Below are 138,437 nucleotides of genomic sequence, written 5' to 3'. Positions count from 1 at the left end.
AAGAAATGAGGGACACCATGAGTGACTGGCTAGTATTGGTACTGGTACCGAGCAGTCTGGTACCAGTACCATACCATATAGCTGGTACTGTTAGTACCAGTACTGGTACCGGTACCTGCCCACCCCTATTGTTGAGTAGCGTGGCAGCGTGGGTACTGTATTGTTGTTCAAGTGGCGCGCGGGAAGAACTGAGCTCAGCTGTGTGGCAATGGCGCCATGTGAGTCCAGTTGCATGAGACACTTGGTGGCCACTCCATCAAATATCGCGTATTAGTGAAAAAAACGTGTAAATTAAACATTTATTTGGATTTGGGACCCTGCATTATTTAAAAAACGCGTAAACCAAACTCGTGTAAATCGAGAATTACCTGTATTGATATGCTGTCAGCCACTGCCTTCTCCTGGGGGCTCAGATTCTCCTCTAACAAGTGTGTCCACCTCCATTTTGCAAGACAACAGCATGTGATGATAGACAATCTTCATCCTCTATACACACTTGATGGTATACCAATCAACCGCTGTTCAACACACAAAGACCTTGGTGTGATTGTAGACAACAAATTGAAATTCCACCAACATAGCCTAATTGAAGTATTATTACAAAGGCTGGAGGTGTTGCTACCAACCTGCTGATGTCCACTGTCTGTCGCTCAGCTAGGTTCCTGTCTTCCTTGTACAGGGGGGTCGTCTAATATGCGAGAATATGGGCGGTTCAAAGCCTTGCATATAGCAAATTCGCATATTAGGAACCTTAAAAAGCATGTAAATAATGGTATATGGGCGGTCAGCCACATTTTTTTAACTTAGTTTCCAATGTAATAAACTGCTTTTTCGAGTTCTTTGGAGGCGCCATAATAACAACAACAGCAACAACAATAGCCCACAGGCTAGCTTGCACACAGCACAGACACAGCTTGTGAGAGCAATGGCTGCTTTAGACGTACTGATGAAGAGAACACGTGGAGCCGTCTCACAGAGTAGAGTTGCCAGATTGCGCCATTGTTTATTTCCCTTCCTTCGGGAAGTGAGTAACAGCAAGTTCATTATTTGGTAGGAAATGGATGTTAGCGAAGTCGGGAACATGAAATGAATGAAAAAAAAACTTTTCTCTTACTACCGAGTCAAGTCACCGCTCCCACGTGCTCCACCCCCCAAGGGGGGGAGGGAGGGAGGAAGGAGGTCGCATCTGAGGTGGTTCGCATATCAGGCGACCCCCCTGTATATTTCTGAGGTTAGACCTATTCTGGATTTTGCTTCCCCTGTGTGGAACTTGGGTTACCAGGGAGATCTGAACTTGTAGGAATCTGTGCAACGTAGGTGGACTAAGCAGGTTGATGGGCTAAATGGTCTCTCGTATGCTGAGGCTTGACCTTTTTTCAGTCAGAGGTAGAATGTTGAGACAAGATATGATCTACTTGTACAAAATATTCCATGGTCTATGCTCTGTTCAACCTTCTGATGTTTTCACATTGTCCCCACCAGTGAGCACTAGAGGCCACCAATTCAAGATCCTGATGCAACACACTGAAATGGAAGCTCGTAGGCGATTCTTCTCATCTCGGGTGATTAAGCATTGGAACTCCTTGCCCTCTGATGTGGTTAATGCTCCCAGCCTTCCAACTTTTTAAGTCTAGGCTACAGTTATTTCTGAGTGCTGAACTCTCTCCTTCTAATACCTCTTCTAACTATTTCTTTTATAACTTTTAATTATATTGTTCAATTCTAATATTATGATAAGCAAAAGCTGTCACTTTAATTGGAAGACACACTTAACCAGTCACTATATGTCAATTGTGTTAGTAGTGCTGCCTGCTCGCCTGACTAGAGTGTCTGACTGTTACTTTTGGACCTTGCTGGTTACCGGTTGGTATGGCCCTACCAGGTGAGAACTCCCACTGCCGCCCTGCCCCATCCCACGCTGCGTATTTCCGCCGCCCCACGCCACATACTGGTGTCGTGTTTCTCCGCGTCCTCCTATTTCTGGCCGTCCGTTTTGTTTACAAACCAAAAGGCGGATTGCTATGAACATGGATACATGTACGCAGCTGGTCGGGTAAGACAATTTTGTTTTTAGAAAATAGCAAGATGCTATTTCCCATAAGTTTACTGTTGAATCACTGCATGAAGGCTATTTATTGGTCCTTCACTTCACCTAGTACAAAAGAGTGCTGTACTGGATTAATTAAAGTTTTTCTATGATACAATAAAACAATGCACCATCCCATGCTGGAAAACACTAGGGGGACAGTCATGTACACCCGACCAGCTGTGTACACGGATCCGTAAGTGTTCATAGCAAGTTTGTAAACAAAACGGACGACCAAAAATAGGAGGACGCGGAGAAACACAACACCGGATAAACCCAAACTAACCTAAACTAACAACCTACCTAATGGGGGGGGGGGGGGCTTTGCCAGCCTCGACCCAGCCTTTTATTTTGCAGAAGTCATTTGGGTAAAGATTCGTTTTAGTACCGTGCCAGTATTTCATTACTTACCTTATGAAACATCACTAGCTCTTCATATATCTTTTCTACAAACATTAAACAATCATGGAAATGCTTTCAAAATCCAATTCAAGGACTATTTATTGTTGAAAATAGGGGATAATATTCACAAAAGCGTAGCCTCCTTTGGCAGCGGCCGAGGCGACGGTACTGCCGCCGCAGCCGCAAAATAGCTCACAGAGGGTTTAGGGTGGGGGAGCATATTTGAACAACTCCAACCAAACTATATGACCTGCTAATGGGGGGCTTTGCCCCCCTCGACCCCCCCTTCTAACCAGTGGGGGCTACCCCCCCCCCCCCCCAGGACCCCCCCAACATGTACATGCAACTTTTTTTCTGCGAGTAGGTAATTCTCGCAACACCGGCAGCACCACTGCCGCGGCCTCCGCCAGAGGAGGCTGCGCTTTCGTGAATATTATCCCCTATTTTCAACAGTAAATAGCCCTTGAATTGGAGTTTGAAAGCGTTTCCATGATTGTTGAACGTTTGTAGAAAAGATATATGAAGCGCAGTACTCCAGCCAACATGAACACATACTGTAACACGCCCCGCTGGCCACGGTGGCCCTTTGACCACAGCACACACACTTGACCTTTTTCTCACCAACAACATTCTTAACATAACAAACACTCAGGTTGTTCCAGGACTTAGTGACCATGACATACTCATCATTGATGCTGATCTCTGACCGATTAGACATAAACAGAGACCCAGACAGATTTCCCTTTTTTCAAGGGCTGACTTAGACATGATCAAACAAGACCTAACTGCTTTCAGCACTGACTTTTTTGCGACAGACCCACACACAAGAGTTCCTTCCACCAACTGGAATAACCTGAAACACACAGTACATGCTTCAATGAACAGACACATACCACAAAAAACACTTTCTAGTAGGTACACACTTCCCTGGTTTTCCAGGGATCTACGCAGACAACATCGCAAGAAACAAAGACTCTACAGCTGCGCGCAGACATACAACACAACAGATAATTGGACCGCCAACAAAAAACACCAAAAGACATTTGCCAAAAACATAAAAGCAGCGGAACGAAAACACACAGATAGCAACTTACCTTGCAGACAACGTAAGAAATAACAAAAGGAACTTTTTCAAATTCTTTAAGACGCGCAAACATGACACTAACACGATTACATCACTTAAAGACAACACTAACACATTAGTAACCAGCCCACAACACAATGCACAAATACTCAACACACAGTTCCGATCGGTACACACACAAGAACACAACCTGACACCAAACATGCCACACAGTCCCTTCCCCCCGATAGCCCCCCTTCACATTACGACTAACGGAGTACAGAAATTACTGGAAGGACTCGACACAACCAGATCCACTGGCCCCGACAATTTTCCCGCCTTCATCCTTAAATCCTTTGCCCCCATCCTTCAGGCCATATTCACCCAGTCCCTATCATCCACCTCATTACCCTCTGACTGGCTTTTGGCAAACATTAATCCTTTACTTAAGACAGGTGACCGGATTGACCCAGCCAATTATCGCCCCATCTCACTAACATCGATTCCACGTAAAAAAATTTAACACACAATACACAAACACATAATGAATCACCTTGACGCAAACATCCTTACCGACTCACAACACGGCTTTCGACCTAAACACTCATGTGAATCGCAATTCATTACTACATTTCAAGACATTACGAGGCTACTTGACCAACGTGACATTAAACAAGTTGACACTATTTTATTGTTTTAGATTTCGCCAAAGCCTTTGACAAAGTCCCGCACAAAAGACTGACATTAAAATTGAAATACTACAGTATTTCAGGACCTATTCTTCACTGGATCACTGCATTTCTTACTACTTTACTACTTTACTGTTTAGAGCAGTAAAGACTACTGACGACTGCAGACTACTACAAAACAACTTGGACGCCCTCAAGGGCGAAAATGCGAGATAAAAACTGCCTTCATGAAATCAGGAGATCTGCAAAGGGTACCCTTTAGAATACTGTAACCAATGCCTCCAGCCTTGCCAGTGATTTCTCTCACATCCAAATGAAACTTTAGGGAGGAGTCCACCCTGACCCCAAGATCATTATAGTTACCTACATCTTGTATGGGTTGGTTTTCAATAAAATATGATAAAGGAGCAGGAGCATAAAGGAAATTCCTACAAAAGTTCTTTCTGGCACATTTACCAACTGAGAAAGATAAACCCCAAGAGCCGTTTGTGATGTAAAGAGTGTTGATGTCTCTCTGCAAAATACTGTGAGAAATTAATTGGTTAGACTTAGAAATTTCAGTAGCTAGGTATAATTTAAGATCATCAGCAAATAAACAAAACTTACAATTTAGTTCTGAAACAACATGATTAATGTAAATGAGAAAAAGCAAGGGACCAATTACTGACCCTTGGGGAACACCACTGCTTACATCCGCTCTATAACTCTTACTACCATGGACAACTACTTGCATCTTTCTCCCACCCAAATAGTCTTTCAGCCATCCTAGCACACCCCCCAATCCCAATACTAGACAGCATTGTGAGTAATAATCTATGATTAACAACATCAAAAGCTTTCTAGAAATAAAAAAATATCATATCCACTGACATACCACTACCATAGAAATGAGTCACATAGTCATAAGTATAAAACAGTTGCTCGAAAACTGATCTACCCAATCTAAAACAATACTGATGCTGTGAAAGTAAGTTATTATCTTCCAAATAAGGGTAAAGTTCTACTTTCTTCCCAGTCTCACAGCGGTACTTCTCACACTTCTTATCGGTTATATCTCATTATTCTACACATTTTGAACCCCATTTATGTGCGTTGCAAACTGCTAGTAACACCGCCAGCGATTTTTGAAAAGTTAACGAGTTTTTCGCGGCTGCCTCAGGGCGCAATGGAGGGGGCTGGGAGGGAAAGCGTGACATCCTCACGTGTTGACATTTCACGGATAAATAAAAACACTGAGCCACTGACGTTGAGAGTCGGTGCCGCCGCCGCCACCGCAAAATAGATCGCAGCACGGCAGCCGTTGGTCTGCATGTTCTAAAAAAAAAAATAATAACCAAGCGCGGTAGACCTGGGCCCGTATCCTCACGAGCTATTAACTTTTACCCTTAAAGTTACTATCAAAGTTAATAGTTTCAATTGATTAAGAGTAATAGCTATCCTCGTCAACTTTGAGTGTAAGTATTAGCAAATCCTGGCTACTGTTATCTTCTTCTTTATGGCGGGCTCTTTGCTAAGGACGCCTCCGTGCAAAACGTAAACATCCGACATGAATTAAGTAAATATTTCAAAAGAAAAATAAAGAAAAGATGTATAAATGTACACCAAAAACACAATAAATGGCAAACAAGAAAATATTGAGTTTTGTGGCAGATAGAAGCAGCCTCAAAGGCTGCTTTTACTTCGTCATTCGTCAATACCCTTATCTCCCCTCCTGCGTCACAACTTGCTCTGCTGAAATTACCGCACCATAACCACGTCATCTGCCCCAATGAGCACATCTACGGGCCGGAGAACCAGCGCAGAAAAGGAGTAAGTTTAATTGGTCGCCCGATGAAACGGTCTTCTTACATCAAATTCATGAAAAAAGACGTATAATCAGAGGGTATTATGGGAAGAATATCACCCCTGAGGATAAGAGAGAGCGTGGACTGAAGTGGCAGAAGCTGTAACAAGGTTGGTAATCACATATTCATGGTTCAATTAGCTTACAAACTAACCTAACCTAATCAATTGGGTATTTTTTGCATAATAACATAACCACTGACCTTCCAGACAGAACATACCTTTTCATTCTGTATCTGAATAGTTTCATTATGACCATTTCTGCCACAGCCCCCTCTCCCTCAACAACCTAACATAACTAAACCTAACCATGCCAAACCTGCCCTGTCCTACCGAACACATCCTAACTTAACATGCCAAGTTTGTTGGGGGGGAAGAGGGGGTTGGTATAGATAGTTAAGGCATATTTGCCCTTTTTTTATTCTTTATTTATTTTTATCTATTATTTTCTTAGGGGGGGGGGGGGGTGCTAGGCATGCCAGACTATGGACACTTTTACAAGTACTTTATGTCAAGACTATATGGGAATAGGTAGGTTTCGTGAGAATGGTAAAGAAGGATTAAAATAGTATATTTATAGCATTGGTCAAACAGATTATGGTGATATAATGTTAGATTGGAATGTACTCAAGATAATGAAATTAAGGTTAACGCTTTTATTTTTTTTGTTACATATTCACATATTCATGATTCAAGTAACTTGCAAACTAACCTAACCTCGTCAAATGGGTATTTTTGTCTACAAACAACCACAGAGTTTCCAAACAGGACATACTTTTTCCTACTGCTCCACGTGAATAGCATCATCATGATCATTTCTGCTGCAACCCCCACTCCCTCAACAATCTAACACAACTAAACCAACTCCTGCTAAACCTGTCCTACCTAACACGTCGTAACCTAACATGGTAGGTCCCCAAGTTTGCTAGGGTGGAAAGGGGGTTAGTATAAGAGTCAAGTCATATTTACCTGTTATTTTATTTATTCCTTATTTAGATTTTTTTTTTTTTGGGGGGGGGGGGTTGGGCATGCCAGACTCTCAACACTTTTACAAGTATTTTATGTTAAGACTATATCGGAATAGGTAGATTTGATGAGAATGGTAAAGTAAGATTAAAATATTATTTTGATATCATTGGTCAAACAGTTTCTGGTGATATAATGTTAGCTTAGAAGTACTCAAAAGAATGGAATTAAGATTAATGCTTTGAATTTTTTTGTATAGCTGTATTGTGTAATATCCTCCTACTTAGAGAAAAGCATTTTAGAAAAGTAGGTAATGAAAAGTAGTATTTATGGCCATGTTCATAACAACTAAAAAGTTAATGTTTTATGATGCATGCAAATAAAATACCGGTACTGATTTAGCTTTCCATCACAGCATGTATTAAATGTTATTGGAGAAGGTATGGGAAATAAATAGCATGCCATAGTGAAACTATTAAGAAACTCGCTTCATATTTATACCCTGACAATGCCTTCCCTGGGAGTGGACCCCGCATGCAGGATGACTGTGAGAGGCGTTGGTACAACATACAACAAAAATCAAAGCCTCGCATTGCCAAGTGCAGGAATGAGCAGCGGCAGACTGGTAATTTTTCTTAGTTGTTATGTCTTTAAATGTAAAACTTATATTAGTTATTTTTTTATGTGCTCACAGAATGCAGCTATACTGGCCACAATGCCTTTATTTCAGCTTAAAGTTAATAAGTTCATAGCAGTGAACTGCATATTTGATATAGAATTTTTTTTAATGTTCATCTGTCAATGACTATCAATCTATCTAAATACCTTGGCTATCTTCCCCCAATAAAGGGTGGTAGCCAAGACAGGCACACACTCACACTCATGTACGTACATCACTCTCTCATCTGCACAGCCCCTGAGGGAGTAAAACAGGCCCTCACTGCATGGGGGATTAGCTGCACAGTTCAGACAGGGAACTTCCACACCAAGGCCTCACAGCATACACTGGTTTACACTTGCCCTTTCATAACAATGACATTTCCCCCAGCACTTGAGTGCCCCACACTTGTGGCACCACAGATACACAGGCGCCTACCTAACTATAACATTTAACTGTGGTAGATAAACTGGTGTATGACATCATAGGCTGCTAGTCTCATGTATTTGAAGGGGTACCAGAGCCATTCAGCATTGACACAGCTGATGATGTGCTAGGGATAGGACAGAAGCAACAGCAGCAGCAGTGAAATATTGATTGGCCTGTATGTTTTTGGCAAAAAACTTTTATATTCTCATTAAAACAATTTATTAATCACTCTTAAATTCATATTCTTTGTAGATACACACTTTATCAGTCAATTATTTTACAACCAATAACAAATAGTGGAATATTTGTTAATAAGTAATATTTCACCTTTAAGACCCTTTTTCTTCAACTACGTACCTATTTAACCCATCCACTACGACTGGCATGGATTTGGCTTTCACTGGTAGCCTGGTAACATAATAGTCCCAGGTCTTTCTCTGCCTCTGCGGTGGATAGTGGAGTGTTTCCCATGTGGTATTGGTATGCTGGATATCCCCTCCCAAGGTGTAGGACTACATTTTCTTCACTGAATTGAAGCAGCCACTTTTTGTTCCATTTCTGTAGTTTGGTGATGTTTTCTTGTAGGAAATCCACAGTTAAGGGGTTAAGTTACATGCATTAATCATAACTAATATATGACGCTTTTTTCAGCCCCGCTGCTGTATTGCTAGAGACCATCCCAGCACACTGTTCGTTACTTGTGGAAAAGATACCATCAGCTGCTTCAGCAACAGCTACTGCTTCAACATCTGCTGGCCCAATGACACCAGCCACTGTTTCATCATCTGCTGGCCCAATGACACCTGCCACTGCAAGGGATGACAATGAAGCTGCTCCACCAGTCACCACCTACTTCATCGGAGTTAAGAGATGCCTTTCATAGGGCAGCAGTATAATTTTTTGATGCTGGGGCTGAATATTACTGCCTCAAGGCAATGATTTTGTCACTTTTTGTTTATTACTGAGGAGGTTAAGGTGGAAGGGGTGAAAAATAATCTCTGCTGTTTTTCGACAGAAATGGTTAGCAAATTCATTCACAGCACAAAATTTACCAGGAAAAAAATTGTGTGTCATTGTGAGTGGGTTCACTTGAGATTGGGCTCCAATACGCCTCCATGGTCCAGTGGTCAGCATACCTGGCTTCTACGCAGGCCCGGGTTCGAATCCCGGCCCGGGCAGTCGGCGTGCAGCTCACCCAGCTGATCATCCTCCCTCTCGGGCTGGTCAATAAATGACTACCTGGGGAAACTGTGGTAACCCGGATGTCACACTGGCCCTGTGTCCCTGGGTAATGGGCTCCCTCCCACCACAGGCTCAAGGGCCAATGTTACGGAGATGAGCACCGAGGCCACGCGCTATATATATATATATATATATATATATATATATATATATATATATATATATATATATATATATATATATATATTTACCATCATTAGCTTATAACACCTTTAGGCACCGATCATATTTGCATTTTATGTAGTCTGTGATGCAGGCAGGATATTCATTAGCACCTAATTAGACTCATGCTGCTCTCCAGTGCTCTCTGATGCACTCACAATCAAAGATGTAGTATACCTATATGGTAGCATTGAGTAATCTTAGGTCACTTGGTAAAGTTTTCACCTCAGTCCGACCCAAGCTGACAACATTAAACCTAAGCGTGTTTGCAAGCTGAGTGCTTAGAATATTGGCATAATAATAAAAGATGCTGAAAACTGGATTCCACTACTTTATTGAATATATGAATAATTATATACTGAATTTGTAATGGAGCCAAGATAAAAAAGCTATGCTTTTCAGTGGTCATACCATGATCTCATGAAAATAAATAGGTTGACATATATAATTAATTACTACGTATTTTGGTATGATGACCATTGCACGTTAATACCATAGCTTTGCTAGCATTGAGTAATCTTAGGTCACTTGGTAAAGTGTTCACCTAAGTCCATCCCAAGTTGACAACATAAACCTAAGCATGTTTGCAAGCTGAGTGCTTAGAATATTGGCATAATAATAAAAGATGCTGAATACTAGATTCCACTACTTTATTTAATATATGAGTAATTATATACTGAATTTGTAATGGAGCCAAGATAAAAAAGCTATGTTTTTCAGTGGTCATACCATGATCTCATGAAAATAAATAGGTTGACATATATAATTAATTACTACGTATTTTGTTATGACGACAATTGCACATTAATACCAAAGCTTTGAATCCAATGATGAATATCTTCAAGTAAGACACAAATAGCAACAGATTGGTCACCAATTCACTCAATAAACACAATACTTCAGAAAAGTATACACTGAATTCACAATAAAGTTGTTTTTCCACTTGGAACTTTGTAAACAGAAACCAAGTAACCTTGTTTTACTTCACTCAGAAGTCATGATGTACGCGATGTGGTCACCTCGACCTTTCATTCTTCCTCCCTCACACTAGCAGACGTCACTAACAAGCTTTCTTACCACCATTATCTCAATACGAATAACCGGCAGAAGTAATTTGTTTTCTAACTTGATTTTAAAGCAACAATAATTATAAATCATATTTTAAATTACATTTTAATGCAATTTTAATGTCATCTTTTCCATTTGCATGTGTGTACCTTTCTGCTACAAATAAGTTTTTTTCCCATGTTTCATTTACCTTTACTCAAATATTTCACATTTTCATCAATAACAAAGGCATCAAACACTAATTGTATGTTCAAGCTATGTAAGTTTTTTTTCTGTTCACATAAACTACTTTGTTTTCCTTTGGTGCCATTATTTTCACATGGGTGCAGTCTATCACTCCCACAACACCAGCAAGTTGGTACAATTCTGCTTGCTTTTCACGGATCTCCACCCTATCAAGGGGAGACTGGATAAACCTCCTGACTACCTACGGGTCACTGAGGGTGGCCAGAGTTTCCGCAATCACCCTGCTTACACTACTCTGGCTAACCCCAAACTCATCACTTGAACACTGCAGCATTTTTCCTGTAGCCAAGTATCTTAAAGTCAAAATCACTTTCAACCCCGGGGTGAGGGAATGCTCCCTTTGAACTGGATCTTGTAGCTCTCTTCTCACCAAATCAGTCACATGCTCCATTCCTGTACGGTCTAATATGTATCTCTTGACAAGTTCACCATCGTTATACAGTTCCAAAGAGTCCTATCGAGCTCTAAATTGCGGAGGCAGGCTGGGCGAGGAAGTCCGGCGGCCATGTTGAAATGGGTCTTGGTCTGGGATTCACTATTAAGTTTACTATTGTGTTTAGAAGTCCTCGCCAGCACTCCCAAGTTAATACCGAAGTTAATAGTAGGGATTAGGCTAATAGTTGGTAAGGATACACTTTGAGAGTGAAGTTAATACCAAAGTCAAAAGTTAATACCGTTTAGCATTAATAGTTGACGAGGATACGGGCCCTGGTCTCACATGCGTGGGCTAATCGCTAACCTAGCGTACCATCACTAACCAAGAGTTTGTAGGAAAGATATATGAAGACCTAGTGATGTTTCATAAGGTAGGTAATGAATGCGAACTATTTTGCGGCGGTGGCGGCGGCACCGACGCGTCGACGCCCCAAGGCAGCCGCCAAAAACTCACTAACTTTTCAAGAATCGTTAGCGGCGTTTCTAACAGTTTGCGGCGCACATAAATGGGGTTCAAAATGCATAGAATAATGAGATCTAACCGATGACAAGTGTGAGAAGAGATGGGGAACAAAGTATCCCAGTCCTCCCCATGACACCCTGAGGCGGCCGCAAAAAACTCACTAACTTTTCAAAAATCGCTAACGACATTTCTAGCAGTTTGCAACGCACATAAATGGGGTTCAAAATGCGTAGAATAATGAGATCTAACTGATGGGAAGTGTGAGAAGTACCGCTGTGAGACTGGGAAGAAAGTAGAATAATACTCAAATAAGAAGTAAGTTGACACAATTATTCTTTCAAAAGCCTTACAGCACACTGATGTCAAACTGATTGGTCTACAGTTGAGGGGATCAGAATGGATTCCACCTTTGAACAGTGGCATAACATTAGCATCTTTCCAGTCTGATGGGACTTGCATTGATAAAAGATTTTCTGAACAACAAGAGCAAATGATAACTAATGGAGGGGGCACACAAATATGGGTGTTATTCACCTGTACGGGTGCCCTGCGCATTAAGATCCAGATCTAGTGATGTTTCATTAGATAGATAATGAAATACTGGCACGGTACTAATACGATTCTTAACCGTCATTTGTTACTGCACTGCATTTTAGGACCTAAAAAGAATCCATATTGTAAGTAATTCCCACGTCAAATATGTGTGCTGGGGCGCCGAAGGGTTTAAAAGTATGGCCCTTAATGTTATTGCTATTGATGGCCTCCTCCTGGGGGCGCGGGGCGGGGCGCACTTACCGGGTTGAGGTGTGCAGGACTAGGCCAGGCTTATCTTGTGTCTTCATGTACTCTTCCTTTATCAAGCTGCGTGTGTGTGTGTGTGTGTGTGTGTTGCCTTATTATCCACACCAGAGAATCTCCCGCCGCGGACCGTTCCGGAGGCCTCTTCTTCTTCTTCTCCCGGAGGTAAACAAACAGCCGTAGCCCTCGTGCCGGTGAGGCGAGAAATAGCTCCTCGCAGAAATAAGTCGCTCTGATGTCCACCGCGCATGCGAACTGCGGAATACACAGCAGGAAAACCTATTAATTTGCCTGGTTTTGCTCTAGTTTGTCCATTTGTGATCTTTGAGATATTTAATATTGCCCGAAGGAAACGACACTCCAGACCAATCGACCAAACAAGCAATAGATCAGAGTGAACATCATTAACGTGGGGTAATTCTTTCTACATTCTGCCCTGTTCGTTTGTTATAAAGCCTTCTCTTGATTGAAGTGATTCTCTGATATTTGTTCCATGTATTGGAGCCGAAACAAGCAGAGTAAACGATAGCGGTGAGTGAAATAAAGAAAAAGTAGGTTGGTTAATATTGAACCTCTCTTTGCGAGCTATTTTGCAGCTGCGAGCTAATGGACATGTTTCCGGTCAACATATTTATTTCAAATTCTGTCTGTATGGATAAAATAGGCCCTAAATTCAGCTATGGTACTATTTTTTCTTCATGTAAAATAGTAAATGTGGTATAAAATATGGATTAAAGTTGAGGAAAAATCACGTGACCTGGAAAAGGGTGCTGATTGGTCGTAACGTCACGAAGCAGTCAGCAGGCCGCCAACTTTGTGTTACTCCGAGATTTCGTGTTGTGGTGTATGTTTCTAGTGGCTAGCAATGCCTGAAGACGTAACCCGCAATCGTTGGTGATCGTACCAATGTGCAAGAGTATATATATATATATATATATATATATATATATATATATATATATATATATATATATATATATATATATATATATATATATATATATTGTAACCTACCTGTAACCTCACCCAGGCGCCCGAAAACCCCGTCAGCGTCCCCAGGAGACTCACCGCTCCTTGTGGCTGGCGTCCAACGTCTGGATGGGCTACTCACGTTACTTCCGGGTTCTTGGTCCCCTGAAGTGCGACTCCCAGGCGTGTGTGCTACTCTGTGTTCTCTCCGAGAGCGACAGCGTGCGTGAAATCCAGCCTCTGGCCACCAGTGCACTTTACTGTGGAGAAAGCAAACCCCTTCCACTTCGGCGGGCTCAGAGTAAAACAATCCGCCGGTTTAACGTGGTTTATTTCCTTTGTCACAGTTCCCACACTGTTCCACCGGGGTCCGGCCACTTAATTGTTGACCGTCGAAACCCTCCACTAAAGTCCACAAACCCAAACACCGCCAATTCCAGGCACTTTCTCCAAGGGGGTCCATGCACCGCCACGCTACGAGCCTCAGGTCCCGACCGAGGTTCGAATCCAACTGCCTGCCGGCGTCCCCCAAGGCCCTCGTGCGCGCCCCAATCACAGGCCTTCCCGCTCGGTGACGTCACTTCCTGGCGGGAACCTCAGGCAGCCGTAACATCACCCCCTCCTGTGAAAGATGGAGCGTCCTCGCTCCCCAAAAAAAGTAAACTCAACTAAACATGTGCTCAGTCACAAACAAAGTAATCCATCCAACCGGGGAGACGCCGCTCCCACCTGGGCCTCCTTACCTCCGGCCCAAGATTACCTCCTGCCAATGCCCCGTCCAGGGGACACACCTCCTCGCCCGCGTCCTCCTCCAACACCATGGGCTCCGGTTCCCTCGGGTCCAGGTCCTCCTCATCCTCCGTCACCAGGGGCTCCTCGACCCCCAGCCCCAGGTCCGCTTCCTCCTCCTCCTCGCTGCCCGCCAGCGAAGCTTCCTTCTCCCAGGAGAAGTCTCCGGGACCGTGGTACAGCCAGAGCCGGTCCGCGTGCACCACCATGGCACGCCTGTAAGGCCCCTGGCGTATGCGGAATGTGACGTCAGAAAGGACCCGTTCCACGTCGTAGGGCCCCTCCCAGGGGCTCTGGAGCTTGGGGGACAACCCTTTCTTCCTCCGAGGGTTGTGCAACCACACTTTGTCCCCCTCCTTGAAAGGTGGTGACTTGGCCCGCCGATCGTACCGGTCTTTCATCGTCTCGCCCGACACCTTCAGGTTAGCCCTCACCTGATGGTGTACTTGCTGGAGACGGTCCTGGAGGGCGATAGCGTAGGGGGTGACTGTAGTGGGCATCTCCTCGTCCGGCGGCCTGCCAGTCACCAGATCCACTGGCAGCCGGAACTCCCGTCCACACATCAGCCGCGCGGGCGTGTACCCAGTCACCTCGTGTTCGGCCGAGCGGTAAGCCATCAGTACCAGGGGGATTTTCAAGTCCCAATCCTCCTGTCCCTCCTGGCAATTCTTTGCCAACTCCTGACCTAGGGTGCGGTTGTAGCGTTCCACCATGCCATCTGACTGAGGCCGTAGGGGTGTGGTACGAGTCTTTTTAATGCCCAGCAAGCTACAGCACTCCCGGAACACGGCCGACTCAAACTCCCTCCCTTGGTCGGAGTGCAACTCGTGCGGCACACCAAACCGGGCAAAGAACTCGTCCACCAACACCCCCGCCACTGTGCCCGCCTCATGGTTCGGGAGAGGGAACGCTTCCGGCCACTTAGTAAAATAGTCCATGGCCACGCACACAAAGCGATTCCCCCGAACTGTCTTAGGGAATGGGCCCACAATGTCCACTGCTACCCTCTCCATGGGTGCCCCTACCTGGTACACCTGTAAGGGAGCCACAGTCCTTCTCCCGGGGCCCATCTTGGCACAACACACGTCACAACTCCTGCACCACTCAGTCGCGTCCTTTCGCATGCCTACCCAGTACACACGCTGCTTTAACCTTCCGAGGGTCTTACGCACACCGAAGTGGCCGCTCGCACTACCACCGTGAGCCTCGCGCACCAGTTCCTTTCTCATTTTCACAGGAACCATTGTCTGCCAGAAGGCCACACCGCCGCCACTTGTCTCCCACCGCCTCTGCAGCACCCCATCACTCAGGCGTGGCACTGCCCACTGTTGCCACAACGCCTTAGCTGCAGGGCTCAACGGTGCAACACTTTCCCAAGGCGGTTTTTCCTCGCCTTCTTCCCGCAGTGTCACTATGGGCCCAATGTCCGCGTCCTCCCGCTGGGCCTGTCCGAGGTCCTCTCCCCAAGACCCCAACTAGTGTCACTGGCAACCGCGGCAGCTTTCACGCTCACAGGCTCCCCCTCCCGGCGGCTGCAATGCGCACAGTCACTTTCGCAGGGACGGCGACTTAAACTGTCCGCATTACCGTGCAGTTTCCCCGGCCGGTACTCAATGTGGTAGTCGTGCTGTTCAAGCTTGCCAATCCACCTGGCCAGCTGACCCTACGGGTTCCTGAGGTTCTTTAACCACCTCAGCGCAGCATGGTCCGTCCTGACCTTAAATTTGGCCCCGTACAAGTACGGATGGAAGTGATCTAGAGCCTGAATCACTGCCAACAACTCCTTACGTGTGACGCAATAGTTCCTCTCTGGCGCAGAGAACTTCCGGCTGAAGTAGGAGACAACCCATTCCTGCCCATCCTTTTCCTGGGACAAAACTGCTCCCACGCCCTCAGCACTAGCGTCGCAGTCCAGAATGTACACCTTTGTTGGGTCAGGGTACGGTAACACAGGGGCATTAGCAAGGGCCTCCTTCAACTCCTCAAAAGCCCGTTGACAGTCCTCGCTCCAGTGAAAGCAGGCCCCTTTCCGAGTCGAGTGGTGGAGTGGCGCTGCGGTCTGAGCAAACCCCTTCACGAACCGCCGGTAGTACGTGCACAGTCCGATAAACCCACGAACTTCAGTCACACTACGCGGCACCGCGGCCACTCCTTTACTGACTCAACTTTACCCGGGTCTGTTTTCACCCCCTCACTAGTCACTATGTGCCCCAGGAACGGCACTTCCTTCCGGAAAAGACAGCACTTCTTAGGACTTAGTTTCACATTAGCCGCCCTGAGCCTGTCCAGCACTGTTTTTAACCTTTCCAGAGCCAGCTTGAACGAGTCCCCGTACACTAGTACATCGTCCAAGTACACCAGGGCGCTTTTCCAGGGCAACCCTTCCAGCACACGCTCCATCAAACGCTCAAACGTTGCCGGGGCATTCACTAGTCCGAAACTCATTACCTTGAACTGGTACAGTCCTAGCCCAGACGAGAAGGCCGTCTTCTCTCTGTCCTCCTCCGCTACCTCAACCTGGTGGTAGCCGGACTTCAGATCCAAGGTCGAAAACCACTGTGGCCCCGTGAGCGCATCCAGCGTGTCATCCACCCTCGGGAGAGGGTAAGAGTCCTTTGTCGTCACCGCGTTAAGGCCCCGATAGTCCACGCAACACCTGGTGGACCCATCCTTCTTCTTAACGAGGACGACAGCGGCACTCCATGGGCTGCACGACTTTTCAATAACCCCTTGTGCGAGCAGCTCCTCCACGGCTTTTTCCACCTCCAGCCGTCGTGCAGGCGCAATCCTCCGGGGCGGCAACTTGACAGGGCGATTGTCTCCTGTGTGGATGTGGTGTTTTACCAGACTGGTCCGGCCCAGGTCATGGTCTCCCTTCGAGAACACATCCGCATACTGAGTCAACACTTTTCCCACCTCGTCCACCTGTTCTCCGGACAGGCATACCGAGCTCCTCTGCAATAGATCCTGCAGATGAGGTGGAACCCCAGTGCTACTCTCCTGCGTGCCCTCGACCAGACCTACCGGGTCCATAGTCGTCTGTACACCTTCACACCCGTCCGGAACTAGACTCTCCTTCTCCTTCCCTAGTCGGCAGCGGTGGCTGGCTTCGGGGGGTGACGCAGCATGGGCTCAGTGAGTCTCGACAGAGACAGCACACTCCACTGCGCCTCCGCCGCCTTCCCTTAACGGCACCACGTTGCCTCCGACCGCCATGGTCATATCCCCGAAATCCAGCACCGCCCTGCTCCGCTGGAGAAAGTCTAGTCCCAGCAAGTTCTCCCCGACGTCAACCACGAAGACAGGAAGACACTCCTCCGTGCCGCCCACAGTTACCCTGGCATCCACTGGCCCCCTGAGCTGTGTGCCGTGTCCCGTAATCCCACACAGCTGCTGCCTGGCCACCGGGGGCTGTCCGGTTGCCAGCATGCCGTCCTGCACGAACGTGCGCTCGGCGCCCGAGTCCACCGTCAGGTAGCAAGAATTCCCATCCACTTGCCCACCCACCTGACCGGTCCGGGCGCCCTCAGCGCGGCAACTTAGGCGGATTGGGGCTTCTTCTCCTCCGACTGGCGCTTGCCCCCCTCCGCCAGCCCGTCCCGGTTTCCCGCGGCCTCTTTACAGTCTGTGGCGGGGACCAGGGTACACTCTGAAGTCCGGTGACCCTTGCCACAGTTGTAACAGCAGGGCTTGTACTGAGTCAGCCCCGCTCCCGTGCCGCCAACCTTACTGCTGCTCTTGCTCCCCGGGCAGTACTTCCTGGAATGTCCCTGCTGCCCGCACGAGAAACAGTTCCCCTTGAACTCACCTGGGGGTGGTGAAGGACTGGAGGACGACTTCCCCACGCTCCCCTTCTTCGCCTTCACCTTGTAAGGGCTATGGTTCCCGCTGGGTTTCTCCCTTGTTGTCCTGAGAAACGACTCCAGCTCCAAGCCCCTGGCCAAAGCCTCCTGAAGGTCCTTGGGGTGCCTGCACATAAATCCTCAGTTGTTGATTATCGATAGCGTCAACAAACTGATCCCGCAGGAGGATGGTGATCAGCTCCTCACCTGCCCCTGGGTACGCACGGCGCACCAGCACCTCCAAGTCTTGCGCCAAGCGTGTCAGGGTTTCCCCCGGGCCCCTTGTCCGAGCCCGAAACCTGGTCCTGAACACCTCAGACTGGTGCTGATGCCCGTACCTCCGCTCCAGAGCAGCTGTCACCTCGCTGTAGGAGCTCCGTTGGGCGGCCGGCAGCTGGTTCAGAACCTCGAGCGCCGCTCCCTTGAGCGCGCACACCAGCTGCAGGGCCATTTCCTCCCGACTCCACTGACGGGCGCTCGCCAGGAGTTCGAATTGTGTCTTATATGCCTCCCAAGAGACACTCCCATCGAACTGGAGGCCTGTGGCCGGCGCCTCGTCCCGTCCCGGAGCCGTCGTGTCGTGGAGCTGGTGCACGAGTGGCATGACTTTACCGAGCCTGGCGGGGAAGGAGGAGGCGATAACACGTTAGCCGGAGTGCCCAGAGGTTGAAACACGGGTGCCGCGGGCGAGAGGCTTGCCGGAACCAGGGGACGAAACCTGCTCCTGTCATCACTAATGTCACTTCCCCCCTCATCCCCACTGCGCTGCTCGTGTACCCTGAGCGGCATGTTTCCCTGAGGGGCGACAAAGCCTTGGCTAGCACCCATAGCCTCGTCAACATACTTCCTTAACTCTCTGGCAACCCCTTCCACTTCAGCCTTAACCTCGGCCTTAGTAAACACCTCCTCAAGCACCTCTTCCTTCACCTCCTTTTTAATTAACACGGTTACACTCCTCCGCTAGGTGTGCCCTGAGCTCTTTAAATACCCGCTCGGCACTCCCCGCCACCTCCTCCCGTACACTTGCCAGGCTTTCAGTCACTTCACGGCGCTGAGCGTCAAAACCTTCAGTCATGTCTTCCCTCATGCCCGTCACAGCCTCCACCTGGGCACTGAGGGCGGCCAGCAGATCCTCCAGGGTAACTTCCTTCCCTGCCATGACTTAGAACACACCACACACAGTCCGTAACAGTCATAAGCCCGCCCGCTGGGAGGTAAACAACAGCTGAGCCTCTTCCCGCCTTTCCGGTCAGCTGACTCCCCCACGCGGCGTCCACGCAGCAAGACCGGACAAGAAAATGGCGACGCGTGCACACAGGGCGTAACCCTCCCACACGCTGCCCGTCGCTCTCACACTGTCCCAACACTCCCCGTAGCACCACACGCAACTCCAGCGGCACCCTCAGACAGACCAACAATAATCCCACTCCTGACACCACTGTAACCTACCTGTAACCTCACCCAGGCGCCCGAAAACCCCGTCAGCGTCCCCAGGAGACTCACCGCTCCTTGTGGCTGGCGTCCGTCTGGATGGGCTACTCACGTTACTTCCGGGTTCTTGGTCCCCTGAAGTGCGACTCCCAGGCGTGTGTGCTACCCTGTGTTCTCTCCGAGAGCGACAGCGTGCGTGAAATCCAGCCTCTGGCCACCAGTGCACTTTACTGTGGAGAAAGCAAACCCCTTCCACTTCGGCGGGCTCAGAGAAAAACAATCCGCCGGTTTAACGTGGTTTATTTCCTTTGTCACAGTTCCCACACTGTTCCACCGGGGTCCGGCCACTTGTTGACCGTCGAAACCCTCTACCAAAGTCCACAAACCCAAACACCGCCAATTCCAGGCACTTTCTCCAAGGGGGTCCGTGCACCGCCACGCTACGAGCCTCAGGTCCCGACCGAGGTTCGAATCTAACTGCCTGCCGGCAGTGCCAAGCAGTGTTGCCAACTCAAAATTTATAAATCCGCTAGGATGGCCTAAAAAATCCGCCAGATGATAGGTGAAGCAATAGAAATTTGCCGCTAGATTGGACTTGAAAATCCGCCAGTTACTCTTGTCAATTTTAAGATTTTTCCCGCTAGATAACATGCAATTCCGCCAGATCTAGCGGAAAATCCGCTAAAATGGCATCTCTGCCCCCAAGGCCCTCGTGCGCGCCCCAATCACAGGCCTTCCCGCTCGGTGACGTCACTTCCTGGCGGGAACCTCAGGCAGCCGTAACAAAATATATATATATATATATATATATATATATATATATATATATATATATATATATATATATATATATATATGCGAACAAATTTAAAGTACTCCACGTAAGATATTTCTGTCTGTGCTAGTGAATCCTGCAGTAATATTCTTTAGTTTCCCCTCGGACTAACTTTTCATCGTGAGCTCAACTATTCTCTACTGTCACGTCCTTTAATTGATTATAAAATATTGGTCTGCATTCGTTTTCTTCTTATTCATCTTCAGGCGTTGATTATATCTCTCTGACGTTCCAGAGCCATTGTTTTCTCTAGGTTAGGCTAGGTAAGTTTCCATAATACTATATAATACTAATATAAATTCAACCTTGATTATTTTCTATAGTTCCCCCTCGGACTAACTTTTAATCGTGAACTCAACTATTTTCTGCAGACCAGAGGCGAATCGGTTGATTTCACTCTCATTTTAATAATATAACATATTTCCAACACTCTTAAGGTGTTCTGGAAGCACCTATAACATACCTGTTGGGCGCAGTTTGGAGCTGGAGTGGCCATAGCTGATAAAAAAACAAAAACAATGGACACAACACTGGTACTGTCGTGTACGATCCGCTTCAGCACAACCTGTAAAAATAAAAACAAAATAAGCAGTATCCATTACAAATCATCCTATTCCCTATTTCTTACACACCACATCTTTTCCAGAAAACTCTTCATGGCTTCTATAATTCTCTCATTTGCTTCAGCACTCAGTCCCAGCAGCAGCAGCATCCATTCCCTCTCCGTTCTTGCAATCCTACCATTCACATTCCAGCCCATCTCACTCTTGAGTGCCACCCTCATCATCTCCGTCCTTTCTCTCCGGTACCTCCCACACACCAGCTGTATTGTACGTAGTACCAGATTTTTATAAAGCATACCTGTCAAGCTACTGTGGTGTCTTCCCTGCTAGCAAAAAAATGTGGGCCCCATGTGGGCAACATATGGGAAAATGTGGGCAAAAATATGGGTTCCCAGTTGGGCAATCTTGGTGGGCCCCGGATAGGCAAATATGGGCCCCACATTCGCCCACACGGACCCCAGATGGGGGATGCAACAGGGTATCTGTGTGGGGCCCAGGTGGGCAGAGTGGGCCCCATGTGGTAACCATATGGGCATGCATGGGCAACATTCCCCTAGATGCACAGGATGATAGTTCCTGCTGCCCACAGATCCATTGTTGGAGCTCAAATTATATCCCTATGTACATCAGTTTATTGCCTTTTGTTGAAAGTAATTTCTTGGTTTCAAATCCTTGAAATTAAGTCACCTTTCAAGGATTTGAAACCAAGAAATTACTTTCAACAAAAGGCAATAAACTGATGTACATAGGGATGTCATTTGAGCTCCAACAATGGATCTGTGGGCAGCAGGAACTATATCATCCTGTTGGCCTAAGTACAGTATCCATGCTTATCAACCCGAGGCAAATTAATCAGGCAGATGTGCCAACAACATAGAATGCACTCCATGAGAGCACAGTAAGAAAGCCCAGTCTTGGCAATGACCTTTCTCAGGGGCCAGGCAGCCTAGGAATCACCAACAACAACCTGAGGCAAAAAATATGTACTTAAAACTAAATCCTGGTTTATTGCTTTTTGAAAACTACAAAAACACAAGTTATTTTTCACCCTACTGAAAATAATGCACTGGTTCCACAGGCCATGAATAGCCAGCCAACCAATGATATTGTTACGAATGTGCTGCATGTGAATGATTGTATGTGTAATGTGATGAAATTATAGCATGATGCAATGTTAGCTCAGCATGGTGCAACTCTACCTGTTGGGACAAGAGAGACAGAGGGGAGCCCGGGGCCGCCGGCCGCCGGGCAGGAAGTGCTGAGTCGGCAGTTGTGAGCAAGGGTGGCTGACGGGCAGTTGAGGAGACGCGTGTCTGGGCTAAGAGAGTGTTGAGCTGCTCCGCTCGCGAGCTGTGTGCTTCCGGTGTGCGTGTCTGCCGTGCCCCTGTAGTACTGTGCCGGATTAACTAACTGTTCTGTGCCCTTGAAAGTTGCTGTACTGTGTGAGGAACCTGTCATTAAACTAGAACTTAGTGTTGAACGTGTATCCTTTGTGCCCTGCCTCGTTCCTACCTCCCCTCGGTGTTCGGTGTGGGCTGCTGTGAGTGACTGGTGCCCGTGTGGTTGTTCTGAGGATCACGCCGCCTGGCTGCCCGTGGATGGTGTGTGGTAGGGGGGGTGGCGTAACACTTGGTGTCAAAGGAGTGGGGATAAGTGAACAGTGAAGCGCGCCGAGTGTCATGGCGTCCCCCAGTGGTCGCCGTGAGGGTGAGGAGACGGGCAAGGCCGAGGCTGACGTGGGTGAGGTGAAGCCGGGCCAGATGGAATTGGTCGCTGCCATGCTGGCCAGTCTGAGGCAGGAATTGGATCAGAGAACAGAGAGAGCAGAACAGAGGGCAGACGAGAGGGCACGCGAGCAGGCTTAGAGGGCAGACGAGAGGGCACGCCATCTTGCCGAGGTCCTCCAGAGCAGTCTCTCGTCCCTGAAGGTGGAAACCCAGCAGTACACCGACAAGGCCTGCGACAGCGTCGATGAAGGCGGAGAGGCAGCGGCGAGAGTTGGCAACGTCACGCGGGGAGGAACAAGAAGCGTCACGCGTGCTGGCGGCAAGCACCAGGGTGACGGACTTGCTGGGGTCCTCGTGGGGCCCCTGGCAAGAACCCCTGGGGCCTCGCAGCGTTGTGTCAGAGTCAGCAGCTGCCGCAGGAAGTTGGGGAGCCATCGGAGCTGCTCCCTTGGGTCCAACTGGCGCCAGAGTCGGACCCACTCACCCCGCCTCTCTGCCGCCTTCACCGCCGCCCTCTCCATGCCGGCCGGCTCACAGCCCACGTGCTCCGCTTTCTCCCCCATCCAGCCCCTCGGCTTCCCGCCGTTCGGGGAGGCGCAAGCCGGCGGAGTATGACGGGAAGGTGGCCTGGGAGGCCTATGTTGCCCAGTTTGAGATGCTAGCTGCTGCCCAGGGCTGGGACGAGGCTGAGAAGGCGCTGCAGTTGGCAACAGCGCTTCGGGGCCCGGCTGTGGAAGTGCTGGGGCACCTGCCGCCGGCCCAACGTGCCTCTTACGGGAGCATGGCGGAGGCCCTGCGGTGACGTTTCGGGCACCACCTTCAGGCCGAGGTGTACCGAGCTCGCCTGAAGAAACGGACTCGGGAGCGCGGCGAGACACTGTCGCAGCTGGCGCAGGACGTGGAAGCGCTGGTCAGAAGGTCGTATCCTGCTGCCCCGGAAGAGATGATCGTGGTGCTGGCCCGCGATTTCTTTGTTGACGCTCTGCACGACCAGCAGCTGCAGATTTACGTTAAGCAGGCGCACCCTGGGGACCTGCAGGTGGCGCTGGCGAGGGCTTTGGAATTCGAGGCCTTCCTGAAGACGACCAGCGGCCTAGGGGCGGCCGCCCAGCCCCGCCGTGACCTCCGGGGCCGGAAGGCGAAGGTGAAGAAGAAGGCGGCGTCGAAGAAGGCAAACCCGGACGGTTTTCTCGGCTCGTGTTGGGGCTGTGGCAAGAAGGGGCACTGCAGTCGTTGTCCGAGGGAGCGAAGGACGCGTTCCCTTAACCGACTGAGTTCTGACGCCTTTCAGCCTTGCTGCAAGGACTGTGGCAAGTCTGGCCACCGTTCGAGCGCCTGCCCCAAGCCAAAGGAGGTAGTGCAGGCGGAAAACCGGGACAGGCTGGAGAAGGGGGCCGAATCCCAGCCGTCAGTCCCCGGGCCCCGACTTGCGTAAGCTGCCGCCGGATAACCAGTGCGATGCAGGTAGAGGGCTCAGTGGACGGGAAGCCATGCCGCCTGACAGTGGACACCGGGGCTGAGAAGACCTTGGTGCGGCCTGATATGCTGGCCGCCACGCGACTTCCAGACGCGCCTCAGAGGCTGTGCGGCGTTACGGGGCACTGTGTGCAGCTCAAGGGCCCAATGGAGGTTCGTATCGGCGTAGACAGCGCTGTGGAGCGGCTGCCGGTGTACGTCGCCGATCTGGACGAGCCGTGTTTGCTGGGCCTCGACTACCTGACGCAGAGCGAGGCTTGTGTCGACCTCGGACGGAAGCTGGTGAGGGTACGCGGTCAAGACGTGCCTTTGCTTCCGGACGTTGGCTGCGCAGAGATAATCGCGGCTGAGCGTCTGCACCTTGCCCCTAGGACGGAGGCCAGGGTCCGGTGTCGCCTGTCCAGAGCGATGCGTAGTAGTAGAGTCATTTTGGGGGGTTCCGTGACCAACCTCTCCGTACCTTTTTTTCTCAGTGGATTTGGCATACTAGACCAATTTGAAGGAAATTTAGCTCCTATGTACCTCCCAAAAATGACGGCTAACTTTTTTATAGCCCAAAATCCAAAAAGGGGCGCCAAAATTACTGCCACCCCCTATATCTCAGTAACTAATTCAGCTAGGAGGATAATTTTGGTGTCTAGACATAGGTTTTGGGGGTCAAGGATTCCAATTCTGCCATCAGTTCACTTGTAAAACAATTCCATAGCAGAGAAATCCAATATGGCCACCAATATGGCCACTGCTATACAATTTTCTTTGTTTCTCAACTACTATGTCACCTAGAAAGCTGATGTTGGTTTTAAAGCAAAGGTTTTGGGGGTCATGCTATCTGTTTATATTTAATAGAAAACTGTTGCACACCAACTTGCACAAAACTGTTACCACACCACAACTTTGATCTAAAGTCCAGCTTCAATAGTCTACATCACTATCTGGTCACAGTCACTACTACATGAGTCACTCTCACTGTATGAACTTCTGCTATCTGAATCACTGTCCACATTACTGCTGCTCTCTTCACTGACACTGTTGACCTCTGTGTTTGGTTCTGGCGGTTGTGGCATGGACAAGGGAAGTGGGGGCTCAGTCGACCTCACAGGTAGACACAGTCCGTTTACCAAATGCCATCCATGTCCTATCGGTGATGGGTGCCTTTGCAGCTGGTAATGCTTGAGCAAATATGCAAGATAATTTGCACGAAGCAGATGCTGATACAAACTGTCCGAGTCGGGCATGAGTCGCATTGTACTCTTCTTCTTCTGGGCCCTCCACTTTGCAGCTCTAGCTTCTGCTGGTGTCTTGCTTTTGGTGTTGCCATAGACGTAGCGAATGACGAACTGTTCCAAATCGCTGATCACATTCTGCGGTGCTGGAAGCTCTGCACCACATGAAGCAAGTAGCTTACGTGCCTCTTCAGATTTTACCAAGCGTCCTACAATCAGCAGTTTACTTGCCCCGAAGAACCCGGAGTTGTGGTCACACCCACTAATGACATGTATTGGAATAATTGATTGCGACATGTCTTCGCTACACAAACGTTTGGCATCAATCAATTGATGTTTTCGTTTCAAGCACAAGACCCCTGGCATCATATGAGCAACATATGCTGCTTGGACATAGTTGTCAGAGTCCTCTGTATCAAGTATGACTGCTGCTTTGTAGCCCTCTGACCGAAGCACACTATACATCGTGAACATGGCGGTGTCAGCTTCTGCTTGAAAACATAGGAGTTCAGGCAAATCCTTACCCGTAGTGAGATTCCGTGCATGGCTGCCAACCACACAGTAGACTATCTCTGTCCCTGTTCTTTCTGCCACTCTCTGGAATGCCCTTTGAAGAAATGCCTGTAGACGGATCTTGTTCGAAGGTTTACCTAGCAGAGTATGGAAATCCTTACTGGAGGGAAACTTATCGTCTACCTTTATAAAGACATTCTTGATTGGCATCTGTTTCTGTCGACGCATCCGCTCACAGTCCTTAATGTTGTAGTCCTGGTCGTAGGAATCGTTTACGCAAATGATCCTCTCTGCATTTGGGTGTCTACTCAGGACGAAATCTACCATTTTCTGTCCATAGTCGCCCCAGGTAAATTGGGTCCCATCCCTCTTCTCCCTGTCCTCAGCGCTTGGCACCGCAAGTCGCCAAATGAGCCCCATGTCAATTATGCTTGTATACACCTCAGGTTCTGGGGTCACCTCCATTGCCAATTTCCGCAAAAGTTTACTTTTCTGAGACTTCCGGAACGTTCCATTCGCATTAAAGATAGAAAGACTCTCAGGCGTGACACGATGTTGCATGACATCTTCAAGTTTGAGTGTCCCACTACCATCAACTAATCCAACAACAGACGCCAGTGCATCCCGCTCCATTTCTTCTGCCTTTCCCCTTAGGTTCTCACTAGCTACTCCTCCTTCCAGTTCCTGACTGGAAAAGTTCTTTCGCTTGCTCCGTGGAACTCTGTCATTCAACGACTTGCTTTTGGAGTACACCCTTTCATCCATGAACTCCTTAACTTTACTTCTACCATCCTCCTTGGCTGATGTCAGATCAACGGTAAGCGATTCGGAAGCTGGTATTCCTGCCTGAAGGGACCGCAGTGTCTGATTAGTATGGTCAAACGGATCACATTCAAATTCTCTGAGACATGAACTGATATCCTGCACAACCAGTTCATCCTTCCTTACTTTACTTGGTGCGCAATCAGCATGATCTCCTTTCCTATGGCTCTTGCGATTAGCATGATGATGGACAGCTCTTCTCACTCGATTGATGTTGTTCACGTTCCGAGTATTTGACAGCAGTTGCTTCTCGTTGTTGAGAATGGCTAACCAACCGGATTTCAGTTTTGAACCCTTATTCATCGTTGACTCAATCCATATGTCCAAAGCAACGCAAGAATATGGATTTCCAGTCATTGACTGCGCGAACATCCCATCTTCCATGAATACTGCCTGTTCTGCAGAAAGGGTTTCAAGGACTGCGATGAAATCTGGAAGGTGACGACCATATTTGTCGTTATCATAGATCTGCATCCAAGGTAGCATCAGTTTGAGTGAGGTTTTAAACTCGTGCCAGTTGCTTGTCCTCAGCGCGTGTACGTTTTGCGTCAGAATCTCAACCATTTCCATAAAGGAAATCCAATACTCTGCGAGAGGGGCACCCTCATAGTCCTTGAAGAGCTTCTCCACCACATCTTTCATCTCTTCATTCTTCTCTAACTCTGCGTGTGCATCTGCAAGTTCCTGCGCATCAATCTCATGTCTGAGCTTGGCAAGAGATGACTTTATCTCTTCAGATAGAGGGGAACCTTCCAAATGCTTGTCTAGTGCATGATGGACCAGAGTTTCATAGAACAGGCGAAGACAGCGAACCCCGCGCTTGAAATGTTTTCCCCGAAGGTACGAAAATTGTATAGCAGTGGCCATATTGGTGGCCATATTGGATTTCTCTGCTATGGAATTGTTTTACAAGTGAACCGATGGCAGAATTGGAATCCTTGACCCCCAAAACCTATGTCTAGACACCAAAATTATCCTCCTAGCTGAATTAGTTACTGAGATATAGGGGGTGGCAGTAATTTTGGCGCCCCTTTTTGGATTTTGGGCTATAAAAAAGTTAGCCGTCATTTTTGGGAGGTAAATAGGAGCTAAATTTCCTTCAAATTGGTCTAGTATGCCAAATCCACTGAGAAAAAAAGGTACGGAGAGGTTGGTCACGGAACCCCCCAAAATGACTCTACTATAGAGCGGAAGGCATGGTGGAGCCCACGGAAAACCTGCGGCTGGCTGACGGCGTGGCAGTCGGACGGAGCCTCGTTGGGGCGCGGGAGGAGTTAGTTACGGTGCTGGTAGCTAACTTCTCCGACGAGGCCCGGAAGGTACCCGCTGGTGCCAAGCTGGGCACCTGTAAGGAAGTGGAGCGCCCAGAGGAGACGTCGGGCAGCGAGGAGTCGGCCGCTGTGGGGCCGCTGCCCGACTTCCTGGAGGATTTGGCGCACCGGAGCGCCGCTAACCTGACGGAGGCACAGACGGAGAAGATGCGCCACACCCTGGCCCAGTACGCGGACGTGTTCAGCAGGGGTGACTTGGATCTGGGCCGCACGGGGTTGGTGAAGCATAGCATCAACACGGGAAATAGTGTGCCCATCAAGAGCCCGCCCCGACGTATTGCACCAGGCGGAAGGAAATGCAGCGCACTGTCAACGAGCTGGCGGCACAGGGGGTAATTGAGCGGTCAGACAGTCCTTGGTCCTCAGCGGTAGTCCTGGTTAAGAAGAAGGACGGCGCTTCTGTGTGGACTACCGGGCGCTGAATGATGTGACTGTCAAGGACTCTTACCCCCTGCCTAGGATCGACGACACGCTCGACGCACTGGTGGGGGCCAGGTGGTTCTCCACACTCGACTTGAAGTCGGGTTACCACAAGGTGGAGATGGCAGAGGAGGATAAGCCGAAGACCGCTTTCTCTTTCGGGCAGGGTTTGTGGCAGTTCAACGTCATGCCCTTTGGCCTCTGCAACGCCCCTGGCTGTTTCGAGCGCCTGATGGAGAGGGTGTTGGAGGGCCTGCAGTGGAAGACAGCGCTCGTCTACATCGATGACGTCATCGTCTTCGGGAGCACCTTCGAGGAGGAGCTGGAGCGGCTGGAGGAGGTACTACAGCGGCTGAGGAAGGCCAACCTCAAGCTCAGCCCCAAGAAGTGTTCGCTCTTCCAGCACGAGGTGCCGTTCCTGGGGCATGTCGTCAGTCGGGACGGCGTGTGCACCAACCCGCAGAAGGTGGCAGTGGTGAAGTGGCCCGTTCCCACCAATGTGGCGGAAGTTAGGAGCTACCTGGGCCTGTGCACGTACTACCGCCGCTTCGTGCAGGACTTCGCCAGCGTGGCAGCCCCTCTCCACCGGCTCACCAGGAAAGGGGCGTGCTTCCTGTGGGACGAGGCGTGCCAGGCCGCGTTCGACGGCCTGAAGAAGGCACTGGTGGAGGCACCGGTCCTGCCTTACCCGGACCCGAAGCTTCCCTACCTGTTGGACACCGACGCCAGTGCCAAGGGCGTCGGGGCGGTCCTGTCACAGGTGAAGGACGGAAGGGAGCACGTCGTGGCCTACTACAGCGCCAAGTTTAGTAGACCTGAGCGCAACTACTGCGTGACGAGGAAGGAGCTGCTGGCGGTGGTGAAGAGTCTCGAGCACTTCCACCCGTACCTATACGGCGCTGAGTTCATCGTCCGGACCGACCACGCTGCCCTACAGTGGTTGAAGACGCTGAAGGCGCCGGAGGGTCAGCTGGCGAGATGGTTGGGGCGTCTCGAGCAGTATAACTATCGCATCGTCCACCGCCCGGGTCGTGTCCACTGCAACGCTGACAGTCTGAGTCGACGCCCGTGTGAGGCTGGCTGCTCACATTGTGCCCAGAAGGACTCTGACCCTCTGTGCCTCCGCTTGCAGGTGCTAGCGGGCGTCGCTGAGGGGGATGACAAGTGGCGTAAGGCGCAGCGTGAGGACGCTGATCTCGCTCCCATCATCCAGTGGCTCGAGGCTGGCGGGGAGCGCCCCGGCTGGGAGGCAGTGGCGGTGGAGAGCCCCGCCACCAAGTGCCTAGTAGATCAGTGGGAAACTTTGCGAGTAGACGAGAGAGGTGTGTTAGTAAAGCGCTGGGTGGCGTTGAGCGGCGTGGGTGGTGACGCGTGGGTTGTGTTAGTGCCCCGAGCCTTGCACGCTGAGGTGCTGAGGGAGTTACATGCCGGACTTACCAGTGGCCACTTGGGCGAGGAAAAGACCCTGTGCCGTCTCCGTCAACGTTTCTACTGGGTGGGAATGCGAAGTGACGTGTCCGAGTGGTGTAGAGCGTGTGACGTGTGCAGTGCAAAGAAGGGCCCCGCCAAGAGAAACCGAGCTCCGTTACAGGTGTACTGCGTGGGGGCGCCCATGGAGCGGGTGGCCGTGGACATTGCCGGCCCGCTGCCTCTCACGCCACGGGGTAACCGGTACATCTGTGTGGTGATGGACTATTTCACCAAGTGGCCCGAGGCGTATGCACTCCCTAACCACGAGGCCGAGACCGTGGTGGGCGTGCTGGTGAAAGAATTCTTTACCCGGTTTGGTGTACCCGCGGAACTGCACTCTGACCAAGGCCGTGAGTTTGAGTCCCGAGTGTTCCGTGAGTGTTGCGAGCTTTTGGGGGTGCGCAAGACCCGGACGACGCCCCTCCATCCGCAGTCTGACGGCATGGTGGAGCGCTTCAATCGGACCCTTGTGCAACAGCTGCCCAAGTATTGCGGGAAAGGCCAAGAAGACTGGGACGTCAAGCTGCCCGCTATGCTAATGGCGTACCGGTCCGCTGTGCATGAGGCAACGGACTACACGCCCGCCCGCCTCATGTTCGGCCGGGAGCTTAGGCTACCAGTGGATTTGGCCACGGGGCGGCCCCCCGACGTGAGCTTGCCCACCGTCACCTCTGGCTTCGCAGCGGCACTGCAGGAAAGCCTGGCTGAGGTGCACCGACGCGTACGGGGCAAGCTCAAGGTGGCAGGCCAGGCCATGAAGGAGACATACGACCGGCGCATGAGGGACGTGAGGTACTCCGTGGGTGACAGAGTGTGGCTGCATAACCCCCGCCGTAAACGAGGGCTCTCGCCGAAGCTACAGAGCCCCTGGGAGGGGCCGTACACGGTGGTGGCAGTCCTCTCTGACGTCACCTACCGGATTCGACGGGGACGAAAGCGCCCGTCTGTCCACGTGGACCGGCTGTGGCGTTACCACGGTCCAGGGCGCTACTCCTGGGGCCACGGCGAGGAAGGAGAGGACGTAGGCCCCAGCAGCAGCGACGAGGACGTGTCAGAGGTCGACCACAAACCGAACGAGAACATGGGCGGTGTGAGCGAAGCGGCAGACGTCAGTGACGACCCTGAGCAAGGACTTGGGGCCGACGACGCCGCTCTGGGTGCCACCGCCTGCCTGCCGCCGCCCGCATCTCCCCAGCGGCGCCCTCGGCGAGAGAGGCGACGGCCGGGATGGTTAAGAGACTTTAGTGATGTCCCAGGGGACTGATTAGTTTGATTTATTTCATGTGTTTTGTTTGTTGAATGTTGGGGCAGCCGGGTCGACTGCCTTTTGAAGGAGGGGATAGTGTTACGAATGTGCTGTATGTGAATGATTGTATGTGTAATGTGATGAAATTGTAGCATGATGCAATGTTAGCTCAGCATGGTGCAACTCTACTTGTTGGGACAAGAGAGGGGAGCCCGGGGCCGCCGGCCGCCGGGCAGGAAGTGCTGAGTCGGCAGTTGTGACTTGTGAGCAAGGGTGGCTGAGGGGCAGTTGAGGAGACGCGTGTCTGGGCTGAGAGAGTGTTGAGCTGCTCCGCTCGCGAGCTGTGTGCTTCCGGTGTGCGTGTCTGCCGTGCCCCTGTACTGTGCCTGATTAACTAACTGTTCTGTGCCCTTGAAAGTTGCTGTACTGTGTGAGGAACCTGTCATTAAACTAGAACTTAGTGTTGAACGTGTATCCTTTGTGCCCTGCCTCGTTCCCTCCTCCCCTCGGTGTTCGGTGTGGGCCGCTGTGAGTGACTGGTGCCCGTGTGGTTGTTCTGAGGATCACGCCGCCTGCCTGCCCGTGGATGGATTGTGGTAGGGGGGGTGGCGTAACAATATGTACGTAGATTAAGTATAGTATTAAGTATTTATAAGTTATGCATTAATGTTAAGTTTTCTTTGAAGCGCCCAGACAAAACTATGTAGTAACAAGGAATCCAAATCCCTTTATAAAAGTTTTGATACCTTTATACTTTAGTATGTTTATATACTAGGATTGTATACCATATGTAAGTTTCAGCTACATATAGCTCCTAGAGGATTCTACACACACACACACACACACACACACGAGGACACAAGGCGCTGAGATTAAGGTAATGTAGAGCTTAATAAATACTGTGTGCCTCCACGCCTATCCATCCCCCTCAAGACCGACACCACGGACACGTCGACGAGGATGGGATATAACCAGTTGCCACATATTACAGGTACGTTGTAGTGCTGTCAAGAGTAATGAAGTGCTGGTAGACTACAAACACAGTAACCAACTAATTCTGAACATGGGTTTGCTGGAAAATAGTAAATGAAATTACTCAATGCAATAAAATCAACACATATGAATAACAGCAGAATATGATTTGTACCTGTCAACTACTTTTGTGCAAATACATAAATTGCTTCTCCTAAGAGCATGAAAGCCCAGCTGTCTCGGGGTCATGCCACTTAAATGTGGTTAGTACAAAAACATAACAAGGGTAGGTGGGTGTGCAAGAGCTATATAAAACAGCCCATACTGCACAACTAAAACAACTTCAAATAATGTCCTCATGAAGAAATACTCTGATTATTGCAATTTGGATTAACAGCAGTCATTATATACACTCGACGGAGCACAGAAATCAGTCCAAATCTTCTACATTTGATTCAGTTATGGCTTTTATTTAATTTTTTACAACAAAGGAGGCAGCTCAAGGGCACACACACACAAAAAAAAAAAGCCCGCTACTTGCTGCTCCCAAAAAAGAATCAAAAGAGGTGGCCGAAAGAAAGATCAAATTCGGGAGGAGAGGTGTCCTGATACCCTCCTCTTGAAAGAGTTCAAGCAGGCCCGTCCATAAGGGGGGGCACGGGGTGGCACTGCCCCCCCTACCAGATTCGCTGCCCCCCCAACTACCAAGTTTCCTGCTCCTCCCCTCCTACTCCCCACCCCAACTATCAGGTTCTCAGTTAATATCGAGGAGATCTGGGAATGTCTCTACGAGCGTTGGTACTCACGTTTACTGCAAGATTTCGGTTTCCGTATATTGGTAGATGTTATCCTCTTCCGGAAATCAAGAAAAAAAAAGTTACACAATAAAAAAAATTCCTGTATCCCCTGCAGCGTAAACCCTCCCCGCCCCACGTAACGCCATGAAAACAATAAAAAAATTGAACGATCTATATATGTATCAACCAATGGCGCGTTACATCTTATTTTTTCAGTCAATCGACCAATCAGCGAGCTTTTTGTTCCCAACCCGCAGGCATTTCAAATCAGTCTCAGTCTAGCGAGGGAGGAGGTTGGGTGTCGTCACTGTCGTGTCGCAGTTCATGGAAAGTGTTTAACAAGTAAGTTGTCTTAGCATGCAGATATCCTCATTCTTAGTATATATATATATATATATATATATATATATATATATATATATATATATATATATATATATATATATATATATATATATATAGTATGTAGATATACTAAAATTAAAATCAGGTAAAATCTGTAAATCTGAGGTAATTTTCCTCATCATTTAAGGTAATACCAAAATGTATATTCTGAGAGAGAGAGAGAGAGAGAGAGAGAGAGAGAGAGAGAGAACTGTTTTTATTATATCCCAACTTTAGCCATGACAACTATGGACCCATGCATCGATATAGGTGGGACTAACTCTTTGCTCTATGCTACTGACAGCCTTCTCATGATCTGCCCCCCTTAATATTTCAATTGCCCCCCTATGGTTAGACTTCTGGGGACGGGCCTGAGTTCAAGTCGTAGGCAGGAGGAAATACTGATGAAGGAAGATTGTTCCAGAGTTTACCAGTATGAGGGATGAAAGAGTGAAGATGCTGGTTAACTCTTGCATAAGGGGTTTGGACAGTATAGGGATGAGCATGAGTAGAGTCATGTGTAGCGGGGCCGCGGGAGGGGGGGAGGCATGCAGTTAGCAAGTTCAGAAGAGCAGTCAGCGTGAAAATAGCGATAGAAGATATAAAGAGAGGCAACATCGCGGCGGAATTTAAGAGGTAAAAGGCAATCAGTAGGAGGAGGAGAGCTGATGAGACGAAGAACCTTAGCCTCCACTCTGTCCAGAAGAGCTATGTGAATGGAGCCCCCCACACGTGAGATGCATACTCCATACGAGGGCGGACAAGGTCCCTGTATATGGATAGCAACTGCGCGGGGAAGAAGAACTGGCGGAGACGATACAGAACGCCCAACCTCGAGGAAGCTGATTTAGCGAGAGAGGAGATATGAAGTTTCCAGTTCAGATTTTGAGTTAAGGATAAACCGAGGATGTTTAGTGTTGAAGAAGGTGACAGCTGAGTGTTGTCGAAGAATAGGGGATAGGTGTTTGGAAGATTGTGTCGAGTTGATAGGTGGAGAAATTTAGTTTTTGAGGCATTGAAGGACACAAGGTTCCTTCTGCCCCAATCGGAAATGATAGCAAGGTCTGAGGTTAAGCGTTCTGCAGCCTCCAGTCTGGAGTCGTGTACTTCCTGTTGTGATGGTCTTCTATTGAAAGAAGTTGAATAATGCAGAGTGGAGTCGTCGGTGTACGAGTGGACAGGACAGTTTGTTATGGAAAGATCATTGATGAATAACAGGAAGAGAGTGGGTGGTAGGACAGAGCCCTGTGGAACGCCACTGTTGATAGGTTTAGGGGAAGAGCAGTGACCGTCTACCACCGCAGAGATAGAACGGCTGGAAAGCAAACTGGAGATAAAGGAACAGAGAGAGGGATAAAATCCGAAAGAGGGCAGTTTAGAAAGCAAAGACTGGTGCCAGACTCTATCGAAGGCTTTCAATATGTCTAGCGCAACAGAGAAAGTTTTACCGAAACGGCTAAGAGAGGATGACCAAGAGTCAGTTAAGAGAGCAAGAAGATCGCCAGTAGAACGCCCCTTGCGGAATCCATACTGGCGATCAGATAGAAAGTTAGAAGTGGAAAGGTGCTTTTGAATCTTCCAGTTAAGGATTGATTCAAAAGCTTTAGATAGACAGGAAAGTAAAGCTATAGGGCGGTAGTTTGAGGGATTGGAACGGTCACCCTTCTTAGGCACAGGCTGTACAAAGGCATACTTCCAGCAGGAAGGAAAGATATATGTTGATAGGCAGAGACGAAAGAGTTTGACCAGGCAGGGTGTCAGCACAGAAGCACAGATTTTAAGGACAATAGGAGGCCCTCCATCAGGTCCATAAGCCTTCTGAGAGTTGAGGCCTGAGAGGGCATAGAAAACATCATTAGGAAGAATCTTAATAACAGGCATAAAGGAGTCAGAGGGGGGATGAGTAGGAGGAATATGCCCAGAATCGTCCAAGGTGGAGTTCTTACAGAAAGTTTGAGCGAAGAGTTCAGCCTTAGAGACAGATGAGACAGTGGTGCTGCCATCAGGGTTAAGGAGAGGATGGAAAGAGGAAGAGGTGAAATTGAAGGAGATATTTTTGGCTAGATGCCAGAAGTCAGGCTTACCCTCTAATGATACCCAAAATAATAGTCAACAAAGCAAGCCTCCTCCTACCATGCCTAACAGTATATAGCTAGGAAGTATTATAGCATGAGGCAGAATTTTCGGTAAAAATTATCTCACCAGTCTCAGTCCAATTGCAGACAACAACAAATAAATAGGGCAAAGTCAGGCCTATAACTATCAACACACGGCCTACATATATACAGCAGTACCCGGTAAGTCAAAGAACAGATACAGAGTAGATAAACATGTACAGTATGCCTACTACATGTACTACATAATAGTACATACAACATACCCACCAAAGCAAGGGAAAATTCGGTACAATTAATGAACAACTGGCACCTAAATTAAAATTATTGTTGCACACTCACCTTTTTCTCCTCACCCGTATGTCAGCTGGCCACCACCGGGGGTGTCAACAGTAATAATCCACTACACATGCAATAACACTAGCTGGCAAGTGCACACTCACACCAACATACAATTTACAGGCACTCACTGCACAGAGTGCACCCTCGTGCTTACAGCATTCCAACCAGTTAAATTAGGTTAGATTACATTAGGCTAGGTTGGTTTTAGTTACGTTGGTTTTAGTTAGGTTAGTTTTAGTTAGGTTAGGTTTAGTTACATTAGCAGGAATGGGTGTGAGCGTGAGGGTGCACTCTGCGTAATGAGTGCCCAATTTACGTAGGTATACCATCCAAAGCTGCACTCACACACAAGGAATAACCACTCACACGTACTCACACACCTATATAGATGTGTATTGATCTAGAAAAAAATGTACACACTGAGACACATGTTTCGCCCCAAACAGGTTTTCTCCTGACGGTGCTAAGAAAAAAGACAACTGCACACCATTACACAAGTAATACGAGCAATATACGTACCGTACTGTACTACACCACACAAAACACATCCACACACATCATACTGTAAGTATTAGATGCAAACGGCAGGTCAGAGCAACAAGGAAATCACCAAAGACGGGGGAGGGCAAGAGCAATCTTACTGTACACATGTTCTTGTTGTGTATTTGCTGGGGCCCGTGAAGGCTGTGGTACCACAGCCTCTAGGTAGTGCTCCAAAGGTGCAAGTAGCAGGTGGATGACTGTTTGACTTGAGTTGCTCCGTTTTCTTGAGAAAGGTTCTGGCGAGTTTTAGGATCTTGAAGGCCAGGCCAGGGTCTTGGTTACCACTCAGGAGGTCAGATACTGTGGGTCTGTGGATGTGAAGTGAGGCCAGTGAGTGGAGGAGTTTCCCTGGTTCTGGTTCGGGGTTTTTTCCCTCCAAAAACCGCTTGATCTTGATTTTACAGGAGACTCAACAGCTTCCCCTTGAGTCAGGCCTTTGGAACAGCAACTCCTGAAAAGAAAAGTAGGTAAATTTATCGCAGAGGTCAGAATAGGATTTGGGGGTTGAAACTATTTTTTCCTGATAGATTTCGATGTGCTCTTTATGAATTTGATAATTTTTTCCATCACAATTTTTTCCCCCCCACCCCCTCCTAACCAAACCAAAACTAACCTAAATTCCAGGGGGAAGGAAAAAATAATTTTTATTTTTTCAATTAAAAAAAAAAAACTGCCCCCTAACGTAACCAAAACTAACCTAACCTGACCTAACCAAACATAACCTAACTTAACCCACCTAACCTAAAGTATAGGGGGGGCAAAAAATTTGCAATGAAAAAAATTGTCAGATTTCTAATCAGCACATCGAAATCTATCAGAAAAAAAGTACTTTCAACCCCAAAATCCTATTCTGACCACTGTAATAATAATACCGAAAAATACATAGGAACAATACACAGCATGCACAATATATTCTCTAAACCTGGCACACCACATTCTCTCCAAGTACTCCTTGGCAAAACTTAAGAACAACCACTCCAAACCAATATTCGTAGTATCTTAGCACGTGAAAGAATTATTATTATAATGCATTTTCGTATACGTTTTACCTTGGGGAGGGGCCAGGGGGGCAAGCCTCTTTAATTATAGAGTTAGGTGGCTTGGATTTTCTAAGTCCATTGTTATTTTTTCACAACCGCCTCTATACACAGACTGAGCCTCATACCTGCCTTGCAGTACACCCTACAAACTAGTTCCTAAGTCAGTGCGCGCATGGATCATTACGATTTCGGACATAAAACGGTTCCCTACGTTATTTTCTTCGCTATATTAAAGTCAATAATGCCGCAAGTATATGTATTTTATAATTTGCAAGGACGACATTCATGAAATATTAATCCGCGGGATCTATCGGTGTCAGCCTGCCACGTAGCAGCTGCCAGTCTTGTGCGGCCCGCCATCATGGAAGGAAGGATCAACTCTTCTTTACTCTCCTCAAATTATCAATCTACTTCACCTTTCGGTAAGTCTTAATTGACTATTAAGCCCCTTTATTGTTATCCCTCAGGAACGTCAAATAACCAAAAATCGAGTCCCTTTAATACTACCATTTTCGAAGTGACACGGCCGTGTCACATGTGACGCTCTTAATTGGTGCCTCGTGGGCGTATCAAGCTGCAACAAGCACGCGCCTCCAATATTATCCCCACGAGAATAACCTTTCTAAGGCGCCCACTACACTGGGGACTGTAGGGATTTTTCCCGATTGTAGGGACATTTTGGAGGCCAATATTTCACTCAATTTACCTTATAATACTCAAAACCAAGAGTCACCGTAGGTTCCCAGGCTTGTTTGGGGAGGTACGGGAGGAAAATGCGTTTTCTTTTGGGGGTGAGGAGGAGACATATAAGGGAAATGTGGTCCCCCACAAAATCCCTGAAGGATGGAAACAGGGACAAGGTGTATTCATCCGCGATGAATTGCTCGCTGACACGTCAGCAGAGAGAACACTCATTGAGGGATCGCTGTGGAGAAAGCCAGAACACTCTAAAATGGACCGCTGTGACGAGTGCGACTTAGGTCTGCTGCAGTTTTTTCATCGGTACTCCGGCAAGCCGAGAGACTTGTTTGATTTGTGTGTCAGGCACAAATTAATATTAGAAAAAAAAGACTGAACTGTGTGGAAAACCTGCTTCATTGGATTTTGAGAGAAAATTATGGAGGTGTCAAAAGCGGGCAGCAAGAGGAAAAAAGAAAAGAGCAAAGTGTAACTGGATGGAAAGTGTTTTTAAGAATACTTTTTTTGAAAATGCTCATCTCGATTTTGAAACTGTTTTAGTCTTCATTAATGTCTATCTACGGGAATGTTTCTCGTTTTTGTTTGTGAGAACTGAACTTCAACTCAGTGACCCAACCATTGTGGACTGGGCAAGTTTCTGCCTGGAGGTGCTTGTCGAATGGTGTGTGAAACAAACTGGAAAAATTGGTGGAGAAGGGAAAATAGTTGAAATAGATGAAAGTAAATTCGGAAAAAGAAAATATAATGTTGGCAGGGTCATTGAAGGTCAGTGGGTATTTGGTGGTCTGTGTCGGGAAACACGTACATGCTTCATGGTTCCGGTTGAAAAAAGGGATAGTGAAACACTTGAACATCATCACAGAGCGGATTCAGCCAGGAACCACTATTATTTCTGACTGCTGGAAAGCTTATAATTGCCTCAGTGAACACGGCTATAAACATCTTACAGTTAATCACAGCCTCAATTTTGTTGACCCTTCTACACTGGCACACACAAATAACAGAGCGACTGTGGAGGGAAACCAAAACCAAGGTCCCACTGTATGGGAGGACTAAGAAACACTTTGCGGGATATCTGGCTCGATCTGTGTTCATCATGACCCACAAGGACCCCAATAAAAGATTCCACCATTTTCTGAAGGAAATTGCAGCCCTCTACAACCCTTATACAGAAGGAGTGTAGAAAAAGGTAAGATTTTAAAGTCGTATAACAGTCAAACTGAGTTCTTGACACCATGGATTTACAATCATAATCCGAAAAGGACAAAACTTAAGAATAACCCCTCCAAACCAATATTCGTAGTAATTTAGCACGTGAAAGAATTATTATAATGCATTTTCGTATACGTTTTACCTTGGTTAGCGACGGTACGTTTGGTTAGCAACGGTACGCTTGGTTAGCGATGATACGCTTGGTTAGCGATGGTACGCTTGGTTAGCGTTGGTATGCTTGGTTAGCGATGGTACGCTTGGTTAGCGATGGTACGCTTGGTTAGCGATGGTACGCTTGGTTAGCGATGGTATGCTTGGTTAGCGACTAGCCCACGCATGTGAGACCAGGTCCACCACGCGTGGTTATTTTTTTTTAGAACACGCAGCCCAACGGCTGCCGTGCTGAGGGCCGGGTATAGCCCGGGCCTGTTCAGACCGAGTCTCGGATGACCTTGAGTCATAGCTCAGGGCAGTTTTGGGGTGGTTAGCGATGGTATGCTTGGTTAGCGATTAGCCCACGCATGTAAGTATACGGTAGGGATTTTTCTTACTTTCGAGACTAGGGAATTTTTCCTGATTTAGGGATTTTTCTAGGGAAATTTTGGAAGGCCATTTTTCAGTGATATGGGTTCCCCCCCCCAATACCCCGGTTCCCCACAGTTCCCCAGGCTTGTCTTGGGGGATGGGGGGGGCTGGGGTGGTGGAGGGGGTGGAGTGGTGATTCTTAAGATTTACCCATCCCCGTTCTAACAACTGCTCTCAACTCTCTATCATACTTCTCACATTCCAGTACCAGGTGCTCAACAGTTTCATCCTTTCGTCACATCCTAAGGTATCACCCTAAGGTACACAAGGTTCCTGTTTTCCAAGTTTCGAGTTGGTCTTGATACCAACACAGGAAACCAAAGCTCACGCCTCTCACACGCCACTCCACTCCACCTGGTCACACCACTCTCACACACGCCACAGGTGCTCACAGGCATCTTCAAGAGTAAGTAGGCTTACTCACAGCAAAAACTAGGGTCAGAAGGGTCGCGAAATCGTCGTTAAATCAGGTGAATCTGGTCCGTCCTCTCTCCGCTCCATTTTGAATATTCTTGATCTTGATCTTGATGTTACAGGAATCTCAAGATTCCTCTTGAGTCAGGCCTTTGAAACGGCAGCTCCCATAGAGACAAAACAAACGAGCAATACACAAACTACACAATACTCTCTACACCTGGAACACCACAATCATCGTTTCTGTCATCTCCTCACTCTTTATTGTTTGCGCCTTTTCCTCGGCCGAACTAAACAGCTTTGCAACAAAATAATGTGCTATCCAGAGATTAATAATTAAGTTTTATTTTAACTTTTCAGGCTTCGAAATTATAATGGCCTTTAAAATTAGAGAAAATTCAGAAAATACGTTTTAGAACACTCCTGACAGCTGATCCAAGGTGGCCCACATTGCCCATATGGGTCCCACATCAGACCCATATGCTTATAAACATTTGCCCACATATCACCCACAAAGGGCCCACATGGGCCAAATGGGCCAAACTTCGCCCACTCACAAACCCATATGGGGCCCACATTTTTTGCTAGCTGGGTTGCCATAAGATTTTGCGTTAGAGACCATAAGTTTGTGTATAAAACGGTAATTAAACCATAAGAAAACCATAGTTTTTGTCATTCAGCATTTGTTTCAAAACAAATGCAGAATGGAAACACAATGTAAACACATGACAGTATATGAACTCTACATAATGAAAAGCAATATTATTTTACAAAGGAAACAGTACTGTTTTTCATTATATGTGGTGCTCATACTGTGTCATGTGTTTACATTGTGTACAACAGTACAACAAAGAGCATCAGTGAGCTGCAGTGAACCTACTGCAGCTCACTGATCGATGCTCTTTGTTGTACTCGGCAGTACAAGACCTAGCTTTCTCTAGCATATTATATATATATATATATATATATATATATATATATATATATATATATATATATATATATATATATATATATATATATATATATATATATATATAAAACATCGCAAGCGGAGAAAAAACATAAGCTTTTCAATTTAATTACTCCGTAAGACTTGAAAATCACCGAAATTACGTAACTTACGCAGAAAACGTAAGATTTGACAGGTATGATAAAGTGTTAATTATAAGTGTTAAGTGAGGCCCGCAGTGGCCGTTAACTTTCTCACGCCAAAGGCCCATCCTCCCCACCCCGGGGTTACCCCTACTCTCCGCCAGACATCACGTGGCCCGAAGCAGCCAGCCCGCTTCCCCGCCAAATTCTTGGCTTGACGTCCGCCACCTCACCCTCGTTCTTCCCTCTCCCCTCCAGTCACGTAGTCCACTCCACGTTGCTTCTAGAAGTTTCCTTGTGCCGCCTCTTGTGCCCGCGCGCGCAGTGCTTAGATGTCATAAAGTCCCTTATAAATTTACCTCCCCCGTAAGTATTGTTACGCCAGGGGGGTATATTTTCATGTGTGTTTGTGTTATTTGTGTGTGTGTGGGGGGTGTGATGGCCGGCGGCGTGGGGTGCATCGCGGCGGCCGGGCCGCATTTTTCCCAACTGAATACTGGCTCGTCAAGGGAGGCACAACCAGCCAATCACCGTGCGTCTTACTCATGACGTCATGAGTCACCACAGCCAATCAGCATTATTAGAAGTGAATTGACAAAATTAGGCAAATGCTTGCATGCAACTGCAAGAAGTGAGATTGTTTGACATTCAATAACTCAATTTTATTGTAACACATCATTCTGACCAAGTAAAGCAATGATGCGTGTTTTTGTTGCCATGATATCAATTCATTACTTTCGTCTCCCCCCACTCAAATCTTATTTTCTATGAGAAGTAGTACTAGTGTGAATACTGAATGGGCAACTACAGCATAATATTATGGAATGCCTCTTGAAACTAATCTGCGCATATTTGATAAAGATCTTGGCTGGAATCACCCAATACTAATATGTAATTACTGGCACCCTACTTACCTAGCCAATTACATGCTGCTCTTCACTGTAGAAATGGCGTAAAAAAAAAAAAAAAAAAAAAGACTCAAGGCACTAAAAATGTCACGAAACCATAAAAGCATTTATTTAGATAAGTTCAACATCAGTAATAATATTCTGCATGTTGAAATGTTGTTAATTTTTTATCAAACTTCTTTGAAAGAAAGATAGCGATCGCAGTTGCACTCTTGCTACATAACTGAAGACGTACAGTACCAAGGGAAGAGAACAGGTAGCAAATTACATAATAAGCAAATAACATGGGCAATACAAAGTGTGGGAGTTTTGGCCCAGCTGGCAACTCTCATTGGGTGGGAGTCGGCGGGCAGTTCCCGCCACCACGCTGTACTGAGAGGACGCTCATTAAAGCTATCAAGAGTAAGCACGCCTTTGCCATCAAACCCTACATGGCGCAGTGATCTCAAGGACCTACACGCAGCGATGGCCACCCCGCGACGCCCAAGGTTCTCGCCCGCGTCAGGTGCTCGGCGGGTCGGAAATTATCGCCCGGCCGGCGCACAAGCAGCGGTGCAGGCCCAGCAGATCGTCATGGAGGCGCTACAGCGGAACATGGCGGCCATGGGGACGGGACGCAGGGCCCTGAACTTGTCTGGTCTGGACAAGTGCGACCTGGACATGGCCACTGCAGACTACCGTTCCTGGCGGCGTTCCGTAGAGGACTGGATTCAGCTCAACATGGTGAGGGATGCAGACGCCGTGCGCTACATCCGGCTCCTCTGCGTCCCAGCGCTTCAGAAGGCTCTGGACGCACGATTCTCGGGTGGCCAGTGGAGCGTGTTGACGGCCAGTGAGGCTTTGGACAACCTCAGTAAGTTGGTGTTACGTGCTTCTAACCAGGCGGTGCGTTGGTCGGAGTTCTTTGGCGACGCCCAGGTCACAGGTGAATCAGTGTGCGAGTACTTTACGAGATGTGGCCAGAAAGTGTTAGATTGTGGTTTCGAGTGCCCAGGCTGTGATCGAGACCTGAGCGAGTACATGTTGCTCCGTAAGCTCGTCGCCGGCTTACGCGAGCCGGCTCTTAAGCGCGAGGTGTTCCAGGGCTGCGATAAGTTCAAGAGCGTCGACAGCCTTAGAGCATACTGTGTGGCGTTTGAGGCAGCTTAAAAGGACGCTCTTGGTCCCACGCAGGAACGTCGGGTCGCTGGGGCCGCCGCCGCCGACGCCACGGATGACGACACCGACAAGGATGACGTCATCGCGGCGGCCCGGGCCGCAAGGAACCCCGGTAGGTGGTGTGGCAACTGTAGATACCGCCATCAGCCTGGGAAAGCGGCGTGTCCTGCGGGTAACGCTACGTGCCGTGCCTGCGGCAAGCTGGGTCACTTCGAAAGAGCTTGCAAAACGAAAAAGAGAGAGGGCAAAGACGCTATGGCGGGTGTTGTGGAATGTGGTGGCCTCAGCTCAAGTGGAGGGCCAGCCACAGCTGCAGATACTAGTTTCTCAAGCAACTAGTGACACACAGCACCGTGCCACGGCTGTAGCGGACACGGGCGCTCAGGTCTGTGTGGCAGGGCCTACCCTAATGAACACCCTCGGTCTCACACCCAGCCAACTACACAGTCGGAGGGGGCTGCGCGACCTTGCCAACGTACACCTACCCGCCCTCGGGGCGTCATCTTGCCGCATCAGCGTTCCTGGCCGCTCCACCATCCAAGACATCTACTTCGTCAGGTCAGTGAAACAGATCTACCTGTCCCTTACCGCCTGCAAAGATCTCGGCCTGGTGCGCGCCGATTTTCCCTGCCCTCCGCCCTCAGTAGGTGCCGTAGATCAGGGGGAGCACGCCAACAAGAACGACCGCGGCCCACCAAGCAGGCCGCGTGCTATGCCATATCCGCCTTTGGAGGAAAATGTTCCCAGGTTGCAGGAGTGGCTCCTCGCTCACTTCTCAGCGTCGACGTTCGACACAGAACGGTACCCACTACCGGTAATGGCTGGGCCTCCGCATCACATCCACCTGTCTTCCGACGCGGTGCCCTACGCTTGCCACACCCCTGCCTCGGTCCCCAAGCACTGGGAGGAGGAGGTTAAGAGGCAGTTGGACGAGGACATCAGAAGAGGGGTGATTCGTCTAGTACCTGCCGGGCAGGCCACGGAATGGTGCGCCAGGATGGTCGTGGTGGCGAAGAAGTCCGGTAAGCCCCGCCGCACGGTGGACTTTCAGAAGCTCAACGCCTGCTGCCTGCGGGAGACGCACCACACCCCCACACCATTCGACATAGCCTCTGGAGTCCCATTGCACGCTTACAAGACCGTAGCTGACGCTTACTGGGGCTACCACCAGGTAGAGCTTGATGAAGAGAGTCGCCACCTTACCACCTTCATCACGCCCTGGGGCCGGTACCAGTATTGCCGGACGCCCATGGGGCACTGTGCAGCTGGGGACGCTTACACAAAGAGATTCGACGACGCCATTGCCGATCTGCCCCGGAAGTACAAATGCGTCGACGACACCCTCCTGTACGACACGAGCGTAGAAGAGGCCTTCTGGCACACCTATAACTTCCTAGAGGTGTGTGCAAAGGCGGGGGTAACGCTGAAGCCGGAAAAGTTCCAGTTCTGCAGGAGAGAGGCCGCCTTTGCGGGCTACCACTTGGGCTGGGACACTTACGAACCCACTGCTGAACGCCTGACTGCTATCAAGAACTTCTCGATGCCTGCACAGCCCTCCATCACTGACGTGCGTTCGTGGTTCGGGCTTGTGAACCAGTTGGCGCCCTTCCTTGCCACCGCACCCCTGATGGCGCCGTTCAGGGACCTGCTGAAGAAGCCCACCGGCAAGACAGTCTTCTGCGATGAATGCCTCCAACAGAAGTTCGTGCAGGCTAAAGAAGTTATTTGCCAACTGGCCAAGCAGGGGCTGGCGTACTACGACAAGACTCGCCCCACTGTCGCTGTCACAGACTGGTCCAAGGACGGCATCGGGTTTGTAGTTATGCAGCAATATTGTTCGTGCCCCACAGGTAATGCGCCCCTCTGCTGCAAAGGGGGCTGGCGCCTGGCGCTGTGTGGCAGTCGGCACCTCACCCCCGCTGAGTCGGGGTACGCACCGGTGGAAGGAGAGGCCCTGGCAGTGGCCTGGTGCCTGCGCAAGGCCCGTCTCTTTCTACTAGGGTGCCCCAACCTCGTGATCGCCACAGATCATCGGCCCCTAGTGAAGCTCTTCGGTGACAAGGCCCTCAAGGACATCGCCAATCCCCGACTGTTTCGGCTGAAGGAGCGGACCTTGCAGTTCAAGTTCACCATGCGGTACCTGCCGGGGAAGCACAACGCGGCAGCAGACTTCCTGTCAAGATACCCTGGAGTCAAGGCCGATCCAGACGAGGTGGACGAGGAACAGGATGACGTCGCGGCCGCAGTCATGACAGCGGCTGCTGTGGCAGCTCTGGACCTGAGCGGGTGCGCAACCTTAGACGAGGGACTCGTATTGAGAGCGGCACTCGAGGATCCTGATTACCAGCTGTTGGTGATGAGAGTAAACAGCGGCGACTGGAGTCCACAGAGAGCGCAGGAGCTCGTCTGCCTCAGGCCATTCTACAATGTGAGGGACCGGCTGGCTGTGTCTGGAGGCTTAGTCACATACACCTTCGGTCAGGGAAGTGTGCGGCTTGTCATCCCTGACGCCCTTCGTGAGCAAGTAGCCACAAATCTCCACGCCAGCCACCAAGGACTTGACTCCATGTTGAGAAGAGCGAGGCAGACAGTATACTGGCCTGGGATTGAAGGCGACCTGCGACACCACAGAGCTGTATGCGACTCTTGCAACGTGCACGCCCCATCACAGCCGCCCGAGCCCCTCCTTCTGACGCCCCCACCTGAATACCCCTTCCAACAGGCCGTGGCGGACCTATTCCAGCTGGGGGGTCAAACATACCTCGTGTATGCCGACCGGCTCACAGGGTGGTTGGAAATTGCACACCTCCCCTCCGGCGCCTCCTCCGGCAAGATCATGAAACACCTCATTCAGTATTTTACCAGATGGGGAGCCCCAGAGGAACTCGCGACCGACGGAGGGACGAACCTGGTGAGTGGGGAAATGGCTGCCTTTCTTGAGAGGTGGGGTGTCACTACTCGAATCTCTTCTACTCAGTATCCTCAGTCCAACGGGCGGGCCGAGGCAGCGGTTAAGACGGCCAAGAGGATACTGCGGGACTACACGGAATCGAGGGGCAGCTTGGACAGCGACAAAACGTCCCTCGCCCTTCTCCAATACTTAAATACCCCCCTGCGCGGAGTGAACAAGTCCCCCGCCCAGATGACAACAGGCAGACAGCTGCGGGATGGCGTCCCCACGGCCAGGCAGAACTACAGAGTTGACCCACAGTGGACGCAGACCCTGAACGAGAGGGAACTTCAGATGGCAAGACAGCACGAAGGAGTGCAGCAACAGTTCGTCGGCCAACCCCGCTGGCGGCACCGCCTACAGCCAGGAGCCTGTGTCTGGGTGCAAGACCAGGTCACAAAGGAGTGGAGCAAGTTTGGCACGGTGGTGGAGGCTCACCCACATCGCCAGTACGCCGTAAGGGTCGACGGTAGCGGCCGCATCACATTACGCAATCGTGGCCACTTGAAGGAGGCATCGGCACCTCGGGAGTCCCCTGACCCTGATGGCCCCCCGGACCAGCAAGTGTCACCAGCGGGGCGGCCTCCCAGGCATAGGTCACGTCCGCGATGGCTGGACGATTTTGTACAGTGATTGCCCCCCACCTAGTATGTTATGTTAGAGTAAGTTAGGTAACATGTCTTGGATTGGTCAGTTTTGCTTGTTTTGTTTGTTTATTCAGATTGCCCTCACAATCTTAGGGGGAAGTTGTGGGAGTTTTGGCCTAGCTGGCAACTCTCATTGGGTGGGAGTCGGCGGGCAGTTCCCGCCACCACGCTGTACTGAGAGGACGCTCATTAAAGCTATCAAGAGTAAGCACGCCTTTGCCATCAAACCCTACACAAAGTCATTTATGTGGTACAAGAAACACAGTCACATAGATCCACCATTTATATCTGACCACACGTACTGTGCTAGGCTACGTTGCAACTTAACTTTTTTTTAAATATTTGATCCTTCAATAGAACATTAATGAAGTGTTTTTATATATAAGCGTTCACAGTAATTTTGCTGTGTACTGTGGCTGATATAAAACATTTGAAGTCACAATAATGATCATTATCACACCGCTTTACTCGTTTGTTCATTTTCTATGATCCCTTTGGAGTTTGAAGTTTAACTTAATTGACATTCCTTGCACTTACCATTGTCGGAAACCTCCCCTATGAGAACAGAAAATTTAAGTAAAAAAAAATAAAGTGTTTATTAATTTTAATAGGAATCCTTAATTTAAGTTTTAACAATGATTTTCTCGTAGGCTTGAAGTGGCGGGAAAAGAGAGAACCCCAATAGGGTTACACAAATACATCTATGCATTATATTCACAATACATTCTTTTTCCAAATGCAAATATAAATTTAACTTAATATTATGCTATAGTTGCCCATTCAGTATTCACGCTAGTATTACTTCTCATAGAAAATAAGATTTGAGTGGGGGGAGACGAAAGTAATGAATTGATATCATGGCAACAAAAACATGCATCATCGCTTTACTTGGTCAGAATGATATGTGTTACGAGCGACACAGTAGTTTTGTCTAGGGTGATAATTTAAGAAACTGGTTACCCGAACATTAAATGAGGTGATGAAAATACGAAGATAGTCCTTAACATAAATTTAATGTAGGCTATAAGTAAGAAACAACAATATTAACAACACCTGTAGCAAGTGAGAGTAATTACGTTACTTGCTCTTAAGACCTTATGGTCGTTTAAATCAAGTAAATGGTGTGAAGGTCATTAAGCACAAAATAGTTCAATACGAGTATGGAAAATAACAAGATAATATACCAAAACGAAGATTAAACCAAAGACAAAATGACACACAGATAACAATGAGAAAAAGAAAACACAAGAAACCCACACAATGACACACAATAATAGATAATAATAACCACCACCAATGAATAAATGGATGATAATCACTGATGAATGGATGAATGAAAAGATAAGATGGACACAGAAATGATGAGATATGAGAAAAATAGTATTGTTCACCTCCTATAGTTCACTGGTCACTTTGTAAGTGGTTACAGACTCACTGACTCGGCTGATGACGTGAGAGTTGTTGTTGCTGCTAGCCGAACCCTCAGGAGATGAGTACACTTTGGCCTTTGAGATGAGACTAACTCTCACACTCTGTGGAGGTTTCGACAATGCCTCTGAAATAGCCCAAGGCTATTTGATAAGCCTAAAGCCTTAGCCGAAGCTAGCTCAGGGAGCAACAGGTACAATAATTGATAATTCAGTAGTTAGCAACAGAGATAGTCTGGTTGCAGTAATACCTCCCCCCTGAAGACGACACCACTGGGTTGATTTGTAGTTGTAGGTAGCCGTTGTTGCCCAGTGGAGTCGTAGTGGTTGACTTCTGGTCAAGTCGAGTTTTTAGAGATGCGAGATAGGGCGTCGGCGATGATGTTCTCCCTCCCTTTTAAGTGGTTGACATTCAGGTTGTAGGGCTGGAGAAACAGGGACCATCTGAGAAGTCGCTGATTGGTAAACTTGCTGCGATTGAGGAAGGCCAATGGATTGTGGTCTGTGTAGACTTGGAGTGGTTCTTGAGCAGGCTGTATGTAGCATTCGAATTTCTGGATTGCTGAGACGATGGCCAGGAGCTCTTTCTCAATGGTGCTGTATCTTCTCTGGTGGATATTAAGTTTGCTGGAGTGGTACGCCACTGGATGAAGGATACCCTCCACCTCCTGCAGTAATACAGCACCAAGAGCGGCATCACTGGCATCAGTCTGCAGGGCAAAGGGCTGAGTGAAGTCTGGGGCGATGAGTACAGGACCCTGGGCCAGGAAGTTCTTGAGTTGGTCGAAGGCGGCTTGGCAATCCTCTGTCCACAAGTAGTGTACGGCTCCACTCGTGAGCCGTGTGAGGGACAGTGGCGGCCGCGAAGTTAGGGCAGAACCTCCTGTAATACCCTGCCATGCCCAGAAAGCGCCGCAGGGCCTTCCGAGTAGTGGGGGCAGGGTATTCAAGGATGGCAGAGATGTTGGCTTCCTTGGGTCGTACTCTGCCATTGCCCACCACGTGGCCCAGGTACGTCACCGTTGCTCGGCCGAAGGTAGTCTTAGCCAGCTTCACGGTGAAGTGGGCTGCCTGCAGCCTTGTCAGCACATCCCTGAGTCTCGTAAGGTGCTGCTCCCAATGCTCTCATCGATCAAGTCGTCTATCCGTGGCAGGGGGTAGGCGTCTGGGACTGTCACAGCGTTGACCCTGCGGTAGTCGGTGCAGAGACGCAGCTGTCCATCTTCCTTGGGGGACGAGTAGACAAGGTGACGCCCAAGGAGACTGGCTGGGTTTCGCCAGCCCCTGCTCGAGTAGATAGTCCACCTCTTGCCTCATCTGGTCACGTTTCCTGGGGCTTATGCGATATGGAGGGTGACGAAGAGGAGAGGTGCCGGGGAGGAGCTTGACGTCATGAGAGGTGAGGTTACACAGGTTTGGATGATAATTGAACACATTAAACTGGTGAAGGATGGATAGGATGTCTTTTGATTGAGAGGATGAGAGATGGGACAGGTAATTAGACGAGTTACATAATATGGATGAATTATTTGTCCCTTCTGCATGAGTGGTGGTGGTTTCTAACGAAATAGAACATACAGGTCTCTCTGGTGAGCCAGGTGCAAGGCCAGCTCTAGTTTTATATAATTTAAGTAAGTTAATGTGTATTTTCTGGGTACTTTTCCGGCGGTTAGGAGTGTCTATAATGTAATTTTGTTCACTGATCTTCTCATTGACTGTATAGGGACCATGGTATTTAGTTTGCAGGGGTGATCCTGGGACTGGAATAAAGACAAGGACTTTATCACCTGGTTTGAACTCTAACTTTAGCTCTAGTGTCAAAGTGTTTCTTCATGTCTCCTTGAGTTTGTTTGAGGTTGTCACGGGCAAAGGAGCGAACTTTGGTTAGTGTGTCTTTAAGTTTAACTAAATACTGGTGACCTTATGGTCATACAGTAACTCAAAGGGGGAGACTCCAAGGGACTCGTTAGGGGTCTCTCTTATGGCAAACAGGACGTAAGGTAGAGCCTCGTCCCAGTCCTGGTCCTGATCGTGACAAAATTTACGAAGAACAGCCTTCAGTGTTTGGTGACATCTTTCTAAAGCTCCCTGTGACTGTGGATGGTACGCCGTAGATAAAGTTTGTGTGATGCCAAGCTCGGTGAGAACTGCCGTGAAGAGATCGCTCGTGAAATTAGTGCCACGGTCACTCTGAATCTCCCTGGGGATGCCAAAAGTGGTAAACAAGTGTGCAAGTTTGGATACAACAGTTTTGGCAGAGATGTTTTTGATAGGGAAACCTTCTGGGTAACGGGTGGTAGGGCACATGACAGTGAGGATGTATTGGTTACCTTTCTTTGTTTTGGGTAATGGGCCCACGATGTCAATGATGATTTTTGAGAATGGTTCTTCAGGCACCTGGATGGGCTGAAGAGGATAAGGAGGGATATTCTGGTTGGGTTTCCCCATTACCTGGCAAGTGTGACAAGAATTAACAAATGAGGCAACATCCTTCCTAAGACCGGGCCAATAAAACTCATTAAGTAGCTTCTCGCAAGTTTTCCTGATCCCATGATGGCCGGCTAGGTTCCCATGAGCGATCTCCATCACTGGCTCTCTTAAGGTGACGGGTAGGACTACTTGATGGAGCTCAGCCCAAGTGGCATCATCTAAAAGTTGAGGTGGTTTATACAATCTCATTAGAATTTTATCCTGGTAATAGAAAGAAGGTGAGGAAGTGATCTGGTCCTTAGGTATAGCTTGGGTATGAAATCGAGACAGGGTGGTTGAGCCTCAGCAAGTAAGTGGTCAGTGAATACCTTACCGACCCCAGCGTGAGGCGTAGGATGGAGGGTGGTTGGTAAGGGCTGAGGTGGCTCTGGAGCAGCGGCAACAGACTGTGCTCGAGTGACTGCACATTCAGGAAAAATGTTAGGCTGCTCCTTTTCCATGTCAGCTGTAGGGTTGTAATGCAATGGGGAGACATTAGTTATGATAGGTGGAACGACTAGTCCCCCAGCCAGATCATTAGCCAACAGGAAATTAGCATTAGGGATAGGAAGAGAATTATCCTCACTGACAGCAATGGTAACTGCTCCCACAACCAACGGACAGTTTAAGTGCACCCTAGCCAGAGGTATGGGAAAGGTTTGATGAAAATCTTTAAGGAGTACCTTCTCCCCCGTGTACTGCTGCTCAATCCCTGGAAGAGCGGATTTTAAAATGATAGATTGGGCAGAGGCAGTATCCCGCATAATCTGGAGAGGGTGCCCTTCAGAGTCCGTGTTAAGAGCCACAGTACCTTGAGACCTGAAGGGTTGAAAAGGGTCAGTGGGAGGAAGTACTGAAGGAGTGTTGAGAGAGGCGACTGGTTTAGAGAATGTAGAGGTCTTTGCTACTTTACACCTAGGATCAGGACAATTCTTTATGAGATGGCCCACCTTTATACAAAAACTGCAAGAGAGAAAAGACTTGGCACTACCACTACTCTCTGCGGGTTTTACATCCTTGCTATAGCTTGCACCTGACTTACCCACAGGCTGAAGTTTCTTGTCTCCTGAGGGCATAGAGCGATGTATTAGTGAAAGACATCCGCCAATTTGGCGGCTTTAAGAGTTCAGTCTCATCCTTATCAGTGATGTGCAACATGATTGAGTATGGTATCTTCCTTTGAATTCCTCTAGAGCTACAAGGTTTACCAGATCGTCATATGTGGTTACAGCTGCCGACTTAAGCCAGTGTCTCAAAGCTCGGAGTTTCTCTGATGCAAACTCCAAGTATGTTTGACCAGATGTCTTGTTCATGTTGCGGAAGGTTTGTCGATATCTCTCTGTGGTGACTGCATAAGCTGCTAAAATAGCGCTTTTTACTAACTCGTAATCTGAGTTGTCTTCGATATTGTCTAGGACTGCCAAGGCCTTACCGTTGAGTTTGGGCTTGACTAGCCATGTCCAGTCCTCCTTAGGTAGATCGAAGTGAATGGCAGAGGATTCGAATTCCCGAAAGAATGCTTCTGGATCGTAATCCGAGAATTGAGGCATAAGAGGAAGAAATTTGGTTATCTGCAACCTATTAGGGGTTCGAGTCCCCCCGTCTGAGGACTGCAGCTGAAGCACGCTGAGTTGATGTTCACGTTCACGTGCTTTCTCTTCCCTTTCACGTGTTTTACTTTCTTCATTTCGTTCGTGTTCAAGTGCTCTTGCTTCTTTTTCATATTCTAGCTTCATCTGGAGTGCCTGCATTTTCACCCTCTCTATCTCTAGGGCGATTGCGGGGTTTGGAGAACCCAAAGAGGTAGGGCTTTCCATGAGGTGGCCAGCCTCCTCCTCAGGGTCACCCAGATGAGCTAGAATTAGGGACATCAACTCAGGTTTTCTTGTTTGACTAGTGAAGGGAATATTATAGTTTGTAGCAATATATTTAAGTTGTTCCACAGTTACAGTTGCTGTTTTAAGTTCCTCCACAGATGGATTACCGACAAACTCTTCTACGTTGAACACCATTTTGATTGATGTACAAGTCGATTTAACGGTTGTACGAAAGTTGTTAGTAACCACTAATGGTTAAAAGTGATGCTTGGAATGTGACACAGTAATCTCCTGAACTATTAACTAGTACACAATCCTGGCATGAGATTAATTGATAGGGGAGCGACCCCTGAAGAGATAACACTTCGACGAAGATAACGAGCCAGTGGAGAACGACCAGAGAATGCAATACCCACATCTGCAAACAGGATCTGGCATCAAGTACTCGTTTGAGTTTGAGCTGGTCAAGTTATGAGTCGAGTGAAGTATTGAATTGATTCGGAACGTCAGTGGTTCCTAAAGAAAACGAGTCTCGTAGGCTATGGGGAGAAAGTGTCTCACAGGAAAGATTCGAACAGAGCAAAACGTAATTGAGAGTATGAGGAACTGATAAAGTCTCCACGCTAGGCCTTTGCGTGGTTAGTTATTAAAGGCACAGTCAATCCCTACACTCAATCACGTTGCACATGAAACAGCACCAACAAACAGTGACACAGTGATTACAAAAGTAATAGGAGTGATACTAGGGGTGAACGAACATACATGAAACAATAAATGATTAGCGAAGATGAAGTGGTGGAAAATAACAATGAATTAGTTATAATAATCCACTACATATGATCCCGGACAGGCCCCCAATAATGTTACGAGCGACACAGTAGTTTTGTCTAGGGTGATAACATTAAATGAGGTGATGAAAATACGAAGATAATCCTTAACATAAATTTAATGTATAAGCAAGAAACAATATTAACAACACCTGTAGCAAGTGAGTAATTACGTTACTTGCTCTTAAGACCTTATGGTCGTTTAAATCAAGTAAATGGTGTGAAGGTCATTAAGCACAAAATAGTTCAATACGAGTATGGAAAATAACAAGATAATATACCAAAACGAAGATTAAACCAAAGACAAAATGACACACAGATAACAATGAGAAAAAGAAAACAAGAAACCCACACATTGACACACAATAATAATAGATAATAATAACCACCACCAATGAATAAATGGATGATAATCACTGATGAATGGATGAATGAAAAGATAAGATGGACACAGAAATGATGAGATATGAGAAAAATAGTATTGTTCACCTCCTATAGTTCACTGGTCACTTTGTAAGTGGTTACTGACTCACTGACTCGGCTGATGACGTGAGAGTTGTTGTTGCTGCTAGCCGAACCCTCAGGAGATGAGTACACTTTGGCCTTTGAGATGAGACTAACTCTCACACTTTGTGGAGGTTTCGACAATGCCTCTGAAATAGCCCAAGGCTATTTGATAAGCCTAAAGCCTTAGCCGAAGCTAGCTCAGGGAGCAACAGGTACAATAATTGATAATTCAGTAGTTAGCAACAGAGATAGTCTGGTTGCAGTAATATATGTTACAATAAAATTGAGTTATTGAATGTCAAACAGTCTCACTTCTTGCAGTTACATGCAAGCATTTGCCTAATTTTGCCAATTCACTTCTCCTAATAATGCTGATTGGCTGTGGTGACTCATGACGCCATGAGTAAGACGCACGGTGATTGGCTGGTTGTGCCTCCCTTGGCCCGGATTCATCAACCTTACCAACCACGCCTCCGGTATCTCTCACATTTACCGGAGCGCTACCAGAGCTGCGGCATCTTTCAAATATGGCATTCATCAACGTTATGGTAACGCTCCGGTAACTCGCACCCTAGCAACGATTGTTTGGGCTGGATAGCCAATCACGTGCGACCTTTGATGCTGTATTTCAGCTTTCACGTGTCGTTTGTTTACTAATACACAGACTTCAAAATCAAGACATGTGTATTGTACAGGCGTAAATACTGCCTTAAAACAAATAATTAGCGTGGTGATCCCTCAGTTAGATGCGTTTTTTACGAATGAATGCACGTTACTTGTATATTTATTATTGAAATAAAAATATACTCGCTTATGTAGTTTAGTTATATTCTGAACATTTTTGTATATTACCTACATAGTTTTCCGTCGCCAACGCCAGCTGCGTGCCTCGCTGTCACAAGATTGATATTATTCTAATGTTTGCCCATACTCACCCCTCGCAACCAAAATTGTCTAGGGGGCCATTGTCATCATGCCTCACTGGTGCAGCCAAGCAATGGGTGTGGGCGTTGGAAGTTGTGGCTGCTGAGGTGAATGGCGTTATCGAGTGGCTTCGTGAGTAGTGTGGAGGAAGTCAGAGCAAAATTTTACGACATTAAACTCCACAGCAAGAATATTGGAGACTTGAGAAGGGAGGTGACTGTCACAGACAGAACATTATTCCCTCTGCAGTGTTTTAACAAGTAGGGAAAAGTCATGTGGGTGGACAGTTCCACAGACTTAATACTATAGAGTGCGGCCTGCAAGTGAAGCCGGCCTGAGGCCGTGCACGGGTCTGCCCAGTTCATCCCAAATCGACGACTTCACACACTTCACTCCCACCCCGTTTCCTGACCCCAACATTCATTTTTGAGAAAAATGGAGACCACCATCATCTTCCTCAGAAAATTCTGCATCACACTAGCATAAAATTGTAACATTAATGTGTAAATACACATACGAAAATCAAAGTTAAATGAATAGGGAGTAAACATTTTCTTGCATTTATTTATCTTCAACTCCTTCGTACTCAGCTGGTTTTCGTCACATCGCTTCTATAAGCCCAGATCCTAAATCTGCATGCTTTTCTGCTTCTGATGGTGTAGGGCACGTTACGAGGTAAAAAATACATTGGCTCAAAATCGCCTCCGAACATGAGCCGCGGCAGTGTCTACCCACTTACCACGCCTGCTGTAACTCAGTTACGGGTGCTCGGAGCCGCGGTAACTTTTGGCCTTACCACGGCTCCGGTAAGTGGTTGATGAATGCCGATTTACCGGGTGGGCGGAGATACCGCGATACTTACCAGACAGAGGTCCGGTAAATGGTTTGATGAATCCCGCCCAAGCTTGACGAGCCAGTATACAGTTGGGAAACATGCCGCCAGGAGCGGCCCGCCGCGCCGCGGGGCAGGTTTTGGACCCTTCTTTTCTTGTATTAAATCAACTCTTTCATCACTCATTAATTACTCAATAAATGATCTTACGTCTCGTATCCCTGGCAGCGTGATCCGGCTTAAGTTGTTATTGAGACTGGTGTTCGGGGATAAACAAGGGAAAAAGAAAATATACATTTATTTAAAATTAAATGAAAGTAATTGCCTTACGCAATATTCTATGCTCACACGATCATGACACTGGCATATTCAACAATAGATGCAACATATGACAAACGACATGTCTTAAACATAATACTACAATATGTGCTCAATTGTTGCCAATAATAATAACACTCGTCGTTCCACAAGCAGTGGTTTGTATCTCTCTGCTTACATCACAATCATTATGTACTCTCCTCACAATCCTACTACACATCCTTATAGTATAATCTACTACAAGTCACGGAAGCACCAAATTATACCACACCCAGTGGTTTTACTTTTGCTTTACATCGCAATAAAATAATCACTATCCTGTCCCACTCACAATCCTACTTCACATCTCCTCACAATATAATCTCCAGGACAATACAGTCGGTTTCCCTTAGATTCTCGAATTTCTACTCACGATTAAGATAACAACAGCCATTCTCAGCTGAGTGAGTAGCAGGTCTGGTTGAGGCGAGAACCAAGATCGGTCTGCTCATACCACTGATTTCTAGGTTACATTTTTCTTTGCTTTAGGCGGACTTACATCCTTGACACGCCTTAATTTTCTACATAACCAGCGGCCAATACTTTCTGTCACAGCCATTGGCTCGCTCATTATGTTGTATTGTTTTACTTCTCCTGCTTATTCGTAATTCAGTCTTAAGACACTCCCACAGTGATTTTTCTGTTGAATTATTGGCTCATAACATGTCGCCACGACTGACGTCACGGGTCAGAGTCTTTTTCAATGGTTGTTCACACTTTCTGACCACGCCTACTGGGTATCTGTTTTCTGTATCTGAGTCTGGGTATCTGTTTTCCTTTACCCTCGTTTTTGTTATCGTTTGTACTTTGAAATGTTTACACTGTTATATATATATATATATATATATATATATATATATATATATATATATATATATATATATATATATATATATATTTTTTTTTTTTTTTACGTTGTTGCCTATTGCGCCGGTAGGCATCTTCCCGGTGGGGCCTGATGGTCGGCCCAAGGCTTCTTCCAGGTGGGGCCTGATGGTCGGCCCAGCCCGTTCTGGCGCAGGCGAGTGTTTATAGTGGCGCCATCTTGCATTGGCTCATGCTGCCCCCCGGGACTCGTTCTTGATTCGCTTGGACGGCTTCCTCTAGAGTCCGGGTTGATGGGTGGTCTTCAGGACAGCATGTGGGTAGTTTTAAGCCACTCGGCGGTGACTGAAAAATCCGAGTGGTAGCGTGAGGATTCGAACCCGCGTCGTCCATCACGCGGCGAATGTGGGTCCAGTACGCTATCACTTCGGCCACCGCCTACCCTTCTTGTTAGTGTTTGTCCAGTCAGATGTTTACACAGTTGTATATCTGTCATTCCTCTCTGGGTATCTATTTTCCGGGTCCCGACATACTTCCCCTTCCGGAAGATCTCGCCCCTGAGATCTCACAGGTGTTGGTGGAGAAGATACGCCTTGCAATGTCTGCAATTGGCTCGAGTCTGGAAGTAGGCGGCATTGTGCGTAGCGCAGGACATAGGAATACCCCACGGCAGACGTCACCAGCAGAAGAACCAGGATCACGACAATGGCGAAGACAATCCACCAGTGGATTACTGGTTGAAAGGGCTGATCCGGCTCGACCACAGAATTTAGGGGCTGCAAGCCAGCTGTTAGCTCCTGTAGGGGGATGGACTCAGCACTGCGAAGAGAACCTTGCCGAAGCATCAATATCCCATTACCCGCCAGGCTGACAGTATGTCTGTTTACAGGATGGGTAGGGCATGTGAGTGTCAGAGTGATGGGGGAGGCAAGTGAACAGGTCCAGTAGCCAGGACGTTTTATAAACATAGGGGGAAATGTTTTCAAGACTATTGTGTGGCAGAGGTTGATCACTGACTCATGTTTCAAGAAAGCAGCCGATTCACAAGAAGCTGCGTGACTAGCCTCATAGACGGGGCCTGTGGGAGGACAAACTAACATATGGTTATTCTTGTTACAGTGTTTTATACTAGAAAGCAGAAAATATATTTTCCTATTTTCACTGAAGGCAATACATCTTGAATCAACACTATACATAAGAAAGTAAGTGCTAATCTGCACAGAAAATGGAAGGGAGTCGATTCGAAAGACATCAAAGGTGTCAATCGGATCTCCTCGTAAAGGTTTGGTGAGACAGAAATTACGAGAATCGTGCAAAGCCGTTGTCCTGGAGGACACTTATTACATCCCTATATAAAGCTAAAAAATCAAGAACTGCAAGGCACAAAAGACCTGGAGGCCGAACCTAGGCTTCCTTTAATGTACTGAACAACTGTTTGTCTCACATAATGGTTGAAGTTATGTATGTTTGCAGGGGAGCCTGCAGACTCAACTTTAAATCTTGTATACCTGGTCTTATGTGTCTCAATGCTAAGTCAAAATACAACAATGCTTGTAGGAGCTTTTTTCTCTTCCTAATGCCAAAGTCTATAGAAAATTGGCGCACAACTTGGTTCAATACATCTACAGCTGAATATAGCCTATTAAAGGCAGATTGCATGGCATGCATATTACTTAACGATGTTGAGTTTTCCATAATAAACATTTAACTATATTAAATCTTACTCAGTTAATGACTCTAGTACTCTATTTTTCCATGAATAGCATCAACTTGAGCCTGGGTCGCGGTACCAAATAAGATATTAGACAAGGATCCTTAAAAAAAATATTATTTCTCGTTTTTTTTTATAATTCATAAAAGCATGCAGCTTGTTTTGATTAGTTGTCATCACATAGCCTAAAACTTTTCTTAGATGATGCAACAATGAACTGAAATCATTTTCAAAATTAAAGTGTGTATTTTATTGCTTTTATAGCGGGATACTCAGGTGACATTTGAATAACATTTCAAGCTAAAGAAGCAGTTCAATTCCGTGCTTCATATAATGCAGCTAAAACATCTTCTGTGAGGCTAAACGGTACTATAGTCTCTGTCTTTCAGGACTATAATATAGATAGTATTGTTACGAATGTGCTGTATGTGAATGATTGTATGTGTAATGTGATGAAATTGTAGCATGATGCGATGTTAGCTCAGCATGGTGCAACTCTACTTGTTGGGACAAGAGAGACAGAGGGGAGCCCGGGGCCACCGGCCGCCGGGCAGGAAGTGCTGAGTCGGCAGTTGCGAGCAAGGGTGGCTGAGGGGCAGTGGAGAAGACGCGTGTCTGGGCTTAGAGAGTGTTGAGCTGCTCCGCTCGAGAGTGCTGTGTGCATCCGGTGTGCGTGTCTGCCGTGCCCCTGTACTGTGCCTGATTAACTGTTCTGTGCCCTTTGAGAGTTGCTGTACTGTGTGAGGAACCTGTCATCAAACCAGAACTTAGTGTTGAACGTGTATCCTTTGTGCCCTGCCTCGTTCCCACCTCCCCTCGGTGTTCGGTGTGGGCCGCTGTGAGTGACTGGTGCCCGTGTGGCTGTTCTGGGGAACACGCCGCCTGCCTGCCCGTGGATGGTGTGTGGTAGGGGGGGTGGCGTAACACTTGGTGTCAAAGGAGTGGGGATAAGTGAACAGTGAAGCGCGCCGAGTCGTCATGGCGTCCCCCAATGGTCGCCGTGAGGGTGAGGAGAAGGGCAAGGCCGAGGCTGAAGCGGGTGATGCGAAGCCGAGCCAGATGGACTTGTTCGCTGCCATGCTGGCCAGTATGAGGCAGGAATTGGATCAGAGGGCAGACGAGCAGGCCCGCCATCTTGCCGAAGTCCTCCAGAGCTGTTTCTCGTCGCTGAAGGTGGAAACCCAGCAGTACACCGACCAGGGCTGCGACAGCGCGAGGAGTGAACGGCTGGAGGAGGTGCGGACCCAGGAAGGCGAGGTCCGAGGCCTGATGGAGGCGGAGAGGTGGCATCGTCGCACGCGGAGGAAGAAGGCTCAGTTCTGGCAGGAAGCGCCGGGGCGGCGGTCCTGCAGGGGCCTATCTGGGGCCCCTGGCAAGGACTCCTGGAGCCTGGTAGCGTCGTGGCGGAACCAGTAGCTGCCGCAGGAGGTTGGGGAGCCCCCGCCTCGTTGCCTCCCTCACCCCCTCCCTCTCCTCCATGCCAGCCGGCTCGCAGGTCACGTAGTCCACTCTCTCTCCCATGGCAGCAGCGAGAGGTGGCAACGTGGTGCGGGGAGGAACAAGAAGGTCACGTGTGCTGGCGGCGGGTGCACGGGTGGCGGACTGGCGGGGCTCCGCGTGGGGCCCCTGGAAAGGGCCCCTGAAGCCCGGTGGCGTCGTGGCGGAGTCGGTGGAGGCTGCAGGAGGCTGGGGAGCCGTCGGAGCCGCTCCCTTGGGTCCAGCTGGTGCTGGAGTCGGACCCATTAACCCTGCCTCGTTGCCTCTCACCGCCTCCCTCTCCGCCATGCCGGCCGGCTTGCAGCCCACGTGGTCCGCCCGCTCCCATCTGCGGCCCCTCGGCCTCCTGGCGCTCAGAGAGGCTTAAGCCAGCGGAGCACGACGGGAAGTTGGCATGGGAGGCCCAGTTCAAGATGCCAGCTGCTGCCCAGGGTTGGGGCGAGGATGAGAAGACGCTGCAGCTGACTACAGCACTACGGGGCTCAGTGGACGGGCCCGGCCGCTTGGTGGGGAGCGCCGAGAGGACCTTGGGGCGGCCTGACATGCTGGCCGCTACGCGACTCCAGGACGCGCCACAGAGGCTGTGTGGCGTCACGGGGCACTGCGTGCAGTCCAAGGGCCCAGTGGAGGCTCGTATCGGCGTTGGCAGCGCTGTGGAGCGCCGGCCGATGGACGTCGCCGATCGAGACGAGCCGTGCGTGCTGGGCCTCGACTACCTGCCGCAGGGCGAGGCCTGTGCCGACCTTGGACGGGAGCTGGAGAGGCTGCGCGGACAGGCGCCTTTGCTCCCGAAGGTCGGCTGTGCAGAGGTAGTCGCGGCGGAGCGACTGCACCTTGCCCCGGGGACGGAGGCCAGGGCCCTTTGTTGCCGGTCGGACGCGATGCCAGCGGAAGGCACGGTGGAGTCCACGGAGGGCCTGTAGCTGCCTGGTGGTGTGGCAGCCGGACGGAGTCTCGAAGGAGCGGGGGAGGAGTCAGTCACGGTGCTGGTGGCTAACTCCTCCGACGAGGCTCGGGAAGTACCCGCTGGTGCCAAGCTGGGCACCTGTGAGGAGGTGGAACAAGAGGAGGCGTCGGAGAGCTCGGAGTCGGCCGCTGTGAGGCCGCTGCCCGACTTCCTGGAGGATTCGGCGCACCGGAGCGCCGCTCACCTGACGGAGGCGCAGACGAAGGTGCGCCACACCCTGGGTCGGTGCGCGGACGTGTTCAGCGGGGGTGGATTGGACCTGCTGGGCCGGACGGGGTGGGTGACGCGCAACATCAACACGGGAAATGGTGCGCCCACCAGGAGCCCGCCCCGACGTGTCGTGCCGGTCAGGCGGGAGGAACTGCAGCGCGCCGTCAACGAGATGGCGGCGCAGGGGGTGATGGAGCGGACAGACAGTCCGTGGCCCTCAGCAGTCGTCCTGGATATGAAGAAGGACGGCACGCAGCGCTTCTGTGCGGACTGCCGGGCGCTGAGGGACGAGACTGACGAGGACTCTCACCCCCTGCCGTGGACCGACGACGCGCTGACGAAGGCCTTGGAGTTCGGGGCATTGACGACGACCAGCGGCCAAGCGGCGGCCGCCCCGCCCTGCCATGACTTCCGGGGCCGGATGGCGAAGGTGAAGATGAAGGCAGCGTCGGTGAAGGCGAGCCCGGAGGGCCTCCGTGGCTCGTGCGGGGGCTGTGGCAAGAGGGGGCATAGGTACAGTCTGTGCCTAGGGGAGTGAAGGACGCGTTCCCTTGACCGGGCGAGCCCCGATGCCCACCAGCCTCGCTGCAAGGACTGTGGCCAATCAGGCCACCGCTTGAGTGCCTGTCCCAGGCCCAGGGACGCGGCGCGGGCGGAAAGCGCGGACGGGCTGGAGAAGGGAGCCGACTTCCAGCCGTCTCCCGCTCTCGGGCCCCGCCTTGAGTAGGCTGCCGCCGCCCGACCAGCGTGTTGCCAGTGGGAGGCTTAGCGGTTGTAGCCACGACGCGTGACAGTGGACACCGGGGGCTGAGGAGTGCTCGGCGCGGCCTGACCCGGGGTAGTGTGTGCTGCTGGAGGGGCCAGTGGAGGCTCGTATCGGCGTAGGCAGCGCTGTGGAGCGCCGGCCGATGGACGTCGCCGATCGAGACGAGCCGTGCTTGCTGGGCCTCGACTACCTGACGCAGGCCAGTAAGGCTTGTGGTGGCCTCGGACGGGAGCTGGAGAGGGTGACCGGAGTGGTGCCCTTTGCTCCCAGGAGGTTTTCGAGCATGGCTGCGTGGGGAGGTAGTCACAGCCTGGCGAGGGCACCTTGCCCCGAGGGTGGAGGCCAGGAGCCGGAGTCGACCAGAGACTATATACGAAGAGATAGTGGTATGTAGAAATTCCTCGGGCGTGCGGAAGTAGCGCCATCTATTGCAGCCCACCAAAAACGTCACTTTTCAGGGGTAGCTTTACTATTTTTGAAGTACCTGCCACAGCACCCTATCCAGCCTTTACTTATTTTTTTCATTGTAAAATGATTTACTAATGGGGTAAAGAAAAATATATTTGTTCTTATGTTTTATTAGGTATTATCTACACTATATCAAATTGTTGTTTTAGGAAAAATATGGTGTAGAAAGCATTTGCTAATATATTATATATATATATATATATATATATATATATATATATATATATATATATATATATATATATATATATATATATATATATATATATATATATATTGTGTGTGTGTGTGTGTGTGTGTGTGTAGCAAACATATCCAGTGCTTTAAATACAAGCAAAGCATACAACATTCTATGCATGCTAGATTACTATAATGCCTTTGCAACTGTGGTAACCCGGATGTCACATTCGTCCTGTTTCCCAGGGTAATGGGTTCCCTAACACCACAGGCTCAAGGACCAGTGTTACAAAGATGAGTACCGAGGCCACGGGCTGCTACAGCGTATGCCCCCAACCGTACCTTTACCTTTTGCAAAATGCTCTTAGTTGAGTAAAAATATCATACTAACTGTACAAGTGCCAGATAATGGCAAGCATTGCATACTGCTTGACAAAGCAGAGAACAAAAGCTTCTAACCATTACAACAGAAATAAACAATGGGAGACACTCAAAGCTTGTTAACTGAACATGACCCGATTTAAAACAGGCAAAACCAACAATGGTGCGTTATATACAATGAAAACTGTATAAAAATGTTGCAAGGCGCATCAATATAAGAGCAAAGCATCATAAAACATGCTGAAATACATGATGGAGGACATCAAGAAGGTAACACATGAGTTGTCTTAAATGGAATGCAATAACTTGGTGGTCTTGGGAGACAGGCGAGCCTGGAGGTGAAAATGGGATGTAGGACACAGTATGATCTCCCAAGCTCTGACCTTGGTGTCAGGGTCATGAAGATATTAAGCTCAGTAGGCACAACTATGCAGCGGAGGCACATATGATAAAAGCAAATGAGACAAAATAAGTTAACTCATAGTGTAAGAAAAGAGCAGGAAAGATGCTGCAGTATGTGACACCAAATTACAGGGCAGAGAGTGATATGTATTTCATAGGCTACATCAGTAAACATGTAGTATTTACTGCAGGAACGACACATTAAAGTTGGATGTAATAAAATATATGTTTTTAGCACACATTAAATTTGGATGTAATAAAATATATGTTTTTAGCACACATTAAAGTTGGATGTAATAAAATCATTTGATATGAAACTCCTTGAACTGGCCAACCAAACAAACCACTCTCTGTCCACCCCACCCCCCTCAAAAAAGCATTATTTTTCACAAGGTTTATGAGGCATTAGTCAAGAATATCAACTGTCATTACATTTTGTCAAAAAAAATCATACCTATGTGATTATGTATATCATATAAATCAGAAAAAACATTGCATGCTGTAATACAAACAAGATTACTCCTGGAAGCCACATTAATGATGCCAGACATGTGATGATAGACACTTATAAGTGTGATGAAATTACATGCTGTATTTCACATCATGAAACCAAGCCAAGTGTCACTGCAGCACATATTAGGTAAGGCAGACACCAAAAGCTTGTTACCTGAACAAGATTAAACATAACAGGCAAAATCCACAATAAAGCATTGCATACTGTTGGGTAGGGGAGAGAACAAATGCTTCCAACCATTACACCTGAAATAAACAATGGCAGATATTCAAAGCTTGTGAGCTGAACAAGATCTGATTTATAACAGGCAAGACCAACAATGGTGCATTACATGAGATATCTGGCAGGGGATTCCTTGCATTACAACTGGAAAGTGGCAGACACCTAAAGCTTGTTAACTGAACAAGATCTGATTTATAACAGGCAAAAATGGTGCATTACATGTGATATCTGGCAGGGAAGATAAATGATTCCTTGCATTACAACTGGAAAGTGGCAGACACCCAAAGCTTGTTAATTGAACAAGATCTGATTTATAACAGGCAAGACCAACAATGGTGCATTACTTGCAATATTTGGCAAAGTATATGGAAAAAATTTCTTGCCGTAACAAGAGTGATACTAAATAATGGCAAATCCCACAAAGTATCTCTTCTTTTGACAAAGCCTGTGCTCTTTGCTGCAGGGCTGTCAGAGTCTGTTTGCTCCAGCCAACATTTACTGAAATACCCCTGAGTCATGAGTGAAGTGTTGAAACTGAAGACAAGTGAAATACTGTGCTCAGAAATCTATTAGCATTTGGACTTTGATAGTATAAGGTCAGAGCAAACCTCCCCTCTTGTAACCCATATCTCCTACTAGGCTTAGATCTTGGCATCTTGCAGCATGTTGAACCTGACCTCAGAAAAAATCCACCCCTATTGGATCTAAAAAATTGCTGGCTCTGGGCAAAAACTGCCGAGGAGTTGTAACAGCCTGGGCTTTGAGATGCCTTGCCTCCCGGTGCAGACGACAAACTGTTTTGTGCAGCAATTTTCACTTTTCATGTCTGAAAATACATGAAAAAATATTTAATCACAATTCTAAATAATAAAATATGTGCATGTAATTGCATTATTTTCAGTGCTATAAGGACAGTGAATCTAAGAATTGACATTATGTCTGCACGCCAGCTTTGATGGAAGGCTTCACTTAGACTGCCTGACAAGAGTAATATTTTCAGGAGAGCTGGGGGAGAGGATACAACTGGAGACTCTTGACAGATATAATGTCAAGATCTACAAGCACCCATTTTCCATATATATCTTTGATGTTCAGTCCATACTAAAACATTTGTCAATGTGTTGCCACACTAAAAATCTAAAGATTCCCTGTTTTTGCAATGTTAGTCATACCTAAGCCCTGATAAACCATCCAAGTGAATCAAGAATGAGTTCCAGGGGGCAGCATGAGCCAATACTAAATGGCGCCACTATAAAAAAAAATTGCCTGCATCATGACGGGCCTGGGCCGACCGCCAGGCCCCTGAAGAAAACCTACCGGCGCTATAGGCAGGTGGGGAAAAAAAAGGATCACATCAGAAGAATGGACAAAGGTTTGTTAGTGGCACTTCAAGGTTATGCTACCTCTTCAAAGATTGGCCAGTCATGATTTAAAGTGGAACAGGTTAAACAAGAAACAGGCAGGTATCAGTGGACATTACTGTTACTATCAATTGCCAGCCTATGGCAAAATTTGAACCTATGCTATCAAAAACATAAGACCCATGTGCTGATCACTCGACTAATCGTAACGGTACTACACCCATTGAAACATAATAGAGTTTAAATATATCATTCAAAATGTCAACCTTTTTACATACCTTTTTTTTAAAGATATGTAGCCTACTGGTGTTACAGTTAAATATTGAACTCAATTTGTATGCAGAGATGTGAGGTATGTTATTAAGCTGTAATGTTTCCAACACATTAGTTGTGATTAAAGCAACAAGGAATAGTAACTAAAGAGGATAAATTATCACTGAGAACAAGAGGTTCCTAACTATATTGTGGTGAGCTTGATGGCCGAGTCGAGTTTCCTCCAACCCCATCAAGTTCACACCCTGTTGAGAGGCAATTTTTTAATCAAAGTGAAAAATGGATGCAAATGGTCACTAAAATTAGTTATTATACTTGGTGTCACAAATTCAGGCAAATAATTTAGGGAAGGACTCCTGGACTTGGCTTCACTGATGAGGTAAATGATTTCGTGCACTCATTGGGCTATAATATATACATTGTTATAATGTGTATCATTGTCTTGTTACTATATATTACCTACTGATAATGGAAACACATGTCAGGATTAATCATCAAATACAAGGAAAAAAGAATCATGTATGGAAATTGTGAACTTTTAAGTTCATGTAACAAACAAGGTTTATTATACACAAAAAGGTTGGATACTTCAGATGTAAAAGATTTTTAGATATAACATCACCCCCTTCCTCCATATTGGTTCTTTAAAGCAAGGGTTGAGTACAGCTCATTATTATTTGCGGCAGGTTTAATGACACTTTTTTTAGTGCAAAGCATCTGGAAATCAATGATCATTATGGAATACTTCTCATGAGTAGCTACTAAAACTTAACAACCTACAAGGATGCACAATCAGACTATAAAAGATAGATACATTATAAGACCCCCAATGTTCCTGAGTGATACAGGAAAATTAGCTCAAAAGCGCGCTGCGGCTAAAACAATGCTTTGGCACAAAGTCCAGGCCGTTATACCCATTGATTTAGGTCACTCCACCAGTTTTTCAAGACCAGGACTGCCGGGAATGGCTAATCGGTAATGCTAATGCTCCTTCCACCCGCAAAAAGTCTGACGTCCTCCCAAAAACTCATTTCCTGGATCTGCACCCAAGGACATACCGTAACATGGTTCAATGATCATGGACAAAAAAAAATGTTAAGACAATCAATATCCAATCATTTCAGGATACATAAATCTGCTGAGAATGGCTAATCGGTAATGCTAATGCTCCTTCCATCCGCAAAAAGTCTGACGTCCACCCCCAAACTCATTTCCTGGATCCGCACCCAAAGACATACCATAACATAGTTCAGTGATCATGGAAAAAAAAAAAAAGCAAGACAATCAATATCCAATCATTTCGGGATACACAAATCAGCATCCATATGAAGGAATTCTACAACTTAAAAGTGATGTTGAGCAGGGCATGTGTTAAGTGACTTGCACAATCTATTTTGTGATGTCATAATTAGATTAATAACACAACAATCAACAAACACTAGATGAAGTATTCATACCAAAATCAGTACATGGAGCTGGTGCACTGCAATGGGGAGCACATTCCTGCAGCCTATATAGCAAGAGGGTTGGATGCTGCCATGTACTTCAGGGGGTGGCTAAATGTCTTCACCCTTGGCCTCTTTCTTGGACTCTCCCCCTTCATCTGCCACATTCTCTTGGATGATATCGGACGTGTTCGGATCTGTTGGGATGTGGTTGTATTAGATGTGGAATAACATACGACAGTGGAACATGGAAGGAAAGAGTATGTCCACACGGTAAAATACAGAGATGAGGATTGCACTGCATTAGTTAAGTGATGACAAGATGTAAATTGAAATTATTTGGATACTGAAAGGATGTACGGGGACAACTGGGTGAGAAGGGAGAGAGATGCAGATTTTGATGTTATATAGCTAGTTACATCAATGAAGACTTAGGACATACACATTCAGAACGACCACAATTTTGGCTGCTAGACAGAGAAGCACTAGATGTCAAAGTGCCAGGACATTGAAGGAATTAATAAGAAAAGCAATAATAATTAATGAGTATAAATATATTTCTGATATTTTTGTTTATCTTAATACTAGTATTAGAATTTTCAAACACTAATAATATAATAAATAAATATTGATAAATTAATGAAAATAAATACATTAATTGTACTAATACTACCACTAACAATATTAACAGCACTGCACCTTAGAGGCTGAGCAATAAACTGAGTCTGAAATATAACCATAATTGAACTGTCTCTGTCTGAGTGTTATGTGAAGCTTGCTCCATGCACCATGATAGGAATGGCATAGATACATGCAGGTTGCTGAGATACAGTCACCAGCCACTTGTAGATATGGCACCAAAATGTGTTGGAAGCATTGGCGGCCAACTTCTATTTATTTAATTATTATTTTCTTTAAACAAAGGAGACAGCTCAAGGGCAACAAAGTGTACTAGAAAAAAAAGCCCCGCTACTCACCGCTCCCAAACAGACAAAAATAGAGTCTTGATACACTCTTCTTGAAGGTCAAGTTAAAAGCAGGAGGAAATGCAAACGAAGGAAGGCTGCTCCAGAGTTTATCATTGTAAGGGATGAAAGAGTGAAGATGCTGGTTATCTTTTGCATAATATGTTTGGCAAGATAGAACATGCAGTAATTGACTCAAATTAGAAAAGTATAGATTTAGGAGGGAAATGGGCAGGTATTGGTTTATAAATAGGGTGGTGGGGGAATGGAACAGACTCAGTAATCACATAGTGAGTGCAGGGACGATAGCTTGTTTTAAGAGTAGACTGGATAGCTACATGGACGAGGATGGCAGGTGGTAGTGGGGAGGAATCTGGAGCTGCCGTGTGTAGGCCATTCGGCCTCTTGCAGTCTCCCCATGTTCATGTGTTTAAATCAAGTGCAGCGGCCAGCGGGGCCGCGGGAGGAGGGGAGGCATGCAGTTATGGGCCTGTCACACCTTAACGTTTTAGAGAACGTATGGCTAGCGTATGGAAAACGGTGGCACACGCTCAGCATACGCTTGAATAAGTTATGGGTACGCTGCTCCATCGTTAGGGTACGTTGAAGTACGGTGGCGTACGGTGCCGTACGTCGTCGTACGCAGGGACAGCGAGAAGTTTTTGAGCATGCACAAAATTCTCGACGTATGCCAGCGTGTGGCCAGTACGTTATGCATACGCTGGGGATAAGTTAAAGGCACGTTAGGCGATCGTTATCATTCGTTCTCTGATCGTTCCTCACGCGTTGTATTCATTAGTATAATGGATAGCGTGCCCAGAACGCATTGTTGTCGTGTTTGTAACGATCATTGGACGTGTAGCGAACGGATGTACAACGTGTTGGACGTGATGGCAACGGATGCAAAACGTACATAACGTGTTGCAAACGTACTCATTGCGTGAATACCGTATTTGGAACGTTTTTAGAGTGATTGGCTTATAAAAAGGCCTCTTCTTCGGAAACCCTCATTCTGCAGGTAGCGTCTTCTGTGAAGAGATGGATTGTCCGGCTGCGCTACGAAGAAAGTACCAGCTTGCTGTCCTGCAGCATCAGAATGATCTCATTGATTTAACACTGCATCAGCTGCAAAGAAATAGAAGAAATGCAGGTAGGTAGATATATATATATATATATATATATATATATATATATATATATATATATATATATATATATATATATATATATATATATATATATATATATTGTTACGCCACCCCCCCTACCACACACCATACACGGGCAGGCAGGCGGCGTGATCCCCACCAGAACAGCCACACGGGCACCAGTCACTCACAGCGGCCCACACAGAACACCGAGGGGAGCAGGAACGGGGCAGGGCACAAAGGATACACGTTCAACACTAAGTTCTAGTTTAATGACAGGTTCCTCACACAGTACAGCAACTTTCAAGGGCACAGAACAGTTAGTTAATCAGGCACAGTACAGGGGCACGGCAGACACGCACACCGGATGCACACAGCTCGCGAGCGGAGCAGCTCAACCCTCTCTCAAGCCCAGACACGCGTCTTCTCCCCTGCTCCTCAGCGCCTCTCGCTCGCCACTCTCCACTCTGCCGACTCAGCACTTCCTGCCCGGCGGCCGGAGGCCCCGGGCTCCCCTCTGTCTCTCTTGTCCCAACAAGTAGAGTTGCACCATGCTGAGCTAACATTGCATCATGCTACAATTTCCTCACATTACACATACAATCATTCACATACAGCACATTCGTAACACTATCTCCCCCTTCAGAAGGCAGTCGACCCGGCTGCCCCAACATTCAACAAACAAAACACATGAAATTAATCAAACTAATCTGTCCCCTGGGACATCACTAAAGTCTCTTAACCATCCCGGCCGTCGCCTCTCTCGCCGAGGGCGCCGCTGGGGAGATGCGGGCGGCGGCAGGCAGGCGGTGGCACCCAGAGCCGCGTCGTCGGCCCCAAGTACTTGCTCAGGGTCGTCACTGACATCTGCCGCTTCGCCCGCACCGCCCATGTTCTCGTTCGCCCCGTGGTCAACCTCTGACACGTCCTCGTCGCTGCTGCTGGGGCCTACGTCCTCTCCTTCCTCACCGTGGCCCCAGGAGTAGCGCCCTGGACCGTGGTAACGCCACAGCCGGTCCACGTGGACAACAGACGGGCGCTTTCGTCCCCGTCGAATCCGGTAGGTGACGTCAGAGAGGGCTGCCACCACCGTGTACGGCCCCTCCCAGGGGCTCTGTAGCTTCGGCGAGAGCCCTCGTTTACGGCGGGGGTTATGCAGCCACACTCTGTCACCCACGGAGTACCTCACGTCCCTCATGCGCCGGTCGTATGTCTCCTTCATGGCCTGGCCCGCCACCTTGAGCTTGCCCCGTACGCGTCGGTGCACCTCAGCCAGGCTTTCCTGCAGTGCCGCTGCGAAGCCAGAGGTGACGGTGGGCAAACTCACGTCGGGGGGCCGCCCCGTGGCCAAATCCACCGGTAGCCTTAGCTCCCGGCCGAACATAAGGCGGGCGGGCGTGTAGTCCGTTGCCTCATGCACAGCGGACTGGTACGCCATCAACATAGCGGGCAGCTTGACGTCCCAGTCTTCTTGGCCCTCCCCGCAATACTTGGCCAGCTGTTGCGCAAGGGTCCGATTGAAGCGCTCCACCATGCCGTCAGACTGCGGATGGAGGGACGTCGTCCGGGTCTTGCGCACCCCCAACAGCTCGCAACACTCCCGGAACACTCGGGACTCAAACTCACGGCCTTGGTCAGAGTGCAGTTCCGCGGGTACACCAAACCGGGTAAAGAATTCATTCACCAGCACGCCCGCCACGGTCTCGGCCTCGTGGTTAGGGAGTGCATACGCCTCGGGCCACTTGGTGAAATAGTCCATCACCACACAGATGTACCGGTTACCCCGTGGCGTGAGAGGCAGCGGGCCGGCAATGTCCACGGCCACCCGCTCCATGGGCGCCCCAACGCAGTACACCTGTAACGGAGCTCGGTTTCTCTTGGCGGGGCCCTTCTTTGCACTGCACACGTCACACGCTCTACACCACTCGGACACGTCACTTCGCATTCCCACCCAGTAGAAGCGTTGACGGAGACGGCACAGGGTCTTTTTCTCGCCCAAGTGGCCACTGGTAAGTCCGGCATGTAACTCCCTCAGCACCTCAGCGCGCAAGGCTCGGGGCACTAACACAACCCACGCGTCACCACCCACGCCGCTCAACGCCACCCAGCGCTTGACTAACACACCTCTCTCGTCTACTCTCAAAGTTTCCCACTGATCTACTAGGCACTTGGTGGCGGGGCTCTCCACCGCCACTGCCTCCCAGCCGGGGCGCTCCCCGCCAGCCTCGAGCCACTGGATGATGGGAGCGAGATCAGCGTCCTCACGCTGCGCCTTACGCCACTTGTCATCCCCCTCAGCGACGCCCGCTAGCACCTGCAGGCGGAGGCACAGAGGGTCAGAGTCCTTCTGAGCACAGTGTGAGCAGCCAGCCTCACACGGGCGTCGACTCAGACTGTCAGCGTTGCTGTGGACACGACCCGGGCGGTGGACGATGCGATAGTTATACTGCTCGAGACGCCCCAACCACCTCGCCAGCTGACCCTCCGGCGCCTTCAGCGTCTTCAACCACTGCAGGGCAGCGTGGTCGGTCCGGACGATGAACTCAGCGCCGTATAGGTACGGGTGGAAGTGCTCGAGACTCTTCACCACCGCCAGCAGCTCCTTCCTCGTCACGCAGTAGTGGCGCTCAGGTCTACTGAACTTGGCGCTGTAGTAGGCCACGACGTGCTCCCTTCCGTCCTTCACCTGTGACAGGACCGCCCCGACGCCCTCGGCACTGGCGTCGGTGTCCAACAGGTAGGGAAGCTTCGGGTCCGGGTAAGGCAGGACCGGTGCCTCCACCAGTGCCTTCTTCAGGCCGTCGAACGCGGCCTGGCACTCCTCGTCCCACAGGAAGCACGCCCCTTTCCTGGTGAGCCGGTGGAGAGGGGCTGCCACGCTGGCGAAGTCCTGCACGAAGCGGCGGTAGTACGTGCACAGGCCCAGGTAACTCCTAACTTCCGCCACATTAGTGGGAACGGGCCACTTCTCCACCACTGCCACCTTCTGCGGGTTGGTGCACACGCCGTCCCGACTGACAACATGCCCCAGGAACGGCACCTCGTGCTGGAAGAGCGAACACTTTTTGGGGCTGAGCTTGAGGTTGGCCTTCCTCAGCCGCTGTAGTACCTCCTCCAGCCGCTCCAGCTCCTCCTCGAAGGTGCTCCCGAAGACGATGACGTCATCGATGTAGACGAGCGCTGTCTTCCACTGCAGGCCCTCCAACACCCTCTCCATCAGGCGCTCGAAACAGCCAGGGGCGTTGCAGAGACCAAAGGGCATGACGTTGAACTGCCACAAACCCTGCCCGAAAGAAAAAGCGGTCTTCGGCTTATCCTCCTCTGCCATCTCCACCTGGTGGTAACCCGACTTCAGGTCGAGTGTGGAGAACCACCTGGCCCCCACCAGTGCGTCGAGCGTGTCGTCGATCCTAGGCAGGGGGTAAGAGTCCTTGACAGTCACATCATTCAGCGCCCGGTAGTCCACACAGAAGCGCTGCGTGCCGTCCTTCTTCTTAACCAGGACTACCGCTGAGGACCAAGGACTGTCTGACCGCTCAATCACCCCCTGTGCCGCCAGCTCGTTAACAGTTCGCTGCATTTCCTCCCGCCTGGCTGGTGCAATACGTCGGGGCGGGCTCTTGATGGGCACACTATTTCCCGTGTTGATGCTATGCTTCACCAACCCCGTGCGGCCCAGATCCAAGTCACCCCTGCTGAACACGTCCGCGTACTGGGCCAGGGTGTGGCGCATCTTCTCCGTCTGCGCCTCCGTCAGGTTAGCGGCGCTCCGGTGCGCCAAATCCTCCAGGAAGTCGGGCAGCGGCCCCACAGCGGCCGACTCCTCGCTACCCGACGTCTCCTCTGGGCGCTCCACCTCCTCACAGGTGCCCAGCTTGGCACCAGCGGGTACCTTCCGGGCCTCGTCGGAGAAGTTAGCTACCAGCACCGTAACTAACTCCTCCCCCGCCCCAACGAGGCTCCGTCCGACTGCCACGCCGTCAGCCAGCCGCAGGTTTTCCGTGGGCTTCACCATGCCTTCCGCTCCACGCATCGCTCTGGACAGACGACACCGGACCCTGGCCTCCGTCCTAGGGGCAAGGTGCAGACGCTCAGCCGCGACTACCTCTGCACAGCCAACCTCCGGAAGCAAAGGCACGTCTTGACCGCGTACCCTCACCAGCTTCCGTCCGAGGTCGACACAAGCCTTGCTCTGCGTCAGGTAGTCGAGGCCCAGCAAACACGGCTCGTCCAGATCGGCGACGTACACCGGCAGCCGCTCCACAGCGCTGCCTACGCCGATACGAACCTCCACTGTGAGCTGCACACAGTGCCCCGTGACGCCGCACAGCCTCTGAGGCGCGTCCGGGAGTCGCCTGGCGGCCAGCATATCAGGCCGCACCAAGGTCTTCTCAGCCCCGGTGTCCACTGTCAGGCGGCATGGCTTCCCGTCCACTGAGCCCTCCACCTGCATCGCACTGGTTATCCGGCGGCAGCTTACGCAAGTCGGGGCCCGGGGACTGACGGCTGGGATTCGGCCCCCTTCTCCAGCCTGTCCCGGTTTCCCGCCTGCACTACCTCCTTTGGCTTGGGGCAGGCGCTCGAACGGTGGCCAGACTTGCCACAGTCCTTGCAGCAAGGCTGAAAGGCGTCGGAACTCAGTCGATCAAGGGAACGCGTCCTTCGCTCCCTCGGACAACGACTGCGCATGTGCCCCTTCTTGCCACAGCCCCAACACGAGCCGAGAAAACCGTCCGGGCTCGCCTTCCTCGACGTCGCCTTCTTCTCCACCTTCGCCTTCCGGCCCCGGAGGTCACGGCGGGGCTGGGGGGCCGCCCCTAGGCCGCTGGTCGTCTTCAGGAAGGCCTCGAATTCCAAGGCCCTCGCCAGCGCCACCTGCAGGTCCCCAGGGTGCGCCTGCTTAACGTAAGTCTGCAGCTGCTGGTCGTGCAGAGCGTCAACAAAGAAATCGCGGGCCAGCACCACGATCATCTCTTCCGGGGCAGCAGGATACGACCTACTGACCAGCGCTTCCACGTCCTGCGCCAGCTGCGACAGTGTCTCGCCGCGTTCCCGAGTCCGCTTCTTCAGGCGAGCTCGGTACACCTCGGCCTGAAGGTGGTGCCCGAAACGTCGCCGCAGGGCCTCCGCCATGCTCCCGTAAGAGGCACGTTGGGCCGGCGGCAGGTGCCCCAGCACTTCCACAGCCGGGCCCCGAAGCGCTGTTGCCAACTGCAGCGCCTTCTCAGCCTCGTCCCAGCCCTGGGCAGCAGCTAGCATCTCAAACTGGGCAACATAGGCCTCCCAGGCCACCTTCCCATCATACTCCGCCGGCTTGCGCCTCCCCGAACGGCGGGAAGCCGAGGGGCTGGATGGGGGAGAAAACGGAGCCCGTGGGCTGTGAGCCGGCCGGCATGGAGAGGGCGGCGGTGAAGGCGGCAGAGAGGCGGGGTGAGTGGGTCCGACTCTGGCGCCAGTTGGACCCAAGGGGGCAGCTCCGATGGCTCCCCAACCTCCTGCGGCAGCTGCTGGCTCTGACACAACGCTGCGAGGCCCCAGGGGTTCTTGCCAGGGGCCCCACGAGGACCCCAGCAAGTCCGTCACCCTGGTGCTTGCCGCCAGCACGCGTGACGCTTCTTGTTCCTCCCCGCGTGACGTTGCCAACTCTCGCCGCTGCCTCTCCGCCTCCACCTCCTCCCTCAGGCCCTGGACCTCGCCTTTCAGAGTCTGCACCTCTCCCAGCAGTTCACTCTTAACGCTGTCGCAGGCCTTGTCAGTGTACTGCTGGGTTTCCGCCTTCAGGGACGAGAGACTGCTCTGGAGGACCTCGGCAAGATGGCGTGCCCTCTCGTCTGCCCTCTCTTCTGCCCTCTGAGCCTGCTCGCGTGCCCTCTCGTCTGCCCTCTCTTCTGCCCTCTGAGCCTGCTCGCGTGCCCTCTCTTCTGCCCTCTGAGCCTGCTCGCGTGCCCTCTCGTCTGCCCTCTGTTCTGCCCTCTCTGTTCTCTGATCCAATTCCTGCCTCAGACTGGCCAACATGGCAGCGAACAAGTCCATCTGGCCCGGCTTCACCTCACCCACGTCAGCCTCGGCCTTGCCCGTCTCCTCACCCTCACGCCGATCACTGGGGGACGCCATGACACTCGGCGCGCTTCACTGTTCACTTATCCCCACTCCTTTGACACCAAGTGTTACGCCACCCCCCCTACCACACACCATACACGGGCAGGCAGGCGGCGTGATCCCCACCAGAACAGCCACACGGGCACCAGTCACTCACAGCGGCCCACACAGAACACCGAGGGGAGCAGGAACGGGGCAGGGCACAAAGGATACACGTTCAACACTAAGTTCTAGTTTAATGACAGGCTCCTCACACAGTACAGCAACTTTCAAGGGCACAGAACAGTTAGTTAATCAGGCACAGTACAGGGGCACGGCAGACACGCACACCGGATGCACACAGCTCGCGAGCGGAGCAGCTCAACCCTCTCTCCAGCCCAGACACGCGTCTTCTCCACTTCCTCAGCGCCTCTCGCTCGCCACTCTCCACTCTGCCGACTCAGCACTTCCTGCCCGGCGGCCGGAGGCCCCGGGCTCCCCTCTGTCTCTCTTGTCCCAACAAGTAGAGTTGCACCATGCTGAGCTAACATTGCATCATGCTACAATTTCCTCACATTACACATACAATCATTCACATACAGCACATTCGTAACAATATATATATATATATATATATATATATATATATATATATATATATATATATATATATATATATATATATATATATATTGTGTGTGTGTGTGTGTGTGTGTGTGTGTGTGTGTTTTGTATGTACTGTTGACAAGAAGATACGTACTGGAGAAGAGCCCCATTAATTATTATTATTATTATTTCTATTATTAGATCGAAAGAGAAGAACCTGGGTGAGGTCTTGGATAGGGAGACGCCGACAGTTTGGCTTGTATGACCAGCTGATGGTGGAACTGAGGGCTGAGGACCCAGCATCATTCACCAACTTCATGCGGATGGCTCCAGCAATGTTTGATGAGCTGCTAGAAAGACTTGTTCCCAGGATAAGTAAGCAGCACACCTTCTACAGGGAGCCACTTCCGCCTGGGCTGAAGCTGGCCCTGACTTTGCGTCACCTTGCCTCAGGCAACAAGTATGCCTCAATGAAGTTTGCATGGAGAGTCCCTCACAACACTCAGTCCCTTGTGATCCGAGAAGTGTGTCAAGCCATCATTGACGAGTATGCCGACGAGGTGATGGTTTGTCCAAGTACCCCTGAAGGTTGGAGAGCCGTAGCCGACAAGTTCTTGCAAAGATGGAACTTTCCCCATACATGTGGGGCACTAGATGGGAAGCATGTCGCCATCCGAAGGCCGCCTAACAGTGGATCTATGTACTTTAATTACAAAGGATTTTACTCCATTATTCTAATGGCACTTGTGGATGCTGACTATAAATTTATCTGGGCAGATGTTGGTGGGGCTGGATCAGCATCAGATGCACAGATATATAATGCATCTGAACTGAAAGAATGTGTTGAGGATGGTACTCTGGGCTTCCCTGACCCTGAGCCTCTTCCCAATGACAACCAGGATATGCCTTACTTCTTTGGTGATGATGCCTTCGCTCTAAGAGAGACCATGATGAAGCCATACAGTCTTCGGGGACTGACAAATGAAGAACGCATCTTTAACTACAGGCTTTCTCGAGGTAGAAGGGTAGTGGAGAATGCCTTTGGCATCCTGGCTAACAGGTTCCAGGTTTTGCTCACTACAATGCAACAGGACCCCTCCACTGTAAAGCTGATTGTGAAAGCATGTTTGATTCTTCATAACATTATGAGGACCAGGTACCCAGGACTTCAGAACCAGCTGCTGGATAGTCCTGAGAATGAGAACCGTGACTTTGTTTCAGGAGCTTGGCGAGAGGGACGTCACATGGAGGACACCCGTACAGCCAGTGGCCCTAATACTGCCTCCAAGAAGGGAAAGATACAGAGGAATCTCCTGAAGCACTGGGTTAACTCGCCAGCTGGTGCAGTTCTTTGGCAAAACAGAATGATATAGATTATAGACATTCACTTACCCATTTTTACCATTGCCATCATGTACCTACTTCCTTGCTATTTGATAAATGTAGAAAATAAAACACTAGTGCAGTTCAAAAATTTTATTATCCAATGAAGTTTCAAACTGACAAACTATGTCTAAGTCTCAACTGATAAATTGGCACAGCAAATTCTAATAAGTCGAAAGGCCACATTGTACTACAACAGACCACAGGACTACAAATATACGAAATGAAAACTGCAACGTTTACAACTGATGACATGACAAATATGAGTACTGTCTATGGCACAAAACTGTCACTAGTTCTCTCATGGGTGTTGAGGGGTACTGATTTCCACACTAGGGTGCTCACTGGGGCTGCTTGTACCATCAAGGCCAGATAAGTCAAGCACCGCAGACAGCCCTGAAAGGTTACCAAAACTGTGACTGCTAGTGGCCGTTCCGCTGGGACTCTGCTGGGTATCTTGAGACTGCTTCTGCTGAACTTGCGGTTCTAGAGGCTGCTGGAGATACTGATGGACATAATCGGCCGTCTGTGACCCCCAGACCGATGCTGCAGGAGGCTGAGGCGTCCACATGTGTGGAGGGGGTTGACAGAGCTCCGATGGTGTTTTGTAACTTGTGGAAGCTGTGGGTGGGGCTGAAGGATGCTGCACAACACCAGAAGCAGGCACAGCATTCGTGCGGATTGTATGCACTTCCTCGTCACTGTCTTCACTCATCAAATGGGTCAATATGGCGTTGATCTGTGTGCGGGCTTTCTTGAACTTCCGCTTTGGCATAGTTATGAGGCTGTCCCTGACATAATTGGCGAATGCTGCAGTTTCCGTTATGGATTCCCTGGGGTTTGCAAGAGCCTGCAGGAGCTCTCCCGACTCCTTTACCCTCTTCTGAAGGGACAGGAGAATGTCGTCCTCCTCCTGGCCACACCTCCCCTTTCGCTGGGAAGAGGACGAGGAACCTGGGTAGGGTGATCCGTTTTCTGCAGGAAGGTCGGCGCAGGCCTCCTCGGCTGCTTCTAGGTTGCCTCGATGAGCCACAATTGTTGCCTTGACCTGCAAATATGACAATTGTTAGTAAAGAACAACAGCAATAGGTTGCCTCGATGGACCAGAATTGTTGCCTGGACCTGCAAGTACGACAGTTTGTTGTAGGAGCGCGTGAAGTGCTGGAGGGAGGTCCAGCGGGGGGGCCAGAGACGACCCGGGCGACGGCGGCGGGGAGGGGAAGGGGCCAAGGGGAGTCTTGGCCAGGAGCGATGAGACCACGTCACGTCCGATGTGGAAGGGGGCGCGATGAACCGTCAGCGGGGCGTCACCGTCCATAGTAGCAGAGGCAGGGAGGCTGAAGGCGTCGGAGTGGGCACTACAGCCCATACCGAGGCTGAGGAGTCCCGTCCCGTTGATGGGCTGTCCGGGCAGACCATGGTGACCACCTGGGGAGTATCGGTAGCGAAGACCCAGCCCGCAGGAGACGGGATGAAGACCGGGGGGAAGACTCTGAGGAGAGACTTAGAACACAGCGAGAGGGCGTCTGGGCGATCGAGAAAGAGAGCGATCTCGCAGCGCTGGACAGAAGTCGAGTAGACAGGGGCGACAGGGGGACATACATAGAGCAGGTGGTGTTTAGTACAGCGGTCCAAGGAGTCTAAGAGCATATAGTGAGTGCGGTCTTCAGAAACCGCAAGGTAAGTGGAAAGCGTGTCGGTGTGCAGAAAATATGGCGTGCCATCAAGATGAAAAGGCAACGCGTCCATTTTAAACACATCGAACACGTCAGAGGGATCCCCTTTCATGGGGATTTGTAAGTAGAAGTGAAGGGTTCCTGAGGAAAGCGTACCTTTAGAAATAACCCTAGAGACATCTCTATACAATGCTAAATATTCATGTGCTGCAGGGAAAAGTAAGCCTGGGTAATGGAGTGACGCATTGCTGAGCACACGAAATAGTACATCATTCGGAAGGAGGAGAGGGGAAACCTGCGTTTGGGACAGCTGCTGAAGGCCAAGCTTGAGATTCAGAGTATCATGATTTAGGTCACTAAGTGCCAACTGAATGAGAAGGATAGTCTCCAAAATACGCATTTCCCCTTCACTTTGCAAGGTTTTAGTGAGAACTGACGGATAATAGCTGAGGCCAAAGCCGAGGCGGACTCTAGACGGGAGATGGCAGAATGAACATGACGGAGGTCCCGAACTGTGGCGTTGAGGACTTCCTGATGGAGGTTAAGTTGACGTCTCTCTTCTGTGGACAGAGTGTAGAGCTGGGAGAGCTTCCCTTGTATCACATCGATTTGGGCCTGAGTGGCCGTACCGAAAAGGAGGTTTGCTACCGAGCCAAGGAAATCCACGGCCCCTCGCTTCTGGCGAGTCCGAAACGGGCTTCCATCTCTACCACTCATAGCCGACAGAAAGCTGTTAAGATCTTTGAATAACTTCTCAAACTCAATGTGAAAAGAGTCTAGAGTGCGCCTGAGCAGACCAACAGTAGGGAACGATTGATTCATATGTTCAATCGACCATGAAACTTCCGCTGTTAGATTTGCCACGTTGATGAGAGGACGTTGGATGTCGTCCGTCTTGATGACGACGGGGACAACATAGTACCGTCCTGTCAACAGCATCTTAAAGACTGGGGAGAAGACGAGGCCGGGACGAATGGGTTGCTGCCTGGAGGGATCAAGGTAAGACAAGGAGGGCAACACCCAGGATCTGTAATTATAGGGGGCATCAGTTCGTTGGTCGTTGGCGATACTCAAGAGGGCGGTCCATCACATTGGGGAGAGAAGGGGGTACCGTATTGGAGCGTAATGAGCGACTGACACAGGGCTCTGAAGGAGCTGAGGGAACCAATGAGGGACCTCTGAAGCATCTGAGGAGACAGGAGCCGGTGAGGAGAGCTCGGAAGGAGCTGGAAAGGACAATGGCAGCGGCTCCTCGGGGGAATAAGTCATGGGGAGTGGGTCCACTTCTACTACGTGATCAGGGAGAGGGTATGCACGCCTGACATTAGGAGAGTCATGGAAGCCAAGAGAGTCCTCGTGAACGACCTGAACATTATTTGTGTGAACTGTCTTGATCTTACCACCTCTAACATGACGCAGTCGTAAGACTACAGGGCTTATTTTTCTAGCACCCTAAAGGTCCATTGAACAAGGGCTGGAGCTTCTTTGGTTCTCCCTTTGTACATACATTCCTTATGTAGACCGGATCTCCTACTACCACCTGTTTGGGTTTGGATTTCCTAAACATTCTTTCTGACTCCTGCCATCCTATATCTATATTGGTCTGACATAGTTTATAGGTACGCTGCGCGACACTAGAAGTAAATGCTTTATAGCTGTCAACATCATAACAAGGTTGGAGTTTATTCTCAAGCACTTCAAAAGGAACATTTGGGTCCAGAGAGAAAAGCAAGAAAAATGGTGAATCTTTCAGAACACGATGGTAGGCAGTGTTGTAGGCGTGTGTTGCAACCGGAAGCATTTGGTCCCAGATACCGCGATTGTCCTCGCACAAAGTTCTCAAGATATTTATTAAGGTGCCATTAGGCCTTTCTATCACACCGTTTGCAGACGGGTGATAAGGAGTTGTCCTTAGATGATCAATCTGTAACAACTGAGTCAACTCTCGTAAGAGAGTGTTGACGAACTCCTTTCCTTGATCCGTGACTAGAATCGGCGGGATGCTGTGTACACAGACTACGTTCTTGTAGAACGCAGCTGCCACTTCCTTGGCTGCCTTCGTACGAAGGGGTTGCTACCAAGAAGCGTGACAGGACGTCTATCACTGTCAGTACATACCTATAGCCTTCGTCTGAAACAGACAAAGGTCCGACAATATCCATATGGACTCTGTCAAACGGTTGGCCAACCTCTGGATACCTCATAAGTGGAGCTGGCGGGGATCCCTCTTCTTAAACCGACAACAGACAGGACAAGATCTGACATATTGCTCCACGTCCGCCTTCATTCCCGGCCAGTACGCAAACTTGCGACAGCGTGCCAACGTAACCTTAGTGCCTCCATGCCCTGCAGGTAGCATGGAATGCGCCAAAGCTAACGCGTTAGGAATGTAGCTTGGTGGAACGATAACCAGTCTTTTCTGCTTGTTGTATTCATCGCAAACATCGCGGTAGAGAATGCCGTTCTCTACACACACTTCACTAAGAGGCAGTTTTTTGAAGTACCTCTTAGCTGCATTTAACGTTACATTGCTCCTCTCTGCAACCTTTCTCTCATCTCTCTCATGTACGTTACCACCGGTGGTTTGTTCAAAAGCATGCTTCAATTCTCTCAGTTCAGGATCGCGATCCTGGTGCTCCATGAGTCCAGCAAGACTCCAATGGAGAAACTTATCCTGTTTGTCATGTCCCTCCGGAGAGGCGACAGACGTGTCCTGTCCACCCGTAAGGGTGACAGACATAATTCGAGCATCCAATTCGCCTTCTATCACGTCACTCTCCTGATTCCTAATCCTTGACAAAAATTCTGCTACCATGTTGCTGGAGCCTGGGAGATAATCAATACTAAAGTCAAATTCTCCTAGAAGTGTCTGCCAGCGTGCAATCCTGCTGCTAGGTACTGTGCTTTTTAACAGCCAAGTCAGTGGTCTATGGTCCGACAGGATGTGTATCCTATAACCCAAGATAAGGGGTCGGTTAGTACTGAGGCCATAGATGACTGCTAAAGCTTCTCTCTCTACCGCTGAGTAGTTACGTTCTGCTCCATTCAGGGTTCTACTAAAATATGCTATGGGACGTAAATTACCATTTTCATCCTTTTGTTGCAACACACCACCTATTGCCTTATCTGACGCATCTGTGGTGAGATTGAAGGGCTTCCGGAAATCCGGAAAGGCTAAAACAATGTCAGTCGTTAGACTGTTCTTTAGTGTGCTAAATGCATGCAATGCCTCTTCATTCCACTCCAGATGTGTCTTATCATTCTTGGTTACTTTCCTCCCTTTGAGTAAATTATTAAGTGGGGATGCTATCTTGGCAAAGTCTTTAATGAATTTCCTATAAAGTTAACCAATCCCAGGAAACCTTGAAGTTCTTTGACTGTTTTCGGAGGAGTGAGTTGTTGCACCGCCTGTACCTTTGAGGGCTGAGGCTTCAAGCCAGAAGCACTAACAATGTGACCCAGATAATCTACTTGCTCTTTGAAAAAGGAACACTTATCTAGTCTTAAGGACAGGTGAGCCTTCTGCAGTCTGTCCAAGACGGCATGGAGGTTCTTTAGGTGATGGTCCATGTCTTTCCCTTGTACTATCAAATCATCAAGGTATACATGTACAATTCTTCCTGTCAGACCTATGAGAACTTGATTCATGATCCGTTGATAGGCTGCAGGTGCTGTTTTTTAATCCAAAGGGGACTGTAGTGAATTCATAGAGGCCATAAGGTGTCGTGAAGGCTGTCAAGTGTTTAGATTCCTCTGCCAATGGGACTTGGTGGTAGCACTGGAGCAAATCAAGGGAGGTGAATACTTTACTTTCCCCTAACTGTTGCAAAATGAGGTTAATGTTAGGGAGTGGATGTTTGTCATCAATCAATTCATCGTTCAGAGCGCGGAAGTCGAGACAAAGTCTGACTCCACCATCCTTTTAGCAACAGGGACTAGAGGTGCGCTGTAGGGTGACGCACTAGGGCGTATAATACCCTGGGCCTCAAGGTCCTTGAGCTGAATCTCTATTTCTTTATGATATTTTACTGGTATTGGGTATGGCTTTTTATATATAGGCTTGTCATTTTTTAGCCTTAAAGTGTGAACATAATAGGGGTAATAGTGAGTGGCTCGTTTTTTAGAGCAAACACATCAGGATACTTGCGGGTTAAGCCCTTCAGACAGCAATTTTCCCGTTGTGAGGGTAAAAATAGCTCGTCTATCAGCTTATCGAGTACCATCTGCTTACTTGACTGGGTGACAGGCGGCTTTGTAGCTGTTTTTGTGACAGCCGCTACACATTCATTAGTCGATGATTGATAGTATTCTGAGTGACAAGAATAAATGTGTCCCATCACTTCACCTGTTGGCATCTCAATAGTTTCTTCAGTTGGGTTAGCATAGGGAATGATGAATTTGCCTTTGGTTTGTTTGACGTTAGGAGTTAAGGTTACTAACCCGGGAAATAAAAATGAAGAAGGGATATCATTGGACCTTGGGAGAAATAAGGCTTGCTGGGCTCTGCCAATCTCTGCCTCCAGAGTGACATACCCTGCCGTGCCTGGTAGCAAGGACGCCACGTTAATAGCGTATGCTTTCACTGGTACTTCCTCCATTTCGTCTAAAGTAGGTTTAAGGTCGGTTAGTCAATCTTCTGGGTACGGGCTCATATCGTCCGCAGCCAGGGAATGAACTTCCACTGGGTAGGCGCCCACCATTACACTAAACTGCCCAGGTGTGGCCAGCGGTGCAGCTACCACATTTTGTCTCCACATAAATTCTAGGCCCAACAAAACTGCTGTTGGTAACACTATACCTTGTGATATTACTACAAACTTTTCTATAATTTCTCCGTGCCCAAAGTCTACTACTACTTCGGCTATTCCTTTATTAGGGATTGGAGTCCGATCTACCCCTTGTATGGAGAGAGGTTCTGTAACTATCATCTTCCCGCCTACCTTCCTAAATAAATCTTCTTCTATTAGGGACGCTCCTGCTCCTGTGTCTAGCATTGCGTAAACCATCTTCTTTTGTGCATTAGCGCCTACGCACAATCTCAACGTGAGGGCGTTGGTAGGGCCGTGGACTGCCGCAGCTACTCTGGGGTCGTTTTTTTTTTTTTTTTGTTCTTCTCGTGGTCAGGGTTGACCCAGGAGCTACGGGGTGAGGGACCGGCCGTGTACTCCGGGCGCCAGGCAGCGCAAGGCGAGACAGGCTGACGCCTGTTTCGAGTGGGCTGGTACTGAGGGTACCGAGAGCCCGTTGGTGGGTGGTAGGCACCCCTATACTGCCTTCCATATGTGCAATCGCGAGCCATGTGTCCTACATACCCACAAGCATAACATGTAGGTGGCGTGGGCGCGTTCCCATATGGGCGTGTAGGTGGCGCGGCGTGCCGTCCTCCCCTTTGGGGTATCGGGTAACGTGACTGGCCTGGAGGGCGTGGAGGACGGGCTTGTGAGACATGTTTGGGTCCGGATGCCTGGGTGGAACAGACGTTCAGCACTTTTATTTCTTTGGCGATATCGGCATCGGATAGCTTCGACTCTGGATAAGCTTTAATATACTCATACCCTTTCTTTAATACCTTCTGTGGGTCCCCCTTTTCTTCCTCCGTTAGGATGAGTAAGAGGGCCGGAGGGAAAGCCTCTCTGAGCCGTAAAGCGGTTATCTCAGTTAGCAAACTGGCATTGTCAGGCTTGAGAGCGATCAACTCGTCTCTCAATGTCTCCAGGCGGATGAGGAAGGTGCGGATGTTTTCTCCTGTCCGCCGTTTTGCCTCTCCCAATTCTTTCTGGAGGACCGAAAAGGTCCTTACTGTGGGAAACACACGTAGGAAGTCTTCCTTTACTTTTTCCCAATCCTGTCCACATCTAGTGATACAACCGAGGAGATGATCGCGCGCTGCTCCCAGGGCATATTGTTTGGCTAACTCAATCTTTCCGGTAGTGTCCCAATTTGCCTGTGTCCGGCTTTCAATATCCTCTATCCATTTCTTTGCTAGCGTATGGCATGGGAGGTTTGGTGCTTTGCTACTTTTTTCTTCTCCACCACAAAAATATAAGAGTCCCTGCACTCTACTAAAATCATTCAAGGTATGACGGCTAAGTAGCGTGACAAGATCATCATGGGCAAGGGTGATCGATTTTCCATCTCCTTTTTTGGGGGGAGGGTTCTTGCCTTCGTCTGGCATTTTAACTCTAAAGTCTTATTCCGTAATTCCAAGAATAACTGTCTTCTCCCTCGCTTTCGGATGTGGACATACACCAGTACAATACCAATATAAACCAATATAAATCGCAAGTTTCACCACAAGTTTCACCACATGTTTCACCACATGTTTCACCACATGTTTCACCACCCCACACCTGACACCAATGTTGTAACCCGCAATCCCGGGTCACACAGGGGCGACGACACACTGTTTGTATTAGTGACACTTGACTTAAAATTCTAGTACTTTAGGAGTATTTAAAGGAGTTCGTAAATGGGGTGATGAAACGGTGTCGCCTTTCTTATATGTATTTTATTCTACCTTAATACTACTTAATATTACAGAGGGTAAAAATATTGTTTAAACCAGCGACTGGCTTACTAGACTCAATGAGTCTTCAGGTTTTCTTTCACTATTGGTTACTGACGTTAACACTGGTATAATATTGAGTAAAAACTCACACAATAAAGTATCATAGAAATATAATCCTAAGTAAAACTAAGATAATAGAACACAATAGATATGTTAGATACGCTTTCCTCTATGGTACCACATTACTCCATACTCACAGTAGCAACGATGAATGTTCTACCCATGTTGTCTAGGGAAGGACAACTGAGTGTCCAGCAACGAACAGAGTGCTGGTTGATCTCAGGTCAAGCCTGGAGAAATGCTTCTTATATAGGCAGACATCGCGAGGGTAATACGTCAGGCGTGTGAGTCATACATCAAACTCACACCGAGCTCATACAATAATCTACCTAACCGACATGCTTAATTCACGCGGTGACGCAGCTTTGTTTTCATAACATTTTGTTCCGCGGTTGATCGTGTTTTAGCCGCGGTTGATTGTGTTTGGCTTAGAGAGATAAGCGGGTGCGTTAATGGGCAATTACAATTGTGTATAGGTTGGTAAATGAACAGTGGGGACAATCATGTGTTGGAGTCCGTGTTGTGTTTTAGCGGTCGATACCGCTGTTGTCATCGGAAAATATTGCCGGTGAAGATGATGATGACACGAGTGGTGTCGCGGCTCGCGGGGCACCACAAGTTGTTAGGAAAGAACAACAGCAATTCTAATCGCACTGAAATTGATGTGCAGTTTATTTTGTACTTACACTCTTAACTGGCTCTGGCCGATGTTTGACAACTGCCCTCAAGAACTCGAAACTTTGCAATATCCATTGCTCTCTCTCTGTGAAGTCTGGCGTTCCATCCCCACTCTTCTTCTGAAGACGTGTGTGGGCATCCCTCAGGGAGCGAAACCACCCTTGCAGATGATCCACTGTTTTTCCCATAATTTTAGCCTGATCTTCCCATAATTTGGTTTTCTTGTCAACATGTCTGTAGTCATTCTTCTTTACATTCCACAGTATGTCATTTTCTCTCACAAAGTCACACATTATCTGTTCTTCTTCAGGATCCAAACAAAACTGAGTCTTCTTGGCTCTCTTTTTCATATCATGTGGTTGTAGAGTAGAGGTCGATGCAGCAGAGGATGCGGTGGAGCCTGCAGGGGAGGCATCTCTTCGCGGTGGCGAAGATGAGTCACGCCCATCTCTATCACCCAAGACGTCCGAGACTAGAGGTGAAGGTGACAGTGTGGGTGTCTTGCGACCACGGCCGCGGCCCCGTGCTGGTTTCTTGGTCGGTGACCTCTTGCCCATGGCTGGTATAGTTGTGACACGATAGTCCTTGCAGCAACCTTTTTATGCAGTTGACATGCGTCACGTGATCGAGGGACGTACGTTACTCGATTGTTACGCGTATGCTACTCGATCGTTACCTGTTAGTTCGTTCCTCACACGTTCCTCACGCGCTGAGTACGTTCCCCGATCGTTGTCTTATACGCTCTGCATACGTCGACAACGCGCCGAAAAACGAAGAGTTCAGCGTACGCCACCGTTTAACATGTTTACCATACGCTAGCCATACGTTCTCTAAAACGTTAAGGTGTGACAGGTTCTTTAGCAAGTTCAGAACAGCAGTCAGCGTGAAAATGATTAGAATTTCCACATTATCATTATTCATATATATCACTTAACCCCGGCTGGCATCCTTCCGTAATAAATGTAGCTTCACACCAGGCTGTGTCCTCTTTATCACCACAAAGGGACATGATTTGAGGCTCCGGCTGGTAAACGTGGCGGCCGCGGCGGTGTTATGATTTTTGAACGAGGCAGAGTTGCAATCGAAGCAGAGAAAGATATTGCTGAGAATAGCAGTATAATAAACAGTATAAGTTAGACCGAGATAATTATATTCACCCACTCTTTCCCCCTACAAACCAATGATTCATTGTAAATCATTACTGATGGAAGTCAGCGTGCGTGCTAAAACAATGAATTTGGAAGAAAAACATGATCACATAGTTTTTAAGGAACAGTAGTAGGGTTACAATTCCTTGGTTCATTCCAGTATGAATACAGAAAGGTTAAACACATAAAACACATCTAACCACTGGTAGCCTCCCACACATGCAGAGAAAGTAATATAACTGCGGTACAATAATAGCATTACTCATGACATGCAGTCAGGCTATATCTACCTGGTAAATATATATATATATATATATATAGATATATATCTATCTATATATATATATATATATATATATATATATATATATATATATAGTTCCTACTCTTCATTTTAATGTTTATCTCCCTATATTATTTTTTTTATTTAAAATGGGAAATAACCAGACTGAAGAAAAAAGTAGCAACATTTGCTGCTTGATCCCATATAGCAACACTGCTGATGGGTACTCGGGGTTGGGGGTGGGTCTGGAAGGGGGGAGGCGCCTGAATGTAAACAACGCTGCACCTGCGCCATCTGTTGCAACCGACATACACCACCACTCGCCCACGGTCTCCCATAGAGGTCCCCTCTCCTGTTCTATAGTCTCCTTGGTGTCGACTGTCCCGAGCGTCACGTGGAGCGGATGGCGTGGAAGAGCCCACTGAGGACTGGCGGCTGGTCGACGGCGTGGCTGACAGGCGGAGCCCCTTGGGGGCAAGAGAAGAGACTGTGGAGGACAGACCGATTTATGTGTATTGCATGTATCTTTCTGTGTTCAATGTTCGGCCGGGAGCTCAGGCTACCGGTGGATTTGGCCACGGGGCGGCCCCCCGACGTGAGCTTGCCCACCGTCACCTTTGCTTTGCAGCGGCACTGCAGGAAAGCCTGGCTGAGGTGCACCGACGCCCGTGGGGCAAGCTCAAGGTGGCAGGCCAGGCCATGAAGGAGACATACGACCGGCGCAAGAGGGACCTGAGCCCCAGCAGCAGCGAAGGGGACGTGTCAGAGGCCGACCAAGGGGCGAACGAGAACATGGGCGGTGCGGGCGAAGCGGCAGATGTCAGTGACGACCCTGAGCAAGTACTTGGAGCCGACGACGCGGCTCTGGGTGCCACCGCCTGCCTGCCGCCGCTCGCATCCCAGCGGCGCCCTCGGCGAGAGAGGCGTCGGCCGGGATGGTTAAGAGACTTTAGTGATGTCCCAGGGGACTGATTAGTTTGATTTATTTCATGTGTTTTGTTTGTTGAATGTTGGGGCAGCCGGGTCGACTGCCTTCTGAAGGAGGGGATAGTGTTACGAATGTGCTGTATGTGAATGATTGTATGTGTAATGTGATGAAATTGTAGCATGATGCAATGTTAGCTCAGCATGGTGCAACTCTACTTGTTGGGACAAGAGAGACAGAGGGGAGCCCGGGGCCACCGGCCGCCGGGCAGGAAGTGCTGAGTCGGCAGTTGCGAGCAAGGGTGGCTGAGGGGCAGTGGAGAAGACGCGTGTCTGGGCTTAGAGAGTGTTGAGCTGCTCCGCTCGAGAGTGCTGTGTGCATCCGGTGTGCGTGTCTGCCGTGCCCCTGTACTGTGCCTGATTAACTGTTCTGTGCCCTTTGAGAGTTGCTGTACTGTGTGAGGAACCTGTCATTAAACTAGAACTTAGTGTTGAACGTGTATCCTTTGTGCCCTGCCTCGTTCCCATCTCCCCTCGGTAGGGGTGGGCAGGTACCGGTACCAGTACCGGTACTAACGGTACCAGCTAAACCGGTACCAGATTGCTCGGTACCGGTACCAGTTGCTCGGATTTATTTATTGGATTTATTGATAATTCTTCATGTCCGATTTTTTTTTTAGGTTGCTAATAAATATTGTTATTGTTATTAGACTATGATCGAGTACATCCATAATAACTATACATGCTATTTTTTTATCGAAAAAATAAATATTCACTTCATTCAGAGAGAGAGAGAGAGATCACCACTTAGTAAGTGGATATCTCGGTGATATGGGTAGTGGGTACTCGATCATAGTCTAATAACAATAACAATATATATTAGCGTTTTCTAAAGACTCGTGGGACTCACTAACTTTTAACCCAAGACTTCGTTTTCTTTTTACTTGCCACTGTTAAATTCGTATGACTCGTTAACTTTTAGAGAGAGAGAGAGAGAGAGAGAGAGAGAGAGAGAGAGAGAGAGAGAGAGAGAGAGAGATCATATTTATCCAATAAAGCATTAACGAAAAAAGTTTGAATCCCTTGGCGAGAGTTTCTGGCTATAAAGAATTGCATGATGAATTATATAAGATGATTAAATATTGGAGGTGTAGCAGGCGAGAGAGAGAGAGAGAGAGAGAGAGAGAGAGAGAGAGAGAGAGAGAGAGAGAGAGAGAGAGAGAGAGAGATAACAATATTTATTAGCAACCTAAAAAGAAAGAATCGGACATGAAAATTATCCAGTAACTCAATAAATAAATAAAATAATGGAAACGAGCACCGAGCGTCACTAAGATCCTAACGGCAATGCGCAGTGCCGAGTGATCATTGCTTCCCGGAACCCAAGTGATCATGATGCTTCGCGGTACCAGTACCGATATCAGTTATCGATACCAGTACCGGCGAGTGATCATTGCTTCGAACCCAGTGATCATGATGCCTCGCGGTACCAGTACCGATATCAGTTATCGGTACCAGGTACCGGTACCTGGTACCGATAACTGATATCGGTACTGGTACCGCGAAGCATCATGATCACTTGGGTTCCGGGAAGCTTAATGATCACTCGGCACTGCGCATTGCCGTTAGGATCTTAGTGACGCTCGGTGCTCGCCCGCCTCCATGTGGTATGAGCCCTGTGTGTAGACGCTGAGTCACTGCCCCGCTGACCGTCTCCCCAAGTTCCCACCATTTTGTCCTGCTTTCCGTTTCCATCACAGCTCCCGTTTCCACTATTTTATTATTTTATTTGTTTATTGGAGTTACTGGATAATTCTTCATGTCCGATTCTTTTTCTTTTTTAGGTTGCTAATAAACATTTTTATTGTTATTAGACTATGATCGAGTACATCCATAATAACTATACATGCTATTTTTTTTTTCGAAAAAATAAATATTCATTCAGAGAGAGAGAGAGAGAGAGAGAGAGAGAGAGAGAGAGAGAGAGAGAGAGAGAGAGAGAGATTTACATAGATTTACATAGAAAAAAATTAGACCACACAGACCCCATGGTACAGACTAGGTGGTCTGTCCTTAAACCTAAGTGATTTTACATTAATCAGAAGGCTCCTAAACGTTGCATTTCTACTCTAGTTGATATTAAGTTGAAGGAAGAGAGAGTTTTCTTTACAGGAAATTTGTTTGGGAATTTCATCAGAAGTCATTAAGAAAAAAAAACTCCTTTGGGTACCGGTACCGGTACTAACGGTACTTGAGTTTTCGGTACCGGTACTACCGGTACTCAAATTAACGGTACTTGCCCATCCCTACCCCTCGGTGTTCGGTGTGGGCCGCTGTGAGTGACTTGTGCCCGTGTGGCTGTTCTGGGGAACACGCCGCCTGCCTGCCCGTGGATGGTGTGTGGTAGGGGGGGTGGCGTAACAGTTTGTTGGTGTGAAACTTTGGCCAGCACGTGTTGGGGACTCTTATTGTGTCATTGAGTCGTACACCGAAAGAGTCAAATCAATCTGTGGTTTATTTCGTCATATTTCCGCTTAATCATTGCATTTGCATCCTTATACATTATTCCTGTTTTATATCGTATTAGTTTTGACATTACATTAGGCAACTCTTGTGCCGTAGAGGAAGAGCGAAGGCTTTATCTATGCTGAGGTGGCTCTGAAAGTTTGGGAGTAACCTGAGAAGGTAGGGCCTGTGCATCAGGTGTTTATTGCTGTTGTAGAACGAACATTATTTAATGTGTCATGAGTAGCAGTCACCTCTCCGCTACGAGTTATCATTTTCGGTAGAATTTTTCTCAGCGATTTCAGGGTTGAGCAATGCAAAGAATAGATCAGTGTCTGTCTCTGGATTTAAAGGGTATGCTCGCCTAACCGTTGGACATTGCTGCACATCGATGCAATCTTCATGAAGGACTTTTACTCTATCTGTGGGGACTGTTGAAACCTTACTAGTCCTGAGGTTCCTAATTTTTACCATTATATCACTGATCTTCTCTATTACCCTGTAGGGTCCATCAAAAATAGGTTGCAACTTTTTATTTACTTTTCTTTGTGGTCTCGTTTGAGGAACACTCTGTCTCCAACGTTGATAGTTTTGATTTTGTAGCTTTGTAGTACTTTTCCATTTCTTCCCTACCTTCTTCAATGTAAACCTGGCATCTATCATAAACTTTCTTTGCAACTGCAACCATTTCCTCTCCATAGTAGTAAATATCATAAACTTTCCTTGCAATTGCAGCCATTTCATCTTTGTAGGAGTAAATATCATAAACTTTCCTTGCAATTACAGTCATTTCCTCTTTATAGGAGTCAATATCATACCAGGGCTGCTGAGTTTGTTTTTTTTTCTAACATAGTGTAGGGCGTATGAGGATCTCTAAAAATCCTCTCTCTGTCTCTCTCGATAAAAGGGGACTCCTTTATGGTGCGATGACACGCAGCATTATAGGCCAGGGTGTCTATAAGTAACTTTATATCCCAAACGGACACATTGCCTAGAACCATTGTCCTCAAAATGTTAACAACAGTATAATTTGCGCGCTTTATTATTCCATTTCCATTTGTATGGTAAGCCGTTATTTTCGCGTGTCGCCCAGGTAGCTTCTAATTAATCTCCTGCATCACGGAATTAACGAACTCTGAACCTTGATCTGTAACAACTGTCTGAGGAAGACCGTGTACACAAACAACATCCACGTACAACGCCCTTGCCATTTCGCGGGCTTTCTTACTCCGTAAGGGTACTGTAATCAAATACCTTTTAAAAACATCAACTATGGGCATTACGTATCGAACCCCATTGTCCGATACACCCATGGGACCCACAAGGTCCATGTGTATTCTCTCAAAAGGAGCGGTGACGTCTGGATAATGCCGCCAAGGAGCAGGGTGCAAGTTCCCAACTCACTTTTAAAACGACTACCATGACGCACTTCCTTACATAATTTTCTACATCCCGTTTCATTCCAGGCCAGAAAGCGAACTTTCTACACCGACATAACGTAACTTTGGTTCTTCCGTGCTCTGCAGTGGCGACGAATGAGCCAGAGTTATCGCCTTGGAAATACTTCAGGGGTAGAATCACCACCTTAGTGGCTTCTCCGTACGGATTCACTTAAACACATTATTTTCCACCTGCAACTCTGACAGGGGCGGCATCTCACATTATGCCCATCTTCAACACAATATAACACATTTTCCACCTGTACCTCTAACAGGGGCGTCTTCAACACAACACATTTTCCACCTGTACCTCTAACAGGGGCGTCTTCAACACAATATAACACATTTTCCACCTGTACCTCTAACGGGGGCGTCTTCAACACAATATAACACATTTTCCACCTGTACCTCTAACGGGGGCGTCTTCAACACAATATAACACATTTTCCACCTGTACCTCTAACAGGGGCGTCTTCAACACAATATAACACATTTTCCACCTGTACCTCTAACGGGGGCGTCTTCAACACAATATAACACATTTTCCACCTGTACCTCTAACGGGGGCGTCTTCAACACAATATAACACATTTTCCACCTGTACCTCTAACGGGGGCGTCTTCAACACAATATAACACATTTTCCACCTGTACCTCTAACGGGGGCGTCTTCAACACAATATAACACATTTTCCACCTGTACCTCTAACAGGGGCGTCTTCAACACAATATAACACATTTTCCACCTGTACCTCTAACAGGGGCGTCTTCAACACAATATAACACATTTTCCGCCTGTTCCTCTAACAGTGGCGGCATCTTCACATTATACCTTTTTTCTCTGAGTCTTTGCTCAATTCTCATTCATGGGGCTTCCTTTTTTTTAGCATACTTATATGCTGGCTGCTCATCATGCAGCTCACTAATCTCCTGATTACTCCAGTCAAGTGTGTGGCCAATACACTCACAATTCAGGTCCATACATATCATATATTTTATTTTCTCATCTTTCGGCGCCTGTTTCTTTTTCTACACTAGTGCAATACCTTGCCCCTCATTATCCACGTGTTCCACGGTTTTGGTTGTTCCCCATCGAGAAATATTATCGCGCGTGTCCTTCTAATTCAATCTCAGTGTCCTGTTGAGCCTTCATCCTTGATAAAAAAAATCTGTTACTATATTTTCCTTGCCAGGCAAATGATTGATTGTGAAACCATACTCACTCATGAGAGTCTGCCATCTAGCTATCCTGCCGTTGGGACTAGCTACCTGTAACAACCAGACTAAAGGTCTGTGACCCGTGTGGATCTCAATATGGTAACCCAGTATTAATGGGCGGTTTACATGCAACCCATAAATTACAGTTAAAGCCTCTTGTTCAACTGTACTGTACCGCTGTTCTGCCGTATTCAATTTCTCACAAAAAAAAAATACAGGTCTTAGTTTATTATCATTATCCTGTTGTTGCAATACTCCACCAGTATTGTAGTAGGACGCGTCAGTAGTGAACACGAAAGGTTTGTTAAAGTCAGGAACTTTTTTTAATTTTTTTTAGTGACTGTATCAAGCATTCTATCATTAAGGGTTGTGAACTCAATTTTTGTTTCATCTGTCCATATGAGCGGAGTTTTATCTTTTTTCTTGAGTGTATCTTTCTTCCCTTTGTAAATCTTTAGAAGAGGAGCAACAATTTGCGAATAATTTGCAATAAATTTGCGATAATAATTAGTCAATCCCAGAAATGACTGTAAATCATGAACGGTTTTGGGGGCCGGGATGTTTTGTATGGCCTCCAGCTTGCTAGATTGAGGTCTTATTCTCTCTGAGCTGATGACATGGCCCAGGTAATCTACTTTTTCCTTAAAAAAGTTACACTTCTCCATCCTAATAGTCAGTTTGGCTTCCTGTTTAAGAGTTCCAGCATTTGTTTTAAGTTATCTGCATGATTAGAAAATATATCGCCCAGGATAATAATCATGTCATCAAGGTACAGTCGCGATATGAAGTGATGTCGCCGCTTTCAGAATGTTTCGTACGGGAGCATTTAAAGGTAACGGAAGTGATGTGTATTTATTGCTTATGTTATAATGTTCCCTTTTAATGATAATCTATAATACGTTGTGATGTAAAACACGGTAAAATAACGTAGTAGTACCTGAATTACAATTATACATTCATTTGTTTTAAAAAATGCGACTGCGAATGTCATGTGTTGTCTTCAGTGCTGAAACTTGAAATGATTTAGCTCACGTCGTGTGCTTATCTTTGCAAAACAGTTGTTATACGTCGTTCAGATTTAGGCGATATATATATATATATATATATATATATATATATATATATATATATATATATATATATATATATATATATATATATATATATATATTCTGGGCCATTCCATGAACTGTCTTCAGCAGTTAATAATACAGTTGCGATACACACGCACAGTATGACACGAAGCGAATGGACAGTTACTGTCATTATTTTGCGTTTTATTGATTAAGAAACGATCAAATAATAAAGTTTCACATTAACACCTTCTATTCACTATGATGGCTTCTTATCATAAGCATGGGCACTGGAATATGTGGTAACATTGCTCAGTAATGATGATGAATGAAGAATGCCTTCATAGGTAGAGTTGCCATATCTGAACTATCAAAATTCCGGACGCCTCCACGAACACTCGACCATAGCCTAATGTTTGGCAACGCTGCGATTACCCGCCCACACCACGACCACCACCTCCATTTCAAAGCCATATATTCTTATTTCCCCACCTTCCTCGATTATTCTATGGCACTTATAAGCTGTGGACATGTTCCATTGATCACCTCCAAGCAGTAGAAGTCTACATGAAGCTATTGTCATCGTTATATTGACCAAGAAAGGCAATGATGTTTGCGATCGGTGGCAAAGAGTGAGCTTGGAGTTACAAAACACGACTAGCCTATTCTGAAGCTATTTATTCTTATTTTTCCATCTCCGACTATCCCACTGTAGTTATAGGCTGTGGGCATCTTCCCTTGATCATTATCACGCATTAGAAGTCCACGGTAAGCTTTTGTTATCGTTAAGTTGACCACGAAAGGCAGAGTGATTCAGGGCTGAATAATAGGTATGGTGCGCGGGCGATGACGTCATCATCAAACGAGAGTATAAATTAAATAAATTACGCCATCCAAGTTTAGGATATCGACTAATTATCATGTCCTATATATTGTGCATATGTTAGATTTATTGTTGTCAATAATGATCATGAAAAGATAATTTTACTTTGTTTGAGTAATATGTCGATATTTGGACTTCATTTGACTTGTTCCTTGGTGAACGAAAACACTTTGTGTCAAAATATTTCGACAACTCTTCGTAAGACATCATTGAATATTTCTTTTCTATTTTTTTTTCTAGCTTGTAAAATATATTTATTTAAGTTATGAAGAAGATACAGGAAAATAATGGTACTCTTGAAAATATATAACGATACTTGCGTGATCGAAAATAAACGTACACGGCGACATCACTTCATATCGCGACTGTACACCTGAACCTTGTTACCTAATAGTCCTGTAAGGACAGTGTTTATTATTTTCTTGAAGCAGGACGGGGCTGTTTTGAGGCCAAAGGGGAGGGAAGTAAATTCCCAATGTCCTGCTGGAGAAGAAAATGCCGTCTTCTCTCTGTTGATTTCATCTAGGGGGATTTGATGGTAACCCTGTTTCAAGTCTAGGCATGAAAAAAGCTTACTATCTCCCAATTGATTGAGTATGGTGGTTATATTAGGGAGTGGGTACCGGTCGTCCCGTAGTGGTTTATTAAGTGCCCGGAAGTCCAGACAAAGTCGTAGTACTCCATCTTTTTTTGGCACTGGGATAAGTAGGGCATTATAGGGTGATCGCGAAGGGCGAATCACACCCTGTTACTGGAGCGATATAAGTTGTTCATTTTTACTCTGTCATGATAACTGATAGGAATGTTATATGGACGCCTGTACACTACTTCATCAGTGTTTTGCTTGATGGTGCTTAAAAAAATAGGGCGTTACTGTTAATGGTCCTTGTTCTGTGGAAAACACTGTTATATATTTATCTATTAAGGACTTTAAGACCTGATTCTCTCTCTTCACTTGGGAATTTAGCGTCAACAATTTGATGGAGGCTTTTCTTCCTTACTTCAAGCTCTGCGGGCTTCAAGTCTGTCTTAACTGTGTCAGCGGTCTGTACACTAGATACTTGTGGCAGATCAGCGTATAGCTCATGAGTGACAGGCTTCACAAATCCTAATGTTGTTTTATCATCTATCTTTACACTCACTTTCAATATTCAAATACGGCACAGTGACATAAGATCTTTGATTGTCAGGTGAAGGGGTCAACTTAACTATCCCTGAGCATGAGACTCTAGCCTGAGGAGTACACAAAGCTCAAATAAAGCTTCACTTGCCTGTAGTTGCGTCACTAGCGTTATGTAACCTGCAACAGATGCATGCAGTTGCAAAGGTTCAGCTGCTTGGCAACGTACTACGGCCTTATTTTCAGTGAGACATTCTTCATTTCCATCTACATTAAGCTAAGATCCTTCACCTCTAGATATAAGACATATTTTTCCTGGCATAATGGGTTGTATTGGTATGGTTTCCCCTGCTATTATCAGTTTTCAGCTTCGTTCTTTTGTTCCTCATTAATTTTTAGTTGCAATGTTTTCAAAATAATCTCGTGTTACACGACAAATCAGTACTCAACACAATAGGAGTCGGCAAATCTACATCGCGTGTTATCAATAAGTCTTGGAAACTTCTTTTTCCTTCCATACTAACTTGTCTTTTATCGTCATTTTCAATATGGTATCTTTGCACAGAGACAATATTCACGGGTTTCGCTTCACATTCATCCGTTAAAAACTCACACACGCTCCTGTTTCTAGGAGTGCTGCCACTTTTGCATATGTATTATCATGAGTAGTGCGATCTGCCTACCAAAGTTACTCTTGAGTTATGTTGATTATAGCCTTCTTTTCATTATTTTTAAGGTCACTTTCTTGTTCGTTATAGCCTTCTTTTCCTTATATTTATGTGAGGCGGTTACTCCCTTGTTCGTTATAGCCTTCTTTTCCTTATATTTATGTGAGGCGGTTGTTGTAGTTGTTGTTGTTGTTCAGGGCCGCGGCGATCTAGTCGCTCACATGAGCCCTGGTGTCGTCCTGTGAGGGCTTCACAGGCGCGTCAGCTGCCCCGTCTTCCTAAGGAAGGCGCAGGTGAGGCGGGTGACAGCTTCCTGTCGTGAAGGGTTGACGCCTGCCGCCGCCAGCAGCGTGGGCAGGTCAAAGGTGGGCACGTCCAGGGCGCGGAGTTGGTGTCGGAGCAACACTCGCTGGGAGTGGTGGCGTGGGCAGTGCAGCAGCAGGTGCTCAATGGTGTCCTCGACGGTCCTGCACCAGGGGCAGTGGGGGTCGGGTACGAGGTGCAGGCGGTGGAGGTGAGCGCCGAGGCGTGTGTGGCCCAGGCGGAGGCGCGTCAAGGCCACGTCTAGGACGCGGGACTTTTTTCTCACCCACGGCTGTGGGGAGGAGTTGGTGCGGTATTGGCCCATGGATGTGGTGCGGAGGGTGCTGGCGAGCGTGTCATCCCAGGAGGCGCGGCAGGTGCGGGAGATAAGGCATTTGGCCGTGGAGAGTGGTAGGGGGAGCGGCGTGATGTTTACCTCCGCAAGGGCCATCTTGGCGGCGGCGTCTGCTATACTGTTGCCTCGTATGCCGGAGTGCGAGGGCACCCACTGCAGGGTGACCTCCCACCCCTCGGATGTCAGGAGGAGGAGGGCTCGCTGGATGGTGTGGGCTAGGGCCGTCGATGATGTTGGGTGGCGGGAGCGGAGGAGGTGGAGTGAGGAGAGGGAGTCAGTGTAAATGACAGCCTTGCCCTTGGTATGGGTAGTGTGAAGGTATGCGATGGCCTGGTGCAGGGCGTAGAGCTCAGCCGTCAGGACGTCTGTCTCTGGGGGTAGTCTCCACGTCCTGCAGGTGCTGGTGCTGGGGTCATATATGGCTGAGGCAGTGGAGGGTGGAGACGGTGAGTGGGAGCCATCGGTGAAGATTTTCAAGTGGTGGTGGTAGAGGGACCTGTCCATCTTGAGGAAGTGTGTGGCCGCCACGATGCTGGAGGTTGGTTTGTGTGGGAGGTCGTGGATGTACAGGGACATCGTGTGGGAGATGTCTAGCCAGGGTGGGATAGGGGAGTGTGGGCTGATGGGTTGTGGTGGTGGTGGAGTGAGATGGAGTAGTAGGTGGACCAGTAATGCCAATCAGGGGTTGTTGGGCCGCGGGGAGCCAGACTGGAGCGTGCTGGTCGACTCCTGAGGTGCTGTAGAGCTCTGAGAGTGGGTGGGAAGGTGGCAGGCTCAAGATGCGGTGGTAGTGGTGGCACAGCACTTCTCTTCTGTGGGTGGCGAGCGGGGCGATGCCGCTTTCTGCATGGAGGGAGACAACTGGGGAGGACCTCATGGCCCCCATTGCGATCCTCAGGGCAGCGTTTTGGGTGGTGTCTAGCTTGGCTAAGCTGGAGGGGGCCGCTGCCCCATAGATGCTGCTGCCATATGATAGGCGCGCTCTGATGGTGGTGCAGTAGTATTGAAGGAGCATGTCTCGGCCTGCCCCCCAGCGGACACCTGCAAGCCTCTTCATGATGTCCAGGTGCTTGTTGCAGGAGGTGTGTAGGTATTCAATGTGGCTGGCCCAGGTGAGGCGAGGCCCATCCAGCCGCAGCCCCAGGAGGTTGTGTGTCCTGACATAGGGGACGGGTGTTCCATTTAGGGACACTGTAGGTGGTGTTGGCAGTCTTTTGAGGGTGAAACACATAAGGGCGCTTTTGTGTGGACTGATGGTGAGGCCCCAGGTGGTCACCCAGGCTGCGATGGCTGTGGCAGCCTCCTGGAGGTGTTGTTGTGACTCCACCAGTGTCGGTGCCCTGCTTAGGATGGTTATGTCATCTGCAAACATGAGGAGGTGTGAGTGGGGAGGTACCTGGAGGTCAGACATGAGTATGTTGAATAGCAAGGGGCTGAGGGCAGAACCCTGTGGCACTCCTCTTCGGATGGGGTGTGGTGATGACTTGGAGGCTCCCACCGCCACCTGGAAGGAGCGGCCGGAGAGGAAGTCTCTAACCCAGGCAAGGGTGGTGCCAGTGATCCCCATGCTGGCCAGCTTGTACACGACTCCCTCGTGTGGCGATGTGTCGAAGGCCCCCTCCAGGTCCACAAAGAGGGCCGACATGACTTGTCGCTGGCGGTAAGTGTCGCAGATGTGGAAGTCCATCTGCGCCAAGACATCCAGGGTGCTCCGGTGTGGTCGGAAGCCGCACTGCTCCCTCCTCAGCAGTTGCTTCTCCTCCACCCACCAGGATAAACGGGTCGCCACCAGGCGCTCCAACAGCTTTCCAATGCATGAGAGGAGGGCAATTGGCCTATAAGCTGATGGCAGCGATGGGTCCTTGCCTGGTTTGAGTATGGGAATGATGGTGGACATCTTCCAGCAGGAAGGGAACTCTCCTGTCTGCCAGCTGATGTTGAGGATCTGCAGGAGGTGGTCATGGATGTCGGGGGTGAGGTGAGTGAGGAAGTCATACGGGATGATATCATGGCCCGCAGCTTTCCCCGGCCTTAGGGAGGCCATTGCTTGGGTTGCTTCAGTTGGGGTGAAGGGCTGGATGAGCTCTGGGATGCCCGGGGGGTTGACAGCATTGACTATGGTGTTGTGGGTGTTCTGGGACGGATGGATGGTGGGTGTGGCGCCTATCCTTGTGTGGTAAAAGTTGGCCAGGACTTCCGCCTTCTGTTGGTCGTCTAGCTGGGCATGGGTATTATTGATAATGGGAGGGGACTTGCGCACCTTCCTGCCTTCCATGGCATGCAGGAAGTCCCATGTCCTTTTGGTGGAAGTGGAGAATGAGAGGGAGGAGCAGTGGGTTCCTCATGCCTTCCTCTTGGCCTGGAGGATGGTCCTCCCACAGATGGCGTCGAGTCGTCGGTATTCCTGGCCTGCCAGATGTGAGGCGGTTACTTCCTTGTTCGTTATAGCCTTCTTTTCCTTATATTTATGTGAGGCGGTTACTCCCTTGTTCGTTATAGCCTTCTTTTCCTTATATTTATGTGAGGCGGTTACTCCCTTGTTCGTTATAGCCTTCTTTTCCTTATATTTATGTGAGGCGGTTACTCCCTTGTTCGTTATAGCCTTAATCTTATTATATTAAAGGTTACTCCCTGTTTTGATCTTCGCTCATTTTCCGTTTTTCCCACTGCAAATGTGCATATTTATTTATCTCTTTATTTATTATTCATTTATTTATTTAATGTTATTTGTAGCCTAGTAGTTAACTGAGGGGGGTACCTACCCTGCCTTATCTTCCTCTGATTCTCCTACTTCACACATTTCTCTTAGTACTTGACACTTTTGTTCATATGCCTAATTTTTTTTTTTTCATTCTTGACTTTTTATCCATACCTCACACTTTTCTTAATATTTCACATTTTTTCTACATCATACTCTACACTTCCCACCTGGGGAACGGCTGGTTAGGCCTTTATTAAGTCACTCTATGGTTCCCCACCGCGGCAGGTACCAGACCACCACCCTGATAGGCGTATAGGACCGTGTTCCCCTCCATCCTGGTGTGACAATCTTTGAACAAACAAACCTGGGAGGAGGGACACTGCCGCCCACCTGACGCCCTTCTCGGTTGTGAGTCGCGTGTGGACCAGTGGTTGGCCAGAATTTCCACTACCATATCTTCAAAGTCCATGTCCTCCGGAAGAACCAATAATTATACAATTAAATCGTCACTATTATTTCTGCCACTTAAAACGAGCAGAGCTTAATAAAAATGAGAGGCGTTTTCTCGACAGAGTAAATTAAACAAAAGCACTGTAAGCACATGTCCCTATTTATCCCTATACCGCTGCCGCCAGTTTTGGATCCTTCTTTTCTTGTATTTAATTCTTACTTTTTATTTTATTTGCATCAACTTGTATTAAAACAACTCTTTTATCACTCATTAATTACTCCATAAATGATCTCACCGTCTCGTATCCCTGGTAGCGTGATCCGGCTTAAGTTGTTATTGGAGACTGGTGTTCGGGGATAAACAAGGGAAAAAGAAAATATACATTTATTTAAAATTAAATTAAAGTAATTGCCTTACGCAATATTCTATCCTCAGTCGATCATAACGCTGGCATATTCAGCAATGGATACAACATATGACAAACGACATGACTTAAACATAATACTACAATATGTGCTCAGTTGTTGCCAATGATAATAACACTCGTCGTTCCACAAGCAGTGGTTTGTTTCTCTCTGCTTACATCACAATATTTAAGTACTCTCCTCACATCCTAATAACACATTCCTATAGTATAATCTACTACAATTTCACGGAAGCACCAAACTATACCACACCCAGTGGTTTCTACCTTTGCTTTACATCGCAATAAAATAATCACAATCCTGTCCCACTCACAATCCTACTACACATCTCCTACATTATAATCTCCAGGACAATACAGTCGGTTTCCCTTAGATTCTCGAATTTCTACTCACGATTAAGATCACAACAGCCATTCTCAGCTGAGTGAGTAGCAGGTCTGCTTGAAGCGAGTGCAAGGCTCGGTCTGCCCATACCACTGTTGTCTAGGTCACATTTTTCCTTGCTTGAGGCGGAACTACATCCTTGAGACACCTTCATTTCCTACATAACCAGTAGCCAGTACTTCCTGTCAACAACCATTGGCTCGCTTATTATGTTGTATTGTCTACTTCTCCTGCTTATTTGTAATTCACTCTTAAGACACTCCCACAGTGACTTCTCTTTTCAGTCATTCGCTTATAGCATTTCGTCACACCGCACGTGATATGTTAGAGTCCTCTTGAATGGTTATCCACACTTCCTGACCACGCCTACTGGGTATCTGTTTTCTGTATGTGGGTCTGGGTATTTCCATAACCTCTCAGCAGTGTTAGTGCTTATTAGATGTTTACTACTTTGTATATCTGATTAATTGCTTTCCTTCCCTCTCCTATCATATTTACAATTCTTGTCTCCATATCTCCACTCGGTATTTGCCTCTGATTGGGGTGACTATTAATTAACTGTGCTGTTATGGTCGTCCTCTGTTTGTCCATCTTCTGGGTCCCGACATCAAGAAATTTTATGCAGAGCACAATCTCAAAAGGAAAAGATGGAAATGTTTTCGTATAAGACAGCTTTCCTTATTGCTCAGCAAAAGGGACCTTTCACAGAGGGTGAGACTATCATAAAGCCTGCTTTAAAAAACTTTTGTGAAGTCTTTGAGGATGAACCATTTGCTAAAAAGATCCGTGAAGCTGTTGATGATGCTACTCTCAGCAATAATACCATAACAAGACGCCTCCAGGGTATTGCAGCAAATCTGAAAGAGCAAATTTTAGCTGACTTCAGAAATTCCCCAGGCAGTGGACGAGTCAACTGATATTACATCACAACCGCAATTTCTGATCTTCGGAAGATTTCTAATGGAGAGCTCTGTCATTGAGGAACTGCTTGCTTGCATTTCACTCGAAACTACATCAAAAGGTGAGGATATATTTAATGCTATGGATAAGTTCTTCACTGAAAACAACCTGGACTGGATTAAAGTAATGGAATGTAGCATGGATGGTGCCCCGTCAATGATGGGTAAGAATATTGGAGTGCGTGGAATTCTATCAAGAAAACATCCTCACATTAAAACAAACCACTGTATCATCCATCGTCAGAGTGTGGCTTCAAAAGACATGTCTCCGAACTTCGCTGATGTGATGCAGGTAGTCATTTCTACTGTCAATTATGTGAAGGCTAGGGACCTGAATTCTCGCATGTTCAAACATTTGTGCATTACTGAAAATTCTAATCACCACACACTGCTAATGCACACTGCTGTCAGGTGGCTGTCACGAGGAAAAACCTTGGAAAGGGTTTTCCTTCTTCGCCGTGAACTGGCCACATTCTTGCAAGATCGGAGGCACAAGAATGCTTGTTATTTTCGTGATCCACACTTTCTTGCTCGCCTTGCACTTCTGACTGACGTTTTTGAGCACATTAATAAGCTCAACACTGAACTTCAAGGAAAAGAGAAATGGGTGTTTGACCTTCAGGGTGCAATAAAGGGTTTTGTCAGTAAGCTGCAGATACTACAAGAAGAAGCTGAAGCTGATAGTTACTCTCATTTCCACCACTACTTGGAATTTACAGCTACAGAGGATATTGATTTTCATGAAGCACTGGATCTCGCAAAAGAGAAAGAGGATTTACTTAATTATTTGCTGAATCTGAGAGAGAATATGAATGCTAGATTCCCAAAGTTGCTAACCGAGTCTTTTGATTTTGTGCAGTTTCCATTCAAAACTGATGCAAAGCAGTGTGGTTCTATTGCACTTGAAATGGCAGAATTACAAGCTGACAATAAAGCAAGAGTGGACATTGATGTGTATTAGGACATAGGAAAGTTTTGGATTAATTTAGCAAATAGGCATTCAGCTGTAAAAAATCGAGCCTTGCAGGTTCTTGTACAATTTGGAACCACTTATGTTTGTGAGGCAGCATTCTCTTCAATGGTGTTCATTAAAAATGACTATCGTAGCCGTATGACTGCCATCAACTTGGAAAATTGTATGGTGTATTGCCTAACATCATACACCCCCAGATACAGAAAATTGATCAAATAGTAGGCTAATCATAATATCAGACAGCAGCCAGGAGGTGCAGTATGATACTTGCAATACAGCTGTTCAAACGGAGCAGCATGTTATGTGGTGTTAAAATAGTATCACAAGTTTGGAATTGCCAAATTTGAGCATTTCATATTGATTACCTTTCTTTTGTAAGTAAAATCTAAATATGTTTTATGTGCTAATTTTTCCTTTACATAAATATAAGAACATAAGAACGTAAGGAGTTTGCAAGAGGCCGGCTGGCCTATACAAGGCAGCTCCTGTACACTCAACCCCACCTTACCTCACCATCCATGGCTTTATCTAACCTCTTCTTGAATGTATCTATGGTACTGGCACCTACAACATGGCTTCCAAGCCTGTTCCATTCGTCCACCACCAATTCTTGCCTATGTCTTTGTTGAATCTGAATTTGTCTAACTTAAAACCATTGCCACGCGTCCTACCTGGCTCTTTCACTCTCAAAATTTTATTGACATCCCCTTTAATAAATCCCTTCATCCATTTATAGACTTCGATCAAGTCTCCTCGCAACCCTCGCCTTTCTAGAGAGTGTAGATTTAACTGCTTCAGCCTGTCTTCATAAGGCAAGTTTCTCACCCCCTGAATCATCTTTGTCATCCTCCTCTGTACAGATTCTGACATCTTGATATCCATTCTATAATAGGGGGACCAGAACTGAACTGCATAATCGAGATGAGGTCTAACTAGTGCTAAGTAAAGTTTGAGGATGACTTCAGCGCTCCTATTGCTCACGCTCCTTGAGATGAAACCTAGTACTCTGTTTGCCCGATTTTTAGCCTGAATGCATTGAGCCCTAGGACGGAGGTCAGCGCTCACATGGACTCCTAAGTCTCTCACGCCCAGACCTGCTTAGAGGAGTGTCATTTAAGGAGTAATTGTGTGAAGGGTTATTCCTACTTACACTCAAAATGCTACACTTCCCGACATTGAATTCCATCTGCCACTTCCCCGCCCAATCATATAGTCTGTCAAGCTCATCCCGGAGAACGGTAGCGTCGCTGTCTGATTGGATTACTCTACCGATCTTGGTATCATCTGCGAACTTACTGACATCACTACTAATTCCTGTGTCCAAGTCATTGATGTAAATAATAAAAAGCAGAGGACCCAGCACCAACCCCTGTGGGACTCCACTCGTAACACTGCCCCATTCAGATTTCCTACCATTGATTTGCACTCTCTGCTTCCTACCACTAAGCCACGCCCTGATCCAGTTCAAAACTTTCCCATCTACGCCGTGAGCCTGTAATTTTAGTAATAGCCGGTGATGAGGGACTTTGTCGAACGCTTTACTGAAATCTATATATAATATGTCATAGTTTTCATCTCTGTCAACCGCCTCGACTACTTTAGTGTAGAAGGACAACAGGTTAGTAAGGCAAGACCTACCCTTTGTGAACCCATGCTGTGAATCATGAATTAAATTATGCTTTTCTAGATGGTCCCGAATGCTCCGGGCTATAATTGACTCCAACATTTTTCCTACAACTGATGTTAAGCTAATTGGGCGATAGTTTGAGGTGGCTGACTTGTCTCCCTTTTTGAAAATCGGCGTCACATTAGCTACTTTCCATTGATTGGGCACATACCCAGAATTTACCGACATCTTAAAGATATCGGCAAGAGGGCCACAGAGGACTTCCTTGCACTCTTTCAGAACCCTTGGGAATACTTCGTCTGGGCCCGGCGATTTGTTTTTCTTCAACCTACCAATCTCATCCTGGACTACTTGCCTAGTGATGATCACATCCCTCAACTTGTCGTTCTCGTCACCCTCATATATCTGAACTCTCCGGAATGGTTGTTAGATTTTCCTGCGTGAAAACTGAGAGGAAATAGTTATTCATCATTTGACTCATATCTTCTCCATTTTCAACGAGCTCGCCCGTGTTTGTTTTCAACGGTCCAATTCTGTCCCTTGTTTTCGTCCTGTACAATTTGAAGAAGCCCTTGGGATCGCTCTTGGCCTCGTTGGCTACCCTAATCTCATAATTTATTTTTGCTAGGCGGGTGTTCTTCTTCACCGACCTGGCTAGCTCGACATACCTACCCCTGAGGTGGATCTCTCCGTTCTTTATTTTCCTATAAATTCCTCTCTTCAAGCCTATTTCATGCTTGAGTCTGCGGGTCATCCATTTGGGGTCGTTATTTTCTTTCCTATGTGCTTGGTAAGGGATATGCTGTCTCTGACCCTCTGCAATTTCTCTAACTAAATTATTGTAGGTCATTTCTACATAGTTCCCCTGTCTTTCCGGTTCCAGCCCTGAGATCTGGCCCTCATCCAGCCCTAAGGTTTCCCAATTTACCTCCTCAAGGTGTCTTCTAAGCCCCTCATAATCAGCTCATCTAAAGTCAGGCACCAACACAGGGTTGAGTTCATGGGTCACCGCCCAATTTAATTTAAACCTAATTTCCTTGTGATCACTGCCACCTAATTCTCCACCAACATCTAACTCGCTGATCATATTCTCGGTGTTAGTTAAGACCAAGTCCAGAATAATGTTACCCCTGGTGGGCTCAGTTACTGTCTGCTTGAGAAAATTATCTTGTATTACTTCCAGAAAATCCTCAGACTCTAGATCACCCACTACGCCTTCCCAATCTATATTCTTATAGTTAAAATCCCCCATTATGCAGAAATTTTTGCTCCTGCTCGCCCTGCCTACCTCTTGTAGTAATATATCAGTGTCCTGCCTGCTAAGGTTGGGTGGCTTGTAAAGAACCCCTAGAATTAGTTTGCCTTTCCCTTTGTGGACGCCCACCCAAACTGATTCTGGACCGCTATTTGTTTGAATAGAGTTGTTAGCGGAACATTTAAGTGTGTCTTTAATATAAAGTGCCATCCCCCCTCCCCTTCTTCCCTTTCTATCTCTGTGAAACATCAGATAACCATCTATTTCATGCTCAGACATGAAGTTTTTGTTGGCAGTATCCACCCACGTCTCCGTGATAGCTATAATATCGATTTTTTAGACACATGCTTTCCCCCTCAGTAGATCTATCTTGTTCCTGAGACTCCTACTGTTGGTGTAATAAGCCGTCAGCCCATCCTTTCTTATATCCTTTCGACTTCTCCTGCGCCCCCTAGTCCCAGTCTGCGATGCATAGCCACTGATGACAGGCCCTCCCCCCTCGCCCACTCTAAAAAATCCTTTAGGGTGCTAAGTGATCGCTCGAGGGAGTCTGCGAGAACCTCCACCCCCTGGAGTGACAGGTGCACGCCATCCTTGGCATACAAGGTGCCTTTATTGTAGAAGAGGTCCCAATTATCAAGGAAAAGCCAACCATTTCGCTTACAGTGGGCCGCCAGCCTGCTGTTTACTGCTAAGGCTCTGGAAAGCCATCCCTCTCCTACCCCCCTCCTCGGCAGAACACCACAAACGGCCGGCACCCTCTCCGAAGTCCCTCACTTTAGCGAACGATTCCCTGAAGCGCCGAAATATCTCTTCGCTACCCACCCTACTGATGTCATTACCACCGAAACTGCAGAAGACGATTGGCTGTGTCCCCTCCCCTGCTAAAATTTCCTCCATTCTGTCAGATACGTGCTGTATGCCTGCCCCGGGAAAGCACACTCGAAGCCTATTTTCCTTATCCCTTGAACAAAAGTACCTGTCAATGAACCTGACTTGAGAGTCCCCAACCACCAGTACTTTCCTCTTATTAACTTTGTCAGTAGACGGAAGGGAAGCCGCTACAGGAGGAGAGGGAGGGGCGGCAACAGGGAGGAGGAGGAGGAGGAGAAGGAGGAGGAGGAGGAGGAGAAGGAGGAGGAGGAGGAGGAGGACGATGATGGGTGGGAGAAGGAGAGAGAGGAAGGGGATGATGTTGAAGGGGGAGGGGGGGAGGAGGAGGTAGCAGAGGTGGTGGCGGAGGTGGTGGGGGAGACGGGTGAGGAGGGGGAAGAGGGGGGGAGGAGGAGGGGACAGGGAGGGAGGCGGGGGAGGAGGAGGAGGAGGGGGAGGTAGCGGTAGCAGAGGAGGGGGGAGGTGATGTGGTGGAGGACAAGGAGAGAGAATGCGAGGCAGAGCAGGAAGAGATGGAAGGGAGGGAAGAGGTGGAGGAAAGGGGAGAGGGGGGTGATGAATGAGAGTCAGCAGCGGCAGAAGGGAAGGGAAGTATGGTGGGTGTGGAGAGGGGAGATGGCGGGTGAGGAGAGGAGAGAGGGGAGGAGAGGAGAGAAGCGGCTGGAGGAGTGGAGGGGAAGAGGGAGATGCAGGAGAAGGGGGAAGTGAAGGGAGAAGGCACTAGCGAGGAGGGGAAGGCAGGCGGGAGAAGGGAGGCTGCTGTATTGGGAGAAGCAGGGGTGGAAGGAAGGGGGGGTGAGGTACCCCCGCGAGTAGAACACCTGCGACACGCTGTGACTCGCTCCGTCAAATATTTCATGTCCCGTGTTAACGAGTGGATCGTGGGTTCCAGGTGCTTGATTTTTCTTTCATCTTGCTCTGCCTTGACGCAAAAACGGCAAGTCATACTTGTCCCGTTACTTGTCGTAAAATACTGCGGAGCTTGGCGAAGGGCACAGTTGAAACAACGTTTCAAATTTGAGGGCATATTGGCTGCACTTCTGCGGAGCGTAGTGAAACAGATAGTCTAGTAAAAATAGCAATAAAAATGCCTGAACCCGGAAAAATATATTATGTTAATGAATTTGGTATGAAAAGAAGCGGAATTCTGTGCAGATTAACATATCCAAAATCCGCAAAAAGTCCACTTGGGGAAAAAAAATTACAGCAACAAAATGGCGGCCAAAAACAGTTTTTTGTAAATATCGTGCTTAATAATTATTTTTGCGGAAAACCTTTTAAATAAAAGTTATTCTACACATAACATTCTACAAAATATGTCATACATATTTTTTGTATGTTGCTCGGTTTTAATGCTATAAGGGCGCAAAGATCGTACCCCTATCCCTTAACACCAATTTCACCCAAAACATTGTCACTTGAGGTAGCGCCCACTTTTAAAGAGGCTGCATTTCTTCTTTTTCCAACATAATACTTACATGTAAGTGTATGAAGACAGGCCAGGTATACGGTATATAGATAGATAGATAGATAGCTTTGCATACATAAGAGGTAAAAAAAATTAAAATCTTAAAATATAAATTTATCATTGATGATGGCACTATAGGTTCTTGGCCCTAAAATTTACATATAATGATTGCAGAAATTTCTTGCCCTTCACTAGATCTTTGTTTTTTCCCCCTATTTTCAGCAGTTTTTGTATGGTAGCAGTCATGGCTGGGGAAGACATCGAGCCTGAAAAGTGTGTCATATGCCTTAAAAAGTGTCTTTCATCTGAAAAAGTTGTGGTGAGTTTGAAAGGACTTAATACTGTGCTACATTACTGCAAACTTCGTGAACGGCCGGACCTGGAGTCTTATGTTGCTAAGTGCATGGAAAAAAATGAAGAGGTGTTGGTCCATAAAGACTGTCGCCGGAATTTTACTGACATGAAGAGAAAAGTCACCTACCGCGCTGATGAAGCGTCATCTTTTGATACTCCTAACAAGAGACTCAGATCAAGATGGAGCCCTTTTTGTGGAAGGAACATTGCTTTTTATTTGGACAGGCAGCAAAAAAGGATGAGAAGCATCCCCATCGAGGCATTGTTTATCAAGTGACACATATCGGATTTCGACAAAGAGTTCTTCACAAGTGTGACCAAAGAAATGACAACTGGAGCCATGAAGTCTACACTAGAATTGCAACAAATCATGATTTGGTCGCCGTCAATGCAATATACCACAAAGAATGTTTTTCTCGCTTTGTTTCAAACTGGCCATCTGCAGATTCTCCACCAAACAGAAGAGGCCGACCAAAAGATGAAAGTATGCAAAAATGGTTTCAAGTTCTTTGTGTATGGCTAGAAGGAAAATCAGATGGGGAACTGTATACTCTAAAAGAATTGCATGATAAAATGAGAGAACTGGCAAATGAAGACAAAGTTTACGGAGAAAAGCGGTTGAAACAAAAACTAGAGGACAGATATAAGGACTCTTTGGTGTTTGCAGAAGTTAAAGGGCACTCCAATATTGCCTTTTTTCGAAATACATTAGATAGTATCATCAACAACAAATGGTATGAGTCAAGAAGAGAGGATACTGGCGAAGAAGCTCAGCGCATCATAAAAACAGCAGCAAAACTGATAATGGCTGAGATCAGAGAACACGAGTACAACACAGTTTTTTATCCTCCTAGTCGGCATACGATCCGGAGTGACTTGTCAGTTATTATTTCGACTGCTTTGATCCAAAGTGGCTGATATATAATGGAATACTATTTATTTAAAGAAAACCTTCGTTATTTTTTTCCAAACAATGTGGAATTAAGGAAAATTTACTTTCACCGTCAAAGACGGCATTAATCTACTATTATACTAAAACTCTGATCTTGTTTGTAATCTTGTTTGTTTGTTTGTTTGTTTGTTTGCGGCCCAACTCCAGTCTTACCTCCAAGCAATACCCCAAATTCAATTATAAACAATGTATGTAATGTTTTTTCTTATAACCTGAAGAAATAAGGATATAAATATTTTTCAACCTGGTTTTATTTTGAAAGTTATATATGTATCTTTTTTATAAGATATCCCCTGTTACATAGCTAGCTGTATTATTTTTTCCTCAAAACCAGTTTGAAAAGATTTTGGATATGTCAGTCTAAAGGAAATTGTTATCTTTTTGATACCATTTGTGTAAAAAATTTTTTCCGGGTCTAATCATTATAAGATCAAATTTTACCTGACTTTCTTTTTTATATACGTCTTCATACACTTACATGTAAGTATTATGTTGGAAAAAGAAGAAATGCAGCCTCTTTAAAAGTGGGCGCTACCTCAAGTGACAATGTTTTGGGTGAAATTGGTGTTAAGGGATAGGGGTACGATCTTTGCGCCCTTATAGCATTAAAACCGAGCAACATACAAAAAATATGTATAAGACATATTTTGTAGAATGTTATGTGTAGAATAACTTTTATTTAAAAGGTTTTCCGCAAAAATAATTATTAAGCACGATATTTACAAAAAACTGTTTTTGGCCGCCATTTTGTTGCTGTAATTTTTTTTCCCCAAGTGGACTTTTTGCGGATTTTGGATATGTTAATCTGCACAGAATTCCGCTTCTTTTCATACCAAATTCATTAACATAATATTTTTTTCCGGGTTCAAACCTATTTTTATTAGACTAAGAGGGTCCCGGGTGAAACAAAGGGTCCCAGGGGAATATAGCCGGCGAGCGGGGTGTCGTGTGGTGGCCTGGAAATTTCCGTTTAACAAGAAAAATTACAGCCTGAAACAGTACCTAATATAAACACTTCCTGGAAAATGAATAGAAAAAAAATACGTGTAGAACGTTTAGAAGGAGCTTGCGTGCACCACTGTGAAGTTGTGAGATGTATAGGGTTATTACAGCGAGGGAAAGCAGGTGTGTTAGGGTGAGGGTGATGGAATGTAATGAATCAGAAATAACACATAGCAGAGCAGTGTTGGGTAGTAGTAGTTGTTGTTCAGCCATATAAATATATATATATATATATATATATATATATATATATATATATATATATATATATATATATATATATATATATATATATAGGCGGTGGCCGAAGTGATAGCGTACTGGACCCACATTCGCCGCGTGATGGACGACGCGGGTTCGAATCCTCACGCTACCACTCGGATTTTTCAGTCACCGCCGAGTGGCTTAAAACTACCCACATGCTGTCCTGAAGACCACCCATCAACCCGGACTCTAGAGGAAGCCGTCCAAGCGAATCAAGAACGAGTTCCGGGGGGCAGCATGAGCCAATGCAAGATGGCGCCACTATAAACACTCGTCTGCGCCAGAACGGGCTGGGCCGACCATCAGGCCCCACCTGGAAGAAGCCTTGGGCCGACCATCAGGCCCCACCGGGAAGATGCCTACCGGCGCAATAGGCAATAACGTAAAAAAAAAAAAAAAAAAAATATATATATATATATATATATATATATATATATATATATATATATATATATATATATATATATATATATATACTTGGGGTCGCGCTTGACAGTTGAAAGTGCTGAGTGGGGTCGTGCTAGCAAAAGCTTGGGAACCCCTGACCTAGAGGAACCTGACCAAAACGACAACCCAGCGCCAATAGACCCGGCTCGCCCCGCACACCGCAGGCCCCAGTGGCAGCCCCGCCGTAAGCCAAGCGCCTCCACCCCTCACCATCACACAGGGTTCTACCACGAGACAACAGCGGTGGAGGTCCACCAGCCCCCTCACCCCTCCCAACACCACACAGAGCCTCTGCACCCCGTGATAGAGGCGGCAGTCCCTCAGCCCTCTCGCACCGCAAGCCCACGAGACGAAGTCAGCGGCCTCCCTCAAGTTGCCCACCCACTACCACACTCAGCCGGACCACCCAGGTCAGCCACCACGCCGTCATCATCCTCCACACCGCCTGGTCAGGAGAAATTCATCCCCACGTTATTTTCCCTCCTCACAAGGGGCTACCACCTCTACCAGATGGGAACTCCTCCAAAGGAAATCATACGTAGCCTGTGGCCCTCCGTCTCCGCGCTCATGTCACTACTACTACAGTAATGGCCCTCACCTCTCTCCTATGGAATGCCCGGTCTCTCCTCAGGAAAACCCAAGATTTCCAAACCTTCCTGAAGGACACACTACCCTCGGTGGTCGGGGTGTGTGAGACCTGGCTTCCCCCCCCTTCACCCTCACGTTACCAGGGTACGTTATTATCAGGGAGGATCGGCAGCAGGGTGGAGTCCTTCTTGCCCTCAAGGAAGAGCTGGTGCACACACAGCTTAGGCCTCCCAGGTGGCCGGGTAGTTGCCTGGAGGTAGCCGCTGCCAGGATTGGGCTACAGAGGGGCTGGCTCACCGTGGCGGTGTGCTATAACCCAGGCGGAGCAGCCACCTACCAAGAGCTGAAACACTACCTCTCCTCCCTTCCACCTCCAGCGTTGGTCATGGGGGACTTCAACGCCCACCAACACTGCTGGGACCCCAACCTGCCTCCACCACAGGCACACCCCAAGTACTGCCCTATTTCAAGCCCTCCAAAACTCACCACACCCGTGCCTCCTCAGCCCACCGGGCCTGGCCACAAGATACGACCCCCACACTAGGGCAGCCTCGGTCCTAGATCTGTACCTAAAAGACGCAGCCCTCGACGGCAAGGACCCAACACTTCCGTCATCTTACAGGCCAATCGCACTCCTTTCCTACGTTGGCAAAATGATGGAGCGCATGGTAGCTACCCGACTATCCTGGTGGGTGGAAGAGAAGCGTTTGCTGAGGGAGGAGCAGTGCGGCTTCCGTCCCCACCGAAGCACCCTTGACATCCTGGCACAGATAGAACACCACATCTGTGACACCTACCGCCAGCGCCAGGTCATGTCAGCCCTCTTTGTAGATCTAGAGGGGGTCTTTGACACTGCACCACACGAAGGAATCAATTACAAGCTGGCTGGTATGGGGGTCACCGGCACCACCCTCACCTGGGTCAAAGACTACCTCTCCAGCCGCTCATTTCAGGTGGCGGTGGGAGCCTCCATGTCAACATCGCACCCCATACAAAGAGGAGTGCCGCAGGGATCCATCCTCAGCCCCCTCCTTTTTAACATCCTCATGACAGACCTCTAGATCCCTCACCATTCACACCTTCTCCTTTATGCTGCCGATATCATCATCATCAGCAGGGCAGCGACACAGGCAGTCTCAACAACATCTTCAGGAGGCTGCAGCAGCACTTGAGGGCTGGATGACCACCTGGGGCCAAATCATCAGCCCCCCAAAAAGTGCCCTCATGTGCTTCACCCTGAAGCGACTGCCAGCACCACCTACAGTGTCCCTGAAAGGCACACCCGTCCCCTACACCCGGACACACACCTTCCTGGGGCTGAGAATGGAGGGACCTTGCCTAACCTGGGCCAGTCAAGTTGCACACCTGAGCACCTCCTGCAACAAACAGCTAAACATAATGAAAAGGATTACCGGCACCTGATGGGGGGCTGACCGGGACCTGCTCCTGAATTACTACAAGACCACCATCAGAGCTAGAATAATGTATGGCAGCAGCATATATGGGGCAGCAGCTCCCTCTACCCTCTCCAAACTGGACACAATCCAGAATGCTGCCCTGAGGATAGCAATGGGGGCAATGCGGTCCTCCCCAGTTGTCTCCCTCCATGCGGAGAGTGGCATCCCCCCTCTAGCCACCCACAGAAAGGAGGTGCTATGCCATCATTACCACCGCATTAGGAGCCTCCCACCCACCCACCCTCTCTCCAAGCTGCACAGCACCTGAGGGGTGGACCAGCATGCTCCAGTCTGGCTCCCTGGAGCCCGCCAACCCCTTATAGTAAGGGCACTATTGGTGCACCTCACTCTCCACCTCACTCCACCACCACCACAATCTATCAGGCCACACTCCCCCATCCCACCCTGGCTGGACATATCCCACATGCTGTCCCTGCACATACCTGGCCTCCCTCCTAAACCATCCTCTGGCATTGTGGCACCCACACACTTCCTACAACTGGACAGGTCACTCTACCACCACCACCTCAAGATCTACACGGATGGGTCACACTCCCCATCGCCACCCTCCACGGCATCAGACATTTACGACCCCAAAACCAGCACCTGCAGGACGTGGAGACTACCCCCTGAGACCGACGTCCTGACGGCTGAGCTGTACGCCCTGCACCAGGATCTCACACACCTCCACACCATCCATGCCAGGGGCAAGGCAGTCATCTATACAGACTCCTCTCGTCACTCCACCTCTTCCTCTCCCGCCACCCAGCATCCTCAACTGCCCTCGCCCGTACCATCCAGCGAGCCCTTCTCCTCCTAACATCTGAGGGGTGGGAGGTAACCCTGCAGTGGGTGCCCTCACACTCAAGCATAAGAGGCAATGTAATAGCAGACGCTGCCGCCAAGATAGCCGTGGCGGACGTAAACATCACGCCGCTCCTCCTGCCACTCTCCACGGCCAAACGCCTTATCTCCCGCACCTGCCACTCTAAATGGGACGACACACTCCATGACACCCTCCGCATCACCTCCATGGGACAGTACCGCACCAACTCCTCCCCACAGCCGTGGGTGAGGAAAACGTCCCGCGTCCTAGACGTGGCCTTGACGCGCCTCCGCCTGGGCCACACACGCCTCAGCGCTCACCTCCACGGTCCACCGCCTGCGCCTCGTCCCCGATCCTCACTGCCCCTGGTGCAGGACCGTCGAGGACACCACTGAGCACCTGCTGCTGCTCTGCCCACGCCACTACTCCCAGCGAGTGCTGCTCCGACACCAACTTCGTGCCCTAGAGGTGCCCACCTTTGACCTGTCCACGCTGCTGGCGGCTGCAGGAGTCCACCCATCACGACAGGAAGCTGTCATCCGCCTCACCTGCGCCTTCCTTAGGAAGACGGGGCAGCTGACGCGCCTGTGAAGCCCTCACAGGACGACACCAGGGCTCATGTGAGCGACTAGATCGCCGCGGCCCTAAACAACAACAACAACAACAACAAGTGTACGGTCTCTTCATCTTCTTGTGACCTTATCGGTTTGTAGTTTGTATCATATGCATAATCTTATTTTTGACAATATGTATGAACAATATTTATTTTTTCATCATTCATTATGTATTACATGATTATTATATGCTATCTTTCATCAGTGGTGGGTGGTAATTTTTTTACACACACACACACACACACACACACACACACACACACACACACACACACAGCTATTTACTTAACTAATTAGTGTATTTTGGACAAACAAACAATGAAATAAAGGTGCAGTTCAGTTGTATTTGTCTAAAAAATTATATACAATAAATCTTTGCTGGCATGTAGCTATATGGCACGTATTGTGCATTATAGAAAATGCATAAACACAGACACACAAGCAAAAGAAAATATGAGAAAGAAATATTGGTCTCATAATTATACACAAAGTAAAGAAAGATAATAGGGCAGTAATAATCTCAAGAATATAGGAATAAGAATAATAAAGAAAACTACACATAACAAATAGACAAGTAGTCACTTAGAGAAGTTACATAATAATAGGCCATATAAATTGGTTCATACCTTTCTTACACAAGGACATAACTTAAAGAAGAAGAGTAAAGCAAACATGTATAACAAACAGAACTTATAGATTATCTGAACTACACAGTGCAGCAGGAGGTGCTCATTGGACTCCTCGACGGTCCTACACCAGGAGCAGTGACTCCTTGGGCAGTGAGGGTCGGGGGCCAGACGCAGGCGGTGGAGGTGAGCGCTGAGTCGTGTGTGGCCTAGGCGGAGGCGTGTCTGGTACGCCACGTGTCAAAGGTAAACAAACAGACTTGGAGTCTTGGTCTTTGTCCTGGGCAAAGAGACTATATACGTAGAGATAGTGGTATGTAATAAATCCTCGGGCGTGCGGAAGTAGCGCCATCTATTGCAGCCCACCAAAAACGTCACTTTTCAGGGGTAGCCTAACTATTTTTGAAGTACCTGCCACAGCACCCTATCCAGCCTTCACATATTTTTTTTTCATTGTAAAATGATTTACTAATGGGGTAAAGAAAAATATATTTGTTCTTATGTTTTATTAGGTATTATCTACACTATATCAATTTGTTTTTTTAGGAAAAATATGATGTTGAAAGCATTTGCTAATATATATATATATATATATATATATATATATATATATATATATATATATATATATATATATATATATATATATATATATATATATATATATATATATATATATATATATATATATATATATATATATATATATATATATATATATATATATATATATATATATATATATATATATATATATATATATATATATATATATATATATATATATATATATATATATATATATGTGTGTGTGTGTGTGTGTGTGTGTGTGTAGCAAACATATCCAGTGCTTTAAATACAAGCAAAGCATACAACATTCTATGCATGCTAGATTACTATAATGCCTTTGCAACTGTGGTAACCCGGATGTCACACTGGTCCTCTGTCCCAGGGTAATGGGTTCCCTAACACCACAGGCTCAAGGGCCAATGTTACAGAGATGAGCACCGAGGCCACGCGCTGCTACAGCGTATGCCCCCAGCCTTACCTTTATCTTTTGCAAAATGCTCTTAGCTGAGTAAAAATATCATACTAACTGTACAAGTGCCAGAAAATGGCAAGCATTGCATACTGCTTGACAGGGCAGAGAACAAAAGCTTCTAAGCATTACAACTGAAATAAACAATGGGAGACACTCAAAGCTTGTTAACTGAACATGACCCAATTTATAACAGGCAAAACCAACAATGGTGCATTACATGTGATATCTGGCAGGGGATTCCTTGCATTACAATTGGAAAGTGGTAGACACTTAAAGCTTGTTAACTGAACAAGATCTGATTTATAACAGGCAAAACCAACAATGGTGCATTACATGTGATATCTAGCAGGGAAGATAAATGATTCCTTGCATTACAACTGGAAAGTGGCAGACACCCAAAGCTTGTTAATTGAACAAGATCTGATTTATAACAAGCAAGCCCAACAATGGTGCAATACTTGCAATATTTGGCAAAGTATATGGAAAAAAATTCTTGGCGTAACAAGAGTAATACTAAATAATGGCATATCCCACGAAGTTTATCTTCTTTTGACAAAGCCTGTGCTCTTTCAGAGTCTGTTTGCTCCAGCCAACATTTACTGAAATACCCCTGAGTCATGAGTGAAGTGTTGAAACTGAAGGCAAGTGAAATACTGTGCTCAGAAATCTATTAGCATTTGGACTTTGATAGTATAAGGCCAGAGCAAACCTCCTCTCTTGTAACCCATATCTCCTACTAGGCTTAGATCTTGGCATCTTGCAGCTTGTTGAACCTGACCTCAGAAAAAATCCATCCTTATTGGATCTAAAAAATTGCTGGCTCTGGGCAAAAACTGCCCAGGAGTTGTAACAGCCTGGGCTTTGAGCTGCCTTGCCTCCCGGTGCAGACGGCAGACTGTTGTGTTCAGCAATTTTCACTTTTCATGTCTGAAAATACATGAAAAAATATTTAATCACAATTAATCACAATTCTAAATAATAAAATATGTGCATGTAATTGCATTATTTTCAGTGCTATAAGGACAGTGAATCTAAGCATTGACATTATGTCTGCACGCCAGCTTCGATGGAAGGCTTCACTTAGATTGCCTGACAAGAGTAATATTTTCAGGAGATGGGGGAGAGGATACAACTGGAGACTCTTGACAGATATAATGTCAAGATCTACAAGCACCCATTTACCATATATATCTTTGATGTTCAGTCCATACAAAAACATTTGTCAATGTGTTGCCACACTAAAAATCTAAAGATTCCCTGTTTCTGCAATGTTAATCATACCTAAGCCCTGCTAAACCATCCAATTGAATCAAGAATGAGTTCTGGGCGGCAGCATGAGCCAATACTAAATGCCACCACTATAAAAAAAATTGCCTGCATCATGACGGGCCTGGGCCGACCGCCAGGCGCCTGAAGAAAACCTACCGGCTATAGGCAGGTGGGGAAAAAAAAAAAAAAAAAAGATCACATCAGAAGAATGGACAAAGGTTTGTTAGTGGCACTTCAAGGTTATGCTACCTCTTCAAAGATTGGCCAGTCATGGTTTAAAGTGGAACAGGATAAACAAGAAACAGGTAGATATCTATGGACACTACTGTTACTATCAATTGCCAGCCTATGGCAAAATTTGAACCTATGCTATCAAAAACATAAGACCCATATGCTGATCACTCGACTAATTGTAACGGTACTACACCCATAGAAACATAATAAAGAGTTTAAATATATCATTCAAAATGTCAACCTTTTTACATACCTTTTTTTTAAGATATGAAGCCTACTGGTGTAACAGTTAAATATTGAACTCAATTTGTATGCAGAGATGTGAAGTATGTTATTAAGCTGTAATGTTTCCAACACATTAGTTGTGATTAAAGCAACATGGAATAGTAACTAAAGAGGATAAATTATCACTGAGAACAAGAGGTTCCTTACTATATTGTGGTGAGCTTGATGGCCGAGTCGAGTTTCCTCCAACCCCATCAAGTTCACACCCTGTTGAGAGGCAATTTTTTAATCAAAGTGAAAAATGGATGCAAATGGTCACTGAAACTAGTTATTATACTTGTGTCACAAATCTGGGCAAAGAATTTAGGGAAGGACTCCCGGACTTGGCGTCACTGATGAGGTAAATGATCTCGTGCACTCATTGGGCTATAATATATACATTGTTATAATGTGTATTATTGTCTTGTTACTATATATTACCTACTGATAATGGAAATACATGTCAGGATTAATCATCAAATACAAGGAAAAAAGAATCATGTATGGAAATTGTGAACTTTTAAGTTCATGTAACAAACAAGGTTTATTATATACAAAAAGGTTGGATACTTCAGATGTAAAAGATTTTTGGATATAACATCAACCCCTTCCTCCATATTGGTTCTTTAAAGCAAGGGTTGACTACAGCTGATTATTATTTGCGGCAGGTTACACGACACTTTTTTTAGTGCAAGCCATCTGGAAATCAATGATCATTATAAGGAATACTTCTCATGAGTAGCTACTAAAACTTGACGACCTAGAAGGATGCACCATCAGACTGTAAAGGATAGATATATTATAAGACATAGCTACATTGGTGGATCCAAAGGGGGGCCCAGGCCCCCCCAATGTTCCTGAGTGATACAGGAAAACTAGCTCAAAAGCGCGCTGCGGCTAAAACAATGCTTTGGCACAAAGTCCAGGCCGTTATACCCATTGATTTAGGTCACTCCACCAGTTTTTCAAGACCAGGACTGCCGAGAATGGCTAATCGGTAATGCTAATGCTCCTTCCACCCGCAAAAAGTCTGACGTCCTCCCAAAAACTCATTTCCTGGATCTGCACCCAAAGACATACCGTAACATGGTTCAATGATCATGGACAAAAAAAAATGTTAAGACAATCAATATCCAATCATTTCAGGATACATAAATCAGCATCCATATGAAGGAATTCTACAACTTAAAAGTGATGTTGAGCAGGGCATGTGTTAAGTGACTTGCACAGACTATTTTGTGAAGTCATAATTAGATTAATAACACAACAATCAACAAACACTAGATGAAGTATCCATACCAAAATCAGTACATGGAGCTGGTGCACTGCAATGGGAAGCACATTCCTGCAGCTCACCAAAAAGGTTGAATGCTGCCATGTACTTCAGGGGGGGTGGCTAAATGTCTTCACCCTTGGCCTCTTTCTTGGACTCTCCCCCTTCATCTGCCACATTCTCTTGGATGATATCGGACGTGTTCGGGTCTGTTGGGATGAGGTTGTGTTAGATGTGAAATAACATACGACAGTGGAACATGGAAGGAAAGAGTATGTCCACACGGTAAAATACAGAGATGAGGATTGCACTGCATTAGTTGAGTGATTACAAGATATAAATTGAAATTCTTTGGATACGGAAAGGATGTACGGGGACAACTGGGTGAGAAGAGAGAGAGATGCAGATTTTTATGTTATATAGCTAGTTACACCAATGAAGACTTAGGGCATACACAATGAGAAAGACCACAATTTTGGCTGCTAGATGGAAGAGCACTAGATGTCAAAGTGCCAGGACATTGAAGGAAGTAATAATAAGAAAAGCAATAATAATTAATGAGTGTAAATATATTTCTGATATTTTTGTTTATCTTAATAATAGTATTGGAATTTTCAAACACTAAGAATATAATAAATAAATAGATAAATTAATTAAAATAAATACATTAATTGTACTAATACTACCACTAACAATATTAACAGCACTGCATCTAATAGACTGAGCAATAAACTGAGTCTGATATGTAACCATAATTAAACTGTCTCTGTCTGAGTGTTATGTGAAGCTTGCTCCATGCACCATTGGGTAGGCGGTGGCGTAGGTGGTAGCGTACTGGGCCCACATTCACCGCGTGATGGACGACGCGGGTTCGAATCCCCACGCTACCACTCGGATTTTTCAGTCACCGCCGAGTGGCTTAAAACTACCCACATGCTGTCCTGAAGACCACCCATCAACCCGGACTCTAGAGGAAGCCGTCCAAGCGAATCAAGAACGAGCTCCGGGGGGCAGCATGAGCCAATGCAAGATGGCGCCACTATAAACACTCGCCTGCGCCAGAACGGGCTGGGCCGACCATCAGGCCCCACCTGGAAGAAGCCTTGGGCCGACCATCAGGCCCCACCGGGAAGATGCCTACCGGTGCAATAGGCAACAACGTAAAAAAAAAAAAAAAAAAAAAAAAAACATGATAGGAATGGCATAGATGCATGCAGGTTGCTGAGATACTTACAGTCACCAGCCACTTGTAGATATGTCACCAAAATGTGTTGGAAGCATTGGCGGCCAACTTCCATTTATTTAATTATTATTTTCTTTAAACAAAGGAGACAGCTCAAGGGCAACAAAGCGTACTAGAAAAAAAAAGCCCCACTACTCACCGCTCCCAAACAGACAAAAGTAGAGTCTTGATACACTCTTCTTGAAGGTCAAATTATAGGCAGGAGGAAATGCAGACAATGGAAGGCTGTTCCAGAGTTTATTAGTGTAAGGGATGAAAGAGTGAAGATGCTGGTTAACTTTTGCATAAGATGTTTGGCAAGATAGAACATGCAGTAATTGACTTAAATTAGAAAAGTATAGATTTAGGAGGGAAATGGGCAGGCATTGGTTTAGTAATAGGGTGGTGGGGGAATGGAATATAGATTCAGCAATCACATAGTGAGTGCAGGGACGATAGCTTGTTTTAAGAGTAGACTGGATAGCTACATGGACGAGGCTGACAGGTGGTAATGGGGAGGAATCTGGAGCTGCCGTGTGTAGGCCATTCGGCCTCTGGCCGCGGGAGGAGGGGAGGCATGCAGTTAGCAAGTTCAGAACAGCTGTCAGCGTGAAAATGATTAGAATTTCCACATTATCATTATTTATATATGTCACTTACCCCGTCTGGCATCCTTCCGTAATAAATGTAGCTTCACACCAGGCTGTGTCCTCTTTATCACCACAAAGGGACTTGATTTGAGGCTCCGGCTGGTAAACGTGGCGGCCGCGTCGGTGTTATGATTTTTGAACGAAGCAGCGTTGCAATCAGAGCAGAGAAAGATATTGCTGCGAATAGCGGTATAATAAACAGTATAAGTTAGACCAAGATAATTATATTCACCCACTCTTTCCCCCTACAAACCAATGACTCAATGTATATATATCATCATTACTGATGGAAGTCAGCGTGCGTGCTAAAACAATGAGTTTGGAAGAAAAACATGATCACATAGTTTTTAAAGAACGGCAGTAGGGCTACAATTCCTTGGTTCATTCCAGTATGTATACAGAAAGGTTAAACACATAAAACACATCTAACCACACATGCAGAGAAAGTAATATAATTGCGGTATAATAATATAACAATAATAGCATTACTCATGACATGCAGTCAGGCTATATCTACCTAGTAAATATATATATATATATATATATATATATATATATATATATATATATATATATATATATATATATATATATATATATATATATATACTTTTTCTTCAGTTTGGTCATTTATTTTAAATAAAAAAATAAAGGTAGATAAATATTAAAATGAACAGTAGGAACTATATATATATATATATATATATATATATATATATATATATATATATATATATATATATATATATATATATATATATATATATATATATATATATATATATATATATATATATATATATATATATATATATATATATGGTGCTTGATCCCATTTAGCAACACTGCTGATTGGTTCTGGGGGTTGGGGTGGGTCTGGAGGGGGGGAAGCGTCTGAATGTAAACAAAGCTGCTCCTGCGCCATCTGTTGCAACCGACATACACCAACATCCGCCCACGGTCTCCCATAGAGGCCCCCTCTCCTGTTCTATAGTCTCCTTGGTCGTGGGTGTCGATATTACACTAATGCCATCTAGCGAGCCGACACCAAGCTGATCACCGAGTTTCGTTCAGCTTTCCTGTTTTTCTTTTATAGTCTTTGGCCTATGCGAGGTGGCGGTGGGGGTGATAGCATTCACCACGCAAGGCCACCTGTCGACAGTTCCAGCACTGCCCCCAACACACATCGTTACCAGCACTCATACGCCCATGCAGACAGAAGGAAAGGGTGTTACAACTGTGGTGAACTAAACCACCACCAAGCTACATGTAGCTTTGTCCATCGACTCAAGTGTCACTATTGCAATAGGTTAGGCCACAAACCAAGAATGTGTAGTATGTGCAACCATTAGGAAACTGGCGAGGAAGGTAGGCCGATGCATCCCGAATATACGGTAAGAAATACCTAAAGTTTAATCACATCAAAGCTCAGAGCTTACTAGCAAATAATGATGTAATAGATATTTTAATAAGAGAGAGAAATAGCGATGTTTTATGTATCAGTGAGACATGGTTAACCTCGGACATGAAAGATGAACATATTGCAATACCCGGTTACGCCGTTTATAGAAATGACAATGGAAGAGGTGGAGGAGTATGCATATACGTTAAAGATATTGATAAAGTTACAACTGTCAATGTCAATGTTGAAAGGCCAGTAGGCATAGAGGACGACTGGGTCACCGCAAACTGCCGGCAGTTATCGTTGGCTGTCTGTACCGCCACCTCAAGTGTTTTGCTCACTCTTTGGATTACATCCATAATGTACTTCGCAGCATCTCTCTCCGCAACAAGCCATGCTACTTATTGGGCGACTTTAATGATAATCAATTACTAGGTAATAGTAAGCTAACGCATATAATCATAAATGTTAAGATGACTCAGTAATCCACTCAGACACGACCCCATGCCCTGTGGGTGACCATGAGCTCATCGGTGTAACAATCGATCTACGCAAACCTAAGCCTCAACCTACTGTAATAACATTTCGACAATTAAAACACTACTCTTCTGAAACATTATGTAACCTTTTATAAAGCAAAAGATGTAGCCTTGAAGGAATTTTTAAAACTAATAATGTTGATGTACAAGTCCAGTTATTACATAACATTTTATGAATTGTTATGTTATTTTATGAATAATGTTAACCTACAGATTGAATACAAAACACTGAAAAAGTTAGTCAAGAGGTCAATTCGTAATTGCAAAACCCAATACTATAATGATAAATTACAGGAAAACAAGGGTGACACCGCTGGTATCTGGCGCATCTTAAAAGATCTTGTTCCCAATAAGAAAAACAAAACCAGTGAAGCTTTGATTAACGACGAAAATCTACAAGAAAGAGCTGAACAATTCAACACATTTTTTTGCAAATGTAGGTAACATATATTTGAGAAAGCGCAACATTATGTAAAGGACAATGGTGGAAGGCCACAGACAGCACAGACTGATGGCATTGACAGCACACTTATGTTCAGACCTAAGCCAGTTGATAGCGCCACCATTGTTCTAACCATAAAATAAAGAACACGAATTCATATGGCTCCGATGAAATTCCTCTCAGATTTATAAAAGACTCTCTCCCTATTGTAATTCCTTATTTAACATGTATAATTAACAATTCTTTTGTAACTGGCAATATACCAGCAGCATGGAAACACTCCATCGTTGTTCCGATCCACAAGTCCGGTGATGAAGACCTTGCTGGGAATTACCGCCCCATATCTCGGCTCTCTATACTGTCGAAGGTCTTGGAAAAAGTAATTGCTAAAAACTCTCCGAGCACATGGAGAGTAACAGTCTTCTAAGTAATACTCAACACGGCTTTAGATCCGCCCTTTCAACTAACACAGCCTTACTTACACAGTCTGATAAATTATACAACAATATGGTTAATAAGAAATTATCTTTGGTATTATTATGTGACTTATCTAAGGCCTTTGACAGTGTAAACCATGAAATTTTAATTCAGAAGTGTGCTATGTTGAACATTGATTCCTTCTGGTCTCAAAACTGTCTTGAAAACAGAACACAATCTGTTCGCATTGGGAATCATGTATCAATGAAACAAGAAATCACGTTTGGAGTGCCACAGGGGTCAGTGCTGGGTCCTATTCTTTTCAACATATACGTGAATGATCTCTCTCATTTTATTAAGAAATGTACTGTCATCCAATATGCTGATGATACTCAGTGTATACTTACAGGCACCAAAGACAACGTACAGGAATTAGTACGCAACTGTGAGGAGACACTAACCAGAGTAAAATTGTACTTTCACACTAATGGTCTTATGTTGAATACTAGTAAAACCCAATGTATGTTCGTTGGAACACGAGGTAACCTTGCACATATCCCATGTATCGTCTCCGCCAGTTCTTCTCCCCTGCGCAGTTGCTATCCATATACAGGGGCCTTGTCCGCCCTCGTATGGAGTATGCATCTCACGTGTGGGGAGGCTCCACTCACACAGCTCTTCTGGACAGAGTGGAGTCTAAGGCTCTTCGTCTCATCAGCTCTCCTCCTCCTACTGATAGTCTTCTACCTCTTAAATTCCGCCGCGATGTTGCCTCTCTTTCTATCTTCTATCGATATTTCCACGCTGACTGCTCTTCTGAACTTGCTAACTGCATGCCTCCCCCCCTCCCGCGGCCCCGCTGCACATGACTTTCTACTTATGCTCATCCCTATACTGTCCAAATCCCTTATGCAAGAGTTAACCAGCATCTTCACTCTTTCATCCCTCACGCTGGTAAACTCTGGAACAATCTTCCTTTATCTGTATTTCCTCCTGCCTACGACTTGAACTCTTTCAAAAGGAGGGTATCAGGACACCTCCCGAAATTGACCTTTCTTTCGGCCACCTCTTTTGATTCTTTTTTGGGAGCAGCGAGAAGCGGGCTTTTTTATTGTTTTTTTTTTGTGTCTCCTTTGTTTAAAAAAAAAAAAAATGCCGAGTGACATTCTTATACAGGTTGACGGCAGCACGTAACACCAAGCAATTCCATAAAGAACCTCGGTATATATTTTTATAACAATATGCTATTCGATACACATGTCTCAAATATCTCAAAAAAATGTTTTGGCACATTGATATTTTTAAATCGTTTGAAAGACAACTTTGATAAAAATACCATAATCATTTTGATTCAATCCTTCGTATTGAGCATCATACATTATGGGTTAAAGATATTGGAAAATACTACAGCATGCCATATCCAGCAGGTGCAAAAAACACTAAATTTTGCAGCCCAAGTTTCGCTTGGTGGCAATAAATTTGACCATGCAACACCATATATATGGGAGCTAAAGTGGCAGAAGATATGTCATATGTACAAGTACGAGTTGGGAATTACTGTGAATAATGTAATGAGTAAAAGATTCCCGGGTTGGTTGTTTTCGCTCCCTAAGGTGAGCGAGACTCACGATGTCAACACAAGACATAAACACCAACTACTTGTTCCCAAAACAAGAACTAGTATAGGACATAGCTGGGCGTTATCGCGATAAGTTATCGCGATACTTTATCGCTGATAAAAAAAATCGGGTTATCGGCCATCCGCTACTTATTTAAATGTATATCGGTATCTTCGTTACTTTTGTAACCAAACTAGCGATAATCGCTACTTTTTCCGCCTCTCAGAAAAAAAAAAACGTTGTCTCCTCCCTACTGCGCATGCGTGGTCCGGGCGCCCGGTGTTGTACGAAAAAATTTCGGGGTATGAAATACCTTCGGTGAAGAGGTTTCATATTTAGATCATCAACATTAAAATACTAGGTTATTTTTTTATGTTTTACTCAAAAATCAATATATGAAAGAAAAAAATTATTTAACTTTGCCCAAAAAGTGATTATTCACTGCCTTAAATTTGATATTCCATATTTGTTTGTGAGCATGCCATGGTATTGAAGGCACCCTTTGTTGTGTTATTTGGTGTCCCATCGTCAAAATCTGGAACTTTTGTTTACAAACACTGGTCTCTCGTGAACTACACGTGTTCAGACCAGTAAGCGTAGCCCTGTACAGTCTCACAAAGCTTTTTAACACATTAATTAAGAGTAGCTGCTGGAAGGCTGAATCAGACATACAGTATTACCATCCTCGCTCTTTCTAGAACGACACTCTGTACATATAAATACAACTCGTACAGTGTAGTTCTAGAAACAGCGGGGATGGTGGTAGTGGTACTGTATGTCTGATTCAGCCTTCCAGAAACTCCTAATTACGGTTAAAAAGCTTTGTGAGACTCTACAGGTCTACGCTTGCTGGTCTGAGCATGCGCAGTTCACGAGAGACCAGTGTTTGTAAACAAAACCAGCCTATGAATGTGGGGACGCCAAATAGCACAACACCGGTTCAAGCGTTTCTAGTATTAATGTTCATATGTACGTGTCAACGTGTGGTTTTCAGGTTTTGTAAGTTTTCTAAAATACAGATAATGAAAATTTGAATTCATCTATATTTTTATTTGAAATATCAATATAGTATCGTTTTCGCCTATCGGACTTATCGCTAGCTAGTATCGGAATTGTGGATTAATATCGGGTATCGGTTATCGGTTATCGCCTATATTTGTGTTTCCAGTTAACGAATATCGGTTATTACGATAAGGTTTTCCATTATCAGTTATCGGTTATCGGGAATAAGGTTTTCTGTTATCGTGCCCAGCTATGATATAGGAGACAGGTCTCTACTAGTAGCTGGACCGAAATTGTGGAACAGCCTACCTAATCGCGTGAAGGACACCAAATGTATGTCAGCTTTCAAAAGAGAGCTGAACACTACCTTCTTAATGCTTAACGAACAGACTTTCTCCAGGTCGTGACTACACTCATGTATATGATTTTTTTTTTTTTATTATACATTTTATGACAACATTCTTGTATATGGCTACTATGTTATCTTGCGACAACGTGTACGCACATTGCTATTTTATTAGTATTATATCATTTTATTCTTTTTTACGGAAAACCTTATGTCTTATCTTTTTAAGATCTAGGTTTTATATTGCATCTTTTACTATTATTTTATTTCATAGTTTATCTGTATATCTTAACTTGATTTAAGGTCCTAGTATAGAAACCCTAGTAAAATGGATAATAAATTCTGAGGCTGATTCTGATTCTCTCTCTCTCTCTCTCTCTCTCTCTCTCTCTCTCTCTCTCTCTCTCTCTCTCTCTCTCTCTCTCTCTCTTACTTTCTCTCTCTTACTCTCTCTCCCTCTCTCTCATTCACACCAGACCTCTCCTTTCATTCACACCAGACCTCTCCTTCATTCACACCAGACCTCTCCTGAGAGACGGACGTGACCTCACCCCGCTGCGCTCCACAGCCTCGCTTACCCGCGCTTCACACCTTGTCAACCCTGTGTTTTCGTTGTGCTCTTGGAATTGCGTTTGCTTTCACGTGCGTTTGTGTGTTCTCGCTTGTGGACTTTGTGTGTTGCCTGTGATTTCCCGGCACGTGTTTAGTGTGTGTTCGCTTGTGGTTTCTGCGAGTGTGTCTGCCTGTGGTTGCCGCTGTGATTTGTGTTTCCGGTGTTTTTGCGTGTGATTTGGCTGTTTCCGAGTGTTCTGCGTGGGTTTCAGAGTGATTCAAGTGTGTTGTGTTTCCGGTGTTTTTGCGTGCGATTTGGCTGCTTCCGAGTGTACTACGTGGGTTTCAGAATGTTTTTTGTGTTTTGAGTGTGCTGTTGTGTTTCCGGTGTTTTTGCGTGTGATTTGGCTGTTTTCGAGTGTTCTGCGTGGGTTTCAGAGTGTTTCAAGTGTGTTGTGTTGCTAGTGCTTTTGCGTGTGATTTGGTTGTTTCCCTGTGCTCTACGTGAGTTTCAGAGTGTTTTGAGTGTGCTGTTGTGTTTCCGGTGTTTTTGCGAGTGACTTGAGGGTGTTTAATCGTGCTTATGCTAGAGGTTCTGAGTGTTTCGTGTGTTCCGAGTGTGTTGTGTTCCCGAGTGTTTCACGCGTGATTTGGGTGTGTCGACAACTCACCCTTTGAATTCCCTGAGGATTCAATCTGCTCCTCCTCACTACACCCTCTTTAAATCCCCTAGAGGATTAACACTTCCTATACCCCTTTCCCTTACCTCACCTAAGCCCCCCCACCCTCGCTCACCTCACATCCCTTTTGCTCCTCCTCACTACAAATCCCCTAGAGGATTAGCCCTTCCTACTCCTCCCTCACCTCCACATATTTCTAAGCCCTCCCCCCCTCACTCACCTTACCTCACATCCTATTTACCCATCCCTTCACCCACCTTACCTCGCCTCTTTCTTCACCCATCTTGATCTCACACACCTCACTCACCTCACATCCCTGCCTATTCCTCCTCTCTTCCACTTTACCTCCTTTCCCAAACTCCCTCTCACTCACCTCACCTATTTCCTAACCCTCCTTGATCTCACACACCTCACTCACCGCCTCTCTTTCCCCCTCTTTACTCACCTCACATCCCTTCCTACTCCTCCTCTCTCTCACTTTTCCTCCATTACTAAACTACCTCTCACACTCCTCATCCCCTTTCATTATCCCCTTCACTCTGTGTTTTTATCTCTTTCATTTCAGCTAAGATAGCGCCTAAGAAGTGCAGTACTTGTAACGGTAGCTTCTCAGCTCACTTTTTTACAGGGCGTTCTGCTGTCTGTCGACTGTGTCTCTCCAGGCAGCATCTCGAGACAAGACTGCAGGAGCAGGAAGGGAAGATGGAAGAAGGCCAGAATAAAATAATAGAGCTTTCTCTCACCAGGCAGTATCTCGAGACAAGACTGCAGGAGCAAGAAGAGAAGATGGAAGCAGGTCAGAATAAAATAACAGAGCTTTCTGGCACTATGGCCTCCTTGCACGAATTCATCCAGGCTAACGTTGCTGTGGTGCCAAACCCTTCTCCAACCGCCCCCTTGCCCTCAGCAGTACCGTCGACACCAGCGGACAACACCACGCAACGGGAAGATGTTAGTGGCACCGCCCATGATGGCTTCACCGTCGTGAATGGAGGAGCCAAACCAGCCAGACAAGCGATTTATCCTGTTCATTGCTTCAACAGGTTTGCCATTCTGGAGGAGGAAGACGAGCAGGAGAGCACCTTCCTGGTGGGTGACTCCATGATTCGCCAGCAGGTCGTTGAGTTCTGCGGCAGAGTTCCTCGTCGAAGACGGAACTATTGCTATCCTGGTGCTGGGATCGACGATATAACTGCTGCTCTTGAGGAGATCTCCCCCCAGGCTTCTAATGATTCACTGCTTGTTATTCACACAGGTACGAACGATGTCACCACGACCCGGTCTGAGGAACTCCTGGAGAAGTACCATAGGCGCATCCAGCAGTATAAGTCTAAATCCCCTAACATTTTGATTTCAGGAGCTCTACCACGGACTTGGGCGGGGAGCGACTTTTTCAGTTAGGCCTTCAGCCTAAACAACCGCTTACAGACTCTTCCACAGAGACGGATTGCACCTGTCTCCCATCGGGGCAGCCAGACTCGGAAGGTTCCTCAACGACGCAGTACGTGTCATCCGAGCAAAAAACGAGTTACAGCCACGTCCCTCCACCCCGCCCGTGTAAATAGACGCCGTGCATCGCAACAAACCCGTAACCGTGATCCCGCAAGTACCATCACCTCTATTACCAAGCCTCTAGTTAACTTAAAAATCCTTAGTTTCAATGCGCGTAGCCTAAGAAAAAAATTTGATGAACTGAGATGTCTTGCTCTAACAGAAAATTTTGACATATTTGCTATAACCGAAACATTTATCGACACCACAAATATTGATTTAAGTTCCGAATACAACATAGATGGCTACAGACTCTTCAACAAAGATCGTGTAAACGGTAGAGGCGGTGGCGTCGCCCTTTATGTCAAAAGCTATTTGCAACCCACTGACAAAACACCGGGAAACAGTAACGTTGAACATTTGTGCGTGCGAATAAACATTGCTAAGGTCAATTTAAATATATCTGTCACCTACAGACCTCCCGGGCAATCACTCGATGACGACTTTGAAATGTACAGCGTCTTAAGGCCGTCACTTAATAACAACGACTCACTGATATTAGGAGACTTTAACCTCCCCCATATCGACTGGGCGACACTGTCAGGTACAGAAGGTGAGTCACATAGAATGATCGAATTTCTAGAAGAAAATTATCTAAGCCAAATGGTTTCTGAGCCAATTCGACAAAATCATATACTCGACCTTGTTATAACGACCCAAGATAACCTAGTCAGTAATGTCACGGTAGGGAAACACCTCGGTTCTTGCGATCATAAATTAGTGCGCGTCGACATTAGAGCTCAGTCATCAGTGACTGAAAATAAAGTAAAGGTGCCCAATTTCAAAAGAGCTAACTTCGTAGAAATCCGACAAAAACTAACAGAAATACAACTATCAGATGACGGCAACGTAGAGGAAGCCTGGCTAAGCTTTAAAAATCACTTACTCACTCAGCAGAACACATTCGTCCCCTTGTGCGAGAAGCGAATTAACACTAATAAAAGCCCACCGTGGTTTAATAGCGAAATTAAACAATCAGTCTATGAGAGAAAATTGTTTTACAGGTTAAAGAAAGAACAAAGCACGCCCGAAAACATCAGTCTTTATAATGATGCTAGGCGACGAGTAAACAGACTAGTATGTCAGGCAAAGCGTAGATATGAAGAAAATATTGCAGCCAACTGTAAAAATAATCCGAAATCTTTCTTCAGTTACATAAACAACAGAAAGGCGATCAAAAGTGGTATTGGGCCTTTAACAAACAGCGACGGTACACTAGTGACTGACAGCCAACACATTGCAAAACTCTTAAACAATTACTTTTCCTCGGTGTTTAATACTAACAGTCTTCCTCTCGCTACCACCAACACCAGTACTATTGTAAATCTCGAGCATGCATTGCCTAATTTTGAAATAACAACCGATGAAGTCCTTAAATCTCCATTCACTTAAAACAAATAAAAGTCCCGAACCCGACAAAGTATATTCTATACTGCTTAAAGAGCGAAATACTCTCCTCCCTCACTACCATATTCAACATGTCCTTGCGACAAGGCATCGTCCCTTCGGATTGGAAAAAGGTTAACGTGACACCGATTTTTAAGAAAGGAGACAAAAAAATACCAGGTAACAACCGACCCATTAGTCTAACTTCAATTGTAGGTAAGCTACTCGAGAGCATAATTAGAGACAAAATTGTGAGTTACCTCGAAAGCCACTCATTAATTGGGGATTCACAACATGGCTTCCGTAACAAAAGATCCTGCCTGTCAAACCTACTGACCTTTTATAACGATCTCTTCTCAATTTATGACGTAACCAAATCAGTGGACGTAGTCTATGTTGATTTCCAGAAAGCGTTTGATAAAGTCCCACATCATAAATTACTTTATAAATTAAAGCAAATAGGCATTGACGGTCAAGTAAACCAATGGATCGCGAATTGGTTGAGCAACAGACAACAAAGACTTTTGATTGACGGATTTAACTCAGAGTGGGCGCCGGCTACTAGTGGCGTCCCTCAGGGCTCGGTTCTTGGGCCAGTGCTCTTCATTATTTACATCAACGACGTGGATGTTGGACTCAATAATCGCATTAGTAAATTTGCAGAAGACACAAAGATTGGTAACCCGGTTCTCACTGACGAAGACAGGCAAAGCCTCCAAGAGGATTTGCACAAAATTTCAGCTTGGTCGGATAGATGGGAGATGCCCTTTAACGTAGACAAGTGCCAGGTCCTTCAAGTTGGAACAAAAAATAAGAAGTTCGATTACGAAATACGCGGCGTTAAACTCACAAGCGTTCAATGCGTTAAGGGCCTAGGGATGAAAATCGCGTCAAACCCCAAATTCTCACATCAATGCATCGATGCAGCAAATAAAGCGAACAGAATGTTGGGCTTCATTAAAAGAAACTTTTTATTCAAGAATAAAGATGTAATACTTCCGCTCTACAATAGTTTAGTCAGACCCTACTTGGAATATGCGGTACAGTTTTGGTCTCCCCACCATGCAAAGGACATTGCTAAACTAGAAGGTGTTCAGCGTCGAGCAACAAAAATGATCCCTTCCTTGCGCAACAAATCCTACGAAGAAACACTTTCCATCCTTAACATGTTCTTCATGAGAAACGTCGCCTCCGAGGAAAACTGATCGAATGTTTTAAAATACTTAATGGTTTCACGAATGTAGACAGAACAAAATTGTTTATGATCGATGACACTTTGCGAACGAGGAACAATGGCACAAAACTCAAATGTAGACAAGTAAACTCAGACTGCGCCAAATTTTTCTTCACCAACGTTGTAGTGCGAGAATGGAATAAGCTCCCACCATCAGTGGTCCAGTGTAACACGATTGACTCCTTTAAAAACAAGCTCGACTGTCACTTCCTTGAACTTAATATTAACTAGAGTAGAAAAGCAACGTTTTGGAGCCATCTGATTAATGTAAAATCACTTAGGTTTAAGGACAGACCACCTAGTCTGGACCATGGGGTCTGTGTGGTCTGATTTTCTATGTAAATCTCTCTCTCTCTCTCTCTCTCTCTCTCTCTCTCTCTCTCTCTCTCTCTCTCTCTCTCTCTCTCTCTCTCTCTCTCTCTCTCTCTCTCTCTCTCTCTCTCTCTCTCTCTCTCTCTCTCTCTCTCTCTCTCTCTCTCTCTCTCTCTCTCTCTCTCTCTCTCTCTCTCTCTTTAACGCCTGGAACGATTTCTACGGCCAGAGTAGACTTTTCCAAAGGGACGGCATACACCTGTCCCCCATCGGGGCAGCCAGATTTGGAAGGCTCCTCAACAACGCCGTACGTAACGCCCGAACAACAAAAAACGTCTCTCAGCCACGTCCTTCTATCCCGCCCGTGTAAATAGACACCATACACCGCAACAGACTCGTAACATTGAACCCTCCAGTACCTCTATTACCAAGCTTCAAGATAACCTAAGAGTCCTTAGTTTCAATGCGCGTAGCCTAAGAAACAAATTTGATGAACTGCGATGTCTTGCTCTGACAGAAAACTTTGACGTAATTGCTATAACCGAAACATTTATCGACACCACTAATATTGATTTAAGTTCCGAATACAACATAGATGGCTACAGATTCTTCAACAATGATCGTGTAAACCGTAGAGGGGGTGGTGTCGCCCTTTTTGTTAAAAGCTACTTGCAACCTACTGACAAAACACCAAGAAACAGTAACGTTGAACATTTGTGCGTGCGAGTAAACATTGCAAAAGTCAATTTAAATATATCTGTCACTTACAGGCCTCCGGGGCAATCACTTGATGGCGATCTTGAAATGTACAGCGTCTTAAGGCAGTCACTTAATAACAGCGACTCACTGATACAAGGAGACTTTAACCTCCCCCATATCGACTGGGCGACACTGTCGGGTACAGAAGGTGAGTCCCATAGAATGATCGAATTTCTAGAGGAAAATTATCTAAGCCAAATGGTTTCTGAACCAACTCGACAAAATAACATACTTGACCTTGTTATAGCGACCCAAGATAACCTAGTCAGTAATGTCACGGTAGGAGAACACCTCGGTTCTTGCGATCATAAACTAGTGCGCGTTGACATTAGAGCTCAAACATCGGTGACTGAAAATAAAGTTAAGGTGCCCAATTTCAAAAGAGCCAACTTCGTAGAAATCCGACGAAAACTAATAGATATGCAACTATCAGATGACGGCAATGCAGAGGACGCCTGGCTAAACTTTAAAAATCACTTACTCACTCAGCAGGACACATTTGTCCCCTTGTGCGAGAAGCGAATTAACACTAATAAAAGTCCACCTTGGTTTAATAGCGAAATTAAACACTCAGTCAAGGAGATAAAATTGTCTTACAGGTTAAAGAAAGACCAAAGCACGCCCGAAAACATTAGACTTTACAATGATGCAAGGCGACGAGTAAAAAGATTAGTGCATCAGGCAAAGCGTAGATATGAAGAAAATATTGCAGCCAACTGTAAAAATAATCCGAAATCCTTCTTCAGTTACATAAACAACAGAAAGGCGATCAGAAGTGGAATTGGACCTTTAACAAACAGCGACGGTGCACTAGTGACTGACAGCCAACACGTTGCAAACCTATTAAATAATTACTTTTCCTCGGTGTTTAATAATAACAGTCCTCCCACCACCACCACCACCAACACCAGTACTAATGTAAATCCCGAGCATGCATTGTCTAACTTTGAAATAAAACCCGATGAAGTCCTTAAAGCCCTCAAATCACTTAAAACAAATAAAAGTCCTGGACCTGATAAAGTATATCCAACTCTGCTGAAAGAAACAAAGAGCGAAATACTCTCCTCCCTCACAACCGTATTCAATATGTCCTTGCGACAAGGCATTGTCCCTTCAGATTGGAAAAAGGCTAACGTGACACCGATTTTAAGAAAGGAGACAAAAAGTACCAGGTAATTACAGGCCCATTAGTCTAACTTCGGTTGTAGGTAAGCTACTTGAGGGCATAATTAGAGACAAAATTGTGAGTTACCTTGAAAGCCACTCATTAATTGGGGACTCACAACATGGCTTCCGAAACAAAAGATCCTGCCTATCAAATCTATTAACCTTTTATAACGACCTCTTCACTGTTTATGACGTAACCAAATCACTGGACGTAGTCTATCTTGATTTCCCGAAAGCGTTTGATAAAGTCCCGCATCATAAATTACTTTACAAATTAAAGCAAATAGGTATTGACGGTCAGGTAAACCAATGGATCGCGAATTGGTTGAGCAACAGACAACAAAGAGTAGTGATTGACGGATTTAACTCAGAGTGGGCGCCGGTCACTAGTGGCGTCCCTCAGGGCTCGGTTCTTGGCCCAGTGCTCTTCATTATTTACATCAACGACGTGGATGTTGGACTCAATAACCGCATTAGTAAATTTGCAGACGACACAAAGATTGGTAACTCGGTTCTGACTGACGAAGACAGGCAAAGCCTCCAAGAGGATTTGCACAAAATTTCAGCTTGGTCGGATAGATGGGAGATGCCCTTTAACGTAGACAAGTGCCAGGTCCTTCAAGTTGGAACGAGGAATAAGAAGTTTGATTACGAAATGCGCGGCGCTAAACTCAAAAGCGTTCAATGCGTCAAGGACTTGGGGGTCAAAATCGCGTCAAACCTCAAATTCTCACAGCAATGCATCGATGCAGCAAATAAAGCGAACAGAATGTTGGGCTTCATTAAAAGAAACTTTTTATTTAAGAATAAAGATGTAATACTCCCGCTCTACAACAGTTTAGTCAGACCCCACTTGGAATATGCGGTACAGTTTTGGTCTCCCCACCATGCAAAGGATATTGCTAAATTAGAAGGTGTTCAGCGTCGGGCAACGAAAATTATCCCTTCCTTGCGCAACAAATCCTACGAAGAAAGGCTTTCTACCCTTAACATGTTCTCTCTTGAGAAACGTCGCCTCCGAGGAAAACTGATCGAATGTTTTAAAATACTTAATGGTTTCACGAATGTAGACAGATCAACATTGTTTATGATCGATGACACTTTGCGCACGAGGAACAATGGCGTAAAACTCAGATGTAGACAAGTAAATTCAGACTGCACCAAATTTTTCTTCACCAACGTTGTAGTGCGAGAATGGAATAAGCTCCCATCATCAGTGGTCCAGTGTAACACGATTGACTCCTTCAAAAATAAGCTCGACCGTCACTTCCTTCAACTTAATAATTATCAACTAGAGTAGAAATGCAACGTTTTGGAGTCTTCTGATTAATGTAAAATCACTTAGGTTTAAGGACAGACCACCAAGTCTGGACCATGGGGTCTGTGTGGTCTGATTTTCTATGTAAATCTATGTAAAATCTCTCTCTCTCTCTCTCTCTCTCTCTCTCTCTCTCTCTCTCTCTCTCTCTCTCTCTCTCTCTCTCTCTCTCTCTCTCTCTCTCTCTCTCTCTCTCTCTCTCTTTTTATTTTTTTATTTAAACATGTTCAGTACATTAGTACATGGCAGTATTATTTTTCTATGCTAAAGTTCCCCGACCGTTGGGGAGCTATTTAAAAGCTTCTGCCGATTATATTATACAATAATTATATACATGTTTACGGTGGGTGTAGGAGTAGCCACCTGTGGGACGCAACCTTCATCTGCTGAGTGGACAGTTGTGTCACATCCACATCAGCAGTGAGGTTGTTCCACCACACCACCGCTGCGATGGAGAAGGCACGTTGGTGGGTGCTGGAGTGGGCCATTGACACTTCCAGGAGGGAGGCGTTGCTCAGCACCGTTCTCGTGCTGCGCTCATACCTCCTCCAGGTAGCCCTCAGGTCCGTCAGGTGGGGCACTAGGCCCACTTGTGCCTTGTGTAACACCGTCAGGACAGCGACGCGGCGACGGTGCTCCAGGCTGTTCAGCTGGTTCGTGGCTGGTCTTGCCCGTCCCTCGTGTGGGTGTTGTTGTTGTTGTCGATGTCGTTGTCGCTATGTCTCCCACTGGCTCGGTCGGTGATGCTGGGTGCCGTTGATGAGGCGTTCAGCCCTCCTCTGCCCCTTGTCTAGCAGGTTGAGGTGGCAGCGTGCGCTGGCCATCCAGGTGAGCGGTGCATACTCCATCACTGGACGGACTTGTGCCTTATAGAGGGTGTTCAGGCCCTCAGCATCGAGGAGGTTCTTCATGTGGCGCAGGAGGTTCACCTTCTGGGAGGTTTTGTGCGCCACCCTTTTAAGGTG

At 47.0% G+C, this 138,437-nt stretch overlaps 4 protein-coding genes and 1 long non-coding RNA gene across 9 annotated transcripts in view; 2 read left to right on the top strand and 3 right to left on the bottom strand.

Moving 5' to 3' along the window:
• Positions 1-12,727, bottom strand: part of LOC127002827 (proline-rich protein 12-like) — a 116,340-nt gene extending 103,613 nt beyond the window's left edge. The window contains exon 1 of one of the 2 annotated variants that reach the window (XM_050869051.1): positions 12,547-12,727. The gene's annotated coding sequence lies outside the window, so the exon portion shown is untranslated. The remainder of the gene's footprint in view (positions 1-12,546) is intronic. The other variant, XM_050869050.1, reaches the window with a different exon arrangement.
• Positions 12,728-21,857: 9,130 nt separating this feature from the next.
• Positions 21,858-61,936, top strand: LOC127002825 (uncharacterized). Of its 3 annotated transcripts, none has more exons than XM_050869047.1 (2): positions 21,858-22,906; positions 59,936-61,936. In XM_050869047.1, exon 2 carries the CDS (start codon positions 60,673-60,675, stop codon positions 61,180-61,182), a length of 510 nt encoding a protein of 169 aa, XP_050725004.1. In that variant the 5' UTR covers positions 21,858-22,906; positions 59,936-60,672; the 3' UTR covers positions 61,183-61,936. The 3 variants fall into 3 exon arrangements, with proteins under 3 accessions (XP_050725004.1, XP_050725003.1, XP_050725005.1); XM_050869046.1 differs by lacking the exon at positions 21,858-22,906 and having other exon boundaries at positions 59,578-60,257; positions 60,329-61,936; XM_050869048.1 differs by lacking the exon at positions 21,858-22,906 and having other exon boundaries at positions 59,580-60,257; positions 60,329-60,576.
• On the bottom strand, positions 48,061-54,375 carry LOC127002826 (uncharacterized). The gene is made up of 2 exons (XR_007756560.1): positions 54,096-54,375; positions 48,061-48,457 (listed from the first exon to the last, which is right to left on the bottom strand). It is a non-coding gene; the product is annotated as an uncharacterized LOC127002826 (long non-coding RNA).
• Positions 61,937-73,920: 11,984 nt separating the features above from the next.
• Positions 73,921-76,261, bottom strand: LOC127002823 (uncharacterized). 2 transcript variants are annotated; one of them, XM_050869045.1, is made up of 2 exons: positions 75,493-76,261; positions 73,921-75,459 (listed from the first exon to the last, which is right to left on the bottom strand). In XM_050869045.1, exons 1-2 carry the CDS (start codon positions 75,670-75,672, stop codon positions 74,035-74,037), a joined length of 1,605 nt encoding a protein of 534 aa, XP_050725002.1. In that variant the 5' UTR covers positions 75,673-76,261; the 3' UTR covers positions 73,921-74,034. The 2 variants fall into 2 exon arrangements, with proteins under 2 accessions (XP_050725002.1, XP_050725001.1); XM_050869044.1 differs by having other exon boundaries at positions 73,921-76,261.
• Positions 76,262-113,922: 37,661 nt separating this feature from the next.
• LOC127003097 (uncharacterized) lies at positions 113,923-114,452 on the top strand. The gene is made up of 2 exons (XM_050869510.1): positions 113,923-114,222; positions 114,384-114,452. Exons 1-2 carry the CDS (start codon positions 113,923-113,925, stop codon positions 114,450-114,452), a joined length of 369 nt encoding a protein of 122 aa, XP_050725467.1.
• Positions 114,453-138,437: the final 23,985 nt, after the last annotated feature.

The sequence above is a fragment of the Eriocheir sinensis genome, chromosome 24 (genome assembly GCF_024679095.1).
Source record: "Eriocheir sinensis breed Jianghai 21 chromosome 24, ASM2467909v1, whole genome shotgun sequence".
Classification (NCBI taxonomy): Eukaryota; Metazoa; Arthropoda; class Malacostraca; order Decapoda; family Varunidae; genus Eriocheir; species Eriocheir sinensis.
This window is presented reverse-complemented; position numbering and strand designations above follow the sequence as displayed.

Coding starts and splice junctions, on each gene's coding strand:
- LOC127003097 (XM_050869510.1), top strand. CDS start 113,923: ATGATGGAGCGCATGGTAGCTACCCGACTATCCTGGTGGGTGGAAGAG. Junction 114,223..114,383: donor TCTCCAGCCGCTCATTTCAG/GTGGCGGTGGGA, acceptor CATCATCATCAG/CAGGGCAGCGACACAGGCAG.
- LOC127002823 (XM_050869044.1), bottom strand. CDS start 75,672: ATGGCGTCCCCCAGTGATCGGCGTGAGGGTGAGGAGACGGGCAAGGCC.
- LOC127002825 (XM_050869047.1), top strand. CDS start 60,673: ATGCCAGCTGCTGCCCAGGGTTGGGGCGAGGATGAGAAGACGCTGCAG.